This window comes from Micrasema longulum, unplaced genomic scaffold (genome assembly GCF_059751315.1).
Source record: "Micrasema longulum isolate JH-2025_06_02 unplaced genomic scaffold, ASM5975131v1 h1tg000374l, whole genome shotgun sequence".
NCBI lineage: Eukaryota > Metazoa > Arthropoda > Insecta > Trichoptera > Brachycentridae > Micrasema > Micrasema longulum.
This window is the reverse complement of record NW_028277575.1, coordinates 1-144,179: the sequence shown is the minus strand read 5'-3', so window position 1 is coordinate 144,179 and position 144,179 is coordinate 1. Positions and strand designations below refer to the sequence as shown.

At 31.2% G+C, this 144,179-nt stretch overlaps 4 protein-coding genes and 2 long non-coding RNA genes across 18 annotated transcripts in view; 3 read left to right on the top strand and 3 right to left on the bottom strand.

Moving 5' to 3' along the window:
* The window catches only part of LOC148282140 (facilitated trehalose transporter Tret1-2 homolog), a 57,801-nt gene extending 4,290 nt beyond the window's left edge, over nt 1–53,511 (bottom strand). The window contains exons 1-6 of one of the 3 annotated variants that reach the window (XM_088225595.1): nt 53,065–53,511; nt 17,985–18,226; nt 6,079–6,237; nt 4,049–4,188; nt 2,483–2,715; nt 1,868–2,009 (exon numbers count right to left, since the gene is read on the bottom strand). In XM_088225595.1, the coding sequence (XP_088081721.1) occupies nt 1,868–2,009; nt 2,483–2,715; nt 4,049–4,188; nt 6,079–6,237; nt 17,985–18,226; nt 53,065–53,072 (924 nt within the window). In that variant the 5' untranslated portion in view covers nt 53,073–53,511. Of the gene's footprint in view, nt 1–1,867; nt 2,010–2,482; nt 2,716–4,048; nt 4,189–6,078; nt 6,238–17,984; nt 18,227–32,459; nt 32,857–36,549; nt 36,812–53,064 lie in introns of those variants that run through there. The other 2 variants (XM_088225594.1, XM_088225596.1) reach the window with 2 other exon arrangements.
* On the top strand, nt 44,826–46,720 carry LOC148282141 (uncharacterized). Its single transcript, XR_015822162.1, has 2 exons — nt 44,826–44,962; nt 45,468–46,720. It is a non-coding gene; the product is annotated as an uncharacterized LOC148282141 (long non-coding RNA).
* A 17,434-nt stretch (nt 53,512–70,945) lies between the features above and the next one.
* On the bottom strand, nt 70,946–76,227 carry LOC148282139 (carbonyl reductase [NADPH] 1-like). The gene is made up of 6 exons (XM_088225593.1): nt 76,166–76,227; nt 75,310–75,438; nt 74,489–74,620; nt 74,172–74,410; nt 73,635–73,781; nt 70,946–71,728 (listed from the first exon to the last, which is right to left on the bottom strand). Exons 1-6 carry the CDS (start codon nt 76,187–76,189, stop codon nt 71,563–71,565), a joined length of 837 nt encoding a protein of 278 aa, XP_088081719.1. The 5' UTR covers nt 76,190–76,227; the 3' UTR covers nt 70,946–71,562.
* Nucleotides 76,228–79,487: 3,260 nt separating this feature from the next.
* Ctns (lysosomal cystine transporter cystinosin) lies at nt 79,488–111,765 on the bottom strand. 3 transcript variants are annotated; one of them, XM_088225590.1, is made up of 10 exons: nt 111,591–111,765; nt 95,518–95,606; nt 95,324–95,436; nt 93,814–93,907; nt 92,488–92,676; nt 90,017–90,257; nt 89,066–89,185; nt 88,682–88,852; nt 86,768–86,988; nt 79,488–79,676 (listed from the first exon to the last, which is right to left on the bottom strand). In XM_088225590.1, the coding sequence occupies exons 3-10, from the start codon at nt 95,397–95,399 to the stop codon at nt 79,628–79,630; spliced, it is 1,161 nt and encodes a 386-aa protein (XP_088081716.1). In that variant the 5' UTR covers nt 95,400–95,436; nt 95,518–95,606; nt 111,591–111,765; the 3' UTR covers nt 79,488–79,627. The 3 variants fall into 3 exon arrangements, with proteins under 3 accessions (XP_088081716.1, XP_088081715.1, XP_088081717.1); XM_088225589.1 differs by lacking the exon at nt 79,488–79,676 and adding an exon at nt 81,597–81,871; XM_088225591.1 differs by lacking the exon at nt 79,488–79,676 and adding an exon at nt 84,241–85,008.
* Nucleotides 111,766–113,399: 1,634 nt separating this feature from the next.
* LOC148282137 (uncharacterized) lies at nt 113,400–114,155 on the top strand. The gene is made up of 3 exons (XR_015822161.1): nt 113,400–113,548; nt 113,676–113,866; nt 114,018–114,155. It is a non-coding gene; the product is annotated as an uncharacterized LOC148282137 (long non-coding RNA).
* Nucleotides 114,156–119,350: 5,195 nt separating this feature from the next.
* LOC148282136 (uncharacterized) lies at nt 119,351–143,975 on the top strand. 9 transcript variants are annotated; one of them, XM_088225579.1, is made up of 7 exons: nt 119,351–119,447; nt 122,607–122,771; nt 133,938–134,121; nt 134,402–134,571; nt 136,329–136,579; nt 141,410–141,481; nt 143,148–143,975. In XM_088225579.1, exons 2-7 carry the CDS (start codon nt 122,712–122,714, stop codon nt 143,350–143,352), a joined length of 942 nt encoding a protein of 313 aa, XP_088081705.1. In that variant the 5' UTR covers nt 119,351–119,447; nt 122,607–122,711; the 3' UTR covers nt 143,353–143,975. The 9 variants fall into 9 exon arrangements, with proteins under 9 accessions (XP_088081705.1, XP_088081708.1, XP_088081706.1 ...); XM_088225582.1 differs by having other exon boundaries at nt 119,372–119,392; XM_088225580.1 differs by having other exon boundaries at nt 119,376–119,398.
* Nucleotides 143,976–144,179: the final 204 nt, after the last annotated feature.

Here is a 144,179-nt window from a genome sequence, read left to right as displayed (position 1 = left end):
ACTAACGCATAACGGCGGCACTATGATTATCAACAGGCGATATTATGCTCCTACCGAAATTAGGTATACTTTTGAAACATTTTCTCTCGAATTAGCATTGTTTTGTTTTCCACTGTTATGTATTCAAATAGCTCAACTTATTTTAGAATCATAATATTTTCAGCTAGTCTCCTTGGCGGTTTCTAGATGCCATTAGATAAAAAAATATTTTTCTTTGCCAATCTAGTAAAACTGTATGATAAAACTGCCTCTAATGTGGTAGTCATGGTGTGGGACCTATGAGCAGGAAGAAAATAGTTAAGATACCTACACGCACAAGTGATGGTATCTATCTTTATTGACTTTAGCAAAAAAAAAGTTTTGTTACCAACACCAAAGCAGTAGGTATTTTTCCCTTTTAGAAAAAAAATATTACCATGATAATTCCCTTATCCGAGTCTTATAATGCAAAGGATACTTCATAGGCACTCTAAAATTAATCGAATAATTCGAAAGATGTGTTGCCTCTTTAAACTTATTTATTGCAAATGTGCGGAAACATAAATAATATTTATCCCGAAATAAATTTTTAGAAAAACGTTTTTAAAATCATTAAAATGTTACCTCTAAATTAATTTTGAAGATAATATTTTTTAATTCCTTTATTTTTTAATTCCTATTATAATTCTAAATATTGGATATTTATTGTTTGCTGACAAAATTTAAATGACTTAAAAATCTTTATAAATTCCCTTAAATTTAATTATATTTTCATAATTTGTTTTCGCACCTAATGGTGCATAGAAAACTGCATTGGTACACTAATTCCAGCGTATCTTAATTTTTTTTGTTACATAAAGGTAATATGATCGGTCTTACGCTTCGGGTGATTGTCCGGGGACTATGAAATATTCCAGTGTAAAAACATCGTTTTGAATCAATATTTCATGTCAATCATATCGGGAATTAAACCCGAGACCTTTATGTATGGTAGGCAAACTCGCTGACCACTACACAACGAGGCGGACAAATACTCCTGCATTGCTAAAATAATAAAGTTGTTGAATGTTAATTGCTTACTAATCGAAATTTTTGCGTAGATAATTAATATGTTATACATAAAAAAAAATGTGGATTTTGTATCATTATTCTAACAGATTTTTCCTTATTACAATTGATTGCTCCGAACAGCAAATAATAAATTGGGTGTCTCAAAAAAGCGATATTTCAAGATGCCCAAGATCTTTGTCAACCGAGGCCCGAAGGGATGATCAATTGAGGCCCTTAGGGCCGATAAAACGAAGACTGGAAGGCTGACTACATGAGAATTTTGTAGCATGTAACCTGCGAGTATCTAGGTAATATGTTTTACGAGTGCATAACATCATTCCGCCGGCAATATATGTATATTCTGTTAAGAGATTTTTATTTTTTGAAGTATATTTAATTTTTCATTTAGATTACACAATTTTCTTTCAAAAAATATACTTTTTTTTTTCAAAATACAATAACGTATTTTTCCTTTTTATTATCAATAAAAAAACAAGCAAAAAATGCATCATTAAAATGTAAATAGTTTTATTAATTTGCCCAACATTTTTTATGATGTTACTTTACAAATATTGCCGTCACAACGACGATAATCAGTCATTATTATTATTATGGATAACTTATATAGCGCCATTTTCGTAATAAAATACCTCAAGTCATGTACTTCAAGTTCCAGGGACTATCAAATATTGCAACAACAAAAGAAACTTTTTGTATATAAATAAATCTTAATAAACCTTATTGGAAATCGAACCCAAAATTTATTGCACGGCAGGTACACACATCAACCACTAGATCACGAGGCGGTATTGTTAAAATTGTTTTACATAAAACTTACCTGAAAAATTTCAACTGCATAAAAAGTGATGGTGTTTACACCACTGAACTGGTACATCATGAAGTAGAGGAAAAGAATGCCGAATGGTTTCAGAGCTGATGGACTTAGTAAAGCTTTAACGATTTCTCGGACTCCGGTCAGTCTGAAAATAATTTTTAATTAATATCAGTTTGGTTTTCATTAGCATGCAAAATGCCAACTAAAAGCAACAATGTAGCTAAAAGTAAAAATTTCAAAAAATTCTAATATCATTGAATTTTTCCCGGTCCATTTTGACCATTTTTATATTTATAACCGTTCTTGAGTGAAAATTTATTATGACGTTTTAAGTAAAAAAAATATAGGAATTGTTAATTTTTAAGGCAATTTATACCGGTTATGTAAAACAAATTAAATAATAAAACATGTTTGTGTACCTTTAATGTGTATTTATTTGTACGCAGAGTTCCTTATCATCTTATGTTTTTCTCCGGTTATAATTTATTAAAATACTAATTGATTGCCAGAAATGCCATAAATGAAGAAAAAAAAAATGTCATTTGATTATGCCGACATTTGCCATGACCAGATTTAAGATTTTGTTTTATTTGACAAAGCCAAGTGACAAAAAAATACCTTTGGACATTGTTAGTTTGCTTGAAAAGTAGCATCTGATCAAGTTCTTTGTCCACGTTAAACGTTGATCCTCGAAGCTTGGCGAGACTGATACGGGCCTTTTCATCTTCGTTTCTGGAGACCAGGTAGTTGGGGGTCTCCGGCATCACGGTCATCAAGATGAGGGAGAGCACAGGTACCACGGCGCTGATGCTGGACAGGGCTTGCCAGCTCAAGAAACTCCCCATCACGTACTAACCAATTGAGAGAAACACATTCTTAGACGGATTTAAAATAGTTCAATCACAATGCTTAAAAATACTCATTTAAAAAGAATATCATTTTAACATGAATTATTCTTGTTCCTTATGATAATGCTAAGTATTAAGAAAAATCCGGGCTGCATATAACCCAAATCTATAAGACTAAGTTTTGAATGCGACATCTGATTGTTTAAAAAACTCTTGTAGTGGGCTTTACCAAAAACTGCAACTCCGATGGTAGAGTTTGTATGCGCGCCCTCGAGGTCAATTTTGTCTAAAAACAATAACTGCCCTGGTGGATACCGCGCTGAGTAGCGCTTCTAATGCCACTCAACAAAAACGTCTCAGTTTTCATTGCAGTACTTGGCTACGCCACAAATTTCCTTATTATCGCGCCGTCTCTTATTTGTAAAGACGCGATAATCGGGCGAGAAGATTTCTATAATACTCACTACTTGGTTCAATCCTACTTATACAGGGTAGGAGTGAGCCAGTAGGTATCTTGGTATATTTAATAAAATAATAAATAATTTATACAGATTATACACATCACGAAATTAGTTTTAATATTTTCACAAATGTAATAAAAAGGCTAACATTAGAAATTTACTGTACTGATTTATCTTGTTCCCTTTCCCTAAGACAAGCGTTCAAAACATGGGTTACTCGTACCTATGTTCCCCTACGTATGAAATTGTAAATTAGAATTTCTTAATTTTCTCAACAAAAATAAACAGTAAAATATAATTAGATCAAATAAAAAAAACATAAATTAATTTTAGTAAAATCTAAACAATGCTATAGGAGAAAAGGGAGTAAAAGTGGAAAAAAATGTGAATTTGGAATGATCAGATATTCAAATAGTAACATTTCAGCCTCGATTCAAATATGAACGGTGAAGGGGCGTCGCTGAAATAAGTGGTAGTTATTTCAGAATCAAGCAGCTACTACCGAAAGAGGACACAAACGATTAGAGCAAACGATCGAGTAGTTGTCCCGTAGCTAGTGTTGCAGACTCATGGATCAAATGTCCGAGGTTCGAACCCCACTCTACCCCAACTTTATTTTCATTTTCTAATAATGGATTTATTTAAAATATTGGAAAAACGTTGGAGTTTTTTATGATGCTAATACTGAGGACGTGTAGTATCGTACAGTTCTCTGATTAGGGGGTTGAATTTGTGAATATCAATAATACATCGCCATTGACACAGACATTTTATAACTGTTCAAAATTATTTAGAAGTTCGAATTAGCACCCGTCTTGTAATTGAGAAGTGGAATTCTGCATGCCGCGCGGACACGGGAAAAATGTATAATTTACCTGTATTAAAACTCCTAGAGATATACCCACGGAGGCCAGAGCGCCGAGCATACCCCTCAGGTGGGGTTGGGTCACCTCGCACGTGTAAACGCGCGCAGGAGCTCCAACCATCCCTGATCCAAGTCCAACGAGCAGACGTCCTGCAAAAAGCACGGCAATAGAAGATACAAAACATCAGCTTTTCATTTCATCATCATTCTCATATTTGCGCCGGATGGTGCATAGGCCAACATCTTGGCACTCAGATAACCGAAACTTAAATATTTAGGTATACCTACCAACCAACGGGTTTTGACCATTTAATCTAATAGCTAAATCCGGCCACGCTTCCCTGAGGCTTTGACTGATTTATTTGTATTTTTTTTCATTTATTTATTTTTTACATATTTATTACATCAATTTATAAACAATGAATTATTTATACAACAAATTAATTAAATAGTAAAAGTAAACATATATATTTTTTATTTTTGCTGTTGGTTCATCTAAGCTGCCTGCCTAACTAGGGATAGCTTCCCCTTTCTAAGGCAGTAAATTATGTATTTTCTAATAATATTAAAAAGTCATTACAGTTTTATTATTATGTGTGTTTTTTCAGTCTTAAAAGTAAATACTAAATATACAGTGAAAACATAAATAATACCAAAATCTCTATATCCTAAGTCCTAAATCATTACTAGTAAAACAAGAAATCAGCTTACGCCCTTCTTATTCATTTTCCTTAATTATTAGGGGAATAAATAAAAATAGTCTAGCAACCATACATTTACTGAGAAAACACATTGCTTAATTTAATATCTTAATTTGCTGTGACTGGGACATAAGGAAATGCAATTTTCTATAAAAAAATGAGTCAATCCATTGATTACTTTCCGAGATTTGCGGCCACAAACATACAGAGCCTAAATTTTTATACATATAGATTGTAGGGAAAATAAAGTTTTGTAACTTTGGCTAAAATTGATAAAATAGCAGCACTATGTAGAACTGTCGTTCAGTAGTTGTTAACTATGACAATTATGAATCAATTTAAAACGCACAGAATGTTCTGTTTCCGTTGGAACATCTGAATAAGAAGTTTATAGAAACACTCTTCTTTTAAAGTTCAATGTTCTTTAAATTTTTTTTAATCAATCCATATATTACTTTCCGAGATTTGCGGCCACAAACAATCGGAACCTAATTTTTTTAAATATGAAGATTAGCGTGCGTCAAGAAGGTATTTGTACACCAAATGCAGCGTATCTTGATTATCAGCTATCGATTTATCGATTATTCTGTCTCATGGTGTAGTGGTCAGCGCGTTGGCCTACCATGCAATAGGTCTCGGATTCGACTCCTGAGTTGGTTGACGTGAAAAATTTATTTTAAAAAAAGTTTTTTACTCTTGAATATTTCTTTGTCCCTGGACTGGCGCCTGTAGCGTAAGACTAATCTCCAAGTAACAAAAAATGATCAAGATACGCTGTGTTTGGTGTGTTAATGCAGTGCCTTATGTACCATGGGTGTGGAAAGAGAATGATGATGGAAGGTAAGATTACTGGTGTTCTCTCTATCTTAACAACTCCCTAAAGAGTGGAATCCAGCCGCATTGTTTGTAGACAGCGCGCTGACAAACAATTCAACATACGTACTCAAAATTTTATTGAAACATTTATGTAGGTACAATGATCCTTTTGAGTTTTATTGTATATATTGCAACAGAGATGGAGAAAATCAGGCATTTACTGCACTAATCACCTGTCATTGGCTGGTTTAAGTTATCACTTTACACACTGCGTAACATCCACTACTCAGCCTATGTTTGAATATCCACATTGGTTCAATCCTTCCATATGTTGATTTTTGTGATTTAAAGGGAAGGAAATCTTTATCGACGTGGGTAAGATTCACCTGACTATCATTTCACTTACTAGGCAATGTCCGAAAACACTTTTTAAATTTATTACTTCTTATTGGACCATTTGGCTTAATCAACAATATATTATGTACATACTATACTATTATAAAGTAATATATTGCGTTGTTACCTATGTATATCATTTCTATGTTCTGAGCGCTAGCAATGAGAATCCAGCCGAAAATGAGAGGAATTTCAGTAAATATAAGGGTCAACTTTCTTCCTATGGCGTCCATCAGATAACCTCCCAGGATGCATCCAAGTGGCGTACTGGCCGAGCTCAAACTGGCTACGAACAAATGAAGAAAACATTCATTGAAAATAATTAATTTAATAATAAGTATATAATTCAATTTAAAGAGACATCTTAAACATTATGAATAATATGTTATACAATCTTGACTACCTTTACAATATACATAATTTGGAAACATGTTTGTACAACCTGGATTTTGATTGCAATGGGAAGTTATTGTATTCAATTGTCTATGGAGTAAAATTGAATTTTCTAATTTTCCGTACTAAAATGTATATATTTGATTGAGAAAATTTGAAGTATCTTCGTATTCAAACTGTAATTAAAACACGTTCACGTACTTTTTAAATACGAATATAAATATTGTCATACAGAAAATTCGATTTTACAGTATTATATCTCTTCGCCACTAAAACAGTTTGGGATGAAGATGGATTGGCATGTTTTAGCTTGAAGTCTTATACGTTTATCGTGTTTATGAATATACATATTGTATACCATTATTTATGGCCCTTGTTTGTCTTTGCTACATAGTTTTATGTACTTTTTGTTCAGTTTCTTCACTCATATTTCTTCGTCTAACTGTTATAATGAAGAATTCCAGCCCAACTCAAAATTAAATTTTAAAAATGTTTTCGTGTACACGTGAATATTTAAAAATTTTGGAGGAGGATGAAATATCTCAAAAACGCACGCAAAAATAAATAAAAAAAGTTAAAAATAGTATTCATTTTAAAATCGTAAATAATGACGTCACTCCTTATATCTACGTGTAGTATTTCCGGTTTCCGCTTTTTAAAGCTTTAGGGGCTTTAGCCCCCGCAACGTTTTGACCATACAAAAAAAAGGAGTATAATTTGACATTTCAACCAGAGATTATGTCAACTTTCTAGGTTTTTCTAAATCGAAGCGTTCGTAAAAACAACCATAACATAGAAATGAACAAATTACGATCAACTAAATGAAGTAATCAAAGCAATATTTCATAGATTCTTGCCAGGTCAGTGAAAGTAAGAACGCCAACCGTTTCATGACGTCACTACTGAAAAGTGACACACTGATTAAAGTCATTTGGCGCAGTATTTGATAAATGTAACTTTAAAAAATCATATCTTAGTAAATAACGCACAAAAAAATATATATATCTGTATATATATTTGCTTACTTAAATAGTACGCTAATAGAAAAAAAAAATAGAAAACAGTGGAATTCCTCATTGGCTTAGGCCGTTTATATAATAAATAAAATACATTATAAATTAGAAATAACTGTCGACTTCTCAACTTTCCTGTAGAGGAAAGAAAATAGGTTAATTGGGTAGGTATTGCGAGTGATTAGGTATTATTTAATAAGTCATATTACTTCGCACACTACCAGTTTACCGGTACATATCGAGACTATACTCAACAACTCAACTTCTCTCCGTCTACCTCGGTATGCTCTACCGACTTGTTATCTCGACGTCATATGATCGAGTTCAACCAATAAATAAAACCAAAAATTTACTCCGCGTTCCAACATTTAAATATATCTCATTATTATTTTAAATAGGCTTCTACGATAAAAAGTGACTAGGGTCAAAGCATCAATCAATGATCGTTTAAGGTTCAGCTTGTAGTGAAATCCACATTAAAGGTATAAATTTCATTATTTAAGCGTACAAAATAAAAGAAAACAATAAAAAACACATTAATTTTTCCAAGTACTTTTCTTTTTTTATTGAAATACGAGTATCACAATACAAAATAATTAATATTACTAAAAAATAGCAGAATCACCAGTGAAAGACCACTACCACCTGAGTAAAAATAATACTCAGATTTAGTTATATGTAACATTATAAAACACCGTAACACATTTGAATATGGATATATTTAAAGAATTGCATAAGAAATAGCATCAAATAAAACATTTACCACACCTTTCTTTATAAAAACACTATCAATCTCAGAACAATAACGGGAAGACGCACTATTACCTTTTGACAACTCATACTTCAAAACTAATAGATTTGTTTCTTCCCAAAAGATGTGTCCGCCTACTGCTTTTGTCGTAGTTTCTAGTGTTAAAAGTTTTTTGACTGGACACATGTAGCAATTCTTATTATAATGTGTTTTATTAACCGATGGTCATTTACTGGGGGGTTGTCATTTACTGGTGCTTTGACCCTACTTCAAAGCGATTGTAAACTCAAATAAATCCCAATTATATATTTGATAATATTTGACATTATTATATGACTTTTGACAATAACCAAGATGGTATACTTAACTTTCGTCAGTATTTATCTACATAGGTTTTACAAAATCGGCTGTTTTGACATCTTGATACATGCACTCTGAACGATGGAAAAAAGTAGGAAAAAGATAATAACATTATTTTTTTAATGATGGCAATGTTTTTGTGGCTAGATGCTTTTACATGCTAATAGGGTAGCATTTACCCACCGCATCTAGCTATTCGGGTTGAAAACCGACAGTTCTGTCAGAATTTAATAATTTCTTCTTCATAAATTACTTATTTCTCTCTCGTATTTCATAAAGGCTTTTAAGAAAAAAATTGTCCACCCCAGAACCACACAAAAACTAAATAAATTGTAATTAATGCAAAAATTGCTCATATCTTCGTGATCGCTCGGGAGAATTTATTTATATACCGTCACGGTGAAGGTATGACGTCCTTAATAGAGATGCCACGAATAGTAATTTGGCCGAATACCGAATATTCAGCCACGCTTTCGGCCAAAGTTCCGAATATTCGGCAACACATGTGAGTATTTCGCGCATGACAGGTTACGACCTGTCTCATTGCGGTGCGTGCGGGGGTGATGGAGCGGGAATTTGGGAATATTATGAGATTTGTAGTGAAGATAATAAACTGGTGCTAGATAAGAAGATAATAAACTATGTGCTTGTTGTGTAACAACAAGATCACGTGAGGTATTATTTATAAGGAAAAGCGCAATCGTTTGCTACTAACAATTGCTGGAAAAATTGTTTTCATTCATCACTACTTACCACTGATAGATTTTAAATACTAAACGGGTAATTACTCAATTATAATAGTAAAACTAATTTGTGATTAAAATAGATACATTTTGGGGTAATTTGTGCGTTATTTTTTATAATTCGGTATTCAGTATTCGGACAAATAGTACACAGTGTTCGGACAAATATCGAATATTAAAAGTAGTTTTTTTTAATCAAAAAACAAATATTTTCATTTTTATAATTTAGCCAAATATCAATTTTAATCAGTTTCAAAGGTCTTTCTCAAAGAGTTTAAAAATCTCACTATTAGAAAATGAAAATCAAGTTGGGGTAGAGTGGGGTTCGAACCTCGGATTCATGAGTCGATTCTAGCAATTTTATCAATAGATGCATTAATGAGCTATCCATTCGCTTAAATTTAAATATGCAGGTTATCTGTACCATTCTAAATATATTTGATTAATTAATGTATATATTTAATTAAAAACAGAATTACAGCAGATGGATTTGTAAATTTAACAAGAAACATAAGTTGTTAGCTTTTAACCATAGTCGATACGGAATAATCAAAATATTTCATCATAATTTGATATTACAAATTCTATACAACATTGATTGAATTTATATGATGATCTTATATTTTATGGAAATAAGATGCATGGTAACTTAATTTAAATTCCTTTAAAAAAAAAAGATTTTGGAGTTTTAGTACGTACGTCTTTTAACAATTGAAATAAATAATATGTTTGATTGGAGCGACCAATATCAAATAATAAGCAATACATTAGATTGTAGCCCAAATTAGTTGAAAACTTAAATAACTGTAATTGAATTTAATTAGAACTCATTAAGTGTTTTTTTTTAAATAAATTATTTTATAATGTGTTCCTCTTCCGGCTTGTGGGGTTTGAATTTTGTACACTAGTTAGCCAGATATACATACAAGAAAACCGGATATAATTTAAATACTCAGATAATCCATTTTAGATACCCCTAGAAAAGTTTTCGAAGCAACACTTATTTTTAAATATAAAAAAAAAAATTACATAAACAATTTTCATAAAAATGTGCTTTAAACGGTTTATGGTTTGTTATAATATGGTCCCTTAATGAGTTATTTGCCAAAAACTTTCTGAGAATTTAAAAAATTAGATTAATAAATAAATAATATAACGGATTAATTTTTATTTTTCACTTATTAAAACAAAAAAACGATAATAAAATAAAATCGTAATATTTGAAAATATGTTAAGCTGCTAATTTAACATTTATTTTGTGCTAAAAAAGTAGTGCAAATTTTAATTATAACATATTATGAATTTTGGTCCCCAAGTTTCCAAAATGGTTTTAGTTATCATTTTGTTATGTGTAAACTTACAATATATTATATTTAACGTTGGATCATTTTCTTATTTAAGTACTCGCACAATAAAATCGTATGAAATTGCCCCACCATAAACGTCCATAGTGAGCATCTTAAATAATTATAATTATATGCCCATGTTTCATTGTTGAGCTAACGCAAACTCATTCTGGGATAGATACAATTAAAGATTATCAGGAAAACATAATTTAGTTGAACATAATTCAAACAAAAATGGTCAAATCTCGAAAACTTTAATCCCAATAATTTATTATTATACGCAGTATCTATTGCCTGCTGTAAAAAGTAATAAAAATAAGATTCAATAGGTGATCTAGGATTTAAAGTCACTTCCCTGAATTTAATTATCTCCGATAGACATTACATAAATTTGTTTATGAAACTCACTACCATAATCAATATCAATGTGACGATGACTAATTTGCATATTTTTTTAATTGGTTATAATTATCTTAACACAATTGAAAATGAGTGCTAAAATCAAAGACGTAAAACGTTTTATTTTGGAACGAATGTCTCATTGTATTAATGTAAATATAGCACTAAGACTTGCTTAGGAAAATTTGCAGTTTATGTAGGTTAGGGTAGTGAGATTTTGTTTTGTTTGCGAAAGTCTCATTATTTTGGCAAATCAACTTACTATGGGAAACCTTTCAGTGTGAGAGTAATTATTGTTTGTTTTATTAACTGACACGATGTCATACACTTCTACTTGCGCATAAAATATTGAACTACGAGAGTAGGCTGAAAACTAATGCACACATGCTTGTAGAATGCGAACGAAATGACCTTTAGAAGCGCGCCAGGTGACATGTGGACGTAACATTCCTCCTCTATACGCATGCGCAGGTTTGAAGGCGTTACGTTCATCTAGTGTATTTTGAGAAGTAAAAGTATGGAGAAGTGTTCTAGTGCTATGTCAACGCGAGACAATCTGTGAGCTGTTATCGAATTTTGAAATGCTGAAAAAGAGACTCCTCATCGCTGTTTAATGACTATTTATAGTGACGACGATATTGATAGGTCTACTGTAAATCAATGAGTACTAAAATGTTGTAGTTGCGAGCCTTGAAAAGTCATAATTGTTGCTAAAACACGCAGCGGACGTCCGATCACTGCCACAGACGATAAACATCGCAAACTTTTCGACAATTTACCGTAAACCATATTGGAATATCCAAGTAATGTGTCGGCTTCATTATTAAACAATTGGGATACCGCTAAATCTTGCGACATGACAACGCTTGTCCACACAACTCGCGCGCAACTAAAGAGGCTCTGTGAAACCTGAAGTTTGAACCGATTTCACACCCTCCTTACTCCCTCGATCGCGTCTTGCGATTGATATTTTTTCCTCTACTCATGATTGACTTTAGGGGTGATTATTTTACCTCGGACGACGAGCTGATGGCAACTATCAAGTCCTGTAATTAGAGAAAAATCTGAAGAATTTTCCAGTGACGGAATGAAAAAACTTGTGTGTGTGTCAGGATTGGTTTTCGGCTGCAGATGCAAGCTCAAGAACAATAAAATATTGCTGTGTATGTAGAACCAATATTTAAAGCCAATATTTTACGACCACCCTATCGGGAATCGAATCCAGAACTTCCAGGGCAACCACTTATTTAGGAGGCAGACTTTTCCCTATTCTTTTTTGCTTATAACAGTCATCGAGTTAAAAATATTAGTCCGGAGTTCTGGTTCTATTTCATACTCATAACTGTTTTCTTATCCGCCCGGACATAAAAAACTTCAGTCCTACTTGATTTTTCGGCATTTTATATCCAAATTCAAATAATGTACCTTTCGCAAACGAGTGGAGGCGTTAAAAAAAATATTAAAAAAATAATAACAAACAAACAAACAAACTAACCATCACGCCGTTTCTCCGTAAGGGTAGGCAGTGAGGATAGAACGCCACAACAATCTATCTTTGCATACATATCTCGCTTCCTCTACATTCATACATCTTCTCATGCACGCGCGCCGATTACTCCGACTTTTGACATGTCCATCTTTAAGTATTTGTTGGATTTGGTCATGCCATGTCTTTCTCGGTCTTCCTCTATTTCTGCATCCATCAACATTCGCATTGTAAATATTCTTAGCCGTTCTCTCGCTGTCCATTCGTTCTACATGTCCAAACCAGCGCAGAGCTCCTTTATTGATTTTGTCAATAATGCTAGTCTCAGCCGTGATACGATAGATGCACAAATGTTGAGATCCGTAAATTATGTAAAAAATAATAAAAAAATAATAATTTACCTATATACTTATAAGATTAATCCTTTTGGTAAAGTTATGAACATCAAAAAATATATATTTCAAGGTATTCATAACACGAGAAAATATGACAATACTATATGAATGTGAAAGGGAGTAAATGGAAGCTATCTCTTCATATTGGCATTATTCTTCTTCGTCTTCTTCTTTTCCACGTCCGTTCTTAAGTGGAGCATGTGGACATCACCAGTTGCCTTCGGGAGACCCTATCGCCAGCTAGCATTCTCGCCTCCCCCCACTTCAATCCGGCACCCCTCAGCTCCGCCGAATAAAGTCGAAAGATCGTCATTGACGGCCTTCCAGGACGGCGTGAGCCCGCAGGTTTAAAGAAGAGGCAACTTGGGTTTAGGTTCTCCCGAGGCGTGCGCGGCACGCGTCTAAGCCAGGTCCACTGCCGCATCCTCGAGGCGCTCGTTATAGGAGGCTGCTGCACATTACGCACGCGCAATACGCACACTGGCATTACAATTGTCAATTTTGATAACAGATTTATTTATATGTTTATTTTACCGATGAGAAATATGGCACGACTACTGATAATAAAAATCCATAAGCAATGTTAGTAAATTAACATAAATACAGTAAAAAAGTCTACGATGTATGCAAGAAAGGCGATTTGCTTTTGAATGTTGATAAATCGAAAGTGATGGTTTTTGGAAGGGATGAAAATATAACTAAATGTGAGATCAGCGTGAACGGAGATATTCTGAATCAGGTAGAAGAATTTTTGAATCTGCAGACACTGACACTGCATATCGAGGATATTAACTTATTTCATTAAAATTAAAATACAGTCCACTCCGCTAAATAATATCGTAGAAGCCCTAGGGCTTGGCCCCCGCAATTTCTCGCCTCGCATCCGCGAGGGAATTCGTTTTCCCACCAATTATTTAAAAAAGAAAATAAAAATAGATAAATACATAAAAATAGGCAATGAACCTTAGATGCTAAATTTTATTTATAAAACAAAAAAAATTCTAATACATAAATAATCCTTTTATCTAAATATAATAACTTGAACTATACTTTGGATTTTAAATAATATCTTAGGTAAAGTATTATTGTACTACGCTTTCGGCCGTCACATTTAAAAAAATAAAATAAGTTTTGAATATGGCTGGTGCCTTTTGAAAACAACAAGTGCATATAAAATGCACTTGGCACGAGACGTTGTGACATTGGTACTAATGTAACGACATGTGACGGAGGGATAAAAATAGTACCACAGAGTTTGAACAGATAAGAATTACAGAATTATTTCTTGTTTCAGGGCCCCGATTGCAATGCGAAATTAACCGAGTTATCTTCAATTGTCCATAAAGTAAAATAGAGTTTTCTGCATATAAATGTGTATGTTTGCAGGGCATGTTAATAAGTAACTACCTATTTTAATCTGAGCACATTCTTTTCATTGGTTCATGTATAATAAGCATTCGTGTTCTCGTTAATCTAAAAATGATTGACCTCAGTGCGAACCAATTTATTGGTGTGTGCATTTATACGTATTACTGCTTTTATTATATTCGTATTCATCTTACATAATGTATTCACTGTAAGTTCACCAAAATAAAATAATTAAATAGTAAACTGTAAAATTATTAAAAGTAAATAAGTTTTAACTAGAGAATGTTTCCCCATCTCACTGACTCATTAAATTAAATTTTACAGTACATTGAAAATTCTCAATGGATACCGCGAATAGGGGAGTAGGGGCGTACCCTTCAGTCGCCTAGGGGCTCGGGAATCCTATTACCGGGCTTAAATGTTTGTTTGAAAATTTGAAGAATCATCGTCCAAAACCTGTTATTGAACATGTACATAAATACATTTTACATAAACATAAAAACTTTAATACAGAACACTCCATGCTATTGACAGACGATTGAAGAAAACTCTGGTAACTTCCTATTGTAAAGTGTAATCGGGGTCCAGGTTTAACTATAATATACAATACGAGGAACGAGTATATCCAGAAAGTAAGAGTACTCAACTTTATGTATTTAAAAAAATTACTGTACAGGTATACGTCGTTTTGCGCCGGTTCGATTTACGCCGATTAAAAATAACAGTTCGGCCGACGCCAGACGACAGTAGTAGGTGCCGCCATTCTAATAGCATACACACTTTTACACGTTGTTTTATTCTATAACCGTGTACGCGAGTAACCGAGTTTTGTTTTTAAGAAAAATGAAAATGAACGATTATTTTTTTATTTATTATTATTAAAATGAAAATATAGTTAAATGTTTGTAGTTTATGCAGTGATTCTGCAAGAAAGGAAGCAACAATCAAAGCAAATGAAATCGGATGCTTTTTTCAAAAAAGGGTGAGAATTAAATTTAGTATGGTCGATCTGATGAGTTAGTATTTATTTATTTATTACAAAAATTCATTATTTATATCAAGATATTATAATTTATTTTGTAAAAGAGTTTAAACTGTATTTATTAGATACTTTTATAATTTATTTAGAAAATATATAGGATATGCATTAAACCAACATGTTAGATTGACAACCGAACCTCGTATCTTCCATTATATATCGTTTTACGCTGAATTATTTTACGCCGGTGTCTCTCGGAACGGAACCCTGGCGTAAAGCGACGTTCACCTGTACATTGTTTGTATAATCTCGTACATGACTTATTTTTCTACGTGGTCGCCTTCCTGTTCTATGCAGGTTGTAAGTCGTGGCACAAGCTTTCTGGTGCTCTCCTCATAGAACTCTCCCGCCGTCTTCTTTGTCCACTTCAAGACCTCTTATTTCACCTTCGCATCGGTTAGATTTTTTTTCCAGATTTTTTACTCTAGTAATAAAACAAATTTACTTACGCAAATATGCCTTACTATTTTTCTTACACTAATAAGTTTTACGCTTAAGATACCGGTAAAAACTCAAGTTGAGTTGATATCATCGATACCAATTGGGGAAATCGAGGCTAAGGTATTTAAAAACTGGTGACATTAACTAGTATTGGCTTTGCGTCGCAAATTTTGTGTTTTTGTTGCCGTTGAATGATATTTTCCATGACACGAATCATGAGCCAACGTCAACGATGCGATTTTTCTCAGTACCTACTCCACCTAACCTTGCAGTGCCTTGCACACTACGCAGAACGGAGACTTCCGTCTTCTCGTTTCTCTCGTCTAACAATGCTAGATGATAATTATTGTTACATTTAAATTACTAATATTTCTTTATAATCGCTTTGTGTTGAACTTCTTTCATGCGTGACAGATTCATTTGCTTTATATTAGCACTAGCGTCTTGTCATAATAATTGTGTTTTAACTAACACTTATAATCGGATCAGTGCCAGAAATGATTTGTGAATTAAATGCAAAAAGAAAGGAATTGTAATTATTATGTTCGTAAACAAAAGATATTGACAAAAATAAGTATTAATATATGAGTGTATATGTATGTATTTGTACATTTGTAGGCATATAAGTATATAATGCTGTATGTAAAAATTCGTGCATAATAATATTATGATCGTGCTGTAACGTAAAACTGATTAAATCAATATACCTAGGCTTCGCCATGTGCGATTTTTTCTTGATATTTTACGCTGTTTTTTCATTAGTATGTTCAGTATGTTTCAGTAACTATGTTCAGGCGAATTAAAATTACAGTTCTTAAAATATTTTAATGACATTTGCTTATGTGTGCGTAACGTTTAAGTTTTTATATAAAACATTTAAGTGTGCACACTTACATAAGTAAACATTGTATGTTTGCTTGGTTCACCTATAGGAATTAAACATTCGAACGCACTGTATGTACAACGATAATATATCTAGTTAGGTTAAGTTTTTTTTGGCATAAAATATATATTGTATTGTATTTCCATATTATCTTCCCGAAAACAAGTGTTTTTTGTCTAGTAGAAAGTTACAAACTTTACTTTTCTTTTCAAAAACACGCGTCTCTGTGATGAGATCTATCTATTCATAAAAATCTCTCTATGGTCAAATATTTATTTTGATTATTTATTTATTTGATTATTTGAAGACTTGCATTTGCACGCAAGCGGGCCTTATATTGCCAAATGGCAATTTCTTCTAACCAACCAATTAAATGTACGTATGAGAAAAAAAAAAGTAAATAAAGTTCTAGAATATAAATAACAAAATTTGTTAATAAATGAATTAATATCGATACACGTCTTCTAAAAGGAAAGAAAATGAGAGTTTAAGGAAGAGATAGGAAAAATTGACACCCGTAATTAAAAACACTTCTTTTATTTCTTACATGGATTAACTACAATATAAATTTTATTTTTAGAACGCAAAAAAATGTATGTTTTTTTCATTTTTAATTAGACATCAATGAATTGTAAAGCTATGTGAAAAAGAAACAATAAAAACATTCTTCCAAAAATATATTTTTTGTAAATCGAAATAAGCTGTGATTCAAATAAAAACATAATTTTTCAGAAATAATATACACAGATACAATTGATAATTAAACAAAATTTTGGGCACAGCATAGAAAAAAATAACAAGAAATATATTTCTGTATTGTGTGTCCGAAAATGTTACACAAACTATGAACCTGGGTGTGAGGCACCCAAACGTGCTTTGAACCCACCTGTCTCACCCCACGCGCAAAGTACTACTAAAACAAAACAAACTATCGATACGTCTTTTTACGCCAGCTAATTAATGGGAGGGGATGCGACGTTGTCAATTCTATAAGTAGAGAGGGTTAGAAAATGTGCCGGGTGTCTTACACCCAGGTTCATTAAGTTGTAGAAGAAACCTATTTGATAGTAGGTGGGAGATGATTTCACAGTCGATTTAAACCGCGTGGACAGTATGTTCTATTTATTTTGGAAAACCAACAGTTCTTTGTATATAATGTTAACATTAAGAAATCTGATTAATTTTTAAAATAAAAGTTATTAAACGAACTCAGAACCAATAATAGGCTTCTATAAATTGTACAAAGTAAGCAAATAAACATAATACACATACATTAAATATATATTATAATGATTACATTTTTTAAAAAAAGAAAGGAAAAAAAAGAAAAATAAACTCATTTAGTATAAACAGCCATCCACCTTAAAAAGGACATTGCTATAATTATTTTAAACAGTAGTTATTCCCATCACTTACCGACCCAACTTGCTTGGAATTCATCGATCTTGATGCTGGAGTCAGGAGCCTCCAGTTGAGGGATAACCACGGCGGAGAAGCCGAACACCAGGCCCGTGTTGATAGTGCCAAGGTTGGCCACCAAGGCGGCCAGCACCTGACGCAAGGACTTGCCCCTCGCCTCCTTGCCGCCCGGCTCCGCCCTGCTCGCTGGGCCGGTCACCGTTATCTGAGGAATGTCCATGAGGGACTTCGATTCATTCCTGAAAAAAAGCACTTGTTTTTTATCAATATTGTCGGGACGGTCCGATGTCTTGCAGGATACCCCCTCGTCAGCGCATTTAAATTGTGCAAACTCGGTTAAGCTTTGACTATATTCTGTCTACGTAATGTATAAGTGTGAAAACACTACAATGTAAAATAAATAATAAACATATACATTTAGAATATCGTCGCCTTAATTTGGACATAACGCGAGTCACGAAAAAATAACTTTACAGGAAACAATAAAAACTTGGCAAATCAGTACTAATTTTGTACAAAACTTAAGTTAATATTTTGTAGATTTTGTATTTTGTATTTATTTGAACTACTGAACTGACTTATATTATATTTCAATGAAAACCATTTTCTTTGAGCTGCGTTATTCAAAAAATGTGTTTTATCTCTTTTCTGTCAGCATTTTTTTCCTTCGAATTAGCTAATTTATCAATATCGTTCATGTAAATAGAACCTGCAATATGTGTAATCAGAAATTAAATTATATTGATATTTATAACATATCTTTAACTTCCTTTTAAAATTAAATTTCCAAAAAAAATTCAAGTTATAATGTTGCGCCTTGAATCCGCAGCCTATAATATGCAGGTAATGCAGTTCTGTATGTAGGCACATAATAAATGTACACTGTGTGGTCAACTATAGTTGTATTATATATTATGTATAATGTGCAACTGTGTGACCAATATTCAAAAGTAGATATATTTTTAATAATATGTATTACATTTACATTTTTAATAATATTATAAGTTTTGTATGATTAGTTATTTGATGTTATGTATAATTTTTATGTGACAACATTTAACCATAATAATAAATTTTACGTGGAAGCCTCTAATTGGACTTTATGATGTGTTTTTATAATATAATTGTATTTTATAAATTTATAAATGTCTGTTGGCTTTCCAATGAAAGAAAATAAAATAAAATAAGAATGCCCATTATTGGACATCCAAATAATAATATACATTTGTCCCCAAAACCATCAATTTCCTTTTATGTGATGTATTTATTTAGATATTTGTACAAATAAAATTTAAACACCCAGTTATACCTTAACTAATAAACAATATATATACAAAAATAATTTCAAAAACAAAACATTGTTATAAAATCCAGATGCTTTCCGATGACACTATCTACCTATATGGATGTTTGTTTTTAACAAAAATTATCGCCATCCCACGAAACAATGCGATAGACTCATCATCCCTTATATCTTTAGGCAACGCATCAATTGTCTTGAGTCCTTTATGGTACATATTGTTTTGAGTTGTCTGGATTCTTGTTTTGGGGAGTCTGAAACCCTCACCTCCCCTCGTAGGATAGCGATGAATTTCGTTATTACGCTAAACATCACAAAACACATATTCAGGCAATAATTGATTTTTTAATTTAAATATTAACACTTATGTATTTTAAATTTCTATTTGCTTCACCGAAAGCATGTATAGTACCGTCAACAAACATACCAGTCTTGATTTCTTTAATAACAAATTGCCTTATTTAAGGCGATCACCGAATCAAATTCAATTATAAACGCCCCTCTCCCGCTTCCACTCCCACAAAGTCTACTATATACCATTGAGTCTTTCTTCTTTTTTTATAATAATTTTCCATGTATAAATATGTCATTTAAAATGTCCATTGGGTGTATATATAAATAACTAAAATAAATAAAATAAATGTTGAATTGAAAAATATATGTTGAATTTTTGTATATATTCCACATCTTAATATTGTCCTCATTCCCCTATTCTGAGCTTTCTGCATGACATTATTGTGATTTTCAATGCTCAAAAAGAGAGTACTAGAACAATAATTGAAATGTAGCAAAACATTACTTGTATTTTTTCATTTTTTAATATTTTTTTTATTCATAAATTTTATAAAAATTACATGTTTTTGTAAAATTCTAAACATATCTACTTTTACACATCTAGTAAATGTTTTCACTGTAACTCTCTAAAAAAAGAGACTAACTCTTGTGCTTGGAGAGTGATTTACACTGTTTTAGTTGTTTATTTATAGGAGTTTATATCATTTTAAATACGAGTGCATGAAAAAGAAAAATAAAAACATAGGATTTATAAAGAAAAAATATAAAACAATAATACATTCATATTAATTAAAAATTAATGTTGTTTTTACACGTGTTATTAAATTTCTTTAGATTAACTTTAAATTTATTTATTGATATATTATTTTTAATAGTTTTTAGACTGAGATTATTTCTTATTCTATTGAAAAATTCCACCTTTTTAGAAATTTCGCTGTTGATGTACTCAAAATGTGATGTATATTTTTGCTTATTATCTATTATTAACCTTAAATATTTTACTTCATTATATTTTTGGATGAAATGTGTCAATATTACTTAAATAAAACAAACATATTTTTAAGTCTGGATGTTGCTTCTTTATTTTGTTATTATTATTTTTAGTGTGATTTGGATAGTTTTTCACTAGATACTGTTTTTGAGCATGATTTACTGTAGCTCAGAAATGTATCTAGACTAACTTCTAAAAAGGTTTCATATGCGGTACACGTTTTCAATGATTTGGACATACTCAAATTCCTACATTTAAAATGTCTTTTATTTAAACAGTCCATTATTTATTATTTCTAAAATAATGAAGCTAAATTTATTTTACAAAAAAAAGACTCTTTACTGTTCTTCTTGTGTAATACTAATTTGGAAGCGAAACCATTAAAGTGTTTCATTACTTGGGTGTCCACAGATATAACCTTAATGTGCTCTCTAAGGTCCTTGTATGACTTCCCAAGACCATTTCATATAAACACACAAACAATTCAAATTCGATAGATATTGCAAGAGACAACGGAGATGAAGAACATTTATGAGAAATAATATGGAAGTCTAGGCATTTACAGAGCGTATAACCTGTCATTGCCTGGTTTAAGTAAGCATGTTCAAACATGGGCAGAATAATATATGTTACACAGTGTGTAAACTGATAACTTAAACCAGCCAATGATATAATTTGTTTTTATTTTATTATTTTTGATTTATTTATAAATCATATACCAAAAAGTATTGTACAAGTATAATACGTTGAATTACATTTCAAGGAGTTACAACAATTCAAATCGAGACATAAATAATATTAACATTTAGAATATAACACATATTGAGAACAACAAAGAAACAAAGCAAGTTTAGCACTTTTATAACTAAATATAGCACAACAATATATACTCCTAAAACCTTTTCTTACACAAGCAGAATAAATACATATAAAAAAACGCCTTTAAGAATAAAAAAAAGTAGCGAATCTACTAAGGGAGATAAGGTCATTAACATCACATGCCATGCAGATGATGCTGTCATAGTGATGATGAGAACATATCCATCTCAGTTAGTAAACATCTGGATGCCTAAGAAATGTCGTATAATACAATGAACACATGATTATTGGAAACATAATTCGAATATACAAAACTTATGTTAAACCAAATCATGGTGTATACAACAGAGGGGAGGATAGATAGAGAGAAAATAAAAAATACGAAAAACCAAGTAGAAAAACTAAATAGAAATATATCACAAGCCCTTGTGAATTTCCCTATCAAGAATGTTCTCAAATAAATATCTAATTCAAGAAAATCCAGTACGTGTCTACAAATGTTCTGACATAATTAAAAAATAATCTTTTTGGTCCATTCGAAAGTTGAAAGTAAAATAATTTTGAAGAAATAACAATTTATAAAAAGTGTCATCAATAATCAAATAGAATTTAACATTTTCCGAAAACCAACTTACACGGATATCGTCATTGATAACTCATCCAACCATCTTATTTCCCAAAAACCTTCCGCATTCCATTCAATTTTGCATCGTTAAATAAATGTTCGTCTTTCTAAACTTAACTTCGAAAATGTTTTTTTTATATTTTTTAATCCTATTAATAATGGATATACAATTGATTTAATAAATACTCTTTTAAATAGAAATCTGAAGAAAAAATCAAACACACAGTTTTTGTATCCCGCCAACAGTAATTATAAAAATCCTAATAATGATATTAAATGAAGAAGAATTTCTGAATACTATATCTACGAATGTATTCCATTTTTTTACCAAATACATAATACCAAACCAGATTTTTATACAAAAAAACAATATTGGTAAATTAATGCTTAATAATAAAGAAAAAAATAGTTTTTAAAATAATTCAGGTGTTAACAAATTAAAATGCAATTCTTGTCCTTCAGTTTACGTTGGAAGAACATGAAGAAATTTTGATATTCGACTCGATTTTGATATTTTTGAATATATTGTCAATTTTTGTGAATTTGCAAATCACCGAATTAATGATATTCATAACTTTTATAAAGATACAGGAGTTAAAATCTTACATACAAATAATAAAGGGTTAAATGTTAATAATATGGAAATATTTCAAATCAGGAAAACTTAAAAAAAATGTTCCTTCTTTTAGTAATCAAACAACCCATCAATACAGCCCGTTATACGATGTTCCATTGTAATGGTCACCCTATACCTATTAAACTCACGCCCCTCCCCCCATCCACTCCCTTTTTTTAACATGCCAGTAATGTTATGTTACGTGGTTTAGTTATAAAAGTGACGATACAAAAAATAATCTCTATAATTGATAATAACTTTATTTAAATAACTAAAATCAATCAAGTTTTGCCAGTATGTGCGGATTTTGAAAAATAATGGTTAGTTTCAATACTATCAATATTTATTTTGATTTGAAAAAATAGGAATTCATTATTTACTGAAACATATTGGTTCTTTACAACAGGCATTGCCCATGCAGGAACCGATAGATCCGTACAAATGTTTTGCTATACCACACCATTTCGTCTGTTTGACATACTCTCGCCATAACATGATTGCAAAGAATTTTGTAAATTAATTTGCATGCATGTGTTTTTGAAAGAAATCAATTAAATTATAGCTTCCTTTAGTTCATATTCAAATTATTTTTATCCCGAAATTTCAGCAAATTCCACGTAATTAACTCTTAATCGGATTCTGTCTGTAACGGAAATAAACGTCGAAATAGCGACTTTTTGGCTGTTTATTTTAGTTTTTGATGAGTTGATATTTTTTTCCGAAAGTCGAGAATTCCCGACTAAAATTTCCCGGGATCGAGATCGATAATTTTCTCGGGTTTCCCGGTGGCGCTATGATGCAGGCCCGATTCAACGATTTTTTGGGATGCGCCAGGACAGAGTGATGGAGGACGGTACTGGCGCTTCAGAACACACCACAAAAATATGTTTCTAGAAATATCGCCTTAACGCATTGAGTTACTGTTCACAGCTACACAAGCACAAGCACAATAAGCAAGCCAAGTAAACACGATAAGTTACTAAAAAAAGAAAGAAGAGCCCTCAACACATCATACCGCTCCGCAACATGACACACTAATGTAATCGCACATCGATAGGGACGAGATTGTCAATTCTTTTAAAGTTCGAGATAAGCGGACATTGACTAATTTGCTTTCCTTCCATACTTTTATTCGCTTTTTATATATCTGGATATTTTTGTGTTTTTTCACTATGCATTTTTGTATTATTTAATTAAGTACTCACTGTTATTTGGCATATTATTTATTATTTTCATTTCTTACTACAGTTTAGAGTAAGTTTCTAGAAACCATATCATTTTCTAGGGCCTAGATTTACGACTAAACAGTGTTTTAATATTTATTAAATACTTCACAATAATACATAATATAATTTAATTAACAATGTATTCCTCACTGGGAAAACCCATGCCGAGGAAGACATTTTACAATTTTAGTTTAGTCTGATATGTATGTATTTATAAAAACTATAATTCTAATGTATGGAGTGGAATACATTGTCAATTTATTATCACAAATGCTAGCTGAATTCAAAAAGGCGGTTAAAGAAAATATCTGATTTCGAACAATGTTATTGTTAGCTTCATAAAAAACGCAGAAGTAAAATAAAAATAATAATATAATAAATATTTTAGTTAAAATGTAGGCATTACAATACAATAAGGAGGATCAGTCGATTTCATTATTTTTTATTGTTATTTAAAAGGCTAATAAACTAAACCAAAAATATATTTTTTCAGTTGAATGTATCGTAATATCAGCGTTATGATTTTTTAAAGTCTTGTATTTCTGAAATTACTATTGACGTCTCAAGTTCTCTTCCGCTTCTTCTCGGTCAGCTCTGTAGATTGTCTTACTCTAAATCGGAAATCTTCCACAACTCTCTTATCAGTGGTTGATTCATATGAACTAGTGACATCGTTTAACGTACTAGTTCGTTTTTATTAAAATAATATTATTATTTATTTTTTTTGTCAGGCATTTTCAAGAAACTATACAGTACCTATAATTAAATGCTCCAATTTTTACCGCGCGTAAGAAAACAATTTTTATATCCAATATCCAGTAGGGCTGAACTACCTCATTCATAAAAATAATTTTAAATATAGAGAACTGATATGAGTATTAATATATCAAAGTAATCATATGTGTATTACATATAAAACAGATATGTGTATTAATTACATATAAATAACTATATTTGTGGGATGAAATTGATACAGTCGGTCTCTGCTTGGTTGTGTAAACGCGGTAACAGCGTCCTTTGAAGTACGAAAGAACTGTACTATTACAAAATGTTTATAAGTTAGAGTTATAAGCAATCGCACAATTTTATTTAAATTAGCTTATGGTAATAAAGACAAAAAAGGAGCGGAAATTATCTTCCGGAAAAAAACGAGTTATAGAAAAAATAATCAGATGAAGTAAATGAAAAATTATTACAATAAATTTACATTAATCTCAGCTGTAAATATTGCTTTGTCTTATTTTACTTTCAGTGATAATTATTTTATCTTCATCGCCCATTAGTCATAATAATTAGTTGTTTAAAACATACAACCCCTTATCCCGCATTTAATTGTCAAGCGTTAAAACATACAAGACTCCGTATTCCTGATAAACAAGATCACGTATTTACATAGTTGTCAAATGTTAAAACAAACAAGACGACGTATTTACATAAATGTCAAATGTTTAAAACATACAAAACCACACATCACGCATTTACATAGTTATCAAATGTTAAAACATACAAGACCACTCATCACGCATTTACATAGTTGTCAAATGTTAAAATTATCTGTTTGTTCTGTCTTGTCTGTAATATTGTTTTTCGCCCATTTAACATATGTAAACACTGTTTGTTTCTGGCTAGTATTACCAAAAATGGCAAAGGCCATAATAAAGGGAAAAAAAAAACATCAACACACATCACGCATTTAAATAAATGTCAAATATTCAAAACATACCATATGTGTATGAAATATCACGAATTTACATAAATGTCAAATGTCAAAACATACAAGACCACTCATCGCGCATTTACATAGTCGTCAAATGTTAAAACATACAATACCACTCATCACGCATATACATAAATTTAAATGTTTAAAACATAGGAAACTGCACATCACGCATTAACATAGTTATTAAATGTTAAAACATACAAGATCATTTACGCATTTACATAGTTATAAAATGTTAAAACATACAAGATCACCTTATCACCTTCCGGAGTGGTATAAAATTTACCACTCCGGAAGGTAGACAAAGCGGAAGCAGACCAAAATTAAGATGGCTGGATAATGTGGAAAGTGACATTAGAGCAATTGGCCTGACGATCTGAAGAAGAGCCGCAGGGTGCAGGGAGGAATGGAGACAGATTCTGGAGGAGGTCAGGGCCTACAACGGGCTGTAGCGCCACTGATGATGATGATGAATCCCCTATCATGTATTTACGTAGTTGTCAAGTGCTAAAATATATAAGGCCCCTATCACGTTTTTAGTTGTCAGGTTTTAATCTTCTATCTCGTATTTAGGAACATAGTTTTTTTTTATACGCCTCCATTCGTTTGCGAGGGATTTTGGCTCTTAGAAACAAAAATAAGAAATTTAAAGAATATACGCTTCAGTGAACGACAAAAAAAAACCATACCCTCGAAAAAATATAATATAATGTGAGGTATTTAAAATCATTATGAAAGAGTTATGTGACAATAAAATATCACTACCGTCTAAATTAAACGTAAACATAACATGAAATTTTGGGCCAAAAAAAAAGAGGGACATTCAAATAGACTTATTACTTAGATTTGGCAAATAACATTAAACAAATTTAAATATTTTTATTATTTGACCTTAAGAATTTAGTCAAAAGTAAATAAGTATCCAAATCATTTTGGGCGAGTAAAAATTTTATGTTGAGGGAAGGTATTATATTCTTCACAAATATTTTGAAGGAATTCGCTACTGTCGTAGAGGGGACAGTCAAAGAACAGATGATCTAATGTCTCATCGTCATTTTCACAAAGACACATTGCCGGAGCAAAGACACCCTTTCTCGATAAGTGCGAGGCAACAAGACAATGTCCTCTTCTCATTCTTGATACCAAAGAGATGTTCAATTTTGATTGCTTTCCGATTTGGTGTAATGGGGATGAAACATTGGATACTCTTATAAAACAACCCAGTCGAAGCATTCTGCCAGAACATTGCTCACTCAGATCTGATTGTATTAATTATGGTTGGTACGTAATCATTAGTAGGACGACTAAAGGAGTGAGGGGTGCTTCCATGAAGGCATGCTTCCTTTGATAGGTGATCAACTCTTTCATTTCCAGAAATTTGGTACATAGTTGTCAAGTATTAAAACAAAAGATCCCCAACATATATTTACATTTAGGTACATATGGGGTTCGGCGATCTTCACTTTGCTACACCCTGCATTATTAAATAACTTATATATATTATACTATACATTTTGATTATGTGTTTTGTATACTTATGTGTCATAATATTTATAAATGTATTGTTTAGAATTTTGTATACCTACCCACAAGTTTTCATGCCGACGAAACATTGCATTCAAATCAGAAAATACCTTATACCAGCCCACTTATAAGTCGATAAATTTAGAAAAATTAAATGGAAGCTTTTAATAAATTAATACGAAAAATGCAATTATATATATTTTTTAAATGAGACAAAATGATTTTCAAAAATATGTTTTTCGACTTGTGGAATGTGTACCTGTCTAATAACAAAGGGTACCTTATCATTGATGGCCCTAAAATAATTACATAAAACATAGGTAGTCACTTTCATCTTCTGAACAATAATATAATCCAAAAGAGAGATTTATTTATTCAGTTGTTTATTGTTTACTTTCTATCATGAATACTTGACTAACTTACTACTCCTCTCAACGCTTATTTTTTTCATTGTAAAGCTTTAGACATCCACTCGTCAATGCGCTTTATAGCTGCAAGACGTTCGTTTAAGTAAATGTCACAAACTATCAAATTATTTCAAACTTAAAATTCATAAATAGGGTTAAGAATTCCAACCGTCTAATGCGCTCTGTTGCTGCAGGAGGTGTTGTATCCAGCTCTTATTTAAAAACTATTTTGAAAAAATAATTAGAAAAACCGAAATTCAATTTTTAAATAATTTAATTTGGAGATGGGTTTCATACCGTCTCTGCGCTCTGTAGCTACAAGACATACTGTATTCTAGCTCCTATCTGGTATTAAATTAAATTGTGAATGGAAATGAGAAAATATAATCTCAACGGTTCATGCGCTATGTAGCTGCAAGATGTGTTTGGAAATTTATTGCACAGCGCCCTTGAGGTGATTTAAACAAAAATGGTGCCATATAAATTATCCACAGTAATAATAATAGAAGCTAATTATAAAAGATGATTTTTTTAACTCGATATTTTAAATAAGTAATGGGCAAGTTATGTAACAAAAAAATAAGCTAAAACAGTTTGAAATCAATATAATTATTCTTTTAACCAAATTTATGCCCATCTGGTGTTGCTGTTTTACACAAATAATGCTAAAGGTCAATTTTTTGTATGATTTCTTCCAGTATCTTTATATGTTAGCTTTTTTATCTGTTGATTCGGGGCGTATTGCTTTTTTCGGATGCGAAGCTAATGAGATGGTAATATAAAACAACAAGTCAAAAAGTTCGAAAGTCGTTAACATTTTCTTGCGATATGTGTTGACCCTTTTTACTAGATATCTCCTAGTGGCAGTGTTTTCTACTGTATGCTATAGTCCTTAAAATATAGGTTGATTAAAATGACAGCTGCCAAACTAATGTGACTAGTGCTGGGAAAGTACTGATCACTGACCGAGTACCGATCAAATCGATTTTATCAGTTTTTTCATGCAAACATGAAACTCCGTTTCCGAAAATTGATATAAAAATGAAAAAACAAACCTATTTTAGTGTTGAAGACAATTATTCACCAAAAATAAGACATTATATCCTTTTTTTCCTGAACAACATCAAATGAATTATTTTTTTATTCGATCGATTTACATTGATCAATTTGCCACATCTCTAACATTTTTGCAAAATGTTGTAACCTTGTAAGATCGTCATTAATAATTAGGTTTATTTAAGTTTCTTTTTAAAATTTTAAAGCTGATTTTAAATAATTATGTTGATTTATATGTCAAGCATTGTATTAAAAAAATAAGTTAACACGCCAGATACAAATGATTTTTCGTGTGTCAATATAAACCACACCTTAGACGTGACTACAAAGTTATATCGTCACTTTTGCTGACAACTGTCATTCTAATCAAGCTTTATTTTAAGGATTATAATAATAATATCCTCCCCAGTCAGACAATATTTATTATTTTCTGACAAAAAATTTAAATGAGCAACATGAGAACATTTTCTTATTTCCCTTACCCTTTCAAACCGAATTGAAATATATTTAAATATACACGATTTTAAGATTTTTTTATCTCATACCTACCGAAACACAATAGCATAGAGTTTATTTTATTTTAACCCTAAAGTGCGTCCCTATTTTAATCAGTATTACACAGAAAAGTTCGTTTTTATCACTAACAGCTGGCTGGTTTGCAGCGAATTCTTGTCGTTCGTATGAATGATATGTAAGACGAGTTTAAAACGTATTTTAGTTAAATTAAATTAATTTGATTAAACATATATTATAAGATAAACATACATTTCAAATTAATTATGTCATTTGATTGTCAGTTTGAGACCCGTTGCCTTTAAAAAAAATGTGATGAAGGTGAGTTCATGTGTCTACGGGTGCGTGGGTATGGAAGTGGGGTTTGGTTTTGGTGAGTGCGTGCATGTCAGGGTGAGGGTGTATGGGTTTAAGGGTAGGTTTGAAAGGATAAGTGTACGTATGTTTGATATGAGTGAATTGGTTAGGAGTTATGATGTAAAAACAAATTATAGAAAAACAGAATTGAAAAAAAAGTTTTAAAAATCTTATTTCGAATGTTGGTTTACTACAGTTAAATAAATCTATAGCGTAATAGTCGTCAACAGCTGACTGCTATTATTTTTATTGATATTCTTCTAACGTAAACTAAAGGACGAGAATTGCATTTTAATGGATAAAAACCTGAATTATTTAGTAAACTATATTTATTTTTGTAATAAAGCCATAATTTACCAATATTCTTATTTTTATAAAAAGCGACATCAATGACGATATCCGTGTTAGTTTGTTTTATGTAAAATGTTACAGTCTATTTGATTATAGATGTTTATTAATGTCAAATCTAAAAAAATGAATTAATGTCTTTTTAAACATCTAACGTTTATTTAATTGTGTCATAAAATTATTTATATATAAAGTTTAATTCGTATCCTGAAGAAGAGACGGGCACGTCTCGAAACCGGTAGATATAGGAAAGTTGGTAGGTGGTGAAATACAAATATTTTATAACATTTAGTGAAATATTTGACCACAAAGAGAATGCTTTAAATATTAATAATATGTTACATATAAGATTTATGTATAATATAACGTAACATATAACCAAAGAGAGTTAAAAATAAACAAATTTCCAAATTAAATTAATGCCTTTCGTTTCATTGTAAATTTTATTTAAAACTTATTTAATGAACTCGTAAGGTTTAAAAATAAAAACCCTCTAAGTTCTGATCGTTTTGAAGTAACTTTTAATTAATTAAAAAAAGTTTCGGTCTCTGTGTCGATTTCGGTTTCAGCCAAAACTAGAATAGAAGCCGAAATTCGGTTTGGGTTTTGGCTGAAAATCTTGTTTCAGTCATTCCCTAGTATTAAGTAAAAATCTCAAAAAAAGAGAGCCGGAAAAACTCTGTAAAAGAGAGTCGTTCTATCTGAACTGACCTCTATATAAGAAAGCGCTGAAACCGTGACCTCTATAAAAGAGAATTTAGTTTGCAGATGTAGCCGCAGCGTCACTGCTTGTGCACGTGCTGACAGTTTGACAATTTATACGATGTATGTATGTGTATCTCTTTAGGTACCTCTTTACCCAAAATATATATATGTGTGATGTACTTTCTTTTTTTTTACCTCCTGTATATATGTACTTAGTATTACATACATAATAGGAATAGGAAGCCTAAAGAAGGAAAATAAATCATAAGGCTACCAGATTACAGAGAGCTCCCCCGGGCAGCTTTTCTCGTTCGGCAACGAGGATATTTTCCGTGTATGTATGCACCGCTAAGGAGACATTAAAAAAATATATGTATAAGAACTTGCTGACGAATTGTATACTTACAATTCATTATAAGCCCAAATCCTTCGAAATTCAATGATTTATCTCAATAATTTAAATAACAGACGCATGTGCGGTGCTCAATATAATTAAAAATAGGTGCACGTTATAATATATCGTCATTTATTAATCGAAGTGAATTGATTGACGATAGTTTGACTCGACTTGTCACAATTCAGAACCCGCATATCAATAAGTACTCAATAATTCCTTCATTATCAGCCGTGACCGTTGCTGTCCCGTGACTTCACTCAATAAATTGATTGTTTGATAAACAATCTCATTAAACTTTAAAGTAGGTATGTAGATTCGTAATACCATTTGTATTAAGAATGTTTACAATCTAGTACCTATTCAAATCAACAAAATAAGTGAACAACAAAACCAAGTGTTTTGTGATATGTAAAAAAACTTCAAAAATGAAGAATACAATTTTGTATTTGAAATAGAACCAGAATCACACATGTCACACAAATCACACATGAAATTTTTTGAGTCGATGGCTATTCTCAGGTCAAAATCCTCCTTCCGCTTTATTTTAAGAGATTTTAAGAACTGTGTTACAGAAAACTAATTGTTCTCCTGAGACGGTGAGATTCAACTGTTCCTCCATCTCTTGGCGATTGGAGGAGGACGTTTCCCAGATGGGACTTTATTGGCTGCAGCGCATACGAGTCTGTCGTTGGTCATCCTGCCCACATGGTCCCTTCAGTGTCTTCGTCTGGATCTGCTGCATCGCGCGATATCCTATTTTTCACATGTATCTCTAATTATGGACCTTAAAACCTTCATATCAGCAGTTTTGAGCAGCCTTTTGGTACAAAGACTGTTGGCCCGCGCTTCTGCAGCATCCGCCATGATGGGTCTCTGACATGTTTTGTATATTTTGAGCTTGCTATCGATACGCATTTCCTTATTTCTCCATATTACATTCTCCAGACACCCGGATACAGTTGATGCTTTGTTGACCTGTTCTCGGACTTCAGTGTATAAATCGCTATGACTTGAGATTTCTGCTCCCATGCATCTGAAACTCGTGACCTCTTCCACTGGCTTGTCAATAGTCGGCTTACACCTAAGTAAAAATCCTAAATAAGGATATCAAATTGTAAAATGTAATAAGAATCCGGGACGAGTGTTTCTCGATGGCCACTTTAAGATAAAAACCCTGAAAAAGGATTATGACTGAAAATATGTCCACCTCGTAGTAGGTAACTGGTAATTGAATTTTTCAAACCTTAAGTTATCCATTGTTTTTGAGAATTAATGTTAGTTTACAAATACTGCGGGAGTGTGTGATTGCTCTTTGGAAAAAATGAGTTTTTGAGTTGTGCCACTATCACTCTTAAAATGAGATATGCACGTGCATGTTAGATGCGATAAATGACCTTACTCATACTCGTAAAGTACTCCTCCTTAATACCTATATTTATTTTTAAATGTGTATTTTCCACTAGACGTATCCATTAAGTAAAGATCTTTATGTCTTTATGATACACTTTTATTATTCAAAAAATTGTATTTGTGTTGACAGTTAAACTGATAAAGTTTTGCAAGTCTTTACTTACATGATGTATTTGTTATTCACCTCGCATAGTAAATTAAAAACGGCGATTAAAATTGACCAATATTTGATTAAATTATGACGATAAGTTTACATTATTTATCAAAAGCGCGTGATTTATTTTTGAGCACTTTTAGATCAAAGATCAAGCACATGGCACAGAGCACAAAGTTCTCACGAGATGGTGACGTCACGAAACTATTATTGTGTGCAGAGAATTCGTAGAAAATGCAGTCTATAGCCAACTCAGATTCACGCTTGGTACAGTACACACACACAGGGACTACTACTGGCCGTGTGATATATTCTCATTTCAGCCATATTTCAAAAAAATATTTCTTATGCGAATGATTTTCAAAGGGAAAATTTACACTTACGCTACTTAAATTAAAAATATTATTGCCGTGCTTGTAAACGAGTCAGTTTTATTTATACTGAGATAATTTTTATCCGAATTGTTGACTTGCGGTAAATACGCAAATCATCCTAGCATTTTCCTTGTTTCATTGAACCTCGTGCCTCATAGAAATATAGAAAAGTGCATGTCCACAGCAACTCTTTTCTGTCTCGGATACCAAGCTTTTTAATATCTTAATTGAATTATTTCAACAGGGCAACGCGTGAAATTACTTTCAATCTTTATATTTCTTATCCTAAATGTTATTAAATATTTGTATTTAACCACTTACCGACTTTTCTATGTCTACCGGTTTCGAGACGTACCCGTCTCTTCGTCAGGCTAATTAAACCAACATGCTAAGCCCACTATACACCTTCACCATAGTCGTTGCACAAACATATGAAACCAAAACGACATTCATTTTAATAAGCACATGCACTGATTAGAACAAACAAGCACAACTATGGTGAAGGTGTATGGTGGGTTTTGCATGTTGGTTTAATTAGTGTCCTGACGAAGAGACGGGTACGTTTCGAAACCGGTAGACATATAAAAGGCGGCAAGTGGTTATATACAAATATTTAATAACGTTTAGTAAAATGTTTGACTACAAAATTAATGCTTTAAATATTAATAATATTTCTTGTCTTCCTTTGATCAACAATATTTTGAGCATCCCAATATTTGTAGATAGGACTTGATTTCAGAAGGAATATTACTCAGTGTTTACGGAGTAATGTGACAGTTTAAATCAGCCAATGACAAGCACAAACACTAACATTCAATGTGGTTTTTCTCAAGCCCGGGGGGTATACTGTGCTGTGATATCACCACTTAAATTGGGCTTCCTAGCCTGCTGTGGTGCAAAAAAATATTCAAATGAAAGAAAATGGTTTGAAAAATGATTTAGATGTATTCCAATGTTCGATTCCGAATTAGGTTAACATGAAACTAATTATTGCCATTCTTTGGCATTAATTTATTGAAACTTCAAAAATCCTTTATTAAATTCAGTGACCTATGTAGGATAACTCGTGGCAAATATTATAGTGATTTTTATTCCAGTAAAAAGACTGAATTGTGCAAAGCCAGTTTACCATACCTATAAACAAAAAAAAAACACTTTATTTTCATAAACCGGTAAAAAAATAATTTATAAAAAACAGGAAAAAAAGAAGGATATACACATATATTTATGATAAACTAATAATCTGTCGGTGACTAGGGCTTTTAGTCTCGACACAAATTTTAATTTTGAGACTGAGATCAGACTCCAAGACCAAGTCTCGAAATTTCGAGGCTTTTCGAGAAATTGATTCTGATTATTTAAATTATTTGAATCGGGTTGTGGTCCTGTGGCTAGTGTCTTGGACTCACGGACCGAAGGTCCGTGGTTCGAATCCCACTCTACCCCAACTCGATTCCCATTTTCTAATAGTGAGTTACTTATAACTCGTTGAAAATGGCCCTCAAAATGAAATATTTGGGTAAATCATAAGAACGCAAATATTTCTATTTAAAAAAAAAAAAAAGTCATAAAATTTTGTGAATATTTTATTATACTTTAATATTTTTTAATGTTTGCTGCACGTTTGACATTTCGCAAAATTATTATCGTTTGCCCTCAAAACGGCTAAAAGGACTTTTTGATATTCGATTTGAAAGAAACTTCTTTGTAAACCACCATGCTTCAATTCATTTTTGAAATCAATATTTACAAAGTAGAAAAAAAATCTTGTTGTCTTTACCCACCACCCACTGTTGTCTCTCACAAAACCTAATCTAAAACATTTTTTTTAGCACAGCCATTTGGGCCACATAGTCAATTTTAATATATAGTCCTTAAAATATAGCTTGATTAGAATGACTTCTGTCAAACTAATTTCATTAGTGATGGAAAATTACTGATCACTGATCAAATCGATTTTATCAGTTTTTTCATGCAATCATGATACTCCGAAAATTGATATAAAAACGCAAAAACAAGCCTATCATAGTGTGTTTAACACAATTGTTCACCAAAAAATAAGACATTTATATTTTTGTCATGAACAACATCAAATGAATTATTTTTTTATTCGATCAATTTACATTGATCAATTTGTCCCATCTCTAACGTTTTTGCAAAATGACCTTGTAAGAACGTCGTTAATAATTAGGTTTATTTTAGTTTTATGTTGGTTTTAAAACTGATTTGATATATTTATGTTGATTTATTTGTCCAGCATTGTATTGAAAAAATAAAATAATGATTTTTCGAATGTCTATATAAATATAACTCCTTGGACGTTACTACAAAGTTATGTCGTCAGTTTTTCTGACGACTGTCATTCTAATCATGTTACATTTTAAGGACTATAACTTGAACCAAACACACTTATAAACACGAATTTAAAATACGACCGCATTGAACAGTTTACCAGAATAAGACTGTTTCACAGAATAGTCCCTCTATCCGCACGGCATGCGACACGAGGCGTGAGACATGGCATGAGTCACGGAGCCACAGAAGCGAACGCCGAACGCAAAATAACTTTACATTCGAAAATATAAATGTTTGTTGGTTAGGTACCTAGACTTAATATGTTATATATATCTATCTATTTATATATAAATGAATCGCCGTGTCATGTCCCGCAAAAAGTCGAAAATGGCTTGACAGATTTGCGTGCGGTTTTTTGCAAAAAAAAAAAAAAATTACGCCCTCGAGGTTTATAAATAATAACATCTTCAATATGTAGAGTGGAAAAAACTTTTTTTATTTAAAAAAAATATATATTTGCGTTCTTATAATTTACCCAACTATTTCAAATTTGGTACGAGTTGTAAATAACTTATTATTAGAAAATGGAAATCAAGCTGGGGAAGAGTGGGGTTCGAACTTCGGACCTTTGATCCGTAAGTCCGCAACACTATCCACGGGACCACAACCCGATTAGAAGTTAGAAGCATATATGTGTTTTTCATCGATTTTCCAGGGTTGCATTTGACTAAAATGCATGTATTGAAAAATTCGAAGGATGTTGTTTTTTTTGTAAATTAAAAAAGTTTGTATTTTAACGTTTACAAACAACATTTATTTTTAATACATACTAAATTGATGAATTTCCTTACGATTTCTTATTTTCTATTTATTATTTTATTTTTAATGGATTTTTAGTAATGCTTAAGTAATTTTAACCGAAATTTGATACATTTTTTAAAAATGGGTTCTTACACAAAATGAACTACTATTTTTTTTTCCTTGGCTGATATTCCAAACGCTTTGCGGCCGTATTATCTCGTGTATTTACAAACAAAATACACGAGAAAATCTGTTTTCTCGTGCGGCGAGAGTGGTTCAGAATAGCACACCTGGTGGATTACTCCAAACTTGGTCAGAAAGCCCTTTATTAATATATTAAATCTGCAGGCTTATTCTGTCACAATTTCGTTTCGTTAGTTCGTTCGTTCGTTATATATCCATCTCAATCTAACGCATTTAAAATCATGTTTCGCTCTCGTTTCCTCTCCTACGATTCGAATTAGTTACGGAACAAGTCTACTGGTCTCGAGACTCTTGAAATTTCGAGAGTCTCAATTCTCGAATGGAAGCCCTAAGGTTAATGAACTGCAATACGATAATTTATTAGTTAAGTGCAAAGGTCATCGCAATTATTACAAATTCAAATATATTCAGATTATCAAAACTTACTGAAGATTCTTGTTGATTAGAGGAGTTCGCTCGGTCGATGGTCCGGGATTAGCGAAACAATTGTATTCAGACATTTTCAGAATTATTTAAAAAATACTTTTTAAAACACTGACACCATTTGTATCAATTTCATGTGATACTCTGTGTTCTGCACTTAAAATCGAAATACTTGGGTAATAATGATAATGTTAATATTATATTTTTTTACGAAGCACTGTAGTACAAATTATTGTCGTCTGCTTGCACTGATTCTGACACGACTGATTTCAAAATGAGGTTAAATATTATGCCTATCGTAATATATATCAACATAAAATTGTAAGAGTATACACACACATGTAGTAAACATATCTCGTGAGAACGATCAAAGTTTAATGAATAATTTGTTAGAAGCATATTATATTTGTAAATATTCCATGGGGGTCAGATGCTTTTATCAACCTTATAAATTATGTTATCTTTACTGAAAATTGACAATAATATTTTTTAATCGCATCTCACTGGAAATTTTAACAACATGAATATGTCACTATTTTAGCGATAATGTGGTAAGTGCGTTGCATTACAATGCATAAGTTTTTTTTCTTATTTTTTCGTGATAATATATGCTTGCTTGTTTATTAATTTAACTTGAATTTGTCTTTCTTGCTTACCGTAACACTTGATTTATTGTTTGCTTTACAGAATTTATTTAATAAGTTTATATCTTTGCGTTTTTTGTTTATATGCTTACTGTTTTTTCTTGCATACCTTTGTTGTTTTTTATTTTTTATTTTGTAAAACTTTTTATCACATCCTTTCTAACTAATTTCACATATTTTTTCTGTATATTCTGTGTTCATTATTTAGTATGTTAGCATGTATTTCATTTTATTTTTGTAAATGCCCTTTGGGCGTTAATGAACAAAATAAATAAATAAAATAAATTATATTGACTTCGTCGGCTTATTTATTAAATTTTACATAGCATGTGCATTTACCAACAAAAAATACTATCATTAAAGTAAATTTAATGCTCCAATGAAAATAAGAAAAGGATAGGAAGGGAAAATAAAATTAATTAAAGGAGGAAATATCAAAGCTCAAGTCAACAAAAATAATCCAGTCAACGTCATAACATATTTGATAAACTTTGCTTGCGTGTGCGTAACAGAACGTTTCTAAATAAAAATATTCTAGTGTGCCTACCAACACAGAGGACATTTGTGTGTTTACTTGGTTCACCGACCGGCACTAACTTAACACATTAACCCAGACTTATTAAACACGCGAACGCACTATGCGTACGTAAGAATTTACTATCTAGTTATTCGGATACGAATACAACCCTCATAAGCTTTAGCTTTCTGCCCAAGGCAGCTGCCTTTTAAGGCAGATTTTCGACAAAAATCACACGTTTTAAACTATTTGATATAGAGGAACAAGATATAAAAAAATTTAAGCAATAACAAAGTATCTAGTAATTCATAACCAAGAACACAATGTAGTTATGGCACAAACTGCTTGGATGCTTAAAAACAATTGACATACTGTGTTTTTATGAATGATTATTTACAGTTTTTCATAATTTGCATACAGTTGACAAATACCCAAAAGTGTCACATCTCAAAATATGACTTTTGCAAATAGCTGCCTCTTTGCTTCTGAGGATAGAATAGTATCTACATACTGCATAGGTATATTTTAAAACATTAATTTATTTTAATTACACTAATTAAAAGACACGGTTAATATTGAGATATCATTAGCTCCTCCTGTGATTAAATAAGACCAAAAGAATAATATTTACATAGTATGAAATGAGATAACTGTAACTAGTTATCTCATTTCATAATAATATATTGAATGAAGACCTTTAGTCATTAAAAAATTCATAATATTTAAATATTATATCTAACATACGTTTGGTTAGTCAATAAATAAATATTAATTTTAGGTTTATCAGTAGGTACCTATATAGCTATTTTTTTCTCGGTCTTCCTCGTTTTATGCATCCATCAACATTCGCACCGTAGATCCTTTTAGCCGTTTTTTTGCTGTACATTCGCTCTACATGTCCAAACCAACGCAGCACATCTTTCTTGATTCTGTCGATAATGCATATCTCAGTCTTACACAGATCACGGATCTCGTACATCGTACACCTATCACCTATCGTACATAGTTTTACCACACATTTGCCTGAGGGATCGCATTTCGAAAGCATTTAACCTACTTTCATCATCATATTTTAAATTCCATACTTCGCTCCCATACATTAGAGTTGGCACTAGAACTCTATTGTGATCTGCTAGTTTAGCCTCCTGCAATGAACATTTGTTTGCTAAAGTAGATTTCAGTGCACCGTTCGGCCTGTTCCCAGCACTCACCCTCCTTTCAATATCTTTCTCAGTCTTTCAATCCCTAGTAATAATCCCTCATTTCCTTCAGAGTGTGTAAATTTATCAACGGTTTTGGAATTGCTGTACACGCGTAATGCATTATTTCTATTATGTTTGACCATTTTTACAAGTGGCCGTTTTAAAAATTGATCAGCGAAATTATGTATCCTGGTTTTTAAAATTTATTTATTTTAATTCTTGAAATAGCACACAAATAAAAATATGAATGAGTTTAATGTGTTCTAATAGGCATGATAGGTAAGTATATATTTATAATATAACTAGTCATATAACAATAATTTATAAATTAACAAATTTAAATATTCTACTTTCTTTTTAGATATTTTTTTTCCATTAAAAAAAAAATTACTGCTTTGCATAATATTAAATTTTGTAAGTGCCTTCTTTTATTAAAAATTAACAAAAATATCATTTTTAAATTGCAACTTGCTTTTGTTATATTTTGTTTACAAAAAATATATATTTTTTGCAAATTGTTTGTACTTCTTTTTCTTTACTGTTTCTCAAAGCATCAGCATCCGCATCCGTGAATGTCAAAACTCAAAATCCACATCCGTATCCGCGGGTTTACAGGGTTAAATCCCTGTTATATTTATTTATTTTTTGTTTATTATTTATTTATTTTTTAAATATTTTGTTTATTAAAAAAAAAACAACAACAATACAAAAAAAAAAATTATAACATTTCAAGAAACATGAAATAAAGTTAAATAAGTTTTCCACATAAATACAATTATAATTATACAACTATATATATATATGCAGTAAAAAAAATACAATAAAATTTAGCAATAATAAAACCAGTAAATGGGATCCTTGATTTACCGTGCGCTGTGGTTTCGATTCGAACATTAGATATTAATAAAATGGATTTTTATACACGTGTACATTATAATTAGATAATTCATATGTAAATATTTATACGCCTTAAAACAAGTTTGCAATAATTTATAGTAAAATTTTAGTTATTTTCAAGTTAGCATCCAGTTTGTTTGGTGACTGTTGACATTTTACTGACTTACAATAACCATAAAGGCTGTGAATTACGTATCTTATATAATAATACATATTAATACGCTGCCGTCATCTTGTTGTATTATATCATCATCATAACCATTCCCTTTCCGCACCTAATGGTGCATAGGGCACTGCATTGGCACACCAATCACAGCGTATCTTGATCATTTTTGTTGCATGAAAGTAGAATGACCAGTCTCACTCTTCAGCTACCAGTCCAGGGACTACGGAATATTTTTGGTGTAAAAACACCCTTTTAAATAAATATTTCATATCAACCATGTCGGATTTCGAACCCGATACTTCTTGCACGGTAGGCAAACGCGCTGGCCATTACACCACGAAGCCGACATTAAAAAATGTATAAGTAGAAAAAAATCACAAAATATTTTTAATTTGCATTTCAGATTCTACATATAATTATATCTACAATTCACTAGACTACTGATTTAAAAAAAATAGTTTTCCGATTTCAATTATTATTCTTCTTATTTTAAGGTAAAAAAACCTTTATATGTGTACGAATTGAGCTTGAAAAATCTCTGTATTTAAAAAAAAATGACAACGATAGTGGCAAAGATTATTCCGTTTCTTAAAATTGAAGCCAACTGCAAATATGCAGCTCAAAAATAAGGAAAAGTATTTAAATTTGAAATTTATCGGTAAAATTATAACTTCTTAGTAGCAATAGCTGCAACGCGTAGGTAGGCGAAGTGGGTATAATATGTATAATAATCAGAAAACTTACTAAACACATAAACATAAACATAAACAAAAACAAAAACAAAAAAAATCAGAACCTTAGTGTTGATAGTGAAGAAATACATAGTTGCGAATGTCTTTTTACTTGCTAAAAAAGTTAGATATGACAACAACAACAACAAACCATCACGCCGTTTCCCCGTAGGGGTAGGTAGAGAGGATAGAACGCCATAACACTCTATCTTGGCATACATACCTCGCTTCCTCTACATTCATACATCTTCTCATGCACGCACGCCGATTATTCCTACTTTTTACATGTCCATCTTCAAGTATTTGATGGACTCGATCGTGCCATGTCTTTCTCGGTCTTCCTCGTTTTCTGCGTCCATCAACATTTGCATCGTAGATCCTTTTAGCCGTTCTTTCGCTGTCCATTCGCTCTACATGTCCAAACCAACGCAGCAGCCCTTTCTTGATTCTGTCAATAATGCATGTCTCAGCCTTACACACTTCACGGATCTCGACATTTGTGCACCTATCATACATCGTTTTACCACTTATTCGCCTGAGGGATCGCATTTCGACAGCATTCAACCTACTTTCATCATTATTTTTCCGATTCCATACTTCGCTCCCATACATTAGAGTTGGCACTAGAACTCCGTTGTGAACTGCTAGTTTTGCCTCCTGCGATAAACATTTGTTTGCCAAAGTAGATTTTAGTGCACCGTTCACCCTGTTCCCGGCACTCACCCTCCTTTCAATATCTGATATGACAATTTCTTTTGCATTTAAATTTACTTAAAACATTTCAATGCCTTTTCAGTTATTATTTAAGAATCGACCAAACTGTCCAAATATATTTTTACCGTTACCATGAGGATTTACATATAATGTTGATAAGCTTTTATCTCTTATTCAAAACTAAAATACTTATCTACCATACATAACACGTAATTTTTACAATATATAAACTCTTTTATTTCACGTTCTATAAAAAATATTGCGGAAATAATTTATGGGAGTTGGCAAATACGAGTGTTATTTTATTTAGTCTAAGTAATCTGTAATTTTTCACCATTTCTATTGGGATATGAAAATATTGTTTTAAAATAATAATAAGTAAATATATTTAATAAAAAAAGAAAAACGTTGTCAAATCGTTTTTAATTAAACACTAAACTTCTTTGTACTGTATACTACTAGCCCCGTATTTTATTTATTTATTCGGGATATCTTCCATATTGCCATTTTTGGGGAAATTACCTCAAGGGAGCTGTACAATACACATCCCAACACGTCTTGCAGCTACATAACGCAAAGGCGGTTGGGATTCAGTTCCCCGTTTTCAACTATGCAAAATTTTAGTTACATACAGAAGCTAGATTGCAACACGTCTTACAGCTACAGAGCGCACGGATGGTTAGAAATGCCCCCATTTACCTTTCACAAATAACGTGACTAGCGTGTTTTTAACAAAATTAAAGAAAAAAAATTGATAACGACATATTCTGCAGCTACGTACCGCATGGACAGTTAGAAATCTAGACCCTATTTTAAATAGTTCATGTTTATTTTAGAATAGTGTTAGAGTGATATTTATGTTATTTAGTTGGTCAATTTACATAATATCAAAGTAATTTTACCAAACGTCTCGTATCTACAATACGCACGGACGAATGAAATTCTTGCAATTAAAAATGATTTTTAAAAATTTAACAAAAAAATTCAAATTAAACACATCGAGCAAAGTAATAAGTTTGGTAATTGTAAATATACATCGGCACAAAAAATAAACAGTAAAATAAAATTAACAAAAATAGCATTCCTTAGCATAATGTATGGTTATAAATATAACAAAGACTGTTGTAAGCTTCAAGTGAGTCCGGTATCCCATGCTCGTTTGCCAACATCCTAGCAGCTTAGACTGGTGTTGTACGTAGGTATATCATCACTTTCCCCCGTAAGTGCGCTGGTTGCTTCCTAGTAAATAATGTGGATGCACAATGCATACTCGTATGTCATTGTTTAAATAGGTATTGTGGGCTTCATGTCCCTTTTCGGTCTTCAAATGTCAGATTCTAATTATTTTATATTGATATTAGATAAACGAGTGATATTTTAGTAATTTTGTGTGGTAAAGGAAAAAGTATTATTTGTGTTTTTAAATAGACGTAGGTAGCGAACTTTTAGTAGCACTGTTATGTTATCATATGAATATTATCGAGATTGTTAAATTTAAGCACTTGTTTATAACAAATAAACACATTCTAACAAGAGCACATTTGTAAATTTACGTTTGAAAGTTTTCACTGTTTCCAATATAATAAGGTATCAAAAAATCAAAACACGTGTTTAAAATAAAGCATCAAATATAAAAAGATGTCAAAACAATGGCCCAAATTAAAAGTATTTTTTTCACATAGTATATCCACGAATTATTTATTTATTTATTTATATACGGCATTTCTGCCATTTACATATATGTGGTATAAAGAGTGCTTAAAAATAAAAATATTTAAAAAATCGAGTATGAAATATTAATATACTCGTACTGTACACATTATTAATTACTTGAAAAACATATATATTTTAAAGAAGTTATACATTAGCAAAATACATTAATCCATTAAATTATAACTATTCCAACCCAATCGTCTGAAGATGATTTGCTCTTTTTGATAAAAATATGTTGGTCACTTTATCTTTAAGTTAGGCAGAGATAAACTAAATATATCAAAATGTGATGCATATTCATTCCCGGTATTCTGTAATCTAACAATAGGTGAATTATATTGAGCTAACGTTCGAGAATTTTGACAATAAAATATTGTAGATGTTCTGCTTAACCTAGGTGGTACATAGAATGAAATCAATTTCAGTAGATAAGGGGTATCAAACGTTGGTTTTATTATTTTATATAAAGTCGTAAGATCGGTCGATGTTCTTCGTTCTTGCAATTTAGTTAATTTAAGAGAGTCTAAAATTTTGTTATAATTTAATTGATTAGTAGAAAAACCCATCTTAAAATTAATATATCTAAGAAATTTATTCTGAATTCTCTCAATAGAATCTGAGAAAGTGATTTGATAAGGTGACCATATTGGAGAATTATAATCTAGTTGGCTTCTAACTAGAGATGTGTAAAGATATTTTAATGTGTTTATATTATTGAAATCTTTTCCGGTTCTAAGTACAAATCCTAATAATTTTACAGTATTTGTTAGATATTTTAATAATGTGATCTTTAAATAATAATTTTGAAACGAACAAAACACCCAGATCGCTCATGGTAGAAACATAAGTAATTTTAATTTGATTTAACATATAATTAAATAGAATCGGATTTTTTATTTTATAGAATCTCATAGCTTGACATTTGCTTATATTGGGTTGCAATTTATTTTGTTGGCACCAGATGTTTAATTTGGACAAATTATGGGACAAAATGTTACAATCGTTAATGTTTTTAATCTCTTTGAATATTTTCATATCATCTGCAAATACGAGAACATGTACATTATCAAATATATCAATTACATCATTAATAAATATTAAAAACAACACTGGACCAAGATGCGAGCCTTGAGGTACTCCACTAACTGATTTAAATTTATATGATAATATATAATTTATTTTCACTGACAGGTTTCTATCGAACAAATATGTTTTGAACCAATTTAGTAAATTACCTTTAATTCCAGATCGTTCTAATTTGTTGATTAGAAAACCTTGCTAAAATCTGTGTAAATAGAATCAATTTGGGTTTTTTTGGATACTGCATCAGATATAATATTTTGATGAAGTAATAAATTAGTTAGTGTCGATTTATTTTAAACAAATCCACGTTGGGCGGGAGTTATTGATTTAGTTATTAGCTACTTAAAATGATTAATTCAATGTTTTCAACCATTCATTTAAAACATTTTTCCGAATTTCACGCTACGATTGGAGAAAGGAACTGTTTCACACTCAGCCAGTACGCACAGCATTACTTTTTACAAATTCAGAGAGACATATGGCAGAATTAAAATGTCCTCAATAACTAAACATTTTACACTAAAGTATTTTTTGACAATACTCTCTTAACCGCTGCACTTATTGAGTACCAGCAGCGAGAGCAATTATGTCTGCGCGTAGCTACAACAATACCTAAAATTGAACTGTTCATAGCGGCACGAGAAGCCAAGCGTCAGTAGTCAGTACGCTCGCGGTGTTTGACTAGTTTGCATGTGTTTTCGCTTCTTTGTGCCTTTATCCCGACTTCGACATAAACTTGACGTATGGAGGTAAGTGCCTATAATTAACGTAATTTAAATTAATTGTATAAATATATTCTTAGTGATTATGGGTGCATGAACTTGTATAGCCAAATTTGTAAAAAAAAACATGCATTCAAAATGAAGGAAAGTTTAGTTTGTTATCAGGCAGGCTGTGTGACTGTAATTTTATTTTGTTTTTATATTTTATGGAAAATTAGAGGCACATACACATCGGTAGTCAGATGGCGGAAGGGACCATCTGTATTTTTAACTATGTTTTAGTTTTCAAAAGTTTTAGTTAATATTTCAGTAAATACACACAGAAAAAAATCAGCGTCATTTAGAATGGTAATTTATTATTGAAAAGCTACATTAAAATATTTTCGTTTGTGCATTAAAGTCTTGAAATTAAGTCGTATTTCAGCTCTCCTGAACATTTTTGAAAATTACAGACGGTCCCTTCTGCCACCTGACTACCGACATATTGTGCGATTTTATGCGATAACATAGTAAAAAAATATTTTCTCCATAGGTGAACACCCTAAACAAAAGGACTTGTTTGACATTTCGCGATCAGCTTCTCCAAAGAACCTAGTAAGCAATGTATTCGAGTTTTTTTATGTTTCTAATACACGTAAAGAATTATACACAAGATAATGAGACTTATGTTTGAAGTATTGCTGTGAAACAATGTGAAAAAAATAGACAGAAATGATTACTGAAACATAGATGAATAGATCACTTCATTTCTTTATACGATTCATGGCTTAGTAAAAAACAAACTTTGCATCTTTCGTATCCAGTTCTGGCGTGAATTTAAGTGACAGGCAATATTTGACACACTAGGATGGGTCGACTTCCAAAAACTTTTAGGGAAAGCTCTACTAAACTAAAAAGAAGAAAAATAAAGCATTAATTTAAAAATTACAATACAGACAAGATAACTTATGCTACAAAAGTATGCGTTCGTCTGCGGAAAAACGGGACGATGCTTATTTATCAAAAAAAAAGGTTCTTCCCCTCCGAGTAAAGCCACACGACACAATAAATCAATACGACAAAAAATAACAATTCCACGCCAATGCAAACCCGATGAGGTTCTATATTAGCTACCCTTTGGACATTAGAAAATGACAGACAAGAGATACACCTGACAAAGAATCTGTGAAGAGGAGACAAGGTGATGTTAAAAAATAATTCAAGTAAGAAGTAGGACTCGTAATAGATAAACCTACTCCCGGATATGGCAAAAGCAATAATGGCAATACTGCTCCCGTTTTTTTAACGATCACCAGTCAGATACAAAGATAACAAAATTAGACGAAAAACTAGTTTATAGATAAATTATTATTCTTTTTACTTTGGCTTCCGGATATGAAATTAATGATGAAAAATTCGAATAATATTATAAAAAGACAAATACGGTCTACATATCCTTTTTCGGCTGGTATAATATACCAGTGACCATGCATAAACGCCACGACTGTGCATGACACACGAAACAGAAATTGTGAAAAACTTTTAAATACTTATAGAGAAGATGTCTGAAGAAACGTCAGAGGCAAAAAACAAGGACATAAGGAGGGTCAGGCAGTGCAATGCCTGCAAGAAATCTAGAGTAAGAACAAATTACAACTTGTTTCTCTACCTGATGGTGTCTTCAGATCCATATATCATATCATCATTACAAAAAACACTAAAACACAAACATTCATCTCTTAATTCTGATTTGTTAATCTTACTGATGCAATTAATTTACATAATAATACAATTGATTTTGTAAGCTATTAACGGGTTTTACTTATAATATATAACAAATTATTTATTACTGTTATAATTGTCTGAACCTAAAATGACTTTTGTCCCTCTAGATTGCTCCAAAGTAATACCGTGCGGCGGCTGGGCGGCGAACGCAGTTCTGGAAACACAAGAATAAAACTGCCTACAATCAAAATGCGATCTTTCATTATGAAGTATATTTAACCGGTTAAGTGCCAAAAACGCGTTAACGCACTCTGCGTTTCCGCGCTCGGAAGACCGGCCGTGAAAAAACGCATGGCTTTTTGTGCGCTTTTCCCATCGAGGTCAAGTATTCCGAACGATTTTTGGTTTCGTACACTCGGAGTCATCCGTTAGAAGATTGATGAAACACCCTAGTGTTGCAACACGAAGAATGATTAAAATTATCGACACGACAGTGGTTCAAATGAGAATTTCTAAAAATCACCTAAAATTTTGCGGCCTGCTAGGAACTGCCATAGCGGCACAGAAAAGGTTAAATCGAAATTTTCCACATTAAACCATTTATAAATTTTGATTTGTCGAATTCAGTTTCAAATAAATAAATACTTTGCCATCTGGTTTTAGAACACGTAAATAAATCAACGAATCATTCTTAAAACTAAAAAACACGTATAGTATTTTAGAAAATTTACGGAAAGAAACAATTGATAAACATTTAAAAACATTTATCCATAAGAATGTAAATGTTATGAGTGAAGCAACGTGACAACATTCCAGTACCTATATTTTTATGCTAAAAACAATCGTAAGTACTGTACGTCTAAAAATTATTCTAAAATATAAAAATTCCAACAATCCTCATAAATCTCTTCAACAGTATGTGCAATTCTGCAATATTATTAATGCGTCTCGAGAAATAACACACTGTCTTATTGTTAAATAACAGGTAATCTTTATCGAGTTTTGAATTATTGTTTTGCACGTGACTTGTTGTTTGTTATGTAAATAGCTAGTCCACAAAATACATAAGCAAATATCCAAATATGTATATATAACACTCTAATGTCGCTTAAAAACTGAAATGAATGTGTAGTAATTTTCCTTATACGTAAGATTTTGGGGTAATTTATACGTGTCGTTACGACTTGACTTTTACTTCTGTTATATTTGTAAAATGAATATTTCTCTTTATTCGGGTGGATGAAAAATACAATTCTGTGTGTGAAATAGAACCAGAACCCTGAATGAGTGTTTTCGACCCGATGGCTGCTTTCAGGTAAAAGTTTCGAAAACGGAAATCGAGTGGAGAAAAGTCCGCCTCGGCGTGTTCGCCTACCATGTTTGAGGTCCTGGGTTCGGTTCGTGGTAGGGTCAATATGTATTTGTACAATAAAGATTAGTTTATAAGGTGAATACACCCAGAAATATTTCTCTCTACCAGTTAAACTTAACCGTTATAGTGAAATATTACAGTGTAAAACCACCTTATAAACATATATTGCACGTTGACGCTGGCCTATTACAGTTTTTACTCGCGGGTGAATTTTTTTGCCAAAAGAAATCAACTGGAGATTAGTCAACCTCGTGGTGTATTAATTTGTGTGTTTATCTATAGATTGATAAATTAAACAATGAAAAAAAATATTAATAATAAATCCGCCATTTGTTATTTTATGGTGCCGTGCTATGTTGAACGATCGATTAAATTATCGGATAGGAATTTGAGCTCTATTATCTAAGTAAATCGGACTCATTTTCTTCAAATAAAATTGGTCGTTTAGAGCTCATTTGGTATAGCATCGTCTAAACGCTGTGTACGAGAAAGGAGTTTATATTTCTCGCTTACAACAACAATGAAATTTATTAAAATTACAAAACATTTTTTTTAAATCACATAGTTTTAGTATTGTATATATTTTGTTTTGCTCTAATACGTAATTAAACACCGTTTAAATATCAAATTTTAAAATTTCAACCCTTCAATTCATTAATTAATGTTTCTCGATTTAATAAATTACGTTAAATACGAAAAGTAATGTATGTCAATTTTGAGGCTATCTATACGGACATTTATTCAATATAAAGTCAATTCTACACTTTCAATTGGTTATTTTTTCGTATACTCACATTGTAATGGTTTTTTTATATTGCGAAGAGCTGGAAGTATCCTAAATAATTTTACTAACCTTACGTATTAGATTTCTTTATACCAAGCTTATACTAAGGAATAACTATACCCTGTATAACTATTTATACCCAGTATAAAAAAACGTTACTCATTAAAATATTTACTATCTAAAATAACTATACCTACTCAGCTTATTCCATCAATAATTTTTTAACCATGCATCATTTTTGCGTACATCTATGAACAGGCCGCGTGCGTATGTACAGTATCAAATACTAACACGTTTTTCGTATTTTCAATCGATCAAAATCGATGATGTTATTTATTTATTGATGTATTATTTGATAACTGTGGCGTTTTGCACTCTGAGTTTGTTATAAAATGTCAAGCTGTAAATAAAAAAAATATTTTCTGCACGTCATGAGAAATTTGAAAGATAATATTTAATCTAACTAAAGAAAGTCAATTCTTAGATATTACACCACTCACAAATTATTGACGTTAGATTCGACATTGGTCATAAAAACAGTAAATTAAATTCCTAAACATGCCATTTATTAAAATGTTTAGACGATTGGACGAATTTAAATTCAAGTATGTATTACTACAAACGTTTTATGTATTTTATGTTGGCGGCCTCCGTGATGTAGTGGTCTAGACGCTTGACTCACGCACGGACGGTTCCGGGTTCGATTCCCGGTGAGAACACAAAAATGAAAATGTGTTTTTTCTCAAGCCTGTGATGTAATTCACCACTGTAATTGGGCCTCCTGGCCTGTTGTTGTGCAAAAATAAAAATAATAAAATAAAAATAAAATAAAATAAATACGGAAAAAATAACAAGGATCATTGTTAAAATATCTGCTCAATAAAATTTCTCAGAATAAAAAAAAAAATTGATGATCATTTTTACACTCATAACCGATATTTTACTTGTAAATCTCTGGGAAAATAGCATGTTTTATAAATTGTTTAAATTTGAGATATATACAATCCATTTTACAAATAAAAAGTTTGACAGATATGTAAGTTTGACAGATCGCGAATTTTTTCCAGCGCTATAACACGCTGGACCCAGGTATAAGCGTGGAATAAGTAACTACGGACGCTATCACAGCTTTGTACCAAGTACAACTCTATGCGAGGTTTGAGAATGTTTACTATACCATCCTTATTCTACCACTATGTCTAGGAATAATTTTATACTTGGTCTATAAGTAAAGCCCTAAATTTCATTTGTAAAGCCCTACACGTCTTTTGTAAAGCCCTACACGTCTTTTGTAAAGTCCTAAATGTCTTTTATAAAACCCGGGGCTGATCAACTGAGGCCCGAAGAGCCGAATTCCCCCTAGCATGGAACTATCGGAATGGCACATGGAAATCGGCTATCGCCGACTGTTGCCTGCTAGTTTTATTTAATATTACACTTATTTTAAAGAACTCATAAGGTTTAACAATAAAAACGTCTAAGTTTGGGCGATTAGAATTGACTTTTAACTTGTTTAAATAACTGTCGGTTTCGGTTTCGGCCGAAACTAGAAAAGAAGCCGAAATTCGGTTTCGATTTCGACAGAAAATCTTATTTCATTTGGTCACTACTCACTACTCACTACTCACTACTCACTACTCACTACTCACTACTCACTACTGCTAACGTTAACATCGTGCGCCTTCAAAAACGCATTTTCAAATTTTGTGTATCTAGGTTTACATACCTAATAGAAAATAGAAAACAAGAATCTTCTTGCCGCGCTGCCGGTTTTACTGACACATATTTACAAAGGTGGATACATTACGTAAGAACGTTTTACATATGTATACAATTATAGATTATTCATTTATTTTATCACAATAAGTGTTGTTTTATATTTATTCAGAATATTTATTTACCTTCAAATATGTCAGAAAATAAATACTACCGATTGATTTATGCACACGTATTTAATCAGATGTTGATACAAAATAGATCGACAGTCGATTACTGAAGATTACAGGTGTAATCGTAATATTATAACAGAATGGACATCCAATGTGTAACTCGTCATAATTAACAGATATTTCAACATACATAGATGGAGTCTTTTTTGATAGAAGGGAATATGAAAGTCGAGCATTTACAGGACAAATGACGTGTTTTTTCCTGATTCGAGAAATCACTTTACACACTGTGTAACTGCCTTAACATTAAAATAAAACACCGATTTGAGTTTACTACTTTTCAACAAAAAATTGGGCAACTGTTTCGCTTTATTGGGATATATTCAAAAGAATGTGAAGATGAATTAAAGTAAATGCCCTTATATATAGTATTGTATCTTATATTGTGTGTATTTATATGTATATGCTTGTAAAAAAAAAATATAGGAAATTTAAGCAAATTAGCGATTGATTTATACTTTTATTATTGAAAAAATACACAACATTCGCGTTTTAACCAAAGTTTTCAATTGATTGAATCACGTAAAATATTAAAATTTAGGTTCACTATTATTCTTGCGAAGTATAATATTCGTCGCCACAGTACTTAGGAATAGACAATTTCAATCTATTATAACTTCCCTTTAGACCTTTTTTTGGCAATATTTTTTGTTATGTTTAAATCATTTGTCGTGTCAATGACGATTTGGAATTTGGAAGTTCTTAAAATACGAATTTAAATGAATATGCATGTCTTTACATAATTATATTCGAAAGTTGATCGACGCAGAAAATTGGTGTTAGGTTTTTCGGTTCTCGCCTGAAAGCAATCGATACCGAATTTCAGGGCCCGTATTACAATGGGAAGTTGACAGAGTTGTCTTCTGATATCAACAACATTTTGAACGTTGTGTTATGAAATTTTATTTATAAATATGTATTTGTAATTACATTTTAATTTTAAGTTAAACGTCAGCTTCATTTTCAGTTATACGTCGAGATAGTAACCTCGAAACTACAATTGAAGTGCTTTTTATTCAAATTTATAAACAAGTAAGAATTATGAGCTCAATAGTCTTAGAAGTAGTGGTCAAGACGCTTGACTCACGCACGGAAGGTTCCGGGTTCCCGGTGAGAACACAAACATTTGATCTGATTTTTCTCAAGTCTGGGTGTTCTGTGTTGTAATTCACCACTATAATTGGATCTCCTGGCCCGTTGAGGTACGAAAAAAAAAGAAATTTCTGTAAATGTAAAAAAGTAAAATAGCCCAGATCCTGTCTCGACGTCTTTGAAAGTTTTGTCAAAGTTCTGTTGTTTTTTATTTTGTCTCTTATATTTGTAATTTTGACTTTATACAAAATGTATCTAGTGACAATGGTTCGTTAATTAATAATATATAAATTAATCAAACTTGTAACATTATATTTAGTTTCTTAGCATGAAACGAAAATGATGAATGTTACACACTGTGTAAAGTGGCTGCTCAAACTAGCCAATGACAGGTCTAAAGCCCAGTTCATGCCTAGACTTCCATATTACCTTTCTCTTAAATGTTTTCCGTCTCTGTTGCAATATGTTAATAAAATATATATTTTTACAGAAATTTATTAAGAACCATATATTCATGTGCATATGTTTTGCATATAAAATGTAATTTATTGCTCGTAACGTGGTACTTTTAAATATATCCAACCTGCATCTAAAATACCAACTCGTACGTCAAGATGATTTTTCATTTATCCACATTTTATTTTATTTTATTAGAACAGAGTTGCAACGATTTATGTAGTTGCCTCAAAACACGAATGCAACAAATATGTATTTAAATAATACGATTATATTGATGTGTACATGAAACGCGTGATTTTTAATATTCTAACATTAAAAACACTTTTCCCACTAAAGCATAACAGGGCCCCGATTACAGTGGGAAGTTAACATTTATCTACAAAGTAAAATAAAGTTTTCTGTATGAAAAGCAAATATGCATACATTTTTTTAAAAACATGTTCAATACCGATGAATGTAGTGTAAATGCTCATGCAAATATACTAGTTTTCGTACACAACTATCGATTTTTCTTTATAGACAGTCGAAGATAACTGTTAACTTTCCATTTTAATCGGGGCCCTAGTGCGTGATATATGAGTAATATACATATAAATAATACGCGCATTCATTTTATATGCTTAAATTATTTCTTTGAATGGCGGAAAAATTTCCGGACGAACTGTCAATACGATGAATCACATTATAGAAAAATATTTATAAAACATATGAAAATGCTTCTTTGTAAATATTAAAAAAAAAAACTTTAAGGTTAAATAAACAAACTCACCCTGCCATTTTTAAGTTCACTTTGTTCAGACTTGATTTAATATAACATAAATATCACAGATTAAAAAATAATACTCTTTATATCACAGGGTACGTAAAGTATCAAATTGTTGAATTGTTGAAAAAACTTTCGAAGAGATTCGACGCCGAAATATCCTTTCCCCGCCAATTTTGTATTTCCGAACAAGTTTTCCAAATAGAAAATCACTAAACTACTGACATGTGTTACACGTAGTTTGTGATAGTCAAACGTCACTTATTTTAAAATATAGTCCCATTTAAATTTTAAAGACAACTTTTATAAATGTTTTTCGGAAAATTTCACATTCGCGAATCGAAAGGTCGGCGATCTTTCGGTTTACGAGTACGCCGGCATGGCGGCTGATCTGCGACTGTACCCGGTGACACTACACCACTAGCCCGACGCGACGGTTTTATTATTACTGCTGATATCGGTCACGCTCGTTTAGTTTTATAATAGCTCCCCCCCGAGTAGCGATCGGAGACAATTAAAGCAGCAGAAGATGCTGCGGCATCCGAGTCCGAGATATTCTGGCATCGCGCAGTATTCCCGAAGGTTGGTGTCTATTGACCTCAAGCTTCTGTCGTATCTGCAGCTCCAGGTTGCAGGTTGCAGGTTGCGGGTACTTCTTACTACCCGCGAACCGACAAGTAATATCCCGCTGACCGTGAACTCACGCATTTCCGTAAGTTTCCGCGAGCCGTGAAGGTATATTAGTGGCACCGGCGAACTCCTTGTTAATTATATGTAGGTGCACTTAAACATTGCTACAATATTTCAAATAGGATGCTCTTGAGATGACATTTGCAAAAATAGGGCGATATCAATCACCCGAAATAATTATAATTTTAAAATCACTGACGTATAATAAATATACACATTATTCCCTTACCAGCTGGGTGACATTTTGAACAAGTATTGCGTTGCCTTTAACAATTCGAAATAAAGAGATAGCAAATCATGATACACATTTATTTATTTATTTATTAATTAACACGCCCTACGGGCTTTTACATATATAAGAAATACATTTGAGTGCAGCAGTGAAACATAAGTATGTACATTTTGTTAAAATTAAAGATACCATAAGAATAACGAATAGATACAATAATAAGTAAAATTAAGGAAATGTACCAACATAGGTATATGGGTACACAGAAAAATATTTAATAAATTTACATATAAAAACATACACACATACATACACATGCATATACATACATACACACACACACACACACATAAATGCATGTACATATATATATATATACACATATATGCACATACATATACATAAGTTTATATATTATTATAGTGATACATGACAAAAAAATAGTAAATAAAGAACAATATTAAGTAATTTTATACACATTAATTTATAACCTTTTGAATACTTAACCTATATTTATATAAAGACAGACGAAATATATCAACTTCACTATACTCGTTACCTAGCCGGTGTAGTCTAGGTATTGGTGAATTGTAATAATAATGCACATGCCAACATTTGTATGAGAAAGAGACATACGATTACATATTTCCGATTTCTGTGTTACTCACCATTTAGTAACGACACTGTCAGTGTTATTTTTTATGACCTTTAAAATTGTAAAAAGTTTAGCTGAAAATATACATTTATTTAATCAACTGAAACCATATTAAATTACATAAAATATCCGTTCTGTGTTACAGTGTAATTAAAGCATTTCCTCATAACACACGAAGGAATTTTTCTGCGTGGCGTCACGTCCTATTCACGACAAATGACAATGACCGATAGATAATAACGGCTAGGAAGGTAATTGCCACCGAATTCGCGCTTGTAATGTTGTATATTAAATTAAATTTCATTAATTAGGTAGATATATTATCACATGTAATTCATTAATTTCATTTCCATTAACACTTTCAGATAAGTTTTGCATTTGTTTGATGAATGATACTCGTATATCCATGAGCATCGTGAAATCCTTAAATAGATTTTCGTAATAGGTCGACGTTTAAAGTGCTTCCTACAGTGCGTACGCATCTTTAATAAGTCTATGTTAACGTATTAGTGTCTGTCGGTAAAGCAAGTAAACATACATTATTTGCTTGTGTAACCACGCACATTTGAATGATTTACGTGAAAACTTTTTACCAAGCGCTCATTAGAAAAATGTATTCAATATTTTAATGGGCTGAACATGTGTATTTCTTAAAAAAACTACGGAGATCAGCTTGCACGTGTGTGTATTATGTTTTTTTTGCCTCCATGAAATTCATCAGAACAAATTAATTTGAAGAAGACCGATGATTTATACAATAAACAATATTCACAACTGTACTTTTAGTTAAGAAACACATTTCATAATGTTTTGATTATGTCCAAATGTTTGTAGACAGGCTGGATTTCCTTCGTAGGGAGTTATTTAGATCTAAATTTGTTGCAAAGAGGGAAAACATTTTTGAGAAGGGAATATGAATACATCTTTTACTTCACAAAAGTCAACAGATGGAAGAGTTGAGGAAATGTGGATGTTTAAACAAAGGTAGAATGGTACGCCGTGTGTAAAGTGTCCACTTTGACCAGCCAACGACATGTGATAAGCCCTGTAAATTACAAGACTTCCATATTGTGGGTATACAAGAAAAACCGGTTAACTACAAAAAGCCAGCCAGTTTTGCGTAAATTATGTTTAAAGATTGGTTGTTCATTAAAAATCAAGTTTTGTTTTTTTTTTTATTTTCAGTATTTATTATTCATAAAACATATTTTTATAGATTTTAGAATTAATATGAAATAAAAGGAAACAGAATTTTAAGAAAAAAAAATTTTAGTAAGATAAGAAAAATAAAATCCGCATTTAGCTGATTTTCCTTGTGAAGAAATTTCTCTCTGTGACAGCAAATTTATATCTAAAACACATTTAGTTCATACTTATTCATTAATTTTCCACTTAAATATTGTGACGTTTTTTCTCATTCAAGTTTGTTCCTCAAATAATGTAAGTACTTATGTTTGCTGAATCGTGTGAATACGATTAAATTGTTTGACCTCGGTAACAAAATAAGTTCCTGAAATGATAAAACATGTTTTAGTTTTTCTATTGATTCAAAATAACCCAGATAAATTTCCATTCATTACGAACTTTATAATTTTCATACGAAACATAAATAAGTAATTGATTCTCACTAGCATTGCCTCAGAAACTGATGAATTTGCAATATCTTCAAACTAACGTAGTTTTGCAGAAAGCAGCCAGTCCACAAAAAAAAAGATATTGGTGTTATCGGGTGCAGTAAGGTCAATTCTATGTTCTGCTAAAAACAGCCAGACCGCTTTCATACAAAAACTAAAATAATAACGTTCTGAAAATAGTGTCGATCACAAAAACGGTATTTTTCAATTTGCGGAATACAGCCACAGCACTTTAAAAATCTTACGGTACTTTAAAAATCATTAAAGCCGGTTAAATACATAATTAGATTCTTGTTTGTAATATAAAAAAACTCATGTATTAATTGTTAATCATTTGTCAAAGTCAAAAACACTTCAACTGTTGTGTAGTTTTTTGTTTTTTAAAATAAAAATATATATTATAAAGTAATGCCTACTAGAAGAAGACCCGTGCTAAGGAAGACTAAAATAAATGTTTATTTATATATTGCCATATACATACACACGCACGTGTGCATTCTTATAAACATTCATAAACATATACGCATTCATACACGCACATACACACATATACATGAATATATACATACATATATGTACACATACATATACACATACCCACATTAATATTCATATATATATACACACACATATACATAAGCACCCTTACATACACATACATACATACATTTTCATAAATATACAGGGTGTTCATTAAACCCTGTCACATCTGAAACCACGATGATCTATATGAGCAAGAAGACATATTGGCACATTAAAATATTTTTTAGAACGAAAAAAATATATTAAAAAAGCAAATGGTTGCCTACTTCTGCAGGGGAAAAACGAGAGGAGGAGGAGGGAGCACTTCTCCTCTGTAGGAGTCAGGAACCATTTGTTTTTTTTAATATTTTATTTAAAAAAAATTCTTTATTCTAAATATTTTATTAAATATGCTAATATGTCTTCTTGTCCATACTGATCATCGTAGTTTCGGATGTGACAGGGTTTAAAGAACATCCTGTATATTTATAAATTTTATCCTTCTTGTCATTGTATTGTATAGTGTTTAAATTGTCGTGGATAATATTAATTTTAATATAATTTACATTGCAATGTAGTTTAATAAGGTGCTATTTTCTCGGTTTCACTTTTCTATGGCTGGCTGCTTTCTGCATAACTACGTTCAAATGATCGTTTCTTACTACAGGGAAGTATGGGTAACAATGGATCACGGGTCACAGTGAATCGTTTGCAATAGCTTCATAAATGTTATAATAAACATATCGCGCGCACACACGCACTTTTTTCAGTTTACACCCTTTCATCCCCTTCTACCTACCACATCAGTCGCCCCACGACATTAGAGCTTATTTCAAAATATTTTAACTATATTTTGAAAATGTGCTCGTATTAAATCAACTAATCATATTTTTTTTAACATAACTCGTATCTCATTCTAAAAACTTAAAGCTTTTTGATGGGGAATTAATATTGTATGTACGGCGAGCACTTGCGGACCTTTTATTTATACATAAAATACTCAATGGCCAACATCGTTTAAAAATAATATTCTGAAAATTTTTTTAATTGTAAACTGTAATTATCCCCACTTACATATTTTTTACAATAATCTCTCACTCGCACACTCGCACACACACATATACACCCTCCCACCCCCTCACTCTCGCACACACACACACACACTTCCTGTTTTGACATACCTAGTAATTAGAATCCAACTAAAATGACATTTTATACCTAAGAATTATTCTCTCTAACTATTGTTTTAATATACGTATATATGTATTTGTTGTGTTGTATTCTGTTTCCTTTATAAAATATATAAAAATAAAATATAAAAGTATATGGGCATCTTTACAATTAATTTTTTTTAATTCTCTGTAGCTTAGTTTTTTTTTACAAAACCAGGCTATTTTCCATAAGTATTATTACATCACACCAAACTAAAAATAGCGTACTTAAAATAAATCTACGATTCTTTAATGTTCGTTTTCGATTTCTCTAAAATAAATATTTTAAAGTATAAACATATTACAGCGGAGATGAAGAAGATTTTAGAGAAGGTAATATAGAAGTCTAGTGATCTACAGGGCTTATGACCTGTCATTGGCTGATTTAAGTGGCCACTTTACATACTCTGTAACATTTACCATTCTGCCCATATTTGAACATCTATATTCCTTTAATTCTTTCATCTGTTGATGTTTGTGAAGTTAAATAGCTGAAACCTTTATTTATGCGGGTGAGATTCATCTAGTTAAATTATTTCACCTACATACTAGGCAACGCCTGAAATTTTTTATTTTTTTAATATTTCTATACTTCTTCATGGACCAGGTGGATTTATCAACAATATTTTGAGTTTGTCCAAACTTTTGTAGACAAGGACTGGATTCAACTCCCTGGGGAGCTGTAAACATTAACATATTACAACAGAGATGAAGAACATTTTAGAGAAGGTAATATAGAAGTCTAGGCATCTACAGGGCTTATGACCTGTCATTGGCTGATTTAAGTGGCCACTTTACATACTCTGTAACATTTACCATTCTGCCCATATTTGAACATCTATATTCCTTCAATTCTTTCATCTGTTGATATTCGTGAAGTTTAACAGCTGAAACCTTTATTTATGCGGGTGAGATTCATCTAATTGAATTATTTCACCTACATACTAGGCTATTGTTTTACTGTCTTTACATGTCAAATTATTTTTGCCACAAATACAATAATTGACTTACTTGCGTCAACTATAAATTGTCAAACTCAAGAAAATAATAAATATGATATTGTTGCATATGATTAAAACAGGCTTATAAGCTACCTATCCAATAAGTATTAATTATTGTATCGCTTTATGAGCAATTTCATGTCAAATTGAAAAACAACTCAAGTATCATTGATATAAATGTGGAGATTAAATCAAATTAACACCGATTTAATGATTGTTTATATTACTTATGATATTTTTTATTGAAATGTAAGTCAAATGTTTGTGTTTGCTGTTTAACATAGTGATGTGCCACACATGTATTATATTTGTTATTTGTTTATTATTACGTCCCTGATTTGATTTATTTGAATGTACAATACAACACTCCTGCCAATTACAATATACATTATATGATAAAAAACACAATATATTGTTATTATATATTATATATATTATGTCACTATATAATATGCATGTATTAATGAATTGTTCGTCCCAACTCAAGACAGGACTTTGGACCCATGGAGTTGGGACTTATGTACTAAAAAATATAAAATAAGATGCTTGTAAATAACCAAAACATTTTTTGAATATCTTTTGTTAACTTATGGATTAATTGATCTTCAGGAGAAATCTGACTTACATAAAAATGAACACACTTTATGTTATTTTTATTCGCTTTAATTTCGAAGTTAATTTTATAAGCCTGTTTAATTTTTTTGGTGAAAAAAAAATTTTGCGTTCTTCAGATCTACCCAAACATTCCATTTTGAGGACAATTTTTAACGAGTTGTAAAATAACTCACTATTAGAAAATGGGAGTCAAGTTGGAGCAGAGTGGGATTCAGACTACGGACCTTTGAGCCGTGAGTCCGAGACACTGGCCACAGGACAGCAACCCGATTAAATTACATTTACAAAACTAGCGATTCAACATTAATGATTAAAATATAAATGACGTAAAATTTCAAGTCTCTGAATAAGTGATTCCGAATTCAGTGGTTTAAACAAAGTTGTTTTTTTTAATATACTGACAATGCATAAAATAAACATATTACAACAGAGATGGAGAACATTTTAAAGAAGGGAATGTAGAAGTCTAGGCATCCACAGGTCTTGTGACCTATCATTGGCTGGTTTGAGCGTCCACTTTTTACACTGTGTAAAATTCACCATTCTGCCTATATTTGAACATCTATACTATTACGATTAATTACGATTAATACGATTCTTCCATATGTTGACGTTTGTGAAGCTAAAGAACGGAAACTGCTGTTGCGGGTGAGATTCATCAAAATGTTCTTCATCTATGTTGTAATATGTTAACATTAACAGCTCCCTAGGGGGTTGAATCCAGTTCTTATCTACAAAAATTTGGAGAAACTCAAAACATTGTTGAATGTATAATATGATAGTCTGCTAAAAACATTTGCAAAAATTCCTTTATTCCAAATAAAATATTTTTTATATTTTCACAGCCTTTTAGACACTGAGAACATTTTCACTAGATGGTCAACTTACCTTACTGCAACGGATGATCGAGATCCGCTGCATTTATTTTGAGAATGCACTGATCTATGCACCATCGTGTTTGATGATAATAATGAATTTTTTCACCTAATTTGATAATTTGCTTCACAGAGACGCTTCCAATAAATATTAAATTATATCTGAGGGACTGGATATTCACTTTTAAACCATCTCTGTATTTGAACAAATGGTCTAAAAATAAACATGTAATTCTAGCAAAACATGATAATTTAATGAAGAAATCATACATATTTAAATATAATAATTTAAAGAAAATTGATATGAACCAACTACCTTGTACACCTTTTACATATCTATCTTATTATCAGTACATATAGTGATACATCTACACGATATTCAAGAATGTCATCAATCAAAATCATGCATAACTAATTCCAATATATTTCTGTGTTTTTATTAACAGATGATGTTTTTTTTTTTTTGTTTTTTACAATAAACATAAGTGATAAAACAGAGTATTGAAAAAATAAAGCATAATTACATAGCAATGAAATATATATTGATAGTAAAAATAGTAAACAAAAATCCCACAAAGGCATGTTCGTGGAAGAACAAGAAGGAACAAGAAAATGTTAATGAATGTTTGCTCCTATAATAAATCATGGACAGTTATAATATTTTTGTGTAACATAAGAAAGAAAAAATAAAATATTCTGGGTAATTTGTCTATTTTGGAACGAATTTTAGTCATCCTTTTAAATAATTGTTAAGCTGAGTTTTCAACACAATTCACTAAAACTTAACTAGTTTGATCGAATAAACATACAATAAAAGATAATAACACGTGTTACATGAATTATTTCTATTCATTATCAGTTTAAAACGTTCATTAAAAAATAAAGTTAAGTATTTTATAAACAATAAAAGATAAAACAAAGTTTAAATACGCCAACATTTTTAAGGTTATTAAGATTGAAAAATTAATAACAACAGAGATGAAGAACATTTAAGATGAGAAAATAATATAATCCGTCTCTTTTGTTATTAATTTGTTTATGTAATTAAGTATTTTAAGGGACATACAAAAAAGGCTAACAGCTCTTTAGACATTGACGAAATTACTAAGAAAACTGTTAAAACCACCTGCAATATTACAATAAAGACACTTTGCTTCCTTATAAATAGAACCATGGAAGATAGCCCCTTTCCAAAAAGTTGAAAATTAGGATCCGTAATACCCGTATATAAGAACGATTATAATTAGACATAATTAACTACGGACCCATAACTATATTGAATACATTTTCGAAAATTATGGAAAAAGTGATGAATTTTCAATTATCTATCTATCTAGAAAATAATCACATTTTGTCAGAAAATCAATTCGGTTTTATAAAAAAAAGAACAACAGATGCAATGGCAAAATTGATCAAGTTTATAACTACCCGCTTGGATAGAGGAAATAAATGTATTGGTATCTTTCTCGATCTATCTAAATCATTTGACACTTTAAATCGTGGTACACCCTTTCAAAAACCTAAAGGAATGGGGATCGAAAATAAAGAACTTAAATTATTTCAAAAATATGCATGAAAGTTAAAATAAATAATTAAATAAGTGACCAAACCAATATTACCTATGGAGTCCTCGTGGTAGTATTCTAGGACCAATTTTATTTATAATCTACAAAAATGATCTCTGCCATAAAATCGATGTTTTTTTTTAATATATTTTTTTATAGTTACAAATTTTTTGTACCTTGCTTTTGTTATATGCAAGGTTTTACCAAATATATCTTGAAGTTATATTCAGATGACTTTAACTATTCTTTTTTTCACCATAGATAACAATACTAAAAATAATAGCAGAATCAGAACAAATAAAATAACACTTGAAATATTACATTAACAAATAATAAAAAAAAAAGTCAGAAAGGTTGGACTCAGAAAAAAACAAAAGGAGCTAAATACCACCATTAAATAACTTATTTGCCTGCTTTATCGTCCCTGTAATGAATCGAAGTCTGTCTTCGTGTATCATTTCAGTTCAGAAGCTCAACTAGGTTATTTGTCGCAGCAATCCGAGTGTTTACTTTGCATTCAAGCTCCCATCTCGGCCTATCGAACATTGGGCAGTATATTGGATGTTCTACAGTCTGCTCAGTGATGTCATCACATGTGCAGCAACTATCGTCTCGCAGCCTAAAGCAATGCAGATATTCCGTCATGCACTCGTGCCCCGTGAGAGCCTGAGTTAGTTCATATGTGGGCGTTTCATGCTTCCAAAATGTTTTGGCCTCGTCTGTGCTTTTCAAAAATTGCTCGATACACTTATTGGCAGCTTCACCCAAACCAATATTGATACACCTGCTCCACAAACGTATGTTTTACATATGTTTATGTTTAAAACACGGTGCATAATTTAAATTCAGTTTTTTTATTTATTTATCAAAAGCATACAAAAATTAACATATAAATTATTAAGTCCTACTAAACTGCATAAAATACGGTTCGTCAGCAGGTGCTTATAGTTAAGTTCTAATATAATAATAATACATAATCTTATCTATTAAAATATATAAACATATAAAATCTCTTATTACTATGGAAAAAAAGAAAAATATGTACATCGAAAATAAAAAATTGTTCAAATAAAAAATAAAAACACAAAAAAATTTCAATGTAAAAAAAGCACGTTCTAAACGCCAGATTCTCAGAAGACCGTTTTCGCTTGAGCCTGATAAGTTTTTTTGATTATTTATAATTAACGGGAGAGTATTATACATTTTTGGGATATTGTACTCTAGTGTTCTTTTCCCGTATTTATTATTAAATTTAGGGAGAGCTAGTCCATCTACACTAGTGAACCGAGTATTATAAACATGCTCCAATTTATTTCTATATTCAGATAGAGACGCATTCTGAGAAACCAGCTTGGACCATAATAAGGCTCTGACGGATAAAATATTTATAGATTTATACAATAAAGATTTTGGAATATCGTGTCGCTGGCAGTACAATTTTTTTACAATTAATAATTTGATCCTTGAATTTTGTAAATTTTGAACAAGGTTTATGTTTGTATTACTGAAAAAAACCCACGAGGTTAAAGCGTATCTTATAATTTATTCTGAAAGTGACAAATAAATTATTCTTAAAGTACTATCAGGGACATAATATTTCAATATATACATTTTACCAACTATTGATCTAAGTCTATTACACAATTTTTGTACATGAGCATCCCATTTAAAATGGCAATCGATAGTTAATCCTAAATATACATACTCACTATTATTTTACTCACCATGAAATAAGCTGTGATTCCAAGTTTCTGGCAATTACTTTAGTGAGAAATTGAAAAACTTATAACAGTAAGTATTATGAATACTCACATTTTTTTCGCAAAGATCGGAGAAAATTAGAAACTTGAAGCAAAAAACTGATTTCAGTCCTTTTTGAGCACGATACGCCAACTAAGATGCTATGCAACTAGATAAACGTACCCACCCCACGTCCCTTTACAATTTGGAATAGTAAAACGCAATCTAACACTTTGGACTTGTGTACAAGAGTATGAATCCCATTGCCTTATGGCTCCCATAACCCCGCATTCTCATAATATGGGACAATATTTCTATGAATTCAGTATAAAATTTCCATAATAAAAAAATAGTTAACCTAATAAATAAGAAAGAAAAAATTAAAACAGCCACCAGTTTGAATTTCCGATGAAAATTATTTGTAAAAACTTTTTTATTATCAACACGCGACGTGGCCTGTATAACATGTTTTTATGAAATTTGCGTAATTTAAAAATCATCGCATCGGTCAACATACGTCTGTTAGTCAATATTTGAATCTTCACTAATCAGTAACAATAAACATAAAACGGTGGGTGTGGCCCACAGCAAGCCTCCACGTACGTACGCTCCGGTCAAAACAATCAAAATTCATTCTCTAAAATATCAATAAACAAATTGATACGAGTTGGATACTGACGCAGTTTTACCAACTACTATTCATTCGATTAATTTCGCGTCAGAACATAATGAAAATTACAAGAAATACGTCATGAGTGTCAATCGATTGTGGCGAAAAAGAAGTCAATAAAATTGACCTTTATAATGAATGATATTTCCGCAAAAAGAATTATAACACAGATACACAAACATCAGTTTAATAAAAATATACAATAATGACATTTATATAATATCATGTATTACCGAAGTTAATAATAATGCGCCTGTTGATAGGCAAAATGCAATTCATTCAATTTCTGTTTTTCTTGCCCAACCTATATTATCTGGTTATTACTGTACCAGTTAATCTATTTTTCTTATTTATCAATGAATTAGGTTCGTGGAGTATATAAAATCGTATTTTATAACATATTTAACTATAACAAATACATATGAAGGGTTATTGGTTCTTAGTATGTGTAGATACGTATCTTAAATTTCGTCATTATAAATTACGTAATCATAGTCGTAAGTACAAAAATTCTGTCACAAAAAAAAACAGGAAATACTGTTTTGTTGTTTGGAATACAAACATGTTGTAAATAGCTTCCCGTATCACCCGATTTAAGGACTTGATTGTTTTTTTGTTGCCGTTTGTCTTACTTCAAAGGCATTTTTTTATGCAAGGAAAACAAAAATCAATTAAGAGAATCATGATATAAAGCAATTTAAATCAATCAATGTATTTTAATATCCGCGAAAGACCAACGTGCGAGTTGAAGACTAGGAGGGCTGACTCAGAAAATGGGACATGCAGCCAGGGGGAACAAGAAGAAAAAAATGTTTTAATAATGGCATTTTGCAAAAGGATCAAAAATACTCTTTATTTTATTAGCAATTGCGTTGCACTTATTGCGTTTTGTGATTTGTACGGCCATTTAATCATCATAATATAATTATTATTATTATTGATCTATGTGAACAATATAAGCCATAATTATTTCAATTGTTTTAATTGTATACTTATAGATGAATAATCCTTATATTTTTACACCTTTTTTTGACCCCATTGAAATGCAACTGAAAATCAAGTGCCATTTAAACAAATAAAATTGGTCAGCCCCTGTGGTGTAATGGCTAAGACGCTTGCTTCACCCGCGGAGGGTTCGATTCTCAGGGAGATCACAAAAATTATATGTGATTATCATCAAGGCTTGTGTGTTCTGTGCTGTAATTCGCCACAGTGGGCCTCCCGGCTTGATAAAGTGTAAGAAAAAAATAAACAAATAAAACGATTAGGATTTGATTCCAAATAATTTATTAACATGAAAAAATATTATAAATTGGAGTAAAGCAGATATAAATAAGATAAACACAATGTTCTAAAGTAAAAACATATTTGTATATATAATGTTGGTTATCTAAATACAGGCAGGTCAATGCCAAAATCACAACTTCGCGAAAACATAATGTGAAGATATTAATGTTTAATATTTACTGGTATTTAAACTGTTGTTAGACCAGCTGTATATGAAGTAATGTAGAATCAAAACTCACATATTGAAAATATGCGCAAATTGATAAAAATATGCCAATTTACTCTTATTAGCGCTGTCTATTCATAAAACTTTACTTTGCAGTCAAAATGTAACTTTTAGCCATAGAAAACGGGCGCTGCACTATCGGGCGGCCGAACCAGAATCGTCCTAAAGTTAAATTTTGTCATATATATGGTAGAATTGAAGTAAAAATTGATTCATAATGCTAAAACCCTTTTTTTTAAATAAAAAAAATGACAACTTGGTATATTGCTCCATTAATTAATTATGACACCTCAAAGTTGATGTTTTTAAATAATTGTTTATTAACTCTTTTTAAGTGAAATTGCAAACCCTCATAATATATAATGCATTTAAAGTTTTAATTTTTGTCTTGTTTGCACTGAACAATAGTTTTTTTCTATATTTTAATATGGTTTTTAATATGGTTTTAACCATGTTTTGTTTTTAATGCAGCTAAAAAAAAATATTACAAATTTTTAAACACGGCTATAAATATTTTGAGAAATCAATTTTCAGTAAATTTTTAGTAACTATGGAATTTTGCCGAAAGTTGGATATTATGATTTTTATTGTAAGCAATAAGTTTTATTAAAGGAACAGAAGTAAAATCGCGCGCATATAAGCGCCAATTAAAACCAAATCTAGAAAAATTAATACATCCCCAAAAATGTATAGATGCAATAAAATTTAAAAAAATATATATTTTAGTTTTAAATTAATAAATTATTTATTTTCATTAAGAACATTTTTTTTCACGTATTATTATTATACCAATTACAATTTAATTTAAATCAATTTTAAGAACAAAATTGTGGTTATTTTTATTTGCGATAAGTCTAATTATGTGTAACAATGTTTGATTATGTCCAAATGCTTGCAGACTGGCTGGATTTCCTCCCTAGGGAGTTGTTCATATTTAAATTTTTTTTTTTTCCCTCTCTGTTGAAATAAATTTAAATATGAACAACTCCCTAGGGAGGAAATCCAGCCAGTCTGTAAGCATTTGGACATAATCAAACATTGTTGAATTACTACCTGGTAAATAAAAAAGTATAAAAATTGGGAAATTGTTTTCAGGCGTTGCCTAGAAGGTGATTTGGTTCAGCCGGATGAATCTCACCCACATGATAAAGGTTTCAGCTCTTTTACTTCACAAAAGTCAACAGATGGAAGAGTTGAGGAAATATGGATGTTCAAACATGGGCAGAATGGTGAATGTTACACAGTATGTCACTTAAACCAGCCAATGACAGGTCATAAGCCCTGTAAATGCCTAGACTTCCATATTCCCTTCTCAATTTTTTTTCCCTCTCTGTTGAAATAAATCTAATTATGTGTCACCAAATGTTATCTTAAAAATATTTTTTTTTTTTATTGATAAAAAATAGTTTGTCTTTCAATAACTGACGACCGTAATGGTAAATAGAAATTTAGAACAACAATATTAATCCATTTAATTATGGTTAAAATATTTATATTTTTTATAAATTCCGTATTGCCACAATACAGAATTATAAAAATCAAGATCTGTGTAAGAGTACTTTCGAAAATATGTAAATATTTAAGAAAAACACCTGTGTAAAAATTAAAAAAAAACACCATGAAAGTGACATTTTAAATACCGATTATTATTTTTATAATAAAACGTGTTTTATAAACATTAATCCAGGTTTTTTTCTTAAATTGCGTAAATTTTTTTTTTTTTAAAGTGTATTTTTGCTCACCTAATTCATACTATGAATCAAAATTATAGAAATGTTTTTATGTATTATGAATTTACATTAATTGAGTAATATTTCCTCCAAATTTTTGCCAATATTCTTATTGGTGTCCAAGTTTTTGAATTTTAGGATGAAAATAAGCTGTTCTATCCATCCACGTTCATTATCCAACTGATAGTTAGTTTTGACAATAAGCCCTTTTCAACCAATCAGAGCTTAGCATTTCTTCATTTTATTGTCAGAAAAACTTATTAATGTCCATAATTTTACAGTATTCTGCGACACCCGACAGTGTCAAAGCATACTGTTAGACCGAGAATCAGTTCAAACTCATTACGGACTTTTGTTTAGTACAAGGTTCGTTTGACGGAAAGCTAGCTTTCGATATATGGCCGTACATGACAACGAACACTATATTGGTTTTGACATCTGCCATCCAACACATGACGTATGTTAAAATTTGAAGCAAAAAAATCTATTATATTGGATTTTACGGCTGTCGCAAGCATACAACTTATATGTTTTGTGGAAAATGGTAAAAGTCGATTATCGTTGAGTGATTAAGTTTCTTCACAAGAAAGGAAAAAACAATTCAGAAATCAAAGCCGAACTAGATGCTGTTTATGGCGAGTTTGCAGCGTCGCGCGTCGCTAGCAATAGTTAAATTTCGGAAAGCTGAATTTGTTCGTGGTCGTATGAGTGTTTTTGATGATGACCACCCAGGACCCTCAAATATCGTCACTACACCAGCGCAGCGGTGCTATTCTGAACCACTCTCGAGGCCGTAAAAAGCACTTTTATCTCGCATATTTTGTATGTAAGTAAAAGCTTTTTCTACGGCCGCGAGAGCGTTTGGAATATCATCCCAGAAATCGTCAACAAAATCCATGATTGTGGCAAACATAGCAACTGAGTGCGTACACGCCATCATACACAAACATTTGGATATGATAAAGCTTTCCGCGCGATGGGTGCCGCGTTTTCTCACTAATGACCAAAAACGCACACGTGTGACGGATTCGGAGAAGCTTTTGGGGAAGATAAAACATGGTCCGAAGGATTTTTTTGTCGATACGTCACTGTTGGTGAAACGTGGATCCATTACTACACGCCGTAGGTGAAGGAACCGTCCAAGCAGTGGAGAAAAAAGAAGGTAAAGACAACCTGATCAGCCGGTAAGGTGATGGCGACAGTTGTTTGGGATGCCAAAGGCATTATTCTTATTGATTACTTGCAAAAAGGTAGAACATTAACTGGAGATTACTACGCATCATTATTGGACCATTTCGACGGTGAAGTGAAGATAAAACGTCCTGGTTGGGCTCGCAAAAAAGTTCTCTTCCATCGTGACAATGCACCCGCTCACAGATTGGGTGTCGTACAGGCAAAATTGAAACAATTAGGCTACGAGTTGATCGCTCGCCCGCCATATTCACCAGATCTAGCACCTCGCGACTTCTTCCTGTTTTCAAACCTAAAAAAATGGCTCGGAGAACGCCGTTTCGCAACAAACGATGCAGTGACGACCAAAACTTCACAATATTTTGAAGAGCTCAAGCAAAATTACTTTTCGGAAGGGATGCAGAAGTTGGAAAGTCGTCTTGAAAAGTATATTGCCTTAAAAGGGGACTATGTTGATAAATAAATTATAAAAACAACAAAAATCGTATGTTTTCGCTAGCTTTTCGTCAAACGACCCTCATATGTGTAACATTTTTAGGACTTTTTTTTATCCATGTCTTCACAATAAAAAGGTCACATTATACCAGAACTTGGGATTAAAACTCACATTACCCATTTTTAAAACTATTTTAATTTATTTATTAACATTATTTACATGAAGAAATCAAATACATTCTTTGAAAACAATCTAAATATAAAATAATTTCCACAATAAATAATAAGGATATTGCAACAGAGGTTTTCTGCATTTTTTATCAATTGTGAGTTGTGATTCTTGTATTATTACTAACTTTTACCCGCAGCTTCAGTCATTTGGTACGAGGCATGTTCAGAAAGTAAGTGTACTGTGACCATAACAGGCTGTAAATTTTTGTTTTCCGAGGGTTGGCAACACTGAGTGGTAGAGGGGATCTCCTGACAGAGCGAGCATCGCAGGATCACGGTAGTACTGGTAGTAGGTAAACTCGTGTTATAGTGTCCAGTTGCGTGAAATATGTCAGTAAGAAATCCAGCCAAATGTGAGTCATGTGCTGTGATCCACTTTCTATTCACGGAAGTAATAACACCCACCAAAAAAATTACGGCGAAGGTATTATGAACAGAATGAGTGTATTTAAGTGGTGTGGGGAGTTTAGTGGAGGCAGAACAAATGTTCTAAACCACAATTTAGGACAAAAAATCATCAATCAAGCCTGTGTTTTGAGACCGAAAAGGCATAATTTTGGTCGAATTTCTGCCCCAGTGGGAGACCATCAATGCACAGCGATATTGTGAGACTATAACTCAAAAGGTTAAAAGGAGGGGAATACTGACGGGAGGAGTGTGCTTGTTGAACGACAACTCCCATCCTCACAGCCTTAACCACTAAGGCGCTCTTGAATTCATTTGATTCGGTTGGGACGTTTTAAACCACCCCCTATATTACCCTGACTTGACGCCTTTAGATTATCATATTTTCACCTCCCCGAAGGCATACATGGGTGGAATTAAATATTCAACCGACGAGCAGGTGCAAAAAGAGGACGAAGGAACTGGTGGGAGAGTTCTTCGAGGAGGCTATAAAGAAGCATGTGCCACGGCTCACCACATGCATTGAATGGGATGCCAATTATGAGAAAAAATAGTCAACAAGTGTATCAACAGTATTCTATTATTTTTTTAAATACATTTTTCTAAAAAAAAAAAATCTAGTAAACTTACTTTCTGAACTCGTATTAGGGAGAAATTATATAGTAATTAATTAGTTGTGTAGTTTATCAATAAGATTTTTCATTTATCAAAAATAATTTTCAAGAAGGAATGATTCATTTTATCGGGGTTAAAAGTATCTTGGTCTTCCAACTATCGCAATGAAAGAAATACAATGATCAGTTAGTCTATGGTGATGTAGCATCATAGCATAACCAAAACGAAAAGCATACCAAACGAACCATGGATAAAGCAAGTCAATTATAGAAATTTAAAGAATGAATTATTTTTGACACACCCCACCTTACAGCCTACTCATTTTCAAATAATGTTGCAGATTGTAATCATATTTCATTATTTTTTTTTAGTGTACTTTTTTAATTTTTGGGATGAACAGTTAGTAGCCTATTTTACTTCCCATCTCTCCGGATAGCCCTGTGCAAAAAATCAAGTCGATCGGTTGCTCCGTTGAGATGTGAAAGACACAGAAACAAATAACCATACTTTTGCATTTACAATATTATAGTATAGAAATATTAAACGGTGTCATATTCACTATTATTTTTTGAAAGCCTTCGATAATGATAAATGTGAAAATGTGGGGCTGGGGGTCACATACTGCAAATGCAGCCTGGTGAGATCAACCCTGTATGTCTCAATTACCAGCCCCTGGGCCGAAGGCGCCCCGGAAAACCATTGACATCTGTTCACCAACTGTATTCTCCAGAACTTCGGGAGGCTGAATTGTCTAGGACTAAGCAAAGGAGATGGCGCAGGACGGGGTTGATTAGAAACGACTTAGTGGTTACACACAGGGCATGAAAATGTTGGAAAAGAAGATTTTGGCAGAGTACCTATACTTTGTTTTTACTTTCCTTGTATGTTCAACTCAAAACTGACCAAAATGCAGATTTGTGATATTAGATTTGGCCTGACAGTATATAAATAATAAAAAAATTAAACATATTAACATTTCACATCTCAGGGAAAGGACCGTCCCAGTTGATGACTTCTTTATTAGCCCAAATAAAGCATCCCTTTATAGTGTCGGGGGCATCCAAAGCTGCGTACAGCGCCACCTCTGCACCCTGGTCGGTAGTGAGGACACCTTGATGGTCATTCATGTCAGTTGCCACATAGCTGAAAAAATTACAAGCATACTTTTTTTATGTGTGTATTCATAAATAACATGTTTTGAAAATGCTTATAGCTAGGGATATCAATTGTCCTGTACTTTACTGGGTATCCCGTTTTTCTGCCCATCTGTGTCTTGTATTTTAATAAGAAGAATAGGGGACCATAATCATATAAATGTCCCATGATTTTACCCTAAACATTGTAATTTAAGATCATATGTACTGTAAATGAGCACACACAGGTAGCAGTAGTTCGAAAAGTAGCGTGGATGCTTGGACTAGAGAGAGGTAGTCATTCTTATGCTGATATAGAGTCAATGTTAAATATTTCTAGTCTACAAAAACGTAGAACTAATATTGACTCCATATAAATGTTCGGCATACTAAATGGTATAATTGATGTGCCATCATTACTGGGACAAGTAAAATTCCATATTCCGACTTGTAAATTGAGAAACAATGAAGTGCTGTTCATCGATCAGCGTAGAACAAACTATGGCCTTAATTTTCCAAGGACCCGTCTTGGTCGTATTGTCAACTCAAGACAAGATCGGGACTTTTTTGGTTTAAGTTTACAACGATTTAAAAAAGCACTATATAAATAGTCCAGATCTTGTCTTGATGTCCCTTATGTTTGTAAATGCTTTTCTTTTTTTAAATGTGTTTAACTGTTCTTATATTGTAATATTAATACCCTATGAATTGTATAAATGGACAATGTCCGTTAATAAATAAACCTACTCATAACTGAATTTTTTAATGTAATTAGTAACAGTAAATCATTATAGATAAAAGACATTGACATTGACTTGATAAGGTCTAAAATTTTTGTAAATTTATGAATGATCTTTGAATAAGAATATTAATATAATGGCATTCAACGCTGAACACCCTTTTTTAATATCCAAAATATTTTTTTATGAATCTAGTTTTGGTTAAACATATCGCACACCAGCGAGAATAATGTCACAACTTTACAGTGTCACAAAGATAAACTTTTTTTTCGTAAAATTAGTTTGTTAATTTTTTTTTAATGATGTCTCATTATTACACTATTGTCATTTTCAAAAAATTAACAACCCGATTTCACAAAAAAGTGAGATTTATTTTTATACTGCAAAATGAGGTTTTTTGAGTTGTGACATTATTCTTGCTGGTGTGTGATATATTATTGATGGTCTCTAAGAAAAGTAAGTTTACATTTTTTTTTTTGTAATTTAGTATTTACTATGATTTATGATGTACTTATTTATTAGAAGTATTGCACCTATATAAATATAATGGCAGTCCAATGAATTCATTTTGTTATTATTTAAATTTATAACTCTTTCAAAAATGTAAAATTAATAATTAAAGAATGAAGATGTTTCTACAGCAACTTTGTTAAAAGCACGTCTGAAGAAACATTTTTTATCTCTTTCTAAAACACTCCCCTTTCCTTTTATTCCCCTTTTCCTGTTGAAAACTAATATCGATATTAATTTATTTACATATCTAAATATACTGTTCTATTTTATTTAATATTATTAACGACAGGCCATAAGACCTGTAAATGCTTCTTTTTCCGCATCCGCTTCTAAGTGGAGCGTGTGCATATCACCAGACGCCTCCAAGAAACCCTACAACCAGTTATCGCTCTCCCTTCCTCACATCCAAGTCCCTTAGTTTCGCCAATCAAAGCGGAAAGATCTTCGTCGACAGTTTCCCAGGATGGCGGGAGCCCGTAGGTGAGGAGAGGCAACTTGGATTTAGGCTCTTCCGAGGCAGCCAGCAAGCCAGGTCCACCGCCGTTTCCTCAAAACGCTTGTTATACGAGACTCAATGTTAGTTATCAAACGCTCAACCTTCCATACTCCCGTCTTAAGATGTGTCTTTATCTCTGTTAAATATCTATCTATGGCATTACTTACCCGGGGTTGATTGCATTCACTTTGATATTAGTTGTGCGAGCTAAATATCTCTGTTGAACTAAAGTGAGGGCAGTAACGGCAACTTTCGATACTTTGTAAGGATCATCGCCCCAACCATCGCGGACACTGGTGCCTCGTCTGATTGCTCTGTATTATAAAATATATCACGTTATACAATTTATATTAAAATAAGTAACCTCATGTTATCACACCTAAGTTATTTTTTAGGGAGGAGGTTTAGCATCCTCTAAAAAATTATATATCATTGTAATATTTAACTGGAATAAATATAGATTTTCATAGATTAAAATTTTTTGAATCTCCACTTTACGTGTGAATAAAATGAAGAATGGAAAATACGAAAAAAATAAATTAAGAAACATAATGCGTCTGAATTTGACAACTTAAATCATTTTTATACATATTGATTATAATGTAAATTATCACTAGGTAGTTGTTTAAGTTTTTTACAACTATCTAAATAAATTCATTACACATTTTACTAGTTTTAAGGGGAATTATTATGAGTATGTTTACCTGATAAAATCATCAACAAGTTGATTTAGTTGCCACAGAGTCAAAGATTTATTAGCAAAAGCTTTACGGATGCTATCACTGGGTATCATAGAGAGATGACCAAAACCGCTAGAGGTGTTAATAACTCTACCATCATTTCGCATAATTGGGAAAAGATCATCACACGTATCTCTTAAATTACCATAATTTCCCTTCATTGTCTTCTCAGAAACATCTAGTAAAGATTCAGTGTATGGTTTCTATAAATTAGAAACAAATTTAATTGCTATCGATAAGGAGAAATACAATAAAAGTCCATAATTCGTTCACCGACTTACTTTGAACTGAACACCAGCATTATTAATCAGAATATCAATACCTCCATGAGTATTAACAATATGGTTTTTGAATCGCAACACACTCTGTGGATCAGCAATATCTAATTGATGGAAATTAGGAAACAGTCCAAGCTAAAAAAATACAAACATTAATATTGACTTACATACATGTATGTTCGAATATACTGTACTTCTATACCTAAGTATAAAGATGCAAGTTATAAAATACAATTCATGACTGCTTTATTTCCTGGGAAAAAAAATGACGAGGTAAGTCACATATTTATTATAAATTATTATGAAAATAAAACTTTATCATTGTTACACAATTTTATTCTTTTACAAAAACACAACTATAGTTTCGGGAGAGCACTCCTCCCATCAACGGGTCATAAAAAACTAATATAAGTTCTTGTAAAAGAATAAAATTGTGTAACACTGATAAAAAAGTTTTATTTTCATAATAATTTATTACAAAGTGTTACGAAGTGAATGCCGATTCTATTAAAAATAGCATATTTATTAAGTTTTAATCTAAGGAAGGAAAACGACTACTGTAGCTGTAAGACATCAAACTTAGTTCTATTGATATGAGTTAATAAACAAAAAAATATTAATACATAGTACATAATATGTATATTTTAATCTCATAAGTATGATGAAATTTATAGTTAATACATTTTTTCTTATCTGTTACAAATAATATTTTTCCCGGCAGTTAAGTATAACAGAATTTTGTGCCCGAAGTCCATTAGTATCAAAAAGTGCAAATTAAGTTCAGGATCAAGGGATGTAGAATAGTATTGGTAAATAGTCATTACCGCATTAAGGCCCGATACTGCCACTTCTCCTTTGGAAGCATCGCGAGCTGTCAAGTAAACTACTCCGGGGAAACGTTGGCATAATCCCTTCACAATTGATAAACCAATTCCTTTATTGGCACCGGTAACCTGAATGATATACACAATTTTCAATAAAAAAACTCAATGAAATTTTAATTTCTAGATTTAGGAATGAAATTAAAAGTGGTAGGAATGAAGACAAATCCATTTTTTTATGTAATCTTTCTTGCGGGAAGATTCTCTGTTACGTAGAGAAAATATTTTAGTAAAATCAATTGTCTACATACTTTACATTCTCATTAGAGAACTGAAGAGTGATTACGCTATAAAGATTACCCCTTTATATAGATGTAATAAAAACATACTGCACACTAATTTTGCTTTAAACTCTTCCTATGCAATTAAACGTAAGCAATAAATTAAATTTTCAGGTTTTCAAGAGTTTTATGATTATTCCACAGTATAAAAACATACAAAACAACATCTGTAACATTTAGTAAAACCGAACAGTCTTGACATGTGGAAAAAAGCTTAATACTGTTTTTTTTAATCACTTCATTAACCAAGATAAGCACAGTTATTCGTGTAGGATTCAATATAATGAATCAAATTAATTGCCAATAAATCAAATTAAAATATTATCAGTTTTACACATCAGGTGCTCGCAAGTTCAAGTTAACATATTTGTGAAAGCAACATTAAATACTTTTAAATTACTCAGTTTCGTGAACTGAAACTAAACAATAAACATGTTAGTTCAAAATGAATTCAAACCAGATATGTATTTTAATTCAATCACCGTTTTTAAAATGAAAAAAATAAAATTAAAACTCACCACAGCAACTTTATTTGACGACATTTTCAATAAACCTATCCTTTAGACTTTCTGAACACTACAGTTGAAAAAAATGCACCAACGAAATATATATACATGGCAGTTTGGTTCGGTAGATGATGAAAAAAAATATTATTGTTATTCTTACTTAACCACAGAGATAAGTTGGATAACGCTGAAATGATTTAAATAAATTATTTATCAATAACTTATTGAACTTGTGGTATGATTTTCTAATAACACAATGATTCAGTTTTTAATGTTGTATTTATTGATAATGGTTTTCACAAACAACAGAAAGCATGTTTTGTTTTTAATCAAATTTGATAAACTAAACTCCATAAAATGCATAACAAAACGAACCAGTCTTTTTCAATTTTTATGATGTAAAATATAACTTTGAATATAATAATTGTTTGTTGGATAATAAAACTGTCTCTTCAAAATGTAATGATTTTGCAGAATGGTCAATTCTGACACAATTGTAAACATTAAATGATAAAATAAACTAAAATAATATTTGAAAACCTGTGAATGCATTATGTGTTCACATTTAAAAAAAATACATATCAATTGAAAAACTTTCATAATACACATTTTGTTTTCTTTCAACAGGTCCATTTACTTTATATAAAAAAAAAGTTTCATGCACAATATCTCCAGACATAAAAATAGATGTATAATACAATATTTGACTTTGTGCAAATGTTTGTAGACAAAATACTGGATTTCACCCCCTCGGGAGTCATTAAGATTAACAAATTACGACAGGGATGGAGAATACCTTAAAGAATTTTATTTAAGAAAGTTATGACCTGTCAAAAGCCCTGTAAATGCCTAGACTTCCATATTTCCTTCTTTAAGGTATTTTCCATCCCTGTTATAATTTGTAAAGACATTTAATAAATTATAAAAAAGTTATTCGTTTTCAATTTATTACACGTGCCTATGCATATGTACATTGTACAAACCAGTTTCTAAAACACATTTATGTAAAGTTGTATTGTGTTATTTTGGTAAACATCAAAATACAAAATTTATTAACCAATATTATGAAATAAATTAAATATCAACGATATTTTGGGTTTGTCCAAATTTTTGTAGACAAGGACTGGATTCAACTCCCCGGGGAGCTGTTAATATTAAAATATTACAACAGAGATGAAGAACATTTTAGAGAAGATAATATAGAAGTCTAAGCCCCCTATGCAGAGACAAAACTTAAGGTGAGGAAAGTACATTCTATTCTCATATGCAGAGAATAACTTGAAGGCGAAGACAATAGAATGTACTTACCTCACCTTAAGGTTTGTCTCTGCATACGGGTATAAGCATCTACAGTTATGACCTGTCAAAATCCACCTGGTCTATGAAGAAATATAGAAATTGAAAAAAAATAATTTCAGGCGTTGCCTAGTAAGTAGGTGAAATAATTCAATTAGATGAATCTCACCCGCACAAATAAAGGTTTCAGCTATTTACCTTCACAAACATCAACAGATGAAAGAATTGAAGGAATATAGATGCTCAAATATGGGCAGAATGGTGAATGTTACACAGTGTGTAAAGTGGTCACTTAAACCAGCCAATGACAGGTCATAGGTCCTGTAGATACCTAGACTTCTACATTACCTTCTCTAAAATGTTCTTTATCTCTGTTGTTATTACAACAATATAATAAATTAAATATCTTTCAAACATACATAGACACAATGTAAACAATTGCTTGACAATATTTCATTTGTTCAACTGAGTATAGAAATTAATCTAATTGAGATAAAAGGTAACAATACACTATATACATACATAATATTCATAATCAAAATTGTTTTAATACTGTCAGAGGTAATCGAGCTAAGGAATGCAGATGATATTATTAATATTTAAAGCATTAACTTCGAGGTCAAACATTCAAACAAAAAATTAGCATAGAATATTTTCATAACCTAATCTATTAAAATGCATGGCATGTTGGTTTTATGTTTTTGTGAAGGTGTATAGAGGGTTTCGCATGTTGGTTAAATTGGTGTCCTGATGAAGAGACGGATACATCTTAAAACCGGTAGAAATAGAAAAGTCGGTAAATGGTTATATACAAATATTTGATAACATTTAGTAAAATGCAGATAAAATTACTTGTTGACCATCTCATTTGTTATTTCATTAACAGATTGTGTAATAACAAAAGTATCAATATGAAAAATAATAAATTAGACACATGGGACAGACACCTTGATTTATTGACATGATTTGAGGACCTTCACGCTATTTAAGAAACATATTTTACTATGGGTATTTTATTTTTATGCTTAGGTAAAAAAGGTTGCTTTTCAATAGTAAATTACCATTCTAAATGACGCTGATTTTTTTTTCTGAGTGTATTTACTGAAATATTAATTAAAACTTTTGAAAACTTAAACATAGACTAAGATACAGAAGGTCCCTTCCGCCATCTGACTACCGATATACATATTGTGTTAGTTTTGTCTATATCTGCATACAAACATAAATTAAAATTATATTATATTACAGATAATCCTCTTAAATTTGTATAATTCATCTTTACGTCAAAAGGACTGGATATGGGTTCATATTGTGAGTGTGTAGATGTGAGGTAATTGTACAATGATGAAGACATACAATGTTTTACATAATACGAGTTTAATGGTGGGTAAAACTCTTTCATTATTCTTAAAATACAATCAAAAGGGCTGGGTATAGGTTGTGATTGTTTAAGTGTGTGGGTGTGAGATTGTTACAATAAAAAAAAATATTATTAATCATAAAATACAGTCGAAAGAATTTCAAATATCCACCTGACTATGGCGATGCACTCAAAAATGAATTATCAGTAAATTAAAGCAATAAATACTTAATAGATTTGTGTAGACATACAGAAAAATGTTTCCATTCCGGGCTTTCTCTTTTTTTGTATTCAACAAAGTTAAAAAATATTAAATAAATATGAATGCTCAGTCATGAGCAAAATAATTATTGATGTTACAGTGTATAAAAAGATTACTTAAACAGTCAACAGCCATTTGAATGACTAGATTTTCATATTGCCTCTTTAAATTGTCTACGTCTCTGTTTAGATATAAATCTTATCTATAAAAAAATATTGTTAGTAAAAAAAACAGTTTGAAAACATTATTTTCTTAGTCCAAATAAGCATCCTAGTGGTATAATCTACCATCTGCTTAAAATTATCTTAATTGATTAATTAATTTAAATAGAAATGAAAAAAGAGGTTTTGTATAATTTCAAAAAATAAACATTATGCTCAAATTGTATAAGAATATTATAATAACATTAATAAATTGTATGTATTAGGATAGAATACATAATTATAAGATCCTAACTATTCATATCACATTAATCTCTAAATTAGATCTTATTATTTGAGTGTCCAAATAACTCCGACTAGAGATGTTTTTCTACCTTCTGTAGAATTGTATAGCATCAGCGAACTGTAATATCCCCACCAATTTCCATGTAGGGCTGAGTATCTCTGTAAAGATAAGAAAAAACATTTTCCGTTAATTAAAAGCATCGACAGTACATAAGTTTTTTGAAAAACAGTCACATACTATCAACAATGTTCATAGTTAAAATAAATAGATCAAAAGATAGTGAGAAGATTGCGAGATAGTGGCTATGGAACTGGGTCATGTAGTATAACTAGTGTGATAATATTTATTTATATGTAAATTAAAATTCATAGGATTTAAAAAAACTAAATGAAACACAAAATGCAACAACAAATATGCTCAAGTATAAAATAAAGGAAAAAACAAAAAGTGTGAAGCAAGCAAGAAGACGTAAGAAATATTTTTGTGTATAATGTATAGATGGCAGTAAGTTTAGTGTAATGGTTTCTAAACTACATATTACCGTTGATTAGGCCCTCATTTTTATTACCCGATGCCATGAATTTAAAACAATAGAAAATTTAAAAAAATAAAATAAATAAATAAAACTTAAGCAAGTTAACAAAATACTAGCCAACTTTAATTATTTCAAGGTTAGTTTATTTCATTTATTCATTCATTCGAAATTACACTTGTTTACACAATCACTAAATTATCGTGGCTTTTTAGGCTGTGCTTTTTTTTAATACAAAAAACAATTATTCCGATTAATGAGTGTCAGATTTTGCTACTTTTGAAACAACACTGTGAATTGGAATCACATTCAAAACTTATTTAAATATATCGAGCAAAGTTAATTGAACAATTAAATTCAAATGAAAAACTTCTCCTCTATTTCTATTTCCTGATAATGACACGACAGACATTTGTCAATCCGGATTACTGGAGTTTGGATAAATAGAGTTCTACTGTAATCATATTAAGATCTTTAGTAATATTGAGAAGTACAGCAATTTTAATAATCAATTGATTTGACAGAGTACAAAATATTATATAAAAAGTTGTAGGGAATTAAATACTGTTAGCACATATGCTATTTATAATATAATTTTACAAAAATTATGTTCAACACAAGAGGAAAATTACCGATGATGGTTGTAATTCATAATTTTCATAAGCCGCGGTGAAGGGACCTAAGAAATATTATTTTTTGTTAACAAATAAAGTAATGATATGACAAAAATTATTTTTTAATATTAAAACCACCAAGATGACCATGAAAAAGTCTCGGGTTTGATACCAGACATGGTTTACATAAAATATTAACTCAAAAAGGTGTTTTTACACTAGCATATTTTGTAGTCCCTGGACTGGCACCTGAGGCGTAAGACTGATCATCTTACTTTCATTTAACAAAAAATAATCACACAAGCTGCGATTGGTGTACCAATACAGCACCCTATGGACCATAAGGTGCGGAAATTAAATATGCTAACAGCGAATCAAGTATTGATGAAACTAAATTATTTAATTCTAAAATACTGTATAAGATCCATATTAATTATAAACCCAAAATAAAAAAGAGAAATAATTAAATCAGATACAGTGGGTATCTGTTAATAAAACTGATGTTTGAACTAATAGCAAAAAATCATTTAATTAATCCAATCTGAAACAAACCTTAAAAAAAGATTAGGTACTATCAATTTGCAATTTTAAAAAAGTAATTATTATTATTCTTTTTATTTTGAAAGTCAATCTTCGTATTAATGTACTTTTGAGAGGTTAATTGAGTATCTCAAATACGTATTTGATAGTAAAAAAAATAACACGTTTTTTTTTAGGTTTTTGGGAAATTTTATTATAACATTTATTGTGAAAACATATGAATTGGGTGAAATAATACAGTTAATTTATTGTAAAAATAATATATTTATAAATAACCATAAAACCCTAATTAAGAATCGCCCATCAAATTTGCAGGCTTTGATTCAAATGAAAGAGTTTCATGACAATAAGCTGAAGACTGGTTTGCAATTTGCCGAGTTGATCTTCCATGGCAGAAATATTCCTGATTTAATATTTATGATAATTAAAGATAATACTAAAATAATGTGTAATCAAACATTCTCTTAGATCAATATGTATACGTATTTATCTTAATGACTACCATAAAACTACAGTTAATTGACGTCATTTTGGTAAATACAAGTCATTATTTGGAGTGCCTTCCTTATGTTTAAAATCAGTTTTTATGGTATTTATTAAAAATGGTTCATCCTCCTTTTTATTGGGTTTTATTATTTTATTTGAAATTCCCATACTATTATACTTTCTGAAAAAAAAAAACTGACAACGTCTTTAAAATGTCACGTAGGCGACATCGGTACTTGCATTTTTAAAAAAAGTAAAAAAATCCTTCGAACTCCTTTAGCCACCCATCCAAATTAAGATCACACTGCAGCTCCTGTAATGGGTGTCCTCCATTCCTCCACTTGAGCAATTTGGTGGGTTAAATATTGGATAATGGTTTAAAACTATCACAGGTGAAATGAAATTTGATAATTATTTACCTTTAAAGAAGTTTTTAAAAAATTATCCATCTTGCGCGAATTTATATACAAAGGACCATCAGTTGCGGATGTCGTTAAATAAATTAAGTTCGAAGGGTAAAGTATGAAATAATAATAACTACAAAAACAATAGGGTATTATCACTCGGGAGGAATATCGGATTTAACCTACTCTAAAAATAAAAGATTTTTTAAAGATTCTCCTTGTGTTTATATAAACCCTTATAATTAATTTTTTTCATTATTTTCGTTTCGAAAATAAGGTCTCTTGAAAACGATCGTTTCGTAAGTTGGTAATAAATTTTGTCACAGAAGTTCACGAGTAATGCATTCATTTTAGCGTTGGTAATGCCACAGGCCACAGATAGAAACATAAGGAGTTGTCTATGCATATTATCTTAAGCCCCCCCCCCTTACCCACTCCAGTTCCAGGCACTGACAGATGAAAGTGGAAACGGATTACATCTCGAATTTCTTTTATTATTTTATGATTTTCAACCTCTTCTAAATATTAATTTATTATGATAATGATAAATTGAATTATCAATTTATCATGAAAATTATAAATCACAACTCGTATCATTTGATAAGTGACGGGACATCGTAAATGTAAACAAACGACACATAGAAAAAGAAAGGTATTTACAATACTCTATAAAATCTATAGACATTGATGAAAAAAAATCCCATGACGTCACAAAACATCCGAAGACGTCATACTTGATGACGTCACGAATTGTTTGTTTTTGGCACCATTCAAATTACTAGAATATAATCCTTTATATCTACCTTATTTCTTAACAGATTTTAATAAGAATAGTACCGATAGGCTTGTGATTTTTTAGATTAATTTATTAGCTAATAAAAAAAATCCATGATAATTGCCCATTTATGCTTCATTATACATATTCATAACATTTTACATATCAAAAGCAAACAAATATAAGTCACATAATGAGGAACTAAATAATAAACAATCAAATTAATAACACTGGTAACTACGAGAAAAATAAGTCTACAACTACGTTACATTTAAGTTAGGCTATGAAACACTTGAAAAAATAAGGTTAGTAGGTACAACATGTATATTAAATAAAAAGCCCCATAAATAATGTTAAAGTACATTGAGTATTCTCCGATACTGATGTTTTGTATGCAGTTTGCAAAGACAGAAATCAGGAACGTAAAATAGTATTATCAGTAATGTGAATATACACTGTCATTTATCGTATAAATTGAAAAAAAATCCCCATACTTCCGAAGTCTCTATACTTCCTAATAAAAATTAAATTATTGAGAGATTGATTTGCATCGATGAAACAACTCAGATTTTACTCATATAAAAAAATTCTTAAGCAACAGTATATACTCTGTTTCTTAAATCGCTAATATTATGTATATCCCAAACAAAGATAACATTATTTGTGGATGTGGACAAAATATGCATTGTTTAATGCTATTTATATATTGTAAAAGAAAAGTGGGGAATAATTTAATTTCTCTGACAAGGAGTGAGTAAAATATTTTTAAATTTTCATTTTAACAAATGTATGTGTATTATATAGGTACTATACTTACTTGCTTTGTTTTGTATAAATTTTTTCATCATTATTCCCTTTCCTTCATAGGGCACTGCATTGGTACACCAATTGCAGCGTATTTTGATAAAAAAAAATGTTACATGAAGATAAGATGATCAGTCTTACGCTTCAGGTACCAGTCCAGGGACTATGAAATATTCTGGTGTGAAACCACCCTTTTAAATAAATCTTTCATATCAACCATTTCGGGAATCGAACCCGATACCCCTTGCTTGGTAGGCAAACGCGCTGACCATTACACCACGAGGCGGACCATTGTTGCGGAAATTTGTTGTTCTATATACACAGTTTGATGTCATAATAAATTTCTTACCATGTTTAAATAAATACATAATACTTTTTGGTAAAAAATACAACTTTACAAATAAATCATTTTGTGTTATAATAAATTACTTATCTTGTTTAAATAAATATATAATACTTTTTGGTAAATAATACATTATAAATAACTACATAATATTACAATAAGTAACACGAGAGATATTTTTTTCTGCGAGTAGCACAATGAAATTCATTGTGAAACAAATAGAATTACAAATTCAAAAATAGTTTTTATTGAATAAATTATTCATAAACACATTTTTTCTATCACAATAAGTTTGAAGTCTAGAACCATCATCAAAGTACGTATTTATTATGTACTTTATAATACTTAAAATAAATTCCTCTAACATAAGAACTACAAGACACCGGGATTATCAAATTTCGTATAGGCATCTAATTTTCCTGGCATTACAATAATTGATTTCATTATAAGTTTATAACACGGATTAATAATAGTACAATTTATTCTTATTTTACTATTCTAAAGCTTCTCAAGAATTTCAAATTGTTCGTAAATTCATTAGTTCTATAAAACAATACTATCAAAATAAATTGAAACAAAAGTGGACAGAGGTTAATCCACTGATAATTTCATAAAATATTAAAATCTTATTTTGTGTTGTTTTTTTTAATAAAAAACTGAGTTTGTATTATAAAAAACTGAAGGTGTATAATAAAAAATCAATACAAGGATTTAACTTGACAATAAGGTTTATGTGTGAATTGAGTATCTTACAATAATACAGTCTTTGCGATAACAGCTCTAACGGATACACTGTGATAAAAATGCGAGGAATAAGTTTTTTTGTTTCTGATTTTAAATAAATTTTATGTTGCATTTAGAAGGGTATAGTTTGATGCAAGATACTTAGCCGATATTTTCATAATTGAGGGAATTTATAAATAAATAATAACACATTGCTCGCTAAACATTTTTATACTTTACCTTCGAGACTTATAATCTTGTCTGCACCCCTAAAAAGTAACACAAACAAACTTTGATTTACAAAGATGAACACTTTGATACCAAGTGAAGAAGACATTATAGAAGCTTATATGCCCAGTAATTGATTATTAATCAATACAAAACAATTGATTTAATCTGACCACAAAAACGGTATAAATATGTTTGGATCAATTTCCTAGAACATATTTTAAATCTGAATGAAAATATGTATGAATAAGTTGATTGCATATGTATTTTGATAGATTAGCAAAACAAAAATATTAAAAATATGATGGGTTACTATACATAGTACTTGAAACAAATACTACTTTTGGTGCAAAATAAACTACCATACATAAAATTGCTACAATCACCATCCAAACACATTATGCGTCTGATACGTGGAAAACATATAAACATTTTTGCTATAACAAAAATGGACAGGAGGTAAAGTAAAATAAAATACATTCCAATATTAATTTAGAATACTGAACAATCCATCATACAGAGATTAATTGAGTTACAAATGGAATTCCATTGAAAACTGAACTAATGTCAATTAGTTAAAAAAAAAAACAAAATACATATGTGTTATAGTTTGCGACCCCTGTGATGTAATGGCTAAGATGCTTGCCGCACGGGGATGACGGGTTTAAATCAACACGGATGAAAAGTTACCGACGAATACTAAATTCTAAACAAATCATTAACAGTTTGCTTTACAAAATTACTATTAGGTGTACAACTTTGCTTCCGCCGTTTTCCAGTAAATGGCTTTAGCGGTAAGCAGTGGTTGAAATAAATAGATCATACATGTCATGCAATAAACTTGAGCATCTGTCAACATAACCTCAGAAACATTAGTCGATTTGTGTCTGCATCGTAAAGTTATTCTCGAGTGAAAATGTCAGTTTACAAGCCAAATTCTAGTAATTTTCTGCTTTAATATTAAGAAATCTGAGGCCGAGACTCATCAAATGCTCTCAAATATTTATGGTGAGGCCGCTACTAGTGAAAGAATGTGTCGTGAGTGGTTTCAACACTTCAAGAATGGTGATTTTTACGTCGAAAACAGCCATAGCGGAGGAAGATTTTTGAAGATGAAGGTAAAGAGATTCTGCAGCATGACAATGCTCGACCCCATGTTGCGACAGTGGTCCCCCGCCGTATTCTACAGACATACAGACATTGCTCCCTCTGACTATTGCTTGTTTCGATCAATGGCACATGGCCTGGCTGACCAGCACTTTTGGTCTTATGAAAAAGTAAAAAATTTGATCGATTCGTGGATCGCTTCAAAAGATGACCAGATTTTTCAATGCGGGATTCGTATGCTGCCCGAAAGATGGGAGAAAGTAGTGTCCAGCGGTGGATAATACTTTGAGTCATTAATGTATAAGCAGTTTTTTACGATAAAGCCTCGAATTTCAGAAAAAAAAAATGGCAGAAGCAAAGTTGTACAACTAATATATTGAAGCCATGAGAACGTCGTTTGAATATTCTATATGTATTACATCGAATTCTGTATATATAATATTTTTACAATAATAAAGACAATAATGTAATTTAGTTTAGTAGTAGTAGTAGTTTATCTAGTAGTAGTTCTTAGATGCAAGATGCATCTTGTTTTTTAAAAAGCATATTGAATTGATCAGTTTTTAAGAAATTCCATTTGATTTTTGTAAGACTTCATGGAATAATGATCTTTTAACTACACTGCCAATTAAAATAACACTACAAGCACACTGAATATAACAAAATACTACCTGAATATTGATAATAACATACCTGTATAATACATAGTGTTGGATTATAAAGAATATGTCAAAAATGACGGAGAATAGTCCTAATCCAAACTTGGTGGGGTCTCCAAAGATGGATTTCCAATCACTGTAGTTGTATGCATTCAAAATCATTTGCAACATGCTTAACATGCCACCGGTGAAATCTAGGAATATATTTCCAATACTCCAACCCACCGTCGACTTTCGCCTATAATTCATATAAGCCTGGAAAAATATAACGATACATTCAATAGGGCCAAATGTTACGTCTCTGATACACAAGAACTTTTATCTAAGCTTCAATTTTTTGATGATATTAAATAATAATGTATTTTTATCTCTCTCACATTCAATAAAATTCAACATAGATTAAACCCTATCAAACTTACAGTACGATTATACTATGAACAGTCCCCGGACGTTTGAACAACCATAAAATATTTAAATGAATGTACTTAAAATGTACTTTAATTAATAACCTTACATATAATTGCTTTATAATATGGAAACTTCACTGGTCCATTAGAGTTAAGTCTAACTGTGTAAAATATAAAACTATGTAACTGTACTGTATATTTCCTAAATAAAAGAAAATAAAAAATATTCCAATTCTAATTCGGAACAAATTAATTGGATACTTCGTGGCTGATAGTAATATAAACATCTTTGTTGTAACACCCAACCAAAACAATGTGTTTTTGAACAAAAATATTGTCAACAGCTGAGCAAAAACTCTCCCAAAAAAAATCATTTTTGAATTGTTCAAAAAATATTTTTTTTAAATGAGAACCTAAGTAATAAAATCTAAACGGGCGGTTAACTTAGGACCGATGCCACCGGGCATCGGGATCGGATGACGTTTATGACACTATATGTGTCTAAGTAAATAATTGGTGTTTTCGCCGACAACATTGAAAAAATATCGCACACATGGTTGAAACTGCGAGCAAAAAATCCAAGCTTTGTGAGCTCAGTAAGTACCGGCTCGGTACCACATTACAATTCACAACTTCTTATATAGTTTATAAATGACCTGTATTTCGGGGGTTTTTACAACGCTTTTCAGTAATTTGTAATGTTCTATGATCAATGCATTATAAACAATACAAGTGCATGATGTTAGATCAGTTAAAAACGAACCTTAGAATTATAAACATGTCTACTAACAAAAAGAAGTGTCTCTCAATTTGTGAAAAAGTGGCAATTATTTGTGAAACAGAATGTTTAAAAAATCTTATCCAGTGTCAATATGGGGGGAAAAAGATCATGTTTATTTGTCTGTATTTGAAATTCAGAAAGTGATATGTTTGTAAGCATTTATTATAGTTTTCATTAATAGTTTGTTTTTTTTTTAAATTATCTGTATGATCTATACAAATAAAAATCCAGTCTTTTATCTATGAACATTTGGACAAACTCAAATATTGTATATTTATTTGTTTACTTAGTGACAATATGCAATGGTGATTGGATTTTAAAAAAACCTCTGGCATAATAAGTAATGCTTAAAACGAGCAAATTCAGGTGTTTCCAGCTTCCTCGTAATAACCAAGATTGACTGTATGTGTTAGAATAATTTCCCATGATTTAAGAAAATAAAATTAACATTACGTTTTCATAGAAATATTGTACCTACAGTAAATAACATATCTAGCATCTTAAAACAATGTAAAATGGAAAGCATATACTGAATTTTGGCGAATAAAATGAAACACTTATTAGCATTGGAAACTGTAGATTTTATTCTGAATTTATTGCATATATGTATTATGTATATGTATATGTTTACTGAATAGGTGAAAATGAAAATGTGTAAAATTAAAGTTTCATCATGTTCTGTATGCATCATGGTGACTAACGTAAAGAAGATGGATATTGTTAAAGCTAAATGTTTGAATGACAAGGGAAGAAATCTTACCTGTGGTACATATTTTATAAGAGTGATAGTAAGTTTAACGTAGCTGCAAATATAAAGGAAATCCAACCAAGTGAATACCGCAGTTGCAGCTAGAACACTGCTCACTATCAATGTTACACCAAATACACTGAGGATCACTCGGGCAGTTATTGACATTCTTTGATTGTCCCTCTAAAAATAAATAAAACGGATTTATAAACATAAAACAAAATATCTATGATGTACATTACAAACATGAATAACCCCATAATTACTGTATGGTTAAAATCATAAAATATATTTTCGAACATCATAGGAAGTTTACAATCAATATAACCTTGATGTAGTAAGAAACAAAACAAAAAATATTTCACTAATTATTCGTAATAGAAGTTTGGAGTATACCTGGTAATAAAAACACTGGATTATGCACAGCAGTGTAGCGAATACAGCGTGTAACGCAAAGAATATATCATTCACTTGTACAGGATTCATTCCTCTTGGATATCTTTTAAAGTACTCTTCCTGTAAATTAAAACATTAGTAAGGATAAAATAATACACAAGTCATAGTGTGCTTTATTGGGTACATATTTATCATACTTAAGATCAGGGGTCTCCAAACTACGGCTTGTGAGTCTGTATATTTCTGCATGTGTATAGTTTTGTGTATAAATGTACGTATACATTTATTGAACAGTTACAGATAATGATGGGTTTTTTGTTAATTATTATAATTATAGCTGTTTATGCTATATGATGGGTTTTAGGATAGATTTTGCAGCAACATACATAGGTCATTAAAAGTATAACTAAGTTAAACATTAAAATTACGACTAATGAGATTTATGTAGCTGTAACTTTCAACTGAAAATTGTTTACAGTTGAGGATCAAGTTTACCGGTGTAAATTATCAGCAGCGATTTCAAATGCTCATCAGTTAACGGATCTGTAAATCTTTTTTTGTATATTCCATTTTCGAAAATGTTTTCTTGCACAGATATGGAGTTCCAAACATAGAAAAAAAGCCACGAGGAAATTTATGTAACTTTCAAACTGTGTGAGTGAAAGATCTATGAAATTCCAGCAATGATGAGTTTAAATACATATTTTTTTTAAATATCAGTATGTTGCAAATCAATTCCATTTGAAGTTTTGGAGCAAGGATTTCTGTCGGCGTTAAAAGTCATTTGAAAAATCTTGATGCCGTTCGCAATTGCAACAGAATCTGAAAAACGAGACTCAAAATTTAGTCAGCGTAACCCTTAGGCTAAAAAGTTTGGAGACCCCCGGTCTAGCTAGATAATTAAAATATTTTTTCTACTATCGCAGGATATATTATTTATATTGAACAAACCTGCACTTCAGGAATATAATAGAGACCTAGGTTGAAAATCGAATATAGTATAAAACCAACTATATTTAAGCCCACAAAATCAAAGTTCAGTCCAACAACGCTCTTCCTTTTGTAGTTTATCCATATTTGTGGGTAAAATGAAATAGACCAAGCCAAGAAGTACACCCACCCCATAACATTGGATATGTGGTATATTGCATTGGAATGCTGTACAGTCACTTTTAAAAATAATTTGTTTACCCTATAAAAAAAACATATATTAAAGAAAAACAAAAACAAGTAAGATAACAGATTAGATTAGATTTTTTGTAAGGCGATTGTAAAACTCCTCTGCAATTTATCGCGATTATCAACAAAATTATTATTTGTTAATAGTAATCTAAATAAGGTATTATGACTGATAATTTATTAATTGGCGAAATTTAGGGGAAGCAATGGTTCCATGGGTTCTACGAACGGACCGCGTATGGTACTTAAGTTATTGACACGAGGGTTAAATATATCTAATAGCTTTCAATAGATTCTAATGAATCAATGATTCAATGCCCTACAGCCTCAGATCACACAAGTAAATATGAGTACTACTATCTAGACCAGCGGTTCTGATTTTTTTTGGCTATGGAATCCTTATTTATCTACCTTTTTATGGCGGAACCCCATCTCAACAATAAAAAAGTATATGGACAAAAATGTTATTTTTAAGACCCATGACACCTTAGTGTTTGCATGTTTGACTTTAAAAGAAAGACTATATTTTTAATTTAAAATCTTCACTGCGCATATTTATTGTGAGGGAAGAAATGTTTTCACAGTTTTACTTGTAATACACCTTAACTCTCGGAACCCCCGCGACCCTTCCACGGAACCCCGGGGTTCCGTGAAACGCCTTTTAGGAACCGCTGATCTAGACACAATCATATGCATGAGATACTTTATTCAATAAAAAGTAAAAGTTTCAAGAATTGACCTGATTTATTGAAAGTATGTAGGTTGAAATATATCTCACATAGCATTGTGTAATTTTACTAACTTGAACATTGTCATCATACTGTATTTTTTAAATATGCTAAATTTATTCATATCGTGTTTTAGCAAACACAATAGATATTATAATTTGACTCATTTAACTGTCAAATTATTTTGCTTTTGCATAAATGTTACAATACATGTTTTTACTAGCAGGGAAAAATATGTAGATTCTAATCAGTAGATTGTCAAGTTAGTGAGATTACATCAATAATAAATTACTAACATATTACAACGGAGATGAAGAACATTTAAGAGAAGGTAATATAGAAGTCTAGGCATCTACGGGGCTTATGACCTGTCAATGGCTGGTTTAAGTGGCCACTTTACACACTGTGTAACATTCACCATTCTGCCGATATTTGAAATTTTCAAATTTTAAATGATTACTTGCCATACTTGTTATTCCTTCTTTATTTTTTATTTTTTCTCTGCTGCCATTGGCATGTTTTTATACTTGTTATACTTTTAAACTACTTTTAATTACTTATATTATATATGTTAATAAAATCAATATATTGCTGCTCTTACTATAATGTGTCATTAATTTTGAAGATGTTTTTTAAATTGACCTAAATTTAAATTTACTGTCTTATATTTCACTTAAAGATTCTTCTCATCGTTTCTTTGAATCTCTTAAAATAAATATGTGTTTATGTTTTTCCTTTTTTAAAAAAAAAAAAAAATGTTATTACTATTTTATTTTATTTTTACATCTGAGTATTTTTTTCATTCTTTATTTCCATTCTTAATTCTTAATTACTCTTACAAGTTTTCTTCATTTTTAATATTATTTCCATTTGTAAATAGTCACTACAAACTACAAACCTTAAAATATATTTTTTTTCACTTAAATTTAAATATTTAAACAACTTTCATTTATGTTTTCTTTTTCCTTCTCTTTTTTATACTTTCATAATTAACATTAGATTTAATTGCTTTTTAATATGGAAACTTCACTGGTCCATTAGAATTAAGTCCAATTGTGTAAAATATTAAACTTTGTAACTGTACTGTATGTTTCCTGAATAAAAGAAAATAAAAAAAATCTCTATTCCTTCAATTCTTTCATCTGTTGATGTATGTGAAGTTAAAGAGCTGAAACCTTTATTTATGCGGGTGAGATTCATCTAATTGAATTATTATTATTATATGTTGTAATATGTTAATATAAACAGCTCCCCAGGGAGTTGAATCCAGTCCTTGTCTACAAAAATTTGGACAAACTCAAAATTTTGTTAATAAATTACTAATTACTACAATAAACAAAGTACATTTATTAACAAATAATAAATTTGGGAAAAGTTAAAAAAGAATAATTGGTTTTTGACTGCTGAAAGATCAATGGAAACAAGTTGTAACTTTGAAATCACAGTAAATGTTTTCTAAAAATAAACTACTTCTCTAAATTAAGCTAATACATAGACAATATATCAGGTACTTACAATACTGAGTCAAAAGGAGTGATGTTAGCGATAATATCTAAGTGACCCGGGTTAACACCCAATATGCAAACTTGTTTGGAGACCCATTCGCCCGGCGGGGAGATGTCCAAGGACACAAAGGGGGGGAAAAGCTCAACGAGTCCATCATGTTGCTCGTTGAAATTCAATACAGACCCATTAAAATCTCCCCTGAAAAGTTTTTACTAGCACATAAATATACAAATATATAACAAGATAAGATGTGTTATAAAAACTTGAAATGAAATTGACAGATATTTTAGCATAGATGACGAACCTCCATGAAAACCTCGCTTTTCTAAGAGGTTATTTTTCATGTATGTGTCAATCTTGATAAAATATAGAAAGATTATACAAGATACACGCACCGAAAACTTTGTTTTTATAATGAATAAATAATATAATTTTATAGCATATCAACTCCTTGCGCCTTTTAGATATTAGCAAATATATTATTTTTAATACTTCCACACAATAAAAACACAAAACAGTACAAGTTCGAAGTCAATGGACCAACACAAACTTGTTAAAAAATGTGGATCAAATGTTTAATGCTTACTTACAACCTAACAGTAACTAAGTTTTAAAAAAAAACCTTGACCATTCTCAAAATTGAATTTGAACAAACCAATTACAAAGTATATTTTTCTAAATTGCATTAACAAATACACAACTTTTGAGCATCTTCAATCAGTAAATCAGAAATAAATGTATGTGAATATAAACAGGTATAGGTCATTTTTTGTAACAATTTTAGTGTCGAGACTTTTGCTCAGAAGCAAACAAAAGAGGTGTTGGAAGGCCAGAAAAAAGACGGGTCGACGACATTGTCTCGATAGCCAGTAAAACATGGATGATAAAAGCGGGCAGCATAAAGAAGTGGAGACATTTGGAAGAGACCTTTATCCAGCAATGGAGAGAACAAGGCTGAAGAGTAGATGAATACTTTTGCTCGAAGGGAAAGATTGTATTATGTTTCTGCATCATGAAATTAAATTTCATTTTTAAACTTCACATTGACATTCATTAATTAATTGGCTATTGATGAACAATAAACATAGCATTTAATACAAACTCATTTCAAGCAATATGCATTTTATGTTAATAGCGAATATGACCTTGATGATTAGTCTTTATTTACTAACGTTTATTTGATAGAAAATTTAAATAACACTTCCTTCAAGAACAAAAAGTAGCATTATATAATAAGGAAAAGTTTATCCATTGAATTCAATTTAAATAATGTAAGATACATAATTTTAGCTACAAGGTATTACTTTTTTTTAATTAGTAAAAATAAATACTTACAATGTCAAAACATCAAAATATTGTGTCCCATCTACTAAGACAGTAATGTCTTGAATAGAAAATTTTATTTCTCTAGATTGGTCTATTGGTAAAACTGTAATTTAAAAAAATATATTTAATAAATTATTCTTACATTTTCAGTGGGGTAGGCAGAGGATAGAATTTCATTCATGTAAATAGACCTCTACTTCTATATTCGTGTACACTGATAAGTCAACACCGATGAATATTTGTCAAACCATTGTCATGTAATGCCATGTCTAACTTTACCTCGGCTTCAACACCCAGCAATATTCACACTTTGACTAACTCTGTTCCCAACAAAAAGCCTACTTTCGATTTCCTTTTTTATATTGCCCTCTCTAATTAACATTCTGACTGTTTTAAGTTATCCATTATTGAGAAATCAACCGTTCTTTGTTTCTTTGCACACATCATTATGTAACCAAGGAATGCGGGTCATCTTTACTACTATAAAGAAGAACAGTGACACCAGTATATAGAAGACTACTGAGGATTGAGGAAATATTTCCGATGGTGTGATGAGTTTTCATCTAAAACTTGCTATAATGGCTGATAAGCTTGCTTTAAACACGGAAGGCTCCGGGTTTGATTCCACAAAATTAAATTAGATGTTTCTCAAGCCTAAGTGTTCTGGGCTGTAATTAAAAAAATGTAATTGGGCCTCCTGGCCAGTTGTGGTGTAAAAATAATACAAATAATGTATTTTATATTTTGATGAAATATTTTTTAATATAAGATATTACATATTTTTAATAACAATCATGGTTTATTAACAAAAATAACAATTACTTTATCTACTACATACACAATTAGGTAATAGATTTCTCTGGATCATGTCTAGTCTGCCTAACTAGGTACAACCTGTTTTAAGGCAGACGTTTTTATGCAAAATAAACAATAACATTACTATCTACTAGTTAATTTACCATACAGTTATGCAATATTCATTTATACCATTTATTATTTAAGAATGTATTTTGAGTAAATTTTCAATTTTTTCTCAATCTAAACCCAGTAACCAATTTTTTACAAATTTATTCAATTGAATTCGGGTCATGGTTTTGCAATGTTTGGGTAACATATTGAATATTTTGGGGCCCAGGAACCTGAAATTTCTTTGCCCGAATTCAGAGTTTGTGGTAGACCCCGTGACCCATCCTCTAGTTTGACTTCTGGTAGTGTGGGAGTGTTCCTTTTGGAATTTGGTAGAATAATTTGCTTTCCCAAACATTACTATTCTAAAAATATATAATTGCCTTATATCTAAGATCTCAAATTCCTCAAATAACTTGACGCTGGGGTACCTGAAGGGCTTTTTTAAAATTATTTTAATTATTGATTTTTGAGCAGATTCGAGAGGTTTTAATATTGATTTATTAGTGCCTCCCCATCCTATTATGCCATAAGTTATAATTGAGTTACATAAAATTAAATATGCTTGTTATTTACTTTTTAGTGTGTTAATATAATATAATGTCATAATTACCGGAAGAAGTGAATATTACAACTAATAATACGAGCGAGTACGCTACTCTGTTCCACATTTGAGTCAATAAAAACATGACCGGTCTGTCGTATAATTATATTAATTTTAAGTATCTGAAACAAAAAAGAAATACAAAAATGGTTTAATTATAAAAATATAACAATAGAAATTGTAAAAATGTAGCAATTACTTACAAATATTACGTATTAGGAAGTTTGGAAGGTGTTAACTGAAGGTCAGAGTACATTATTTCTCAATCCCTTTATAACATCCATGTTGTGACCTAGACAAAATTTTCTCATTAATTAGTCGAAATATGTAAATATTTTATTCAAATACTTAAAGTCTGTCACTAAAATCATTTTAATTTTCATATAGTGAAAGCATTTATTTTTATGAAGCGAAAATATTTTTTAGAGCGTTAAAAAATTTCATGCACCATTTTTAAACATACATATAATAATAAAAAAATTAATTAAGCAAATTGAACACAAAATTTTCATACGAAGATCATCAATAAGAAATCTGAGTTTGATGCATTTTTTATGATAATTATTTTTTTTTAAAAAACTAAATTTACTGAAATGTATTTTAAAAACACCATGTATGTTTTTATGGAATTACGGTTCCAGTCATTTATAAATCTAAACAATGTTGTCAGTGCCACGGTAGCATATCAGCATGGACATTTGTAAAATGTTGCAATAAGGAAGAGAATAGGGAAATATCACATACTACGAATACCGATAAAAATATACGAAGTGGATTTAGATAATTAATCGTATTTTCAAAATCAATATGGATACAATGTAGAAATGTTTTCGTATGTAAATATAAAAAATAAATGAAAAAAAAAACTGTTTCTAGAAAAATGCAACATATTTGGCCTTGATAGTTGCGGGTCAAGATTCGTGACAATGTTTTAAACAAACTTGAATAGTCATGAACAAATAAACATAAATCGTTATGTATTAGGGGGCGTGGCCAATGGAATGACTGTTTTTGCGGGAATTCAAAATAACAAATTTTAAACGCGCGCATAAAGCGAAGGATTAACACACACATGCATATTCTCATTAGGTGATTTTTGTTCCTTTAGACGCAAATGTTTAAACGCCTAATCGAACTGGAACGGGTAAACAAAACAAATATTCCTTGCTCTTTCGCTCTACATAGATGATTTGATTTATTCTCTACGTACCTAGACTAACACCTTACGCAGTAAATCTCAATGTGCGCAGTTAGCAAATTTTTAACTAGTGTAAACTTGGCAAAAATAGCCCGTTCTATAATTTTGATGATTCTGTGTTGATAATTTTGTAAAATCTTATGATCTGTCATAGGCTAGTTTAAATGATCACTTTATAACATTCACCATTCTGTCTATTTTTTCCATTCTTATACAAGTTCTCCATCTCTGTTGTAATATACATATATTGATAGACTCCCTAGGGGGTGGGATCCTGAGCTTGTCTGTAGGCATATACGGAAATGCTCAAAATATTGCTTATACATAAAATGACATTTCGTCAGTGATATTGCGAAACCTGATTTTTTACATTTTTTTTTTACTGCGTTAAATTCCTTATAGGTACTAAGAGCTTTTTGTTTTATATTATTTATATTTTTATTCTAAATAATTATTGTTTTTCTGATACTCCAGCGGTATTTTTGGTTGGTTTATCACAAGAAATGTTTCCCTGCTAAAAAAATAAATTGATAGTTAAGTGGTATTGCAGTTTCACTGATGATATGCATACATATAATTGATAAAAAACATATTAGTTAACAAAGATTATGTAAGCCTCAAAAACAATTCAAATGAGTTATTTACACACACTGAATCATTATTTAGAATGAGACAAATGAATTTATATACGAAACATGTCTGTCAGCCGAACACACAAAACACTAGTTGACTCATAATTTTCAGTAAGTAGAATAAAATATACCGTTTTTTATTTTCCGCATGATTCAACCTCATTACAAAAATGAACTGTGAATCATTCCATACACATGCATTTATAAAAGATGATAAAGCGGTGCATTGACAGTTATAGATTGCTTTACTTCAATTCTATTATATTCTCAAAAACATCAGGTAACAAAAATGGCAGATTTTCAGTCATTGTTATCAATATGTATGGGCTTTTTTGGTGATCCTATTTTTCCCAACAGTTATTTAGCAACAAGGGAATACAGAAGTCTAGGCGTTTACAGGGCTAGGTATGTACGTGAAATAATTAAGTCGGAATCTCATCTGCATTTGCATCAATAAAGGTTTCAGCTCTTTAACTTCACAAAGATCAACCGATGAAAGAATTGAAGGAATATAGATGTTCAAACATAGGCAGAATGGTGAATGTTACAGTGTGTAGAGGCCACTTAAACCAGCTAATGCCAGGTCATAAGCTCTATAAATTTCTAGACTTCTATATTCTCTTCTATAAAATGTTTTTCATGTCCCATAGCCCCATAATTTAAATACACAAGTGAAATTTCCAATATCTCAAAATCCAGTATTTTCACATGTCATACTCGAGTATTGTAAACATGATAGTATCAACGGATAGAACAGCGATCACGAGAAAGTGATTAAGATACCACAAGAAAATAAAATACCTGACCCATTGATACTGATATCAAATCGTGGTAGTAAATAAAACGCAATAAAGATATCTAATCCTATGCAGTGACAGTACATTTAATGCGTACGCGCATACAATATTTATTTGATAATGCAGGTAAACCCTGTTGAGTACGAGAGATACACTCCTGATGAAATCGTATTAAACTAATTTCATACTCAGCTGAGGGGGCGTCACCTACAGTATTGTGCGAATTAATGGAATAAGAGTAATTTTTGTCATTTTTTACGTAAAGCATAACTTATGTCAATTCGATAGTTGTTTAGCGCCAAAAATTATGACTTACAGTTCATTAATCCTTTGGGAGCTCATATTGGTGTTTGTTGATGTACTATCTGTTGTTTTTTTAACATTGTCTCAATAAAGGACTAATTTTATAAATTGCTTGCATATTAAACAGTGTTTTTGAGTTGGTTTAAATCATGGATATCACGCCGAGGAAAAGGGAAAAGATTATAACCTTAAGAGAACATACAATGGCTCTGAAGGAGATTGCAAATGAATGTTTTGTGAGTCAGATTATTAAGCAGAAAAGAGAAACAGGGTCAGTTGAAACAAAGAGAATTGGGAAATGTGGAAGAAACCGGAAAACTAGTGTCCGAGATGAAATATCTTTAATCAGAAATAGTAAATTTAACTCCTGAAAACAAGTAAGGAACTTCAACGAGATTTGGCAGCCACTGAAGACTGGAGGAAGGTGCTGTTTTCAGATGAGACCCACTTTCTCGTGTAGGGATATCGCACAAAATTTGTTAGAAAAAGTGGGGATGAAAAACTTACTGTGGCTCATATCGACCAAACGGTGAAATATCCCGTTAAGAAGATGTTTTGGAGCTGCTTTGATACCAATAGAAGGAATGATGAATAGCCTAAAGTATGAAGCTCATAATCCGAGTATGTCTTAGAGTCAGTATTGAAAAGTAAGAGAATATACAACATAATCTACAGCAGTGTTTCTTAACCGTATTGAAAAAATCGCCCCATTTACCACAGTCAAATTATTCAGCACCCCCAACCCAACAAAAAAGAAATTTAAAATTTACACTTTTCTCTATGTAGGTATGCATTTTATGCAATGGATTTCTTGCTACAAATAAAAAATGATGATAAATGTAAATAAAACACGTTATAATTTTTTTTTTAAATTATAAAAATATTTAAATAAAATAAGTTAATAATTCGGCGCTACAAAAATGATGCAATAATTACGAGCTATTTTTATTCAGATTCAGTACCCATGTAAAATATTTATTATGAAATCTCAAAAGGTAGTCTGTCGGTCAAGGACAACTTATTTTTTAGTATAAACAAGTTTGCCATTGAAATGATTGTATCGGTTTTTGTTCTACTTATACATGGTTACCAAATAGTGCAACCAAGAATTTAGTTTATGCCAAAAACAAATTGCAACAGAAAAAACCTTTTTTCCTATCTAATGATGGCATTGTACCAATCTGTAATGCATTAAATCATTTCAATACTTATGCACCACACTATACACTATTAAACAATGCACTATTTATTTTGTACACAAATGTCTGTACAGTCAAAATATATGTCAGAGATTTATGTAATTTATTTTATACTAAAGCTAAATTTATGCAAAAAACATTATTTTTTAAATGTCAGCGGGATTCTTTAAAGCATTTATAAACTATATATAATTTTCTGACATGATGAATTTTCATTTCTTCTCTACTCATATATATATATACTAAACATACAATGCCTCCATCTCATAATTTAGTTGACAGTTTGTGAGTATCACTTCATGGAGTAATTACTACAACTAGGTAACTTCAAAATCAGCATTTTTGAATTACCCACTAAAACACATTTGTATCTTCCTTCATGAATGCTACAAATAGACAAGCCATGATGCATTCAAATTAGGGATGTAACGATTCCGATACCGATATATCGGCATCGCCGATTATATACAGCCGATATTAAGAGTTTGAAAAGCTATAATACTTGTCTTATCAACTGAGCTCAGTTGCCTCAGAGCGTCTGTTTTCAACTGCAGGTCTCATACAAAATGATTTGCGTAACAGATTGTCTGCTAATAATTTGAACAAACTTTGTTTTCTGAACAAAAATCTACCAACACTTAACTTTAATTACTGACTTTAGCTTTTGTATTGGTTTACTTTTACCACTTTGTGTAATTGAATGATAATTACTTTCTTAATTAGCGCTCTGATTGCTTGATAATATTCTTGATTATTCCATACAAATAAATGCTTTCTTCGAATTTTAATTTAACATTTTGGTTTACAACCTTCTCAAGGTTCAGTCTCTGATAAATATAGGTAACTTTTATGCAATTATTCATTATTTATTTGTTTTTTTTTTTCTATTTCTACTAAGCCACCGATATCGGTATCGGTATCGCCGATTATTTACTCTAATGATCGGTATCGTATCGGCAAAATTATGTATCGTTACATCCCTAATTCAAATCATATTATGATGATTTGAATGTGCATGACTGGTCTATATGTAACACTCATGGAGGATTAAAAAATGTATTTTTAGTGGTTAACTCAAAAATGCTGATTTTGAAGTTACCTAGTGTAGTAATTACGCCACGACTTGAAGGTGATAAAACGTCTTCAGTTTCACAGGAAAATATTGTTTAAATTTACTGAGAGTTGTGTGGAATACGAGAATTGGTTTGACCTGAATCGGCTTGTCGGAATGTCGTTTGGCGCAAGTTCATTAAATCTGAGAGATTGCTTCTATAAGAGAGGATAATTTCAATGAAATGCAGTATCATAGTGCCATGGATTGTGATTTAAATTTGAATTATGAAACAGATATTAACCACAAGAACACTAATACATAATGATCGCATAGCAAATTGAGAAATAATGGATTTATAAATATATGACACTGGAAAAGAATTGGACATAATAATTTAGTGTAACTTTCCCATTATGTAAAATCACAAAAATGAATTTTAAAAAAATAATTTACATTATTTAGTGCCTAAGTACTCTAGTGATTTTAAAAATTCTTAGAATTAGGAAAGGGTATTTAATTAAATTTTGTGTTTAAATTAAGTTAATATTTTTTAAACCTTAATGTAAATGTCGGGTTGAATAAAATATCATTAGTTTTGGCTTAAATAATCAATATACATAACTATGTACGTAGGTGACACGCCATTAAAATTTATTTAATTATGTATATACTTATATACAATCCCAATTGTTTATTTAGCAAATTAGTTCGTTAATTTTTACTGAACACTATGAAAAATGTGTTAAGTTATGAAAAAAGGGTGAAAATTACTTTAGGTATTTTCTTCATTAACAAGTAGAAATAACATACATTACGCGTGGGAAATTGTACAGTAGGATGCATCGTATAGAGATATTTTATTATTGAGACCTACATATTCTCTTGACCTCCAATATGCAAGGTGAGACAAGTTTTTTCAATAGCCAGTAACAAACTAGTTCATGATTTTATGTCTATATTTATAAATAAAACCAACAAACTACATCTTATTTAACCAATACTGAGGTTGTCACTACAAACCGAATTTGTTTTCCAAAACTGTTAACACAAATTTCGGAACTGACTATAATAAAAACGTGAAATAAATAATGTTCGTAATTCAAAGACACATGAAAAATTTTAATGCAATAGTACAAAGTTGGTTCAGCATAAGCAATCTAAAGAAGATGACGACTGTTATATTATTCTTAAAAACATTTTCTTTCATTCCCTTAACCGCACTTAATGGTCCATGAGTCCTGTGATTGAAATATAAAAAAATATACAGTGAACATTGATTACTTCAAGTTAGGATCATAAATCTTATGTGTTTCAGGAAAAAGTCCAGGGTAATGGTAAATATTAAGGGGAAAATAATTTTGAATAAACATTTCACAGTAAACCAGCAAAAAAAATAATTAAAACGTAAAGAACAAAGAAGTGTAAATTGTTGAAGAGAGTGAAGAGAAAATAAATAAATTGAATTGCTTGATTTTGTTAATATATTTTGATTCAATTTTTGTTGTAAAATGTCTGTTCAAGCATAATAGCTACAAATATATCAACAAAAAAAGGAATATGTGTTTTGTCAATATTTTCTCTTCCCTCCATTGAATAATTTTACACTTTGTCCTTCTCATCGATAAATACAAAGGGTATATGTAGGTACATTTTACTTAAATAGAAAATTTGAACCTTACATAATTCATTAATATGGCTGGAAAATTAAGTTTGATTTCAGTGAAACAGATTTTACATGCGCATGTATGCTTTTTACAATTTATTCCCTGATATTGTTTACCTCGTTCAGCTGAATACAAACAGTAAATTTGTAAATAATTGTGAGTTTATTTAATAGACGAGGAAATGTTATAAATTTTCCATCATAAAACATTATAGAGGAGCATAATATGTATGAAAGTGGAAGAATCTAGAAATATATATAGATAGACACATGACATTCCATCCTCCATGTCAACGTCTGAGGCCGAATGGTGTGATGTAGTATTGGTAGAAAAACTTTAATTTCGAGACAAATTAAAATCAATACATATTTATAAAATCAGTTTTGTAAAGCGATCTTAAGGTACTTATTAGGTTACGAAAATAGCAGAGCCTGTATTACAATAGGAAGTTAACATTTATCTTCAATTTTATCTACAAAGTCAAATTCAGTTTTCAGCATGAAAAATAGAATACGTATACAATTATTTTACTAAACACGTTCAATTACAGGTTACTGACGAAGATACTCTAAATTTTCATACGAATATATGTCTCTATATGTACCGATGAAGATAGCATTTGTAATCGCAGCCCGGGTATATGCAATATCAAGTTAAGTATTTGGCATTGATTAGGGATATTTATCTTTAAAAATATTTTTAACAATTTAAAAAAAATACAAATAAAAAACACACCTATAATGTAATTGTTTTAGCTCTTGTGTCTATTATAACATGACGACATATCACAAGAAAAAATTTATATAATAAAAATATTAAGACAATTCTTAAAATTATTTTTTTTAAATTCGTTATCCTGAAATTGCCTGATTTAAAAATATTTTTCACTGTGTGATTTAAGTAATATAAAAAGGCTATTTTGTACCTTAAGTACTATTATAAATATAATATTTTCAAAATATCAACTAAAACAATGTTTAAAAAAAATGCATTTAATTTGTGACAGCCCTGTTATTAAGTGGAGCGAGTATGTTTAAAGAAATTATTGAAGCAGAGTTATCCATATAAGTACATGGAGAATTAAACATCAACACTGTAATAAGAGAAGTGTCAGAGTAATGGTATAAGATTCCAGTATGTCTATAGTAGAGGACATACAATAATGACCATTATTGTCTGGACATTGACTTCTTTTTATTTCCCATTAGACAGAATAATTTCATTAATAAAATCTATATATACAAAAGGCAATGTTCGTATGAATGTCCTCGGTGGATTGAATAACTACTGGACCGATTTACGTGCGGTTTTTAGGAAAATGTAGATCTTTGCCATGAGCATATTTATAGCTCTCAAAATCTTCCATTTATTTAGTAGAAAAAAGTTAGGAGCGTAAATGTTTTTTTTTCATCGTTCACTTAGGGCTGCATTTGCCGAGAATGCATAATATTAAAAAATAAATAGAAGGAAGTGTTTTTTTTAGCACAAAAAAGACAAACCTTAAGGTGAGGAAAGTACATTCTATTGTCTTCACCTTCGGGTTATTCTCTGCATTTGAAATTAGAATGTACTTTCCTCACCTTAAGTTTTGTCTCTGCATACGGGTATTAGAATAATATAAATCATGGATACAATTTTAACCATAATTTAAAAACATTATGAATACATTTTCGAGTGATTTTAGTGAAACCAAATTATCAGTGCTTTATTTATTTAGCTATTTAATGTTTATTTTTTATCATGAAAACTTGACAAACTTACTACTCATCGCAATGTTCATTTAAAAAAAAAACATTTTTAGGTTGCAAGAATTCCATTCGTCCACGCACTTTGTAGCCGCTAGACGTTTGTTAATCTAGCTTCCTTGTTATGTCATCAACTATCACATTATTTCATCCTTAAAATTCGTAAATAGGATTCGTCTATTTATCATCAAATTTTATTGTAATTGGAAGTGAGGTACTAGAATTCCAACTGCCCATTTTCTATGCAGCTAAAAGACATTTTGGAATACTTATTGTACACAACAGTGCTATATAAATCATCCATAATAATAATTGTTGACTATATCAAAATGAAATCCATCAAAACAGCAAATAGTTGATCAGAAAGCGGACAATTTTTTTTTTGCACTATTGACAAGTTTTGTCAAATTATGAAACAAAACCAAAAAGTTTAATTAAATATATTTTTTCCTTTCCTGTTAAAACTAAAGTTAAGATGTGAAGAAACGGCTGATACACATGAAACTATAAATAATTTTATTTGTAACTCATGATGACTGTAGGTAATGGATGAATATGCTAGTTTTCTAGACAGACATGGCCAATTAAATCAGCATTAGAATAAATTACAAAATGACTAGTAGGCAATAAGTTAAAATTGACCTTTAGATAGTTTGAATTTTGCTCTTGAACTAGAGTAGAAGCTGCAATAAGAATATACAATGACTTCCAAATGCCCAATTGATATTAGACTCATATTTAACCTGGGTGTCTTCAAATATAAATTCTGCTATATCGCCGCGGCGCCGGCAATACCAGTTAAGTGATTTTTCTTTTTTAAAAGTATTTTAAAATTCTTATTGAGATTTAAGGAAACGCTTTTTGCCAATACAAATTTATGTTACATAAATATCAAAAAGGGTTTTTATGAAATTAATCTTTAAAAAATTAGCTTAACATAAACCAATGCCAAGCTTTTTTTTTTACATGTAGTTGTTTTAAAAATCCGTTTTAATTGATTTCCGTTTTAATTGATTTATAAATTAATTAAAATTTTAAGGTTTCTTTTGTTTTATGCATTCCAGTTGGTATGGGGGAAGCGAAACTAAAATAAATAAAAAAAGTGAGAAAGAATGATTTTTACTTATGTATTATTTTTACTTATTTTCTCTTATCCACCGTTAGTGGATAAGAGATATACATATTACATTACGTTAGCTAAAAAACTCATTAATTTTGACGACCTTGTAAAGAGTTTATTTAAAACATCAGATACGTATACTCGGTTAAGTTGTTACTTTGATCATTATACGGATTACTATTTTACCCTCAGAATTCAGTTAGTAAGTCAGTAAAGAATTCGCCCTTGCCGCACCCAATGGTGCATAGGGCACTGTGTTGATACACAAATCGCAGCGTATCTAGATTATTTTTCATTACATGAAGGTAAGATGACCAGTCTTACGCTTCAGTATCTAGTGTAAAATCAACCATTCAAATAAATATTTCATGTCAACCAAGTCAGGAATCAAACCTGAGATTTTTTGTATGGTAGGCAAACATGCTGAGCCCTGTACCACAAGACCGAGTCTATATTTCTGTCTTACGAAACTTTTAATGACATCATCATAGTCCAAAGATGGTAATATAGAAATGAAATTTCTGAAATTATGAAATTTTGTAATTTTTTTGATTTTGTAATTTTTTTTCTCTCTTTTTTGAAGTTCTGCTACGATATAGTATATTTTCGTTTTGAATCACCTTAAGATTACACAATTTTGTTTAAACAAAATATACTTAAATATTTTTTTTAAATAAAACTACGTATTTTTGTTTTTTGTTGTTAATAAAAAAATATGTAAAAAAATAAACCATCAAAAAGATACATGGCTTAAATTATCAACATAATTTTTATTCAAATGTTATCAGATATTGTCAGCACAAGGACGAACAATAAATAGTAGAGATTTTAAATACTCAAGATTGTATTATAAACATCGCAACTTCAATAATAATATAACTTATCTCTCTATACATTAAACAAGACCTTTATTTCATCTTTCTTTTTGCAACTTTATATTTTTAAAAACTAGCCTTAGATGGTTTGCAGTATTTAATCACTATAATTATTCTTACTTGTATGCAAGACACCAATTACGTGAGCAAGTTATATATTTTTTATTGGTGAATATATAAATTAAAATAATTATACAGAAATGACAATACAGCATTAATATTGTCTTGCTATATCAAACTAATAAGATTAAATACATAAGAATGATCAAGACATGTATTTTCAGATAATGCTTATCCTTTTACTCTGTAATAATAGTGAGGAATTTAATAACAACAGATTATTTAGTTATTAAATACTACAATTATTACCAATCGCTTTCTTTTATTTATAATAATTTTATTTTTTAATTAAAAAATAAATATTTGCATTGTTGTGATTTACCAAAGTATTTTAATTCTGGGCCATTTTATTTGAGTGGTAAGTAATCATGTTAGAAAATGAGAAAAAAGTTGTGAAAGGGCTAGATTCAAGCCTCGGAGCTCCTGCTCCAGAGTCAGTGACATTACTCACGGGACCACAACCTGTCTAAAACACAATTGACTAATTTGATTCATGTTTTTAAATATTGGTACTTTACATAAGATAATGTCTTGTTTTGTATAAATTAATGATTTTATTATCATTTAAGTTTTTTAGTGAAAATTCTTGGTGGAAGTTCATTGTTATTTATAATAGAAATAAAAAAGAAGTGATACATTAACATATTCCAAAATTCAACGATAAGCGGGCACCAGCGAGTGGACCTGCTCTTGACTACTCGAGAATTTTTAAAAAAAATAAACAATTTTTTACTTACAAAAAAATATATAAAATCCGTCGAAAATGAACACCCCCTAAGCTATTTTGAACTACCCTGACCACAAATTTTCAAATATTTTTGAATTTTTATTTTTATCAGAAACCTAAGTAGCACTGCTATCTACCGCAACCCTTAGAAATCCCTAAATGCCTGTTGTTTTTACAAAAAAAAAAAAACAATCCCTAAAATTTTCAAATATTAATACTTTCAGTATCCTTTCGCGCACCGTGGTGTAAAAAAAAAATATGCACACTAATATAGCAAGTATTTTTAAAAACTAGCGCAACTAACCAAGATTCAAAAATGGTATAATATTATAGTAAAACTAGCAACTAAAAAAAATATGCGTACTATTTCTAAACAAAAACCAAATTTCATTGATTGTTGTTGTTGATAGTAATCACTTTTACTATGTGCCCAATAGTTTTTTTGCTACAAATTCTTAGAATTTCAGAATTCAGGGATTTCTAAGGTTGTGGTAGATAGCAGTGCTACTTAGGTTGCCAATACAAAAAAAATCAGAAATATTTGAAAAATTGTGGTCAGGGTAGTTCAAAATAGCTAGAGGGTGATAATTTTCGGCGGATTTTATATATTTTTTTGGTAAGTAAAAAAAAAGTGTTTTTTTTCTTCTTTTTGTTTCTCGAGTAGTCATGAGCAGGTCCACTCGCTGGTGCCCGCTTATTGTTGAATTTTGGGACAGGTTGTATAAACTCTTGTATTTACCCCGTAAGACTTTGTAAAATAATCTTACAGACAAAAATAATCCAATTCAATTACTATCATATAATATTGAATTCTCTATCCTTAATCGTAGAAAATACATAGAATTTTATAGTGAAGAAACATTAAACCAGTCACTAGTTATTACAAATTTGTGGAATTAAGTACCACTCGCCTTTTATTTCTTTAATAGATTATCATCAATCCCTTTCCCCGCCTAATGGTAAATAGGGTACTGTATTGGTACACCAACCGCAGGGTGTATCTTGATCGTTTTTGTTACGTGAGGGTAAATGATGATAATAAGCTTCGGATGCCAGTTAAGGGACTATGGATTGTCGGGATTCAAACTCCAGACCTCATACCTGCAACCATTAGCGAGGCGGTCAAAAATGATCATAACACTATAATATTCACTATTCTGAAGATGCACGTTAGAGGGTGAAAGCGCTAATTGGATAAGTAAAATAGTAGGAAAAAAAAACAAAAAATATTTTAATAAAATCTAACTACTTTGAACAAAGTCAGTGTCATATGAATCAACCAATGATAAGAGAGCTGAGAAAGATATTCAGTTTACTTACTGTAAACGGACTAATCGGCAGAACTGACAGAATAAGCGAAAGAGAATCTCTGACGTCACATGCGGAATAATTCCAGAAACACAAAACTTAAAAAAATCATAGCGCTGATAATACAATATTTAAAAAATATTTAATTACTTTTATTTACACTTATAGATCAAATCATAATTTTTATATATTTATATATTTTTATAATGTTCAATTAATTTTAATATATTGATTCTATTATTTTTATATACTCAACGTAATTTTAAAAAATATATATATTAATTTGCTTTAAATTTTTCTGGATTATGTTTGTTACTATGTATATATAATTACTATTCTATTATAATTTTTATGTATTTAAGGTTATTTTTTGGATTGTTATTCTCAATATATAGTTCTTGTATATTTTGTAAATATATTTCTTTATTCACTCAATTTTTTCCTGTATTTTTATCATGGCTTGATACAGGCACAGCCTAAAAAGCCATAATAAGTTTGTGAGTACGTAAAATATAATTAGATTTGAAATAAATAAATTTATAATTATTTATGTACCAGTGGCAAGAATTTACAATTTAAAATCAATAAATGTTATGATATGAGCATATTAGCAGAGTACCTGAAAAACCATATAATTTCCTGTAGCCTCCATTCATTTAATTTCAAGTGGATTATATTTATTTATTTATTTATTTTGTTCATTAACGCCCAAAAGGCATTTACAAAAAGTAAAAACAATTAATATACTATGCATTAATATTATTATGCATTAATATATTATGCATTCATAGCTCGATTCTCAAAATGAAGTGAAAGCTTGGGCAATATTTATGCAACCATGTACTTTACTTGTCACCACCATTAATTTATTCCAATTTATTTGTAGAAAGTATTGAGCAATAAAATTAAACAAAACTTAAATACCAACAATGCAACGAAAACTACACACCACATTCATAATCATTTGAATCAGGTCGTGGTCCCGTGGCTAGTGTCTTGGACTCACCGCTTAAAGATCCGTGACTCAAATCACACTTTACTTCAACTTGATTCCCATTTTTTAATAGTGAGTTATTTAAAACTCGTTGAAAATGGCCATCAAAATTAAATATTTGGGTAAATCATAATATTACTCTTTTTTTTAAATAGAAAAAAAAAAAAACATCACTCTTCTCATGTTTGTACTTGACATTAAATGTTATTATTACAATAATAACTTTATTGATTGGTTTTGAGATATACCTGTTTCTTTGTCAGTTAGTTCATGTTTAATTGTAAGTACACAAACCAATATTTACATTGCTCTATATATCAATGAAATTATAACATTAAACCTGTCTCGTATTCTTTTCATTCTTCATACTTTTAGTCACCTAATCAATAACATTGACATGTGATGATAAGACAAAAATCCCATGTTAATTTATTAGGTATACTGAAATTTAGTCTATATTCTTGTTTAAAAAAACATTTTTCTAAAACAACATTTGTTCTTTCCACAACTAAACTCTTTTTATAGATAATTTGTGCTGTTTATGTTTATAAGAACATCATAAAAAATGTAGGTGAATTTAAGTTATTTCTTTAACCGTTTTAGTGCTAAGCAATTTTGGCAAAAATAAATGAAAATTGCTATACACATATTGATTAATTTAGAGGAAAAAATAATGGTGTCAAATAAAACATTCTAACTTAGACAAATATCAATCAATTTTATTAATTATTTTTGCATTATAAAGATAAAATGTTTATTGTTTATTAAACATAAAGTGCGAGGTTAGCGTACGTGCACTCCCGCGGAGCACCGAAAACACACTGAAACTCGCAGCGCTTTTGCGCTGCGCCGCAATTTTCGATACAAACGATCGCAGCGCTTTTGCGCCGCGTAGCATTCTAACGGTTAAATTACAGATATGTGCCATGCATTTTAAAATAGGTTTCCAGTTTATTTTTTAAAGAGTTTTAAGTTTTACGCCACTATTAAAAGAGGATAATTACCTGCTAATTAAAAAATAAACTTATACAAACGTTAGATAAATAAAGTATCTTGAGCTTATCCGTTAAAAAAAACAACTAATTGAGTTAATCAATTGTAATTTTTAAAATACAAAATTTGTAGATAGATACTTTGGAAAACACCCAAATTGAATAAAGTTAATTATAAGCAGAAATTATTTGTTAAAATTTACACATCTCGCTGATTCATCTAGATATTGAAATACAGTTAGTCTTATGATTTAATTACTGGCTAAACAAATCCCATCACTATTAGAACATGGTGAAAAATATATAAATCCTGAATATTTTACGATAGAAGATGGACAATGGTGTTGTGAGGTGACACATCACATATGGGTATTAGTGGTAAATTTCAACAAACTTGTATAAAAACCAAGAACAATATGAATTTAGATGAAATAATAAGAAAACGTAATGTTCAAAAAATACAAATTAGGATTAATGAAAATGAGGAGGTGGTTTAAAGATAGATAAATATAAAAATGATTTATTAAACTTTTTAGATTTTCACGGCCGTTCAGATGCAAATCAAAAATGTTTTTGAGAGATTTTATTAAATCAGAAAAAGACCGGGACCCTCTCACAACTGACGGCATTTATAAGGTGAATTGTATAAACTGTCTTCAGGTGTACATCGGGCAGACTGCCCGAAAAAATTATGAATGAAAGAGCATGTGAGTACATGCAGGCTCAGCTACCCCAAAAAATCGGCTTTGGCTAAACACCACATAGAAACGGAACATAAGTTTTCCTTCAGTCCGATAATCTTAGGGAGACCGAAGAGTCACCATACTCGATTAGTAAAAGAGGCGATCGAGATCTTCAAACATCCCGACAATATAAACAGAGATGATGGGATGCGTTTAAAATAATCCTGGCACCCAGTTATAAATAAATCACATAAAGGCGTAGACTGTGAAGCGCCACCGATTTCAAGCAGACAGCAACGACTGTGACACAGTACAAATCCTAAGTACTTAATGTAACACATCTATCTACACAAATCAACATCAACCCTGATGATGGACGCGTAATGCGATCCGAAACGTTATTAAATAGTACGAACGACACACGGCATAATAACCCAGAAAAACTTACAAAAATAATCGTTTCTACAAAAATTTACAAAAATAATTCTGCATGCGTCGTTTTTGCCTTTTTATTTTAATGGACCTTATTTTCGTATTTAAAAACGTTTATTTCTTCCTAAAACTATGAAACAAGTATTAAACAAAAATTATTGTTAACACCATCCTATGGTTAACACAATATAATATATTTTGCCTTATTTTCTGATTGATAAAAAATCAAAGCACGGTGCCCAATATACATTACATTGAATTATTTAATATGTTAAAAACTAGGAAAAATATTAGGAATTTAACAGCCGATTAGAAAATGTTAATTATTTTGACAGAAAAATACAACGCGTGAAATTAATATGAATAAAAACGCCGAGGGGGTTACAAATATAAATAATATCAAGTTAAAATATTATAAATAATAGTTACTTACATTTATGTATTCCTTCAAGCTTCGGTTGAATATATTTTTCATATAATATCAATGCTTTAGTGGTTTAATGAAAAAGGAACCAACTCTGTTATGCAGGAAACGTCAAATATTACGGAACAGATACGAAAGAGCGCGCGACGCAAGCTACCGCCGCGCCACTCGAAAATCTAATGATGAAATACGGGTGACTATATTATAGTGATTATCAACAATTGAGTAGGGACTATAAAAGTAGAGAGAGAATTTTCAGTTTTCAATAAGCAGTATGAAATATTGTGGAGCGTACCCAGGCCTACATTGTATTATATTTTTTATAAATTAGGTACCTTTGATACTCATTCAATATTGTTATATAAATTTATGAGCATATTATACTTTATGATGATTAGAAAAAATATGTCTAGAACTTAAAGTATACTCTAAAGTCTAAAACCTACACGAGAAAAATGTAACTAAAGAAAATTACTAAAATACCTTGGTATTAGTAAAGAGATGTCAAAAATAAATGTTTTATTATTAGCAAGCACAATTTTCGTATAAATAACGAACGGGAAAAAACTTTTTAGCTACGTACCTACCTACTTTTTAGTCAAATTTTAATTTTTATGATATTATATAGAGTGTTTTTGTACATTTGAAATAAAAATTAAAAATTAACTTGAGTAAAAAATATAAAGATTTGTACTGAGAATTTTACAAGCTGGTACGGTTAAATGCGTTTACTTTGCATATTTATTGAGAATTAATAATGAATTACCTTCCCCGTTATGTTAATTATTATTCAAATTTTTTTAGTTTGAGATAAATCTAAGTGTTTTACGTCGTTTTTTTTTATATGTTCGCGGCAAAATGATGTACCGCGAAACCGTCCAATTTTTCCCTGGATGGATATTTTGCCCAAAAAGTCTTATCTATGATCAACCTTTAAAAAAATATATTTCTATTTGATTTCGGTAAATTTGGTACATTAAGGACGAAAGTAAATTTATGTCACTAACTTTACTCAGTGGTTTGTCAGAACCTGTCAAAGTGCGCGTGTAATTTGTTGCAGGCCAATTATGACTCTGTGTTTTTTAACATACTGCTCGATAGCAAAGACAAAGGTAATTTTTTCTTATTGCATAATATAGACAAAGGTTTTTAGATCATTTCCTATTTATATTATGTGCTGTCAGTAGCTTCCCAGACAGCCGTAAAACTTGGTACAAACTTGATTTAAGATTGATGGAAGATTAAAAAGGAAAATTTGACGTTACAAGTTTTTATCAAAAGTTGCTGGAATATTGTTATGACAAATTTGAAGAGACAAGTTTTGACAAAACTTGCTGGAATCTTGTTATGTCAAGAATGGTATTTCAGAATACGAAAGTCATATAGTGATGATCAACACATTGCCATGTACATAAAAATATTGAGAGAATTCCTTTTTTTATTTAAACTGTTATATTTAATCCCAGGACTTTTCTACAAGACCGATTTTTTTTTGGCACCACAACAGGCCGTGAGGCCCAATTACAGTAGTGAATTACAGCACGGTACGCCCAGCCTTAAGAAAATCACTTTTAATTTTTGTGTTTTCACCGGGAATTGAACTTAGAACCTTCCATGTGTGAGCCAAATGTCTTAACCACTACACCACGAAGGCCACCGAATTAAATTAGTGCATGACAAATATCCAAAAAAGTGTTATTCCAAACAACATTCAGATTTGCAATACTATTAAAGTCATAGAAAAATGATAGATTTCACCGTTTTTGTCCGTGGGTTTCATGTCATTTTTAATTACGCATTTATCATTGGACGTTTTTCCGGCGATTTTAAAACTTTTAATTTTGTCGAAGTGTTAATACTCAGTTTACTATATAAACTATTGATATGCCACTGAGGAAAAAACATTAAAAATGAGTTTTTGTTGCACTGTCACTCGACAAAAACGTCTTGTCAAGAGCTCTTTAAAAGTAAGTATGATATTAATATCTCATCCACTGCATAATGCTAACAATAGTTTAAACTGATTAATTATTAAATATCACAAACATTATACTATTATTGAATTGAATTGATTGAATTATGTTTTATTTACAGAACGAAAAGGCTGTTGATAATATACCGATATAATAAACCAATACTTTAACCCCAGAGGCTCTTATACTTCACAAAAGTTAACAGATGGAAGAGTTGAGGAAATGAAAATGTTTAAACATAGGCGGAACGCTTAATGTTACACAGTTTTTAAAATGGCCACTTCAACCAGCCAATGACAGTACAAAAGCCCAGTTAATACCTAGACTTCCATATTTCCTTCCCAAAATGTTTTCCCTTTGTTGCAACAAATTTTGATTTGAATATCGGATACTTTTTACCATGAGAAATCCCGCTAGTCGAAAAGCTAGTAAGTCATAAAACAGTTTTATTTATTTGTTTCAGAGTTGAGAGACAAAATAATGCACCGGACTCTGATCTCCAGTCAATTGACATGAATTATTTGTCATCACATCATTTGACTTTCTTGGCAAAAATAGCCCGTAATTTTTATTATTTATTCAAAATAAATATACTGAGTAATAATAACAAGATATTTTATTTAATATTAATATTTTTAAGAAGCTTCGTGTTTTTTGTTTTTTTTGGTTTGTGTTTTTTTTGTTTCGTTTTTTTCCTTTTTTTGTAAAAAACAAACATCATGCAAGTTTGTTGGATGGCAACTAGGAAGTTTGCTTTAAACATGCCTCAAGTTTACAGAGTTGCAATCTCAAACTTGGGTCAAGCTTGAACTTTTGATACTTCAAACTTGATACAAGCTTGAGGCAAGTTTAAATTGCTATCCTAATTATAATTGGGTTAAATCAAGAATTATGACGATGGACAAATTAAAAGGCATAAGTTGAGCCTCCAAAATTGAGTTGAGGTTATCAATTTTGCCCAAACGAAAAAATGTGTTAGGGTTGTCACTTTCTTATTTTATTAATTAGTTTAAATTAAATTGAAACTATTATGAAGGTTTTGCACACATTAGGTATTTTAGATTTTCAAAAATATTATCATTATTATAATATAATATAATTTAATTATTTTTTGCCTTTCTTGATTCATTTGATAATGTGTTTTTATATTCCTTATATTGCTTTTTAATAGTTTCTGAAGCATTTCTCATTTTTTGCATGGTATACAATTTGTTTCTATATTAGATCATTTTCACTACATCCTGAGTTGACCAGCCCTCATTTAATAATGGATAATTCCATCCTCAAACGAAATTTTTTCACTTTCGTAGCTATGGACTTCGAAATATTATGATTTAATCTCTAAAATTGATGTCGTCTGGATTTAACCTTTTTAGTTGTTTGTTTAACTATATTCCTGAAACAGTTATTATTTCTCACAACATAGGTATAAGTATATAGGTAATTAAGACTAAAATTATTGGCATGTGTACTTAAATAAAACATTTCTTTAAATAAACAAGATTTATTAATTTTTCTTAAATTATCAACCAGATTTTGACAACCCTAAGACCTATAAATTGCTTGTATGAAAACAAATAAAGTTTGGCCGGTAAATTTGCCCAATTGTTTTTAGACGAATATTTTATTAGTCAGCCATTGAAAATATGCTCAAACGACTATTTTGCCCTTGAATTAATAATTTAATAAAGTAGTTCTTAGACAAGAACGTCATATGAGCTACAGTTCAACAAATAATGGTTGCGGACAAACATGGAGGAACATGCAGGTAATTTTGCCCGCCATCAAAATTTTAAATTGCTTGAAATCCCATTTAATTATGACTGAATTTACAATTGTAACCCAATTCAATGAATACCAAGGTCATTCTTCGTAATTAAAAAGTAAAGCACAATTTACATTTTTTGGAAAAAATCAACATAATTGCAAAAAAGCTGGCAAAATTATTTTAGATTATTCTTAAAATAAGGAGCAATTAAAGTTATGCTCACATTGCGCAATTTTTCCTGGCATCGTATTACAGTTTGCAATGACTTTTATTTATAAGGGTTATTCATATTTGCTACACAATTTCATCGATTAAAAAAAATCACAATCGACTCGCATAGACGTTGATACAGATATGAAAAATATTAATAGGCAAAGCTAGGCCGGTAGAATGAATGTTTTCATACAAATTACAAAATTAAATCAGGGTTTTCAGAAAAAAAAAACACATATACAGATTTTCATAATTTATCATTTAAACCGACAAATTTCAGGTTAAAAGTGTTTTTTTAAAAGTATTTATCTGGGCAAACAAATACGAAAAGTGTAAGTATATATGTCAAAATATATTAACATCAAAACCTTTTTTGCAAATACTGAAACACCACCGTAGGTAAATCGAGTTTAGTTAGAGGGTTCCCATAATCACTGGAACCAACTACTTGCACCAGCTTCGCCCTTTCTTCCTTGGTGAGTTTTCAAGGTGCCTCATGCTTATTAAAATATTTTTTATTTATGAATATATTATTAAAACAGAGAGAAGAACATTTATAGAAGAGTATAAAGAAGTCTAGGCAGTTACAGGGCTCATGACCTGTCATTGGCTGGTTTAAATGGCCACTTTACATACTATGTAACATTCACCATTCTGCCTATGTTTGAACATTTATATTCCTTTAACTCATTCATCCGTTGATATTTGTGAAAATAAAGAGCTAAAACCATTATTGATGGTGAGATTCTGACCGAATTATTTAACCCAAATACTAGGTAACGCATGAAGGTTATGCAACAAACATACGTAGGTTGTAACGTATATTTGTGAGGAGTGAAAAAAATACCCAACTTCCACTAAAAAATAATAAAAAGTTGACACCAAATAAATCAACAAATTGAAAAAATTTACAAAAAAATGGACATAACTTCTATAAAAAAAAAACTGAATTCTGACATTACGCATAAATTTATTAGTATCTTTGTTCTCTGCATTGTATTTTAGATAATGCAAAAAAAAACTAATACAAATAAATAAATGCAAAAAAAAAAAACACAAAATATACATCACCATCAGTTTTGCTGAGCGGCCAAACAATGAGAATTTCTCCAGAATGTAGACAATAATAAAGTCGTATATTGAAACACACTATGTGCTTAGTCATTAAAAAGATAAGATTCAATATTTAAATGAACTCTTAGCATCATTATTTACTGTGCATTGCTAATTAAGATATGAGAAACAGGTATTTGAAAAATAACAAAGGCAGCGTTTTTGGAATACAAATTTAATTAAATAAATAAATTTAATAAATACAGAAAATTGCGGTCACGCTTTTACAAATCTACCTAGCTGAATTTTTTACTTGGAATTTGAGTTTCAAGAGTTATAAAAACTATATTAAAATATTACAATTGACACAAACTAATTAACATACTAAAATTCAACAATAATCCTTGGTAGATATTTGATTTTATATTTTAACGAAGCTTCGATGCTTCATGAAGAATTTTATTATGAAGTCTTGTTTGAACAAATATCTGATCAGAGGTTGGATAGCTTTTTTGTATTTATAAAACAATATCCAACATAATTTCGCTCCTCGGATTATATCATCAGACTTCAGAATAACTACGACGACATTATGTTGATGGATTCCAGGTGAACTTTTTATGTCGTATTCCTGCCATTTTGAAAATAGCACCCAAAACAAACGTTTCATCAAATGAATAATGAGAATGAATCACTTGAAGCTGTCTGAGATCGACAGCTACCCATGTGATGATAAAATAGTTTTTTGTTATTGTTATTGAAAAAAAAACATTTCTCTAATGCCATAATTCAGGAAGAAAATACGTGAATCCGTTTGTATGAAGAAAAGTCGGACCGCGTTTCCCCTTAAGGTTAAACAGAACTAAGCATACTTTCAAAACTTTACTAAAAAATCTCGAGTGAAAATCGTTCGGATAAATGTAAAAAAGATGTTGTAACTTTTTATTGGTAAGTAGGTACCTAGGTACTTGCTTATGATTGAATTCCAAATCTAAAAATAGTATATATTTAAATATTGAATTTAAGTAGTTACCTAAGTACTTTTTTATGTTTGAATTCCAATATATATAATATATTTTTTTTAAATAAAGACTTCTTTTAGCAAATCAATGTCAAACTTTGCTCAGGGATGCACTTTAGTCAGGAATGCGATTTTCAAAAATGTATAGAATGTTAGTTGATATTATTTTAGTATAACCAAAAATTCAGTAAAAAGAAATAAATGGGTAGAAATTATAAGGAATTCAATGAAATAATTTGATTGGGACCCATAAAAAAACCAATGTTGTTTGTAAACATTCAAAAACCAGCTTTTTTTAGACACAAAAAATAACCTTCATCCCATTTTCTTTATCCGAATTCTCGGCGAATGCAACTTTGGTAATGGATAAAAAAAACATTAACGCTCCTAACTTTTTTTGTGCTTAATAAATTGAAGATTTTATGAGTTATAACCTTTTTCGTGGCAAAGATGTACATTTATCTGAAAACCGCACGAAAATCGGTCCGGTAGTTATTCAGTGCATCGAGGACACACATGGCTTTTTATGTATATAGATAAACCTTGTCAGCAAGGTAAATAATAAATGCAACTCCTGCATAACAAACTTAAAAAAACATTTCCGATTAAATTCAGTTCAGCTTTCGTGCACCCAACGCTTAAAAGTAATGCGCGCTGGTTCAATACTCGTGCATGCATTTGAAACAACCATACATTTATGCAATTAAAACCTACGAATTACAATTTTAAATTGATTGGCCAACTCACCTCAAAAAAAGTTGGCCACCTCTTCATAAATGTACAGAAATGATGGCTCCCCCATAGATTATTTTCGATACAAATCAACATTAACAATGAGAAGATGCAGTCTGAAGATGCCCATTAGAGGGTGATAGCGCTAATTGGTCAAATAAATAAGTATAAGCGTACCTACCGAGTATTTTCAATTTGTAACTTTTATTCAAATATAAGTATTTATTTCGTTATAATGGAATTCCATAAAGAATTGTCAATAAACAACTTAAATCAAATAACAATAGGGTTATATAGTCGCTAAGTTTATACCCTAAATAGGGCCTAAAATATAGTAAATAATATGTCTTTTGCTCTATAACTATTAACGAACATCAACAGTTTCATCACCAATTGCTCTAAAATTATTTCGACCATGATTTAATAATAAAATGTGAATTACCACTTTTTCTTCTTTAATTTGCTACAAATTTCTTCTTCGCGACTTCGGACTGATTCAGACTTCGCAAAACGCTTTGCACTCTTGTTGTAAAAAGTGGAAATATTTTGATTGGCCATCTCCCCTCTATAGCCCATTTCTCCTGGAATTATTACCCTGTGGAAGGAGTTGTTGTCATTATTAGCAGTGACAATCTTATTGAATCCAAAGCCTGAGAATTTTGAGGCATGTGAATAACATTTTTTGTAAGTCTTTTGAATTGGAAAAAATATTTGGAAGGTTATATTTTTCCAATAATTAATTAAACTCAAATTGTTTTCCAAACATAAAAACTGCTTATCGATTGATTACAATTATATTTTTTTGGTTCAAGTGGGTATTTGTCAATTACGTATGACTGATAGGGTCATTTCAATAATCCTTAGCGTGTAAAGAGAAAATAAATTGTTTTTTTGAAAAGTTATACTTAACTACTAAAATTATTTTAAGTCAAATTAACTTCAACATTGCATAAAGCGCGCTTGAGGTATTATATTACGAAACGGCGCTGTTATAAGTAATTCATTATAATAATGAGTTGAATGTCTGTAAACTGGCGGAGTGCAGACACGTGTATTGGTGAAGCTATGTGGCTCTTAATATGTTGTGTGGTTTTGGTGTACATTATGTGCATTTTTTATATTTAGCTAATTGAAAAATTCCGTACTTACGTTGTTTTAGTTGCATTGATTCAAAGTTTGCACAATGAGTAAAGGATAATGACCAAATGAGGAACCTACTTAATGGTTAGGCACCCATGACGGCCATGACGCATTAAAAAAATAATATATGTATATACCTATATCTATTACGAGCTAAACCCGGCAATGCCTTGCTATTGCTAGATATGAGTACATACTCGTATAAATGTTAAATTAACACAATCGAAAGTTTAATATAAATTATTGTATTTAGCGTACTTGTTTATAATTGAATTTCAAAAATTAAAATAATTCATTTTCAAATGTTGAATTTAAGTAGGTGCCTAGGTACTTTTTTACGTTTGAATTCCAAAACATAAAATAATAAATTTTCAAATATATAATTATTTTTGCAAATGTCAAACTCTGATCTTCCAACTAGCTTCCAACCAACATGGGTGCACTGTTAGTGGGAATACGACTTTCAAAAATTAAAAATACTCTTACTAAAAATCCATTAAAAAGAAATAAATGGGTAGAAATTATAAGGAATTAAAGGAAAGAATCTGATTTGGATCCATAAAAACGAATGTTGTTTTTAAACATGCAAAAACATTTTTTATACACAAAAAAAAGTCTTTACATTTTTTTGTATTTGCATTCTCGATGAATTCAGCCCTGGAAACGATAAAAAGCTTTTAGCTTAGTTTATTTAGCTTTTCTTCTGCTCAAGAAATTGAAGATTTTAAGGGCAATAAATACGCTAGTGGCAAAGATCTACATTTCGCTGAAAACCGCACGTAAATCGGTCCAGTAGTTATTCAGTCCATCGATGACACACATACAAACATTGCCTATTATTTATATATAGATATATATATACACCGCAAGACAAAAAAAATTACGAGTTTACCTGCTACCGCGCCCCTTGACTTTACTGAACCCTTTTTCTAAGAAATCCTTTATCGATACCTCTTTCTTTTGTTTAATAAATTAAGGACACTATGTGTCACCTTTCTACAATATTTACATTTTAAAATGTCTCAACAGTCTTGTTTTACCCGCGTTTGAGTGAACATAACACAACAATCATGGAAAGTGCAAAGCAAATGTCGATTGCGATAAAATCCAAAATAATCACATTGTCGCAAGAAAACATATCTAATTGTGAAATATCTCGTCGAGTTGGGTATTCAGAAGGTGCAGTGAGGTTTTTATTTAAAAAAATCCAAGAAACTGGATCCATAGAACGGAAAAAAGGAAGCGGACGGGGGCGCGTGACATCTGCCCGAGATGATCGCTTAATAAAAAAAATTGTTATGCGCGATCGATTTTTAACGGCACCTGAAATACACGCAGAGGTGCAGTCTACCAGCACATCAACATTTTCAGTAAAAACAGTGTCCAGGCGGCTGTTGGAGCATGGTTTCCAAGCACGGAGTCCCGCAAAGAAACCATTACTCACGGACAAAATGAAGAAGGCTAGACTGGATTGGGCGAAAGAGCACCAGAATTGGACCTTGGAGGATTGGCAAAATGTTGTTTTCTCTGATGAATCAAAATTCAACCTTTTTGGTCCAGACGGCAGAAAGATAGTTCGACGAAAACGTGGGGAAAGATATCATCCGTCGTGCGTCACTCGAACCGTTAAACATTCACCCTACGTGATGATTTGGGGGTGCATGACAGCATACGGTTTAGGACCTCTAAATTTTGTACAGGGTACGATGAATGCCATTCAGTACAAAAAAGTGTTAAAAAAACATATTATTCCAACAATCGAGGACATTACGCAGTATACCGCGGACCCAATTTTTCAGGACGATTCTGCGCCGTGCCATAGAGCCCGCACTGTGAGTACAAATATATATATTTTTAAATGCATTTTGTGACCACATGATAAATAATTTATTGTTTTTTTATAGATCAATGAATTCAAGGAGAAAATTGGCTTAAAATCGTTGACGTGGCCCGGGAATAGCCCTGATTTGAACCCGATAGAAAATTTATGGGCGATTATGAAAAAAAAAGTCGGGAAAAAAAAATCAAAAAACATTGAGGAATTAAAAAAAAACTTAATTCAAGTTTGGGAAGAAGAAATAACATCAGAAATTTTAGATTCGCTTTACGCTTCTCTAAATAATAGAATTTTACATGTTATAAAAAATAAAGGTGAATTCACTAAGTACTAAATATTTTTAAATGTTATAAATATGTTTAAATGTAAAATACTTTAATTTAAAATAAAGCGATAAGAACCTACTTCTTAAATATGAATTAAAAAATAACATGTCTTTTATTATTCCATCACAAACACTCGACCATAAATGAACCGTTATGGGTCTCTAAGGTTCGGGTAATCTGATACCTGATATATAATGGCAATTTCTAAGTACAATTCATGAGTAAGATTTTTTATTTTAACCTTGAAATAACGAATAGTCATCACATTTGTCAAACAATATAAAAAAAACTAATTAAATATCAAGAATAATTCATTATATGTCAATTTTAGTTTTTTTTGAGAACTCGTAAATTTATTTGTCTTGCGGTGTATATATATATATTTATATATATATATATATATATATATATTTATATATATATTTAAATATATATATAAGATAAATAAAATATGCACATACGTACCATATGCTATAAGTACATACATTGGATTTATCAACAAAATGGACAACATCCTCATTCCAAAAAATATTTTCAATTTTATTACTTTATTATGCCTACAATTTACTGAACATGCGGATGACTCAAATTATGTAGTTCCTGTCTGTCTGTCTGTTAACGTTAACATCATACCACTATAGTAAGTGGGTAGGTAGTTAAATAATTTAATAGGTAGGTAGAGTTTAAATTTTAAACCACCCGACAATTACCCTGTAATCATAAGTCGGTACCTTGGTACATTTAGTTTTATTTTTGGCAGCTAAAATGTAGATATTCACTTGCCAATAATGGGCAAAGGATCGAAAGTTGACGGTTTCAGATACAAGTTTGTAGGTTATGGTAGAGATTACATGCAAATTCATGAAAATTTAAAGTATCGTCATCGGTATAATTGAACACGTTTAAAAGAAAAAAAATGCATACTCTGCTTCTCATACAGAAAATATAATTTTACTTTGCAGATAAAATTGAAGATAAATGTTAACATCCTATTGTAATCGGGTGTAATCGCGTGTACAGTGGGAAGTTAACGACGTCATATCTTCACCATGACGGTATAGTTGAAGATGAATTCTCCCGAGCGATTAAGAAGATACACTAACGACCCCCGATCTTCAAGTTTTGAGGTAGGTACATCACTATGTACCGATTGGTCTAGTCCCTCACGGTACACATTTTTACTTATAAAAAAGTACAAAAATTTAGTTCACCGAGCTGTTTTTGCTTTAATTACAATTTATTTAATATTTTAATCGTTCTAAGGTGGTCAGTTTTTTTCTTCTGCCAAAAAAGCAAATTTCGAAGTCTAATAGCTTTGGCAAATTAAACTTTTCGAGGAAAAAAGCCCGGAGTTTTGAAACTTGGAATGATTGTTTGTTGGTATCTACTACATAACATACTAAAAGTCCCCGAGGGTGAGGGGTCCGCTAAGGGTTAAAGGTTCCTTTTCACGGTTTTTCACAAATATCTCCGAAACTATATGTTCTAGCGAAACATGTTTTGTGAATAAATTAAAGTAATTAAAATGATCTATAAAAAGATGCATAAATATATTTTTTATAAAAGTAATATCTTCGGAGATACAAGGCAGACAAAATACAACAATTTCATGAACAAGCACATATTGGAGATTTTTCGTCCTAGTACATGGCTAAAACATACTTTTTACATTAAATATATAAATATAATAAGGTGTATATAAATATCATAAAAATGATAGCACCTTTCTTAAAATCTGAATAATTTTAAGTACAAAATACATCTTCTGCTGGCAAAAAATCCTCATCGGGTTCTTTGTCTTCTGGCGTAATTCCGTTTGTACAAGTTTCCTGACAGTAAGTTGCCGCAGGCTAAAATGGATTTTATCCCGGCCTTTTAACATCCACTTCGTCCTTCACAACCAGACGCACATACACAAAAAATGGCGTTCAAGATAGTCAGGTGCGGCATAGTCCTTTGTTAATTGGGGCTCCAGTGTTCCATCGTTACCTGGTATCGACTTCCACTTTTCAGGTGTCAGCAGGTTATTCAACCACTGCTGCACTTGCAAAAATACTCTAAAAGCATGCTGCTAGGCAAATTTTTTTGGTGACAGTGACGGAAGATCAGGTTTAATCTTGATAATAGGCTTCAAGAATGCGGAGTATCTATGACTGAAAATCATCTTCACGAGCTTCAAAAAATGCCAAAAACATTTGCTCACCGGCTCGCGATATCTCCTCTGGCGTTGATAAAGCATTGTAAAATACATCGACAATGCCTCTAAAACGTTTATTTTTCTCAAAAAATTTAACAGTCTGTGCTTTACGTTTTCTATATAAAGATAAAATGGTGTCGCACCCACTAAAAGCATGTATAAAATGAGTATTTTCACATTTTTGTAACTCCAAAGACAAGTATATTTATGTGTCAACTTTCCCCCTCCTTAGTTTGTCATTTTTTTTTGTGGAACTAAAGCAATCAGCAAACGAATAAATCAATATCTTCTCCTACAACTGCAGTGTTAATGTTAGTAGATAGTAAATGGTGTCGGCAATGTCGGGCATTTCCATCAGCTATTTATGTTTTAACGCCTAAGGTTGCCATTTTTTTACTTAGCGTACGGATTAGCTTTATTTTGTTATTCTCGTTTTTAAGAAGTTGTTCTTGCCGAACTGCCACCCCCACGATTTTGTCAAAATTAATGTTACCTGATGTTTTAGTGCTTTTTATTTGCATTTGTTTAGCTTGCTTAGTGCTATTGGTGGTGTTATAGCCATAAAAAAACAACATTGCAATTATTACTCTCGTGGTTTTTGACGTTAGACACATACTTTTCATATACCTATATGCAATCAGTATTTGTCTCATAGAGCTAACATTCCACTTCACGCGATGCAGAAGAAAGCCATCGTCAATCATATCAACAGTAACCTTGCGATCCAATGCTGCCTCTTCAACTGGAAAAACTTCGTCCAAGGCAGATTTCTTAGTTTTTCTCATTATATTTTCATAGAAAAGTGCTAACGGGAAAGGCGCCAATTTGTTCTTTAACAGATCCTGCAGGTCTTTGATCTAGATATCGTGAAGTATCTCTCCTGGGTAAAAGTTTCAAACTCAAAGTGATAGGTACTATGAAGAGCCCTCATACTTCAAGTGCTCTTATTTGTTGGATTTGGTCATGCCATGTCTTTCTCGAACCTCCACTATTTCTGCATCCATCAACATTCATATGGTAAATATTCTCAGCAGCTCTTTCGCTGTCCATTCGCTCTACATGCCCAAACCAGCGTAGAGCTCATTTCTTGATTTTGTCGATAATGCTTGTCTCAGCCTTACATAATGTACAGATCTCAACATTTGTGCATCTATCATACATAGTTTTACCACACATTCGCCTGAGAGATCGCATTTCGACAGCATTCAGCCTAATTTTATCCCTGTTTTTCCAAGTCCATACTTCGCTTCCATACATCAGGGTCGGGACCGGGGCTCCGTTGTGAACTGCTAATTTTGCTTCTTGTGACAAACATTTATTTGCCAAGGTTGATTTAAGTGCACCGTTCACTCTGTTCCCGGCACTCACCCGTCTTTCAATATCTTTCTCAGTCATTCCATCCCTAGTAAACATACTTCCCAGATACACAAATGCCTCTGCTTGTTTTAGTACAACTCCATTCACATTGATTTCACATTTAGTCATACTTACATTTTTTTTAAACTATCACATTCGATTTATCGACATTCATAAGCAAATTGCTTCCCTTGCATACATCGTAGACCTTTGTTACCAAAAATTGCAGATCTTCTTTGTTGCTAGCAAGAAGCAAGGCATCATCAGCATACAAAAGATAAATGATAATTACATAGCAATGAAATATATATTAACAACAATATTAATACCTACAGTTTAAGATGTTTCTATTCACTCATATCAAACACACACTCACCCTGTCCATAAACCCACCCTCACACCCATATACACTTACACACAATTCACATACCTACTAAAACCACACTCCACTCACTTACCCACGCATCCTCACACACAAAAACTCGCACCTATGCATTTCTATGTATTAATATCTAACTGAACTGGATTTTTATAATTGTATTTATGTGGAAAACTGATTTGGCTTTATTTTATGTTTTTTTATAATGTTGTGTATATTTTTTTTAATTAGTGTTGTTTTTCTGAATAAACAAAAATAAATAAACAGTAAAAATAGTAATCGAAAATCCCACAAAGTCATGGCCTATTATAATTATTTGCGGAGATGGTAGTAATTCCGAAGCTTGGTACTTTGTATTTTGAACAAATCTTTTTTCTTCGAAATTTGCTCGCACCGAGGCGCGAGGGTACTCCAATTTGTTAGATAAGACGGAAAATTTCTTGATCGCAACACTTCTAGTAATATTTATTTATTGTTTGACGTTTGACCATGGTTACCATAGTCACCACTTATCAGTGTAGATATATACCGACTTCACACCAGTCGTACAAATCTGTTCAACACGATAAAATGTAAGGTGGGCTGATTTTTATTTTTTATGTAGGTATGTATTTATATTTATTTAACGAGTACTGTCAGGTTAAAATTATGTAAAAGAAAATCAAGTAAAAATTATTCGGCCTTATGGTGTAATGGTTAGTTCGTTTTCCTGCAAAAATACCCCAAAAAAAAAAAAAAAAACAAAACAATAAAAATCGATCCACTCTACGTAATTTTATCGTGTCGCGGGATTTTTGCGAACGTCGGAAATGGGCCTATGTTATTTGGTATTTGCTATCGATGTTATACGTCAGGAATGTGAGAAGTAGTAATGTCAGTGCAGTAAATATTGAATTTAGATTTAAAATATAGTTTTAGAGGATATGTGTACATGTCAACATCGGGAATCGATGAATCAATTATGAACATTTTCATTGCAATCAAATTATGCAGTTATTTGCAAGTATATTTAATGTAATTACAATGCAATTTGCGATTATTTAACTATTATGTCTAAAAACCACTATTCCCTGACATTAGAATTAACAGTGCGATCCGTAAGTATTTTTTAATTTTTTTTTATATGCCTCCACTCGTTTGCGAGTGATTTTGGCTCTTAGAAACAAGAATAAGAAATTTAAAGAATATACGCTTCAGTGAACGACAAAAAAACCCATACCCACGAAAAAATATAATATAATGTGAGGTAGTTAAAATTAGTATGAAAGAGTTATGTGACAATAAAATATTATTACCGTCTAAATTAAACGTAAACATAAAATGAAATTTTGGGCCAAAAGTAAAGAGGGGCATTCAATTAGACTTATTATTTAAATTTTGAAAATAATATTTAACAAATTCAAATATTTTTATTATTTGTCCTTAAGAATTTAGTCAGAAGTAAATAAGTATCCAAATCATTCTGGGCGAGTAAAAATTTTACATTAAAAGGGAACGTATTATATTCTTCACAAATATTTTGAAGGAATTCGCTTCTTTCGTAGAGGGGACAGTCAAAAAACAGATGATCTAATGTCTCATCATCATTTTCACAAAGACACATTGCCGAAGTAAAGACACCTATTCTCGATAAATGCGAGGCAACGAGACAATGTCCTATTCTCATTCTTGATATTAAAGAGATGTTCAATTTTGATTGCTTTTCGATTTCAAACCATAGTGTAATGGGGATGGAGCATTGAATACTCTTATAAAACAACCCAGTCGAGGAATTCTGCCAGAAAATTGTCCACTCAGATCTGATTTTATTAATTATAGTTGGTACACAATCATCAGTAGGACGACTAAAGGAGTGAGGGATGCTTCCATGAAGGCATGCTTCCTTTGCTAGGTGATCAACTCTTTCATTTCCAGAAATTCCGATATGCGAAGGGATCCAACATAAGGTCACCTTGAAATTTCTCTCGATCGCAAAAAATATAAGATATATCATTTCACAAATTAGTCCATCAATCATTATAATATTATAGGCACTTACTTAGTCGATGAATATTTTAAAAGCTGTCTAAGGCCAAGATAAAAAGGTTTCTTTTAAAACTATAAATCATAATATCATTTCAATGATAAATAATGAAAAATTTATATCTTCATACTATTATGACAAATAATATTAAATGTACTTTTTCTATTTCTTCTTAAGCCCTGTTCTCTCTACTGCTGGATAAAAGCCTCTTCCAAACGTCTCCATTCCTTTTTAAATGTAGCCTATTAAAATCGTTAATAACCTTTGCTTATGTTTGAGCAGCAGAATGTTTTCCTTTCAGAACATGCAAATGTGCGTAAGTTCCGAAACTAGCGAAAAATGTATGTTTACTTGATTTCTGGACAGGATCTTCTTCCTAGTCGGTCCCTCATGACTGAGGATTGTGACTACCATGTCGTAGGTACTCTCGAAACTGCACAAAGGAATAGCCTGTTGCAGTTCTTATTTGGTCAGAGCAGCGCATGATAGACCTCCCTCGTCCTTTTCTTCCCTCTATGCTTCTGACCACAACAAGCAACTCTAGGCAATTTTCTTCTCTCCTTGTGAGGTGACCAAAATATCGGAGAACTCTTCTGAGGCATATGGTCGAGAGTCTGTCAGTCAGCTTCAGTTCCTGAAGAATGGAGGCGTTAATACGTCTGGCCGTCCAGGGTATTCTTTGAATATGCATCCAGCACCACATCTCAAAGGCATCTTTTATGTTGCATTCTTTTGCCCGTATTGTCCATGTTTCCGCCCCATTGAAAAGATTAAAGTTCTGACCAATCCCATTTTTGTCGTTTTCGATATGCCTCTTTCCATATATTTTCCAAATTTGCCATTACACTTTTTGCCATCCCAGTTCTTCTTTTGATTTCAGGCTTGCAATTGCCATTGTCCGTTATCCAAGAACCAAGCTTATTAAATTCATGGACAACCTTAAGGTCGATTAAAGTATTTGTCGTGGTGACTTAGTGATTACGATCTACAATAAATGTTTTGGTTTTTGCTTTGTTAATCTCCAGACCCGTTTTCTTGCTTTCTTTCTCAACTTTTGATAGCAGTTTGGCCATTTCAATTTCTGTTGTAGCAATCAGTGTTGTATCCTCGGCATATCTCAGATTAGACAGGCGCCGTGGCGCAGTTGGTCAGACGGCTAACTGTGAAACTGGCGTCGCAGGTTCAGTCTTTCACAAATCCTGCTTGTTCTTGGGGGATTTGTAGGAGTATTTTGCTGACATGAGGAATCAGTGCGATTGTTCAGTTGTTATCACACTTTTTGGTAAAACCTTTTTTGTAGAAAGCTGACTCAGCCCATTCTTTTGGCCATTGTCCGCTTCTCCATATCTTGTTGCATATATCATGCAAATTTTTTGTACCTTACCAAGTTGTTTTAAAATTTCTGCTGGTATGCCATCACATCCTGGAGATTTATCACATTTTAGTTTGCGTACGGCATCTTCAATTTCACTTCTTTCTCTTTTTACACCGGGGATGTGTTTCACACAGTGTGTCAAAAAAGTATACTAAAAATAGGACAATATTGGATAGATCTCTGCTTAAAAATCTTTTTGAATTTAAAAAAATCTTTATTTTTAATTTATTGTACCCTAATTTTTTTCTTAAATATTACATGACATCAAAAAAATTGATGTTACAAATGTTACAAAGATTGTTTATTATCATTATCATATGTATGGAGCATATTGATGTAAGGTTGTGAGACATGTTGCCTTACAGAAAGAGATAAAAAAAGACTAGAGGCCTTCGAGATGTGGTGCTACAGAAAAATATTAGGAACTTGCTGGAGAGACCGCATCACTAATGACGAGGTTTTCAATAGAATCGAAGAAGGTAGGCACCTAATCAAAACCATCTCAGAGAGGCGAGCCCGATGGATCGGCCACATTATGAGCCATGAGGGTCTCTTGCACGACATCGTAGAGGGAATGGCTGAGGGGACAAATTATAGAGGGCGCCCCCGACGGGAATATTTAGAGCAAGTGTGCGAAGATTTTAACTGTGTCTCTTATGTGGAGCTGAAGAGGGCTGCAGAAAATAAAGACCAATGGAGGGCGAGATGCAGGACTTTGCTGCAAACCAATCCCCAGAATTGAGATTGCAAAGAAGATATATATACATATATATATACATACAATATATACATATATATATAAATTGTAGTAAATTAAGCATAGGAGACAAAAGACACAATAGTTTAAGATTTATCATATATTAGCGATAAGTTTGAAAGTGTTTTTAAGTAAGTGTGAGTTTTCTTTTGTTTTTTGTTTATTGCTAGTGTTGAGGTAGATTTACATTTACATATTTTTAATATTATGAAATAGCTGTAAGATACTGTAATTGGAAGGATGGCCTTGAAAAAATTCTATGAGGCTTGCAATCCATCAAGCTGCTCCTCTCGAGGGGGCGCACAGAGGAGGAAGTCGTAAGAATGCAGAATCGAAACATGTAATGTAAGGAGCTTCGTGGTGTGATGGTCAGCGTGTTTGCCTACCATGCGAGAGGTCTCAGATTCGATTCCCGACATGGGTGATATAAAATATTTATTGAAAAGGGTGTTTTCACACCAGAATATTTCATGGTCCCTGGACTGGTATCTGAAGCGTAGAACCGTTCATCTTACCTTAGTGTAACAAAAATGATCAAAATACGCTGCGATTGGTGTACCTATGCAGTGTCTTATGCACCATTAGGTCCAGAAAGTGAATGGTGATGATGATGAAGGTTAGGGGGCGCATAGGCGAAAAGATGAACGAATTGTGTGATGTGATGAATAGTAAATGTCTAGGTATAATGTGTGTTACAGAGAGCGGGAAAAAGGGAAGTGGTTCGACGGAGCACAGTGACGCCCTAGTTCTCTGTTCTAGAGCCCCAGATATAGATAGAGCCTGCCAGAGAGTTGCCGCGATTTTGTCACCTAGAATGATAGAATGTATGAGAAAGAATGTTTTTTATAAGTTCTAGACTTATATAGGTGCGTAGGGTTTCACAGTCACTGTTATCTATGTATCTTTTTTGGTTGTTTCGGTTTTCAATTTCAATTTTATTTATTCATTTATATGTACATTACAAAATGGAATCTTAATTCATACACATAGAAATAGTTTAAATAATTAGGTAAAATTAGGTATATATAAAAAAAACACATAAGTATACATAATATCCAGAGAATAACATGTTAAAAAAGTAAGAGAATCTTGTAACGAAAAACTCCCTCAGAGACGTGAAAAATGTCAATGTCCAAAGTAATATTGTTCAACATAGAGATAGCCCTTCCAACAGGCATAATTATTGGCAGGTTTGTCCTATATAATGGAATGCGAAACAGTCTATGCTGACGCTGTCTAAGGTAATTATCCGGAACATAACATGAACAGAACATCTTTTTGTTCAGTTTCTTGCATTTATGTTTCTTCATGTAACTGTTAAATTGGCTTAAGCCGTATGTATATAATAAATAAATAAATATAAAAGCTAATGCTCCGCATAATTTCAGGGTTGTCAATAATACCGCGCAACAATCGAAAGAAGTGCGTAGTTAAATACACATTCCTTCTAGTCTTCAAACTGCTGTAACCAAGCATACCCTGGAGAAACTCAGTGGGATAAAGCCATGGATAATACCGCACTCCCTCGCGTAGAGAAACTGAATAAATTTCTTCTGAACCTTCCGTTCTGACGTTTCACATTAACCATACCCAAAGAAGATCAACAGACACTATTTGTGAAAGCCTCAAGGACACCTTTGATATATGGTCTTCCCACGATACACAAAAAGCATATGCCTTTTAGATCTATAGTAAGCACGATAGGGTCTCTGATCTACAAACTGCGGCAGTATTTGTCAAAATATTTATTAACACGTACTGGATTGACTAGCTCGTTTGTAAAAGATTCAGCTCATTTTGTAAGTCTTCTTAAAAATATATCGGCTACAGAGAGGGACATTTTAGTAAGCTTTGACGTAGTCCCACTGTTCGCAACTGTACCAATGGGACACTCTATGGCTCTTCTGATGGAAATTTACCATTAGGATATGTGTGATCTATTTGAACATTGCCTTAAAAGTGGCTACTTTACATTTCAAGGTGAAAGTTACGAACAGATAGGGGGTGTGGCCATGGGTTCTTCACTCTCTCCAGTGATAGCAAATTTCTTCATGGAAACATTTTAAAATACAGCACTGGATACGGCAACTTTGATACCCAGAGTGTGGCTGAGGTATGTTGACGATATCTTAGCGGTCTGGCCACACGGGATGAATGACCTAAATATTATTTATAGATCGCATAACTTAATTACATCCCCTTTTAAAGTTCACAATGGAACTACAAAACAATAACTCTCTTCTGTTCTTGGATTGCCAAAGTAAAGAGAAAATCAAACGGCAGTCTTTGGCATAAGGTGTACAGAAAACCAACCCATCTAAACGCTGATTCACATCATCATTCAGCACAAAAACGAGAACTGATAAATACTCTACTAACGAGAGTGACATGAGTATTCGCATATGTGAAGATTTTACAATGGGAGAAGAAGTGAACAAAATTACAGATTCGTTAGAGCGTAATGGATATAAGAAGCAACAAATTGACCAAATTTTAAAATTGCAACCCACGAAGAAGATAAATGAAAAAGATGTTATAAAAGAGACTGCATACAGTGTATACCTACCATATTTATGAAATGTTACTGACAGGATAGCCAAAGTGCTTAAGAAACAATATATTTTAAAAGCATTTGGGACTGTGGGAAAAATAAAGGATAGCTAATTAAACCCGAAAAAAAATAATTCCCTGGAAACTGAAGCAGTTTACAAACCGAACTGCCAAGAATGTGATAAAATGTACATTGGACAAACAGGGCGCACAGCAAAGAAAATAATTAATGAACATAAAATTGCGCCTAAACTAACTAACTAACTAACCCTGAAAAATCTGCAATAGCGGAACACTTTATAGACACAGGACATCTTTTCGCCTTCGAACCAAAAATTTTTCACAAACGTAAAAACGTGCATAAGAAGCAATTGGAACACCCAAATAACATAAATAAAGACGACGGGCTGAAATTAAACTCAACATGGTTCCTGGCACTACACATTACAAAAATGATGCGGAATGAGCCTGCTGCCGACTGCAACACAGTACAAATTATTAATACATAAACATTTTATTTTTCTTCGGATGTGAATGTGGTTATACTGAAACAGGTAGAGGAATTTGTTTATCTGGCAAGAATGTTTACTAGGGATGGATTGACTGAAAAAGATATTGAAAGAGGATGAGTGCATGGAGTGAACGGTGCGAATTAGCAGTTTACAATAGAGTCCTGGTGCTGATCTTTGTGTATAGGAGTGAACTACGGAATTGGAAAAACAAGGATGAAAATAGGATGAATGCTGACAAAATGCGATGTCTCAGGGGAATGTGTGGTAAAACTATGTACGATAGGTGCACAAATGTTGAGATCTGTACATTATGTAAGGCTGAGAGGCATTATCGGTAAAATCAAGAAAGGAGTTCTGCGTTGGTTTGAACATGTAGAGCGAATGGACAGTGAAAAAACAGGTAAAAATATTAACAATGCGAATGTTGATGGATGAAGAAATTGAGGAAGATCGAGAAAGATATGGCATAACCAAATCCATAAAATACTTGAAGATGGCCATGTCAAAAGCCGGAATAATCGGCTTGCATACACGAGAAGATGTATCATAAAATGATGATGATCAATAAAATCTTTTTTTAAATACTCTTACATTAAAATGGAATATTACCCAATAACCACCAACACAATAAATAATAAACTGAAGTTGTTACACTCTATAATAAAACATTTAAATAAATACTTATGGAACTTCAACACATATCTATGAAACAATTGAACGCTATAAAGTACTTCCACATGAACACGTAATTCAGGTAAAGATACCCACACAAGTAGGTATTCTGCAAGGTAGGTATTCTGCGAGGTAGGTATTCTGCAAGGTAGGTATTCTGCAAGGTAGGTATTCTGCAAGGTAGGTATTCTGCAAGGCATTAGACTCTCCCTAGAAACAAACCTTTCGACAAAACTTTTTTTTTTTTTAAAGAAATATTTGCGTACCAAATATTTTCAGTTTTGGAGAAAATGGGAATCAAGTTAGGATAGAATGGGGTTCGAACTTTGGACCTCTGATCTATGAGTTTGCAACACTAGCCACAGGACCTCAACCCAATTGGTTTTTTAATTATTTTATTTTTAGTAAAAATGAAAAGATTTAAATTTATTGTTTTATTTTTATTGTTACCTAAAAACATCAAATTATGCAGGTTAATTGTCCCGGAGTCTGGTTGTGTCCCAAAGGCCTTGTTTCGCTGACTTTGAAAACGTTGGAGAGCAAGTTTCGAACAACACCTGTGCAGCCAATATTTCCTTTGATATACAATGCGACTTTTTTTTTTAAAAAGGATTTTCGAAATGTTAAATCTCTATCGAATGTACACCAAATATTGGGTAAGATGTTTTTTTTCTTGTTTTAATAAATAAAATAATTTGTCCATAAATAATAGTTAGAGAATGTTTGTAGAGAGGCTAGATTTCTTCCTTACTCTCCAGAGATAGGGATCTATTTAGATCTAAATTTATTGCAACAGAGAGGAAAAACATTTTCCAATTACTATTTTCTTATAATTATCGGTAAAATTAGTTCAAATAAATTTAAAATGTTCATATATTATATGTATTTTGTGAATAATTTAGTTTCAATTTTTAATATAAAAATCTGTACTTTTAGCAAAAGAAATAGTATACTGCGAACTTTCGCAGTGGCCTAATGGGTTGAATAAAGGAAAGGGACGAATTCTTGCCACGTATGTCGGAGTCCTAGAAGATTTGCTTTATCCACCGGATTTGTGTGTAGGAAATAAAGTTGATCTATTGATGAAACCTGCACTTTTGTTTCCGGTATTGACGTTTTACTATACATTGTCAGTATATTGATAAAATCCTCTACATGACAAATTTGATATAAGTTAAAAATTCAGCTAAATGTAATTTTTTGAGCTTTATTGACAGATAAAATCTTCTAAATATACTGAGGTTTTGTTTCAAAGTTATCACATGCTAAAACATATAAACATATGAAACCCACTAAAAGTTCTGTTTTTTTTCAAAATGTATTCAGGTGAAAACCATTAATTCCAATTAGCGGATACTTTTTCAAAATCTCTGAAACAATTTAAACAAACTGAGATGCTTTCATGCGTATGTGTCAGTTAAGCTGATCAATAATAATGAAAGAAATAAAACCATTTAAATGATTTTATCGATTTTTATTTGTTCGTAATACGTATGCTTACGCATCATTGAATGACAATTGCTAATAAGGCTATGCAGATGCTGGGATTCATTATCTGGAAAATGTCAAATTTTATTAGCATCGATTCAATAAAATTTCTGTATTGTGCTCTGGTTCGATCACAACTGGAATGTGCATCGTCAGTACGGAGCTCTTTGTACAACTGCAACTCTTTTAACTTGGAAAGAGTTCAGAGGAAGTTTTTACATTACATTCAGTTCAAAAACGGTAAACCTGTAGATGAAATCTGCTACCAAACTTCGATGTCAATTGTCCATTTCTCTCCACCAGAAGGACAATTGCTGACCTCACTCTAATACATTATCACCCAATAGATTTCCCTAAATTACTGTCCCTGATAAACTTTCGTGTACCCACAAGAACCACCAGACTTCAGCAAATGTTCCAATGTGAGTACAACAGGAAAAACTTCACCCACTATTTTCCAATGGCACACATCCACAGAACTGCTAATAATTATGCTGAGCGGTTGGACTTGCTCCACACCACTCCTGCTGTAATTAAATCAGCTAAACTATCCATGGAATGGCCATCCCCTCAATTCTCCTCTTTTCAATGTGTTTTTTGTTTCTATTCATCTTCACTTTATTTGTTTTAAAAAAAAAAATAATTACATATATTTAGCGCAATAATTATGATTTTATTTTATGTTATCTATTATTATACTTTATGTACTTTTAACTATAAAGTGTAATAGCCCTCTGGGGGTTTATTAAATAAAAAATCCTTACTCTAAGTTTTGAATAATTATTAAATTTCTTCCTCACGTATACCACATTATAGCATCTATAAAATTAAAATCATTTTACCCAATATTAAATAAAAAATCAACCCATTCACTACACTAATTCACTTGAAATTCTCTAATGACATTTGAAGCTTTTATTGGTATAAAATTCCAAGCACCGTTCAAAATTGTGTTCTGATAAAAACCTCGAATGTGTCAATCATCCTTTCATATATTTATGTTTTTTTAATGGGCTAGAAAAGTTTTTTTAATAAATAAAATGTATCAATATATTTATAATAAACAACTAATTTAACTATATGTCATTGTGTATGTCCATATGTTTATATGTGCTTGCCCAAAGACTTTTGTCAAGTCAAACATTGCGAATCAAATCAGACAATACTGGATTTAGAGGTTTTTATCAGGATACCGACGATATTATATTCTATAGTATTAAATAAATTTGATATGCACATAAAATACTTTGTAAATGTAACTAAATTGCTCTTTGGTCATTTTATTTTATGTCTACTTCTCGGTAATGAAACTCAATGTTAACCAAACGCGCTAACCACTATGCCATGAAACAAACATAATAATTTTATTTTTTAGGGAATTCTTTCTCCAAAAATTGAGGTATCTAAAAAAGTATCTCTGAAAGGTTTAAATTTTGGTGAAAGTGATCATAATACATCCACTTGGGTACATCCGACAAATACAGTTACTGAGGAATCATCAAATGATTTTAACCAATCCTGGACATCAACATATCAAGAAGACAACGATAATAAATGGCAGTGCTCTAATATAGGCGAGTTAACGCCAAGGAAACAACGCCCGGTTTGTCATTCTCCGAGGTTCAGGTAGTATAAAAATAATTATCAAAAATTGCAAGTAGCGAAAATAAAGAATAATCATTTAACAATAGTTTTTATACTAGAATATTTTTGGGAAGTAATTTAATACATCATTTTTATAAGAAAACTTCTTTAAAGATTAAAAGCATAAAATAAACAACAATGTTCAAATGACAAAATTACTGTTTTTATATGTGATTTGTTCAAAAAAAATTGTATAAAATATATTTAAAATAAACAAGCATTGCACTGTCTTATTTTTGCTGATTTAATTAATTTTTGAAAAGAAAAATTCTCATTACTGAAACATACTGAAATGGTACCACTTTTCATTTAATTTCTTTCTAAAGATTTCATTTAAAATGTTACCTTTATGAAAATTTTAAAATGAAATGTTCATAATTTATTTAATATAATGGCAAATTTCAAAAGCGGTTAACATATCCAACAAGCTTATCTCCCTCACTCTTTATGCCCTTTGTATTTGGTATTTGACATATTTGGCATTTTATGACTGTTTTCCAGAAGTGCGATTCTGAATGAATGCGATTCTGAACGCTCTCGCGAGGGCAGAGAACGCATTGCTAGCACATAATTTACGTACTAATTATGCACCAACCCACCTCTATTTATTGTGTCACATTTATCTTTTTTATTATTATTGTGGATAACTTATGTACCGTCACTTTCGTGATTTACAAAGTGGTTCTATGAATAATTATTTAATTTTAACTTAAAACAAGAGATCTCAAAGCTGTCAAAATGATACAATACCTACCCATTAAAAGTGCTATTTTTTTTTTGTGTTTTTGCGACCATTGTTTTTGCATATGTTTTTGTGAAGTATTTTGTAAAATTTGTGTTTTGGATCATTCTTCATTATTTTTTACATTTACCTAGTTTATTATAACCACTAATTTTTATCTTAAATTAAAAAAGCTACAGTTTGTAATTTTCATATTATTGATTTGCAACAATAATCATAATTTAAATTTATTGCAACAGAGAGGGAAAACATTTTTGAGAAGGGAATATGGGAGTCTAGGCATTTACAGGGCTTATGACCTGTCATTGGCTGGTTTGAGTGGCCATTTTACACACTGTGTAACATTCACCATTCTGCCTACGTTTGATCATACACATTTCCTCAACTCTTCCATCTGTTGACTTTTGTGAAGTATAAGAACCTTTATTATGAACAACTCCCTAGGGAGAAAATCCAGCCAGTCTGCAAGCATTTGGACATACTAATAACATTGTTGAATAATCATAATTTAAATATTTATTTTCTTTTGCTATCAAATTTAATTTGCAGCTAAATTCCAATTTTAGAAATATGGAGAAAGGGGAGAAACCTCCTGATCCTCCGGACGGGTATAAAATAGAAAAGGTTTTAAAGAACAGTTGCAATTTAGAAAGTCCTATTTCGCAGACCACCAGAATGAGAGGCAAACGGCCTCTTAAGTTGAACTCTTTTGAGAAGGTCCTCCCGTCTGCAAAAGCAGTGAGTTTGACCCAAACAAAGAATTCAGAGGAAACTATCAACTACATTTATACTGATAAAGATGCCGGTCCATTTATTGTGCATATACAAAAGATATTCAAAACTCTTCCTCATCTATCAACTGTCTAGACGTGGTCAATACCTACATTCCAACAATGTGCGAAATATTCCTCGAGGAGAAATAAAAACCATAGGTCATGGCAAACTTATTCACTGAAAATCAACTTATTTTTAATAAAATGAATTATAAGGCATTTATACCTTTCCATATGGTTTCTCAAATGGGTCTTGTGAGGGGCATTCCTACTGAATGGTCTCACTATGATATTTTGTAGAATGTGGTTCTCCCTGAGAGCTACGGAAAAATTATAAATTCTCGGCGTCTTTTTAATGGGTCAAAATGTAAAAATACTCATTTGAGAGTAGTTTAATCGCCTTCTGTTTGATGCGCGTATGCGGTTTCTGGACTATTCTTAATTCTATGATACGAGTACATGAGAAAAAAAAAACTTATCCACATATGTGGATAAGTTTCATATAAAAATGTATGAATGTTTGTCCTCAAAAGACCGATAACTACTGGACCGATTTACATGCGGTTTTTTGCAAAATAATATAATTCACGTGACTTAGGTTTGTAAATAATAATATCTTCAATATGTTGATCAGAAAAAAAGTGAGGAGCGAATATGTGTTTTTCATTAAACTTCCAGGGTCGCATTTGACTAAAATGCATATTTCAAAAAATTCGGAGAATGTTGTTTTTTTGAGTATTAAAAAAGTGTGTATTTTATCGTTTACAAACATCAATTATTTATAATGGATACTGGATTGATTCATTTCCTTACATATCTTAATTTCTACATATAAACTTATTTTTTGTGGGTTTTTAGTAATGTTCAAATAATTTTAACCGATATTTGACACATTTTTGAAAAACGGATTCTTACACAAAATACACCACTGTTGGTAAGTAGCGCAGAGTTTGACATTTGCAAAAAGAATTCTATATTATAAGTACCTAGGTACCTAATTATATTCAATATTTGAATATTAAAAATGTTTAGTTTTGGAATTCAATCATAAACAAGTACCTAGGTTGTACCTAAAGTACATATCAATGAAAAGTATTTTTCCTTTTATCCGGACAGTTTTTTCACGCTTTCATTTCATTTATTTATTGACAGACTTATACAGTCCATTCCAACAATGAACACATTTTCTTATACTAAATATACAGGTACAAATTAAATAAAATACAACTAAATAAAATTAAAGCTAGGACAAAAATAAATAAATTACTACCTCAAGACAAGATCTGGTCTATTTTATTTCTTTCTTTCCTTTTGGTTTCGAATTAAATGTCAAGGTCACGTCAAAACAAGGCTGGCGATTAAAGAATGACTAAATTCGCGTTGGGCATGGGTTGAGTGTCGTAATTTTATAAGGCTCAGGGTAAATCGCGCTCTGACTTTGACTTTTCTTCATTTACACGTTTTCCCGTATTTCCTCCATGGATTATGGCACCAGAGAAGTGATTTTTGCACAGTTTTGATTTAAGCACGACGAGGACTCTTAGCCAATCTAATTAGGAGATAAAACAAAAAACCCACCCTTATTACAAATATATAAACATGTAGCTCAACAAAGCCGAAAAAACCTTTGTTCAACCAGATAATACTGCTTGTCTGCACAAGCCAACGTTCCGGCAGGACAATGTCTGTCGGGTCCGCCAGTATGCTATAAAAATTAAGGTTCCGTTTGTTTGAGGCCGCAAATCTCAGAAATTAATTCATGGATTCACTAAAAATTTATATATATATATTTTATAATTAACATTACATTTTGTTATTCATACAAATACATACATATTACAAAAAAATACAATAAAAACGTATCTCAAACTCTTTGAGCCCAAGGGCCCTGTGTTGAAGAAGAGCATTTCTATATACTTTTTATTCAGAAGTTTCAACGGAAACCGAACATTCTATGCGCATTAAATTAACTCATAATTTGTCATAGTTAATAAGTACTGAATGACAATTCTACACAGTGCTTCCATTTTATAAATTTTAGCCAAAGTTACAATTTTCTTTCCTCATATTCTAAAGTATAGGCACAGCAACGCAAATAAAGATTTTCAATTAAGCAATGTGTTTTCTCAGTAAATACATAGTTGCTAGACTATTTTTATTTTCTCCTCTAATAATTACTATCAGACAAAGCCTCAGCGAAGCGTGGTCGGGTTCAGCTAGTAGGATATAAAAAGAAAATATTAATACGTTAATACTAATTAAAATAATTTAAAAAATATAAAAAAAAAACTTAAAATAATTAATTTTATTATCACATCCTACAGATTTATAGCATAGTTCACTTAGATATTCTCGAACAGAGTTGTGCAGTACATAAGTTAACAGAGTTTGTATTCCACCCTCTGTTGAAAACGTAGCCAGTGTAATACCCGAAGTAGTGGAGTGATATGGTCAAATAAAGAGATTCTAAAAATAAGTCTCCCTGTGGTATTTATTACTGACTGCAAGCGAGTCATTTTATTAATTGGTAGGTCTACATGCAGGACTGCATAGATACCATTACAATAGTCGACTCTAGACACTACAAAAGCATTTTTTAATTGACGGGTGATATACCATCTAATTAATAAACCAGCAAATTTTTGCATACGGATTTAATTTGTTTCACCTGGTAGAACTTATCGTTCTACTAATATGAGTATCAAGAGAGAGGTCATAATTAATTATACATTAATTGTTTAAATTGCCCCAATTTCTATATTGGAAAAACTTCACATAAATTTGAAATTAGAATTTAAGAACATACATATAAGATGTCTCAATAATAATAACTTCTCAGAAATCTCAAATCATCTTATATCCAAAAACTGTAATTTTAATCTCAGTTAAAAGGGTGTAGAAATTTTACATATTAATAAAAATGGTCTTCATTTAGACAATCTAGAAAGATTACAAATAATTTAAGCCATTAACCAAAAATTCCCCCATAATGAATAATCAATTAAATTTAACTTAGAGTGAGGACAAACGAGGTTTTAACAATATTCCCATTATGATTCATATTATCTTCTTTTCTTCTCCTTTCATTCTTCTATTTTTTTCTTACAATATTTTATAATTTAAATATGTAGCAATGCAAATAATTCTATGTTAGTTTCAAGTTTTGATTATGAGGATTAACCTCGAAAGTGGTCGACGTATAACTCAAAAGTTAAAGTGGTTTATACAAATGAATAAATAAGTAAAAATGTTTTTGATATAAAAAATATTATATTTTAATTTTAGACGTTCTTGCAGATCTAGCTCTGTTCCAGCAAGAAGAAAACATAAAATTAATTCCCTGTTACTCCATGATGATCAGATAATTAAGTAAGTAGGGTATATTTTGTTAATTTTATGCTTAAAAAATTAAAAATATTAAGTATGTGAGTTTCTTATGGTATTAAGTATTATTTATTTTTATTAACGCTCATAGGGCTTATATATATCAGGTTGGGGAAAAAGTAATTTCATATTTCGCGCTATACTATACTTAGAAATACTTATCTCGTTCATTATTGGTAACATCGGATTATGATCCGATTGTATGCAATACGGCGTTGTAAAGGTGTATACTACAAATGCTTCTTTGACAATATTGCGCTTGGTCGTTTCAATCGTAAACTATCGTGCGTCGAGTATGGAGGTCAAGTAAGGAAGAAATTTGCCATATTTTACACTTCTACTATTAAAATTTTCGATGTATGGGGCTGACTCTGACTATACTCTTTCGGTTCGTGCTGCACAACAGTGGTTCGAGTGATTTCATTCTGGTGAATGATGCACCACGCTCTGGCAGGCCTGGCGTCGAAAATGTCGATAAAATCATGGAAAATATCGAAATCGTCATGTTAGCAGTCATAGCATCGCCCAGGAGCTGAATATTGATCATAAAATCGTTTTGAACCATTTGCAGAAGGCTGGATTAAAAAAAGCTCGATGTTTGGGTGCCACACAAGCTGATGAAAAAAAACATCATGGACCGAATTTCCATCTGCTAATCGTTGCTGAATCGCAACAAAATCGACCCATTTCTGAAGCAGATGGTGACTAGAGATGAAAAGTGGGTCACTTACGACAATGTCAAGCAACAGAAATCGTGATCGAAAGCCAACGAAGCGGCCCAGACCGTGGCCAAGCCAGGACTGACGGCCTGGAAGGTGTTGCTGTGTGTTTGGTGGGATTGGCAGGGAATACTCTACTATGAGCTGCTCCCCTATGGCCAAACGCTCAATTCTGCCCTCTACTGTGAACAACTCGACTGTTTGAAGCTGGTGATCGAATAGAAGCGGCCAGCATTGGTGAATAAGAGAGGAATCGTGTTTCATCAGAACAACTCCAGGCCGCACACATCTTTTATGAAGCGCCAGAAGTTCCGGGAGCTCAGACTCATGCATCCAACTTATAGTCTGGACCTGGCACCAAGTGACTACCAACCTGTTCCTGTCTATGGCCAACGCGCTTGGAGGTACAAATTTGGCCTCAATAGAGGCTTGTGAAAATTGGTTTTCCGAGTTTTTTGCAAATAGGGACAAGGGCTTCTACAAGAGGGGCATTATGAAGTTGGATTCTTATTGCCAACAAGTTATCAAACAGAATGGCGCATATTTGACTTAAATCTAATGATTGTAACACTTTTTACAAAGCATTAAATTAAACCAAAAATAAAAAAATTAACTGTTCCCCAACCTAAAATATGTTAATGCAAATATAAAAATGTAAAAAAAAAAATCAAGAGTTAATATCAAATTATCAATGAAATATACCCTTCTTTTTCCTATAAATACCTGTTTTAAGCTTTAAAAAAAATGAATATATGTAATATAAAAAATATTATTGATGGAAAACATGTTATGATATTAAAAGTAGGTATGTATATTTATATAATGTGAGACAATAAAATACGTCATAATCGATATATTTTATTGTCTCTGTATCGAAAGTAAAGTTTTACCTTAAATATTGAGACAATAACTGAACATGTAATATTTTACAGCTCAGTTACATCAGCAGAGCTCAACAAGGGAAAATCTGCCACACCAAAATGTAGAAACAGTTTGAAAGACTATTGGCACAATGTGATATCTGTTCAGAGTATGGGAGTACTTTTAAAGACATTTCCAAACCATTTTCCAAATGTTCATGCAAAGTCATTCAGGTGCATCTCGACAGTGATATTTCTAAATGTGAAATTAAATTAGCCCGAAATATGCACAAACGGTTGAATACAATATTGTCGGGTTAAGTGACTACGGTGTAAGAAGAAACGTTTTGTTTAGTGATTTATTAGAAAAGTTATTTTATGGAACACATCTTTGATATGACGTTTTATGTGTTTAAGACTTGCAGGCAGTTATTTTTTTGTGCTCTAAGGGATGATAACACTTAATCATAAGGTGATAAAAAGATATGAGTACTCTACACTGTTTTTCGAAGCTAATGTCATATTTTAAATTTATTGTAATTTGCCAACGAGAGTTCTCCACAGTTTGTAAAAGTGTTACGCAGTTTAATAATACCATATTCAGATCTATAAACATTTAAAAATAACCATATTTTTAAAAACCTTTTACAAAAAATAAAATATTATGTAAAGATGTACTTTGATAAAGTTGGAAGAGGAAATAAATTATATATTCAAATCAGTCCCTATTAAAAAAAAAAAAAAAAAATTCATTTTAAAACTATGGTAATTTAAAAAGATTTCTTCTAAGAGAGTGTGTTTTCCATAAATCAATCTGGTTTATTTTGAGTATTTTCTATTTCTGTTATAGGATTAGAAATAGTTTAAATAAAGCTTTAGTAATTTACATCAGCTTGAAAATGTTTTTTATTTTTTCCTGAGTATTTCCAGTCCTTCAAAAATAGATTCCACCACAAAGTGAACTAAGGGGGGAACTACCAAGGTTTTGCATAAATAAAACAATAGATAATTTAGATTATTGTATTTGTTGATGATTTAATTCACATATTGAAATAATTTTTGTATATAAATTGAAATCAGACTGTGACTAGTCTTGGTTTCACA

Excerpts from the sequence above, each read along its gene's own strand:
- LOC148282139 (XM_088225593.1), bottom strand. The coding sequence starts at position 76,189 with ATGTCGTCAAATAAAGTTGCTGTG. Across the intron at positions 75,439-76,165 it reads CGTCAAATAAAGTTGCTGTG|GTTACCGGTGCCAATAAAGG; the intron begins GTGAGTTTTAAT and ends TATATCATTCAG. Across the intron at positions 74,411-74,488 it reads ATGCTGGTGTTCAGTTCAAA|AAACCATACACTGAATCTTT; the intron begins GTAAGTCGGTGA and ends TCTAATTTATAG.
- Ctns (XM_088225589.1), bottom strand. The coding sequence starts at position 95,399 with ATGTTTTTATTGACTCAAATGTGGAACAGAGTAGCGTACTCGCTCGTA. Across the intron at positions 88,853-89,065 it reads TCCAGTGTTTTTATTACCAG|AGGGACAATCAAAGAATGTC; the intron begins GTATACTCCAAA and ends ATTTATTTTTAG. Across the intron at positions 86,989-88,681 it reads TTATAAAATATGTACCACAG|GCTTATATGAATTATAGGCG; the intron begins GTAAGATTTCTT and ends ATATTTTTCCAG.
- LOC148282136 (XM_088225579.1), top strand. The coding sequence starts at position 122,712 with ATGAATTCTCCCGAGCGATTAAGAAGATACACTAACGACCCCCGATCT. Across the intron at positions 134,572-136,328 it reads AACCTGCACTTTTGTTTCCG|GGAATTCTTTCTCCAAAAAT; the intron begins GTATTGACGTTT and ends TTTATTTTTTAG. Across the intron at positions 136,580-141,409 it reads TGTCATTCTCCGAGGTTCAG|ATCTAGCTCTGTTCCAGCAA; the intron begins GTAGTATAAAAA and ends ACGTTCTTGCAG.